This window comes from Schistocerca cancellata, chromosome 10 (genome assembly GCF_023864275.1).
Source record: "Schistocerca cancellata isolate TAMUIC-IGC-003103 chromosome 10, iqSchCanc2.1, whole genome shotgun sequence".
Lineage (NCBI taxonomy): Eukaryota > Metazoa > Arthropoda > Insecta > Orthoptera > Acrididae > Schistocerca > Schistocerca cancellata.
In genome coordinates this window covers 140,447,846-140,592,024 of record NC_064635.1, presented here as the reverse complement: position 1 = coordinate 140,592,024, position 144,179 = coordinate 140,447,846, and positions in this window count along the sequence as shown.

Genomic DNA, 144,179 nt, shown 5'->3' with positions numbered 1-144,179 from the left:
GCTGTTCTTGGACCACAATTGTTATCGCAAATCACAGTTTATGTTGACGACATTGTCATTGCCACCACTACTTGGGAAGAACATGTAAATCTTTTGAAGCAACTTCTGACTAAATTTTCTGACGCAGGTGTCACTATCAATTTATCAAAGACGAAATTAGGGAGGAGAGAAATCAAATTCCTTGGTCACATCATATCAACTGAAGGCATTTATCCAGACTCAAGAAAAATTGATGCAATAAAGAATTTTCCATCCCCACAGAATCGTAAACAACTCAAAGCCTTTCTTGGCCTATCTTCATTCTTCAAGAAATTTGTACCCTACCACCTTCTTAACAGTCCACATCTTCTGTCTTTACTCAAAAGAAATAATATTTGGAAATGGACAGAGTTCTGTCAGACAGATTTTGAAGCGATTAAGAATGCTTTAGTTAATGCACCGTTGTTATGTCATCCTGACATGACGTCAGACTTTTGCCTAGTAACAGATGCAAGTTCCTATGGGCTCGGAGCATTTTTATTCCAAATTCATGTAGATGATGACCAAACAGTCATCAAACCTATAAGTTTTGCTAGCCGCACGCTCACTGAATGCGAAAAGTCATATTCAGCGACCGAGCGCGAAACACTTGCCATAGTATGGGCATTTCGCAAGTTTCGTTACTTTCTATGGGGAAAACGTACTAAGCTTTATACTGATCATCAAGCTCTTTCTTTCCTGCTATCATGCAAGTTATTACATTCACGTCTTGCACACTGGTGTGCATCACTACAAGAATATGATTTTGATATCATATACATAAAAGGAGAATCCAACATTATAGCCGATGCTCTATCTCGTTTGCCACAAGGCCTACAAGAATTTTCAGATGTGACAGAACAAACATCAGATTTCAAAATTTTACTCATGTATGACGGTACATTTGCACCTTACTACAAAAACGTGCAGGAAGTTAGCCATATTGCAGGACAATGATCCCAGGTGGCTCCAGATAAAGAATAAATTACGTGCAGGAACAGACCCACATCTTGAAAAATATTACACATTACACAAAGAAGTATTATTTCACCGATGAAACCCTGAATCACAGCATTGGTGTGTTTGCTTACCTGAAGCTCATGTTGATGATTTTATTTTATTTATACACAGAACTTGGGGACACTATGGTGTAACCAAATGTACAAATAAGATTATACAATATTGCTATTTTCCAAATTTAAGGCGAAGAGTATTGAGTAATATTAGGAAATGCATCATATGTCAGAAAGCCAAATATTCTAATCGCACAAGCATGAATGAATTGCACCCAATCATACCTAAGAGGCCATTACAGCTAATTTCTTTAGATATTGCAGGACCCTATCCACAAGCACGTGGAGGAATGAAATACATCCTTGCTGTGTTAGATGTTTTCACAAAGTATTTAAAATTATATGCTTTACGTTCAGTTTCTACCACTGCTATTACCAGACGTCTATTAACAGATTATTTTGTAAGAATAGGAAAACCTGAAGTTATGATCATGGATAATGCAGCATATTTTACCAGTTTAAAATGGAAGACTTTTATTGAAGAACAGAATGTTAAACATATTTTAATTTCAAGATTTCACGCAGCAGGAAACCCAGTAGAAAGAACATTTCGAGAATTTGGACAGTTTATGAGAACACACACACACACCAGAGAAGCACACAAAATGGGTAGAATACCTAGCACCATTTGAACAAATAGTGAACAATTTAACTCACATTTCTACTGGATACACACCAACTGAATTAATTATGGATAAAACAGAAAGAAATGAATGGACAGACCCTCTACCTAAATTGACAGCAACAACAAATCAGGTTAGTTTAGAAGAAAAGGTAAGACAAACTTACACAACATTATGTGACAAAGCTAAGGAAAGAAAGCAGAAATATGACAGAAGTGTCAAGAAAGCACAAACATTTCAAGTTGATGAGTTAGTTTCACTAAGAACACATCCTAAACCCACAAAACTGAAACATTTAAACAGGAAATGGCATATCTTATACTCTGGACCATACCGAATTGCAAATATTCCACACCCTGGCTGTTATTCATTAGAATATCCATTAACACATAAACCCAGAGGTCTACATCCACACAGACATTTGAAAAAATACATACAGTAAAATGTTAGCAAATGAGGAGAAGATAATTCATATGATATACAGTTATGATGAGCCTACATTTAAGTTATACAGATACTTACAATCTAATGAATGCAGGTAAGTTTAGAAAGCAATGTGAACCATCCAATAGCTAATAAGATATTTGGTTATAAGAGGAGTTGCTATTGAGGCATATACACATTAGGGGAGGCATATACACATTAGAGGAGGCATATACACATTAGAGGAGGCAGAGAACTGAACAGAATTATTTTCTTTAGAAGGCATGGCCTTTACAAATGTCTGCTTGTGCCTGTATATGTGTGGATGGATATGTGTGTGTGTGCGCGAGTGTATACCTGTCCTTTTTTCCCCCTAAGGTAAGTCTTTCCGCTCCCGGGATTGGAATGACTCCTTACCCTCTCCCTTAAAACCCAAATCCTTTCGTCTTTCCCTCTCCTTCCCTCTTCCTGACGAGGCAACCGTTGGTTGCGAAAGCTAGAATTTTGTGTGTATGTTTGTGTTTGTTTGTGTGTCTATCGACCTGCCAGCGCTTTTGTTTGGTAAGTCTCATCATCTTTCTTTTTAGATATATTTTTCCCACGTGGAATGTTTCCCTCTATTATATTGATAATAGTAATGTTCATATGAGCGATGTGAGTGACTGAATGAGATGAGTGAACGTAATTTTAGTTTAATAAGAGGACAAATAGTAATACGGAGAGAGGTAGCCTAAATGGAATATAAGATGAGAAAAGGGTATTATTATTATTATTATTATTGTTGTTGTTGTTGTTGTTGTTGAAGTAAAAGGTAAGTGGTGATGAATAAGAGGAAAATATATATATGATGCTGAGGAATAAGTATATGTTATTTTGTGATGAATGAATATTGGATACGTGAGAATGTATGAGTAATTGAGAATATGTTGAGAGGAGAGAAACTAGATTTGAACACTATATCACATGTACTCATGGAATACAGAATGAAAGTAGTGGAAAGAATATTATTTATTGAAAGATTGGTATGCCTGAGATAATAACTTATGTGATGTCTTATATATTCTTATAACTAAAGGTGAAAGTATAGATTTATGTGGAAAGAATTATTTACAGCAGCCACTGTTGGAAATATACCAGAAGATTTAAATCTATAACATTTTAGCACTAATCTAATGGGAACTTGTAATGAAATTTTTGGAGTTATGTAGGCTTGACACTTCAGACTGGAAGAATTATTTAAGAGAACATATTTAGCAGTCATCTAATGACATAATTAAAGCTCATCTACTGAACTGAACTAATGCACCATTAAATAGAAAGGAGAATAAGGAGAAAACAAAACGTCAGTCCTCTGTTGCGGCTCATACTCTCATCCCTCCTTTAGAAAAATTTATACATGTTGAAGAAATATTTGACATTATATAATTCGTGATTATCTGACAGTATGGAGAGACATACACACATATTTATCTATGAATAGAATTTTACAGGTACCACAAGGTAAATACAGAATGGATATACAGCATGGAACGCAGCAGCAATTATCTAAGAAAATTTATTAATTTATTAAGTAAAACATTTATTTATATTGCTTGATACTCATGAAAGGAAGGAGATGAACTACACAAACTTTATAGGAACATGATTGACTTGAACTTATACACTTACCACACTGACTTAATACTTGTAGGATCCTAAGATATTTAGAGGGACACCACACTTAGAAACGGTATTAGGTATAGGAACTTTTACATTATATCAAGTTAACATATATTTTATTTATCATATTTTATTTTGTGTAGTCCACTGTAGGAGATGACTTTACTAGTATTTATGAAGTATTTAGCAACCATCCCATGAACCTATCCTCCTACAGATGGCTGTCTTGAGACTTGAAATGTGTGTAAATTTTATTCCAGGAGGCGAGATGAATTTTAAGTTGAATATTCTAGAGAGTTGCCACAATTATCTTCAAATGTTGCAATAAAATGTATATTTCAATCTGAATGTAATGTAATTCACATGTCAGCACAATGATATTGAATGTAACGTAAAAATTTACTATATTTTTCATTTAATTCTGTATATGTACTATATGACAACAATGTAACTATCTCATGTAATGCTTAATTGTAAATATTTGTATATTTATGTACTTACTATATCAAGAAATGTATTTTAAGGAGATGTTAATGAACTGCAAAGGACTTGTGCATGCACCACATGATTCATATAAATGGAACTGAAAACGCAAAGAAGAAACCAACGCGATGGAACACTTGTCAATAAATATTTACGTAGTGTCAATATGCCTTGAAGTGTATGGTGTAGTGGAAGCCGGCAGGTCTTCAGGTTGGTGTAAAAGACAAGCTCATCACCTGTCGTAGGCAGTGAGGTGTTTCCTGTGCCCTCATCGACCATTTATACCCCGGTAGACGCCACCAAAATTCGACTGCTGGAGATCACAATTTCGTGTTGACACATTGAACAAACTTTGGATTTTCTTCATGTCACACGCAAGAGATCCAGGCAGTACACACACACTCAGAATCCGATACTACGTTTAAAGACATTGGAGCAATATAACAGAAACATTTATTGTTCGAATTAATTCCATTGTAAACATGAATCATGTGAACTGAATTCAAACGCTGTGCTAAGCAACGATAATATGCGGCAATTCAAAGACATTCATATTACGACTCCTAAAGAAGATACACACCAAAAAGACTGTATACAAAGACTGATATGCAAAGAGCATTGTGCTCAGAAATATTTTTTGTAATATGTAAATTTCTTATTTTCTCATATATATGTATCTATGTAAATTTTCTATACTGCCACGCTCGCTTGCGGAGCATGTCAGTAGAGGAGGCATTGTAATGGTACTTTGACTTCCGCGCCTCCGCCAATACAAAGATATAATTTACGATCGCGCACGCAGAAGAGCGCTGCGCCAGTGCCCGATTTTTATAAATAATTTTGAACAACTAATTGGGGTGACTCTCTCTCTTGTCTTCATACGAAAGACGTGTATTTTCGGCGATGTGTTGAATGTGCTTTTGGGTGGAAATTAAAATTACATTACAAAGCGAGGTTGTTTCAATAGTGATTCGAGGTGGTTATCATCAAATTTGTAAATTGATCATGACAGTGACAACTTGAAGAAGTTTTCAACAGACGGAGAAAAGTTAAAAGACGGGTCGTCCTACAAGAGAAATTAGGAAGACAGCCATGAAGACTATATTGTAATTAGTACTGCGTATCTAACAAGATTATAAGGTAAATTTCAATTAGTTTCTGATGCTATTTCCGTACAGTCGCTTTTTGTAGTGTTGCCGACCCGGTCTGCCATGCACGGTCAAATTACAGCATGATCTCAATCAATAATACGAAGTCCGCCTTATCCGTAACTGAAACCACCAAAATTCCAAACCCAATCAGATTTTCTACTTTATATTTTTCATGGCAGAGCCCCGAGGAGAAGGGAACACTACAATGGATTTTGAGGATATGTTGCGGCTTTCGAGGTTGGAAGAGTCGGGTCTTTTAACGGTTGCATTGAGGCAACTTGTTCGAAGGGCACACAATTATGGAGATGATATAACATTCCCAGCTCTGGAAGATGTTGATTGTATCCAGCTGGAGGCAGCAAACATCCCCTCTGAAACTGACAATTTGAAGATCTTGGTGGAACAGGTGTACACAAGAAAAGGGTCCAGATGGGATCCCCTCTGAGATTCTGCAGCACCTGGCACTGCAGCTCGCTCCAGAATCGGTCAAGATCTACAACGCCTGCCTGCAACTACGTGTGTACCCTAAGAAGTGGAAGATTGCAGAAGTGGTGATCATAAGGAAAGGTCCTGATAAAGATCCTCAGCTGTCAAAGTCATATAGATCTATTTGTCTTTTGGACGTACTGGGCAAGGCCTTTGAGAAGCTGCTCACTGACAGATTATTAAGTCATCGAGCTCTGCATGGCATGAGCGATCAGCAGTTGGGGTTCCGGAAGGGTTGCTCCACTCAGGATGTAATCAATGAGGTAGCCCGGACTGTCCACATAGCCAGTGCAAAGTATGTTCTGAGGATAATGGTTGATATCTCGGGGGCCTTCGACAACCTGTGGTGGCCAGCTCTCTTCTCTTCCTTGCGGGAGATGGGATGTCCTAGGCTGCTATATGGCTGTTTGGAGGCCTACTGTGATAACAGACTAGTTAAGACCATGGCTCCTGGGACTGTGGTGTCCAAGAGGATCACCCAGGGTTGTCCCCAGGGATCGGTATTCACTCCTGTTTTTTGGGACATAAATATGGAGTCTCTGCTGAACACCTTGCAGGGGGATGCCTCAGTGCTGGGTGTCGCAGATGATCTTGTCATCCTGGTGGAGGGCAATTTTCGAGCCTCAATAGAAGAGAATGCAAAACAATCCGTGGAGATTTTACAAGAGTGGTGCAATCGGTCTAAATTAACTGTTGCACCGCAGAAATCTTACGTGTTGTTGAAAGGGAGGCTCAACAGAGACCCAACTGTACGAATTAATAATGTCTTTGTTTCAAGACAACGCTCAGCGCGTTATCTGGGTGTGTACTTGGATGAACGTTGGAACTTTAATGTTCATATAGAACAGGCCGCAGCTAGATCGCTGGCCTTGTTTAACAAATTAATAACTATAGGGCACAGGCGCTTTCACCTACCGGCGAAAGCGATTCATCTTTATCACAACTGTGTGCTGGCTCCTATTGTTTGCTATGGAGCGAGTGTGTGGGCCCACAGATTGACCCTGGTGAGGCCAGCTATGTCAGTCAGAAGAATACAAAGAAATATATAGTTACAATGTATCGGTGCTTTTGGCACCAGTCCTACTGATGCATTGTTAGTTATTATGGGCTTATGCCCTTTAGATCTTATCATTAGACAGCAGGCAGCCTTTTACTGGCTGCGGAAACAAAATATTGAGCGGGTGAGCGAGATAATGGGAGCGCCCCTGACAACCTTTGGCAGGATGAGTGGACTCGCTCAGACACTGGAGAAGAGTCCATTCATTTATTCCTAATTTTAGGGAGCGCCTGAAGAATAAGATCATACGGCCCTATCAGGGCATAGTACACTTTCTGACTGGTCATGGTCCCTACACGGAGTACTTACACTGTATAGGGAGGCGGCCGACGCCGGGGTGCGATTGGGGGTCCCCTCACGGCACCCCTGAGCATGTCGTATTTCAGTGCCCTATATACGAGCACGTTGCCTCAGCTGAGAGGCAGCTTTTACCACAATATGATGTAATTGAAACTTTGAATAATGAAAAATATTTCCAACTGTTTTATAAAATGGTTAACGCAGTGTCCAAGGAGGCTCAGCGTGTGTATCAATTATGAATTGAATGGCAATTGTTATGTCAATAACCGATTGTGGACTAACAGATTCAAGGAGAAGCAGCTGGTCCGCCCCAGGAATGGCGATCTATTCGGTTCGCCTGGGGCTTGGCCGCTGGAAGTTGATGGTATTAATGTGGTAGGTAAGAGGTGAAGAGGTCACCCTTTTGTGTTATTACTAGTGGAGAAATGTTTGTTTTTTTTTGGTTGGTTGCCTCTCATTATGTAATGTGCATTATAAAGGATAAAAGCACAAGAGTGATGTTTTGTTATATTTTTTGTACATAGTTTTTTGTAATCTAGTAGTTGCAGTTGTTCAAAACGGGTGGTGGAGGGAGTCTGTGAATCCAGTATAGCAGTGGTTTCTGTTAGATTGGTAGCGGCCCGCCTCCTCATGGTTAGGGACAGGCAACTCTCCCGGGTTAGCCCAGAGAGGAAAAGAGGCCGTTTTTAGTTGTATTATGAAGTAGAGATTTGATTCTGTTTTGGTTGTGTTTCATAAGTAACCACAATTGTAACATCTAGTTTTGTTTAGTTACGTAGCATGCCCACGCATAAGTGTTAGTAAGTGGGCACTGTATGTACAATAAATGCTGGAAAAAAAATGTACCTATGAAACTATTTGTATCAAGTTTTGAACGCCGCTCTTCCCGGTGGCCGCGCCTGAACGGCGGGAGTTGTGCCGCCCCTCGCTGCACCCGCCCGCACCTTACAGGTGGGACAGAGACGCCCTCAGTGTCGACCGGCGGGCTCTCGCTGTACCTATGAAACTAGCTCCGGCTGTCTCATGCTGTGGACCTGCGGTTTATGTGGGTCCATGGTTGGGAATAGGCAGCGGGGGAAGGATGCGCCTTGAACATCTCAGCCTCTCCTTCCCAAGTGCCCCCTGCCCGCCTTTTCGTGGCGGAGCTGTTAAGCCTTTGGGCGACCGAAGGGCAGGTGTGCGACGGTGTGCTGACCATCTTGCACACTGGTTCCGGAGACTGCATTTGTCGCGGCGGGAACCTGGCCCAAGTCGGCGAAGGTCACCCGCCTTGCCCCTGGAATTCCGGGGCATGGTGACATGTCCCCGGTTAGGTTAGATGGGTCCAGACCCCCGAACGTCTGGGGGACCCACCCGGTGCCTGAGTAGGACCGGGTCTTTAGCCCGGACACGTTCCGCCAAACCAGGGCGTGGTGACATGTCCCTGGCTAGGTTAGATGGGGCCAGACCCCCAAACGTCTGGGGGTCCGACTCAGCACCTGGGTAGGACTAGGTCCCTGGCCTCAATGTGGAAACTCGGCCTAGTAGGGGGCAAAGGCGGAGAGGTGAATCTGCCTCTCCGGAATGTGGTGGGCATTTGACGGGGAGGGATGGGTGAAATCTCCAGTGATGTGTTCGTAGAAGGGGACTAGTGTGCTGGGATCGGCGCTCAAAAGGCTCTTGGTCAAGGGGTGGGACTGGTGAGCGAGCTGCAGATAGTCGCCTCCCCCCCCCCCTCCCCCGTGCTAGAGAGGCTGGTCCGGGGAAAAAGATGGGCCTCCGCATTTTTGTCACTCTTCTGGAATTATGGTGGAAAACACGGAGAGTGGTATTGCGCATGCGGAGCCTGATGCTCCTATTGGAGAATTTGATGAGATGAGCATTGCTGAGTGACATGCACACTTCCTCGGGCTTTTTGAGCGTAGTATTAAACATGGAAAAATCAATGCAAAACAAATCAGGGCAATCAAAGAGAACATGGCCACTAGGGCTGTGGCCCATGCAAGGCTAGAAGGGCAGTACGTGGAAATCAAAGAAGAAAACGAGAGACTGAGAAAAGAACAACAAAAACCACAGCACAACCAAAACGAACATTACAGAAAACCATAAAAATCAATCTGGAAAAAACAGTCCCAACAGTATTTGTTAAGCCGAAGAAGGGTGAGGACATAAGAAAAGTAAAGGAGCGCTCTGAAAAGAGTGTTAACCTTCGGACAGATAAGATAAAAATAAACCAGGTTAAGAACAACAAAAAACATACTGATAGTAGAACTAGCCTCTCCTGAGGATAGTGAAAAACTGATTAACAATCCAAAAGTTAAGGAGGCTTTCACATGTGAAAAGCCAAGAAAGCGCAGACCTTTAATGATGCTGTACGATGTTCCCTCATACATGACAGTGGATGACATGACAGACTGTGTCTACAGTCAGAACTTCCAAGACAAAATGACTCGGAAGGAGTTTCTACAGAAATTAAAGCCAAGATTCAAGGCAGGACCCCAGGACAGACCAACCGTACACCATGCGGTAGAGGTGGCTCTCGACCTTAGAAAGGAAATCATTAAAACAAACAGGTTGTACATAGGGTACAACGCAATATCTACAAAGGACTACACGGCACTGGCCACATGTTCTAAATGTCAGGACTACTTCCATGTTGCCAAATACTGTACATCCAATCATCAGTATGCAATAACTGTGGAGAGGAGGGACATGACAAAAGAAATTTCAAGAACCAAGCACCTGTCTGTATCCCATGTAAATACAGAAAACGAACGTGCCACGCTCCCAGGATGGAGTGTTTAACACATAAGTTACTTGTACAAAGGCTTATACAAAGGACCGATTATGGCGACTAGCTACAACGTGTCAAAACAGAAATCACCAAGCAAACTTCTAAGGGAGGTGAACAGGTGGATGAAACTAAGATTGTCTCAGTTGTCCTTGGATGAAGGTAATAGGGTGGAAGGGAAGTTCTATGCTGTTACAGGTTCACTGGAGCAGCTCGAGACGTCAGACTCCTCCTGCCTGGCTGGGTCCGTTCCGGACCCTGTGGGAGGTCAACCAGCTGCGGCGGCCGCGGAGGTGAGGAAGGGGAGTGTTTACACTCTCCCCGTTCCATTGGTGCAGCCGCAGATGTCTGACTCCTCCTGCCAGACCGGGTCCATCCCGGTCACTGGGGGAGCCCCACCAGCCACAGTGACCATGGAGGCGAAGGAGGGGAGCACTTATGCTCTCCCGGTCCCACTCGTGCGGCCATAAACATCAGACTTCTCCTGTCAGGCCGGATCTTTCCTGGCCAGGAGGAATCTTCCAGCTTCACCAACGAAGGTGGCGGAGGGTGCGGTGCCGGTCTCCCATCTGGCTGGGGTCTCCCTTGCCTTGGAGATGACGTCGCTGGTGCCTGCTGCAGAAGACGATGATCATCAGTTAGGAGGCGGTGTGCACAATGTAAATAGTAACAAAACAGTAGAAGAATTAACCTCTGGTGATGGTTCTGTGGACACAACAAATAATAACAAAACTATAGAAGAATTAACCACTGGTGATGTACTTAGGTTTATCTACATTGTTACAGAGCCAACGCATGCCCACCAGGGAATACATACAATATTTGTAATGAGACATTGCAACTTGGTAGACTAGGAAATCAGGCATTGATGATGGCTGCTCTGAGGCAGTTGGTCAGAACTGGGCACCCGGGAGGAAACAAGATCACATTTCCAACTCTGGAGGACGTGGACTGTGTCCAGCTAGTGCCGGTAAACATTCCCCAGGATTACGATAAATTAAAGGAGCTAGTTACCAAAGTATACACAAGGCGGGGAAGGAAATTTGATCTCACGAAAACATACAACGAACTAGTAAAGATGTATGGAAGGATTACATATGATCCTGTCCAGACCTGGCCAAACAGCATGGTCTATACTCGATATCCAGACACATATTAAGTGCTATCAAGTAAATGCAATGAAGAGCTCTCTGGTCATGCAGGAGTTGTGTAGACTCTCAGAGGAGAAGAAGACAGACATACTGCTTATACAAATACCGCCTCTGGGAGAACCTTGGGCTTCCCCGTTACAGCTCAGGTAATAACTTCTGGTCAAACTCCAATGTCAGCTATAGTTATCCTGAACAATAACCACAGTACTCACGCAGGTTTGTACAGCACATATAGTAGTTGTAGAAGTAAACCATTATAATTCATTTTGGTACTTGATCAATCTTTACTGTCAGTTTAGAGACCCAATCAAAGCCTACCTAGGACAGCTGAAAACTATATTATGAGCCCTAGAGGGGATGCCACTCATAATCTGCATGGATATCAATGCCAAGTCCCGTCTCTGGCATAGCCGAGTTCAGCACCAAAGGGGCATTGCCCTTGAGGATGTGATTATGGAGTTTCACTTAAATGTGGTTAATCTCCCCGGCAACCCTCCTACTTATAGGAGCAGAGCTGGGGCAGCTTCATATATCGATGTCACGCTGAGTTCTATCACTGTAGCAAACAAAATTCAAAATTGGCATGTAATAGAAAATCACACAACAAGTGATCATAACACAATTGAATTTACACTAGTACAGGAACTAGAACAGGCACCAGAGAAGTGGACCACGCAGCTCAATTACGGGAGAGCCAACTGAGACCTCCTAGAGGTGGAATTCAATTCTCCATAGTTGGAAGGCGGAAACTTTGACATAGAGGAAACCGTTGAGGCCCTAACAGTTTCAATCAGGATGGCTGTGGCCGTGGCAATACCGATGAGAAGGCGTCTCATCCGTAAGATGACTTCTCCATGGACTCCAGAGCTGACAAGGCTCTAGCAGTCTATGAGGAGAGCGTGCCGCAATTATCGAAGGTCTTCTACCCTGGAGGAACGACAGCACCATCTCACCATTTACAGACGGCAAAAAAGTACATTCAAAGAAACATTACTCCAACATCGCCAACAGAGTTGGGAAGACTTTGCAATGCCTCACTTGGCCCTTGATCCTTGGGGCATACCATATAAAATAATAAGAGAAAAAAATACACTCGCCAATGCATCTCTCTACTGTAAAGATTGGAGAGACAGCCCAAATGATGACTGACTGGCTGGAAATGGCCGAGGAGCTGCTGCACGTGCTCCTACCTGATGACCACCCTGACTCAGACGAAGAGATGCAATTGGTATTGAGGCAACAAGACCAGAATGACTATCATAACGTAACTCTCATCAGAGGTGGCGGCATATGCCATCTCGTCCTTCGCAAAACGAAAAGCACCAGGACCGGGTGCAATTCCTGTGGAAGTTCTGCAGTGTCTTGCACCCAAGGCGGCCCCAGTGCTAGCAAAGATCTACAACAGATGCCTGGAGATGCAAACTTTCCCCACTTGCTGGAAAATAGCGGAAGTAGTCACTATAAGAAATAATCCAGATAAGGACCCCACGGTCCCTAAATCATATAGACCAATATGTCTGTTAGATGTAATGGGAAAGACCTTTGAAAAGCTATTGGTGTCTAGACTGTCGAGTCACAGAATTCTGCATGGCATGAGTGACTTGCAATACGGCTTTCAGAAAGCCAAGTCAACATCGGATGCAATAAACCAGAAAGTTAGCATTGTACACTGATCTATGAGAAAGTATGTTCTTGGAGTCATGGTAGACATTTCCGAGGCCTTTGACAACCTGTGGTGGCCGGCCCTTTCCTCTCGGTTATGGGAGATGGAGTGTCCGGCAATGCTCTATGGTTGTCTAAAGGACTACTGCCGGAACACAGTTGCCAAAATAACAGCTCCTGGTGCGGTGGTGTCTAAAACCATTACAAAGGGCTGCCCACAGGGCTCGGTGTGTGGACCAGTATTTTGGGGTACTAACATGGACCCATTGTTGATAACCCTAAATGAGAGCAACATGGTACTGGGAGTTGTCGTGTATGCAGACGACCTTCTCATCCTTGTTGACGGAGACAGTCGCGCCATGATAGAGGCAAAAACAGCTCGGGTGTCAGAAATCTTGTCACAATGGTGCAAACAATCCAAGCTTCACTTGGCATCTCACAAGTCGAACTACATGTAGTTAAAGGGAAGATTGGCACGAGATCAGGTAATAAGATTAGAAAACCGTATAGTGGTCAGAACAAATTCCGCTAGATACTTAGGCGTCCTAATCAACAAAACCTGGAGCTATGCTCCACATATTGGCTATGTAGCCTCTAAAGCAACAACACTATTCAACAAGCTTATAAGCATTGCACAACGTCGATTTCATCTGCCACCGGCAGCAACACAAATGTATAACAACTGCATCCTTGTGCCTGTTGTCGGGTATGGCTCCAGTGCCTGGGCCCACAAACTTGTTCAGGTAAGGCCAGCAATGCAAATTAAGCACATACAAAGGAATGTCATCCTACGGTGTGTAGGTGCATTCGGCACCACTCCTACAGATGCTCTTTTTGTGATCATGGGACTTTGTCCCCTTGACCTGAAAGTCAGACAGCATGCAGCAATTTATTGGTTACATAAGAGAGACTATGAGAGGGTAAGAAGAATAATGGGAACTTACTTATACAACATAAAAGACATGAAACAAAGAACAATGCAACTATGGCAGGAGCAGTGGGAAAACTCTGACACCAGTAAGCAGGTCTTTAATCTTTCCCGTACACTGGGAATGAGGTTGAAGTTAAGGCACATGACAATAACTCAAGGTATAGTACACTTTCTATCAGGACATGGCCCCTATCCGACGTACTTTCATAGGATAGGTAGCTGGCCAACATCTGAATGTGTCTGTGGCGCACCAGAGGGGATGCCTGAGCACTTTGCCTTCGAGTGCCCAGACTGTGATCCGGTTGCCTCAGAAGCGAGGAAGGAATTAAGAGAGAAACAAATAGAAGAAATACTAACAAACCCCGACTTATTGTAAAAGTATTACAAGACCTGGTCGATAATGTTTCCAAATTTGTGAGATTAATCTTTGAATAGACACTAAGTTAATAAAGAAAAGCCTTACTCATCAGCCGGACTGACGAGTATTGTGCATCAGGACTTTGGAAGACCAATAATTAATAGCCCATGGAGGGTGGAATGGCGGTCTTGGTCCCGCCATCTGGAAATCCGTCAGTGGGGCTTGGCTGTCCGTCCCCTCCAGAGGGAAACCACAATGAATGGGGATTTTATTGAGAGCAAGGTGGAAGAAGAAGGTAGGCTCCCCACTCTATGGAGACATAGAGAGGAGGGATGCCCAAGGGTGTTTCCAAGGATGTGCTGCCTTCATATCCTCCTAGCCACTTCCTCAAGACAACAAACCCGGCTAGACAACTGTATTGAATATGTATATTAGATGACTTTTCAAACATTCTTTTTCCATGTATTATCATTGTATCATTATGTACATAAGATGATGTTTTCAAATTCTTATATATACAATTGTTACTATATTGTAGAAAGTTAGTAGTTTGCGCAGAAGCGCACGTTATTATTTCTTAAAAATTTTTGTAGATGTAGAATTGTATATGTAAATAACGTTTCATCAAGGGTGGTAGAGGGATGACAAAATAAAAACACAATACGGCAGTGGTTTTGCGATAGTAGTCGGCCTGCCTCTTCGTGGCTAGGGACGGGCAATGCTCCTGGTTACCCTGAGCGGCTATGTGGCAGAATGTTGAAAATAGTATCACACTGTATTGTACTAGTAAAGTTGAAATCACTGTTTGTAAAAGTAGCTATTGTTTAGAAGTAGTACCCACTTTTGTCACCTAGGTAGTGGGTTTTGTATGTTACAATAAAGCTGTAAAAAAAAATATTGTACCTATGAAACTATTTGTATCAAGTTTTGAACGCCGCTCTTCCCGGTGGCCACGCCTGAACGGCGGGAGTCGTGCCGCCCCTCGCCTCCCCCACCCGCGCCTTACAGGTGGGACAGAGATGCCCTCAGTGCCAACCGGCGGACTCTCACTGTACCTCACAAAAAATAAATATAACAAGGAAATTATGAAAGCGAAGACAGATACCTGGAAGAAATGGGTAAAAGACTGCAAAAGCAATGATCATTGGAAGCCGACCAATAGAATTGTTCGCCCTAAATATGGCACCGAAACTGTCCTTAGCAATGTAAAAGTGGCCGGACAAAGCCCTTCGATGACCTGGCAGGAAACAGTGAAGGAACTGTTGAATAACCTACTACCATATGACGACCCAGAGGAGGACACAGCACAGCAATCAGCTGTGAAGGAGCAAAATATAGGGTACCACAATGAGGAAAATGAGCCAGACTTCTCAGTACAAGAGATAGAGGCTGCAGTGAAGGCATGCAAACCACACAAAGCCACAGGACCAGATGGCATAGATAATGCTATGATAAAGCGGGTATGGGAACACAATCCTGCACTCCTCATTGACACCTACAACAGCTGCCTTAGAGAGTCCACTTTCCCAGACAATTGGAAAATCAGAAACGTCTGCATATTACTTAAGTCTATCACAAAGCCAAGGGATGAGGTGAAATCTTATCGATCTATCTGTCTTTTTCCTATCCTAGGCAAAGTATTAGAAAGGCTAATAGTGACCAGACTGGATAAAAGGTATGAAGAGTCAGGACTGAAGGTAACCAACCAATTTGGTTTCAGAAAGGGTGCATCCACAGAAATGGCAATCAGGCAGGTTGTCTCCAGTGCAGACTGTGATGAAAAATATGTTGTTGTCACTTTTGTGGGCACAGCGGGCGCCTTCAACAATTTGTGATGGCCAAGTGTAATGAGGCGACAGAGCGATGAGTTGTCCCCAAAAGATGTACCACCTAGTAGAAAACTAGTTTAAAAACAGGAAGGCCACTGTCTACAGAAACTGTGGGTCAGTTACGAAAAACATCACAAAGGGCTGGCCACAAGGTTCTATCTGTGGCCCCTTTCTCTGGAACCTTGTATTTGACGAAGTGGTACAACAAAAAGATGGTGAGCAGTGGGATAAAGTGGCCTACGCAGATGATTTAGCCATCATCATGAAAGGGAAGATTAGGTCGCAGCTGGAAGAGAGAGGTAGGATAGCACTACTAGCCAAAAGCGAATGGACCACACAAAACAAACTAGGGATCTCCAAGCAAAAAATGGTTGCATTAACCATCAAAGGTATATTTGATAGAGAAAGACCACCCAGACTTGAACTTTATGGGGAAAGAATTAGGTTTGTCCAGGAACACACATACCTCGGTATCACACTTGATGAAAGGCTCCTATTAACCCCCCACGCAAAAAATATTAAAAAAGAAACTTTCTGGCGCTCTCACAAGAGTAAGCAGGTCTGAGTGGGGGCTGCAAAAGAAAACCATGCGACTAATATACTAGACACTTTGTTTATCTGTCTGCAAGTACGGTGCAGCAGCATGAGGAGACCGTACAAAACACAGGTACACCACGAAAATCCTACTGACGATACAAAGGCCATTTTTGTTGCAGATGACGAGGGCCTGTCGAACGGTATCGACAGAAGCGCTACAGACTCTCACAGGGAGCATGCCTCTAGACCTGGAAGTGGTGAAAGCAGCCATGCTCTACCATGCTAGACATGGAATTGCTGGATCAGTAGCAGGTCTTGAGGTCCCTAGAGTTCCTGCAGAACGAAACCTTAGATGTAGAATGTTATGGGCAATTAGTTCTTTGTTACAGGACATGTGGCAGGCCAGGTGGAGTCACTCAGACAATGGCAGACAAACTTTCAACTGGATACCAAACGTTTCCTTGTCGCGGACAGAGTGGCGTCGAGACAACTCCACCCTACTCCCTAACGTGTCTGCTCACAAATCGTGGCCTAAAGATGAGTCTACAAGAACTAGGCACAGAGAACAATGGAAACTGTGTATGTGGAGCAGAGGAAGATGCTATCCACATACTGTATGCTTGCACAATATATACAGAACCCTGAGAGCAGCTAACTGCAGCAGTGGGTCACGAATCTCTCATGAGGAAGGAAACACTGCTGCAGACAAAGGAGAGCTACTCAGCCTTAAAGACCTTTGCTGAGGAGGCTTTTGAATGCAGAGAAGTGGTGAGAATAGTTCACGATTTGGAGCAGTAAATACATTAAGGTCCTCCCAATCATTATAAAGGTAGCGACCACTGAGATTAAGGTCCATGGGGAAAGCGGGGTGCTAAATTGGGAGGCTTTAGTGCCTCTTTTCCCCACGGACATGTACAAAAGAAGAGGAACAAATGATGAAGCGTATGTTACCATGAGCACTCTACAGCCCCAATAATCCGCGCACCTTGGAGGGACCGTGGCTGAGTGTGCAGGCGGGGATGAGCAATCTCTCAGAGCCCTGAGGATGCCTCTGCGTGGTCTCTGGGACACCAGTGGCGGTAGGAGTATGTTAAAGTAAGGTAAAAAGAAACACTCAGAATACACAGGCTAAGATACTGGGCAACCAGTGGTCTGTGGCATGAGGGTCTGGCCAACCTGGAGGATCATAGGAGGTCCCCCTAATCCTCCCGTAAAAACTATCATGCCACCACGGATGCTATACTGCTGGTGAAAGGGTCGCCACCAGCAGTGGCGGCGCCACCTTCACATGGTTCTCCATGGGCACACAGTTTTCAGGGTGGCCAAAGGCGCTTCTCCACATGGAGAGTCCGTTCCCCCACACCGGGGGTAATTTTTCCAAGTCGGTTTCTGATGGCAGTGTTCTGGCTGCATAGTGAATCATAAGGTGGAGCAGAGGGGAGGATGAGCGAGAGCTCGGGTATCCCAAATGACTCCCACCTTCTGGGGAGGGGAAACCCAAACCAGTGACCATTTACGATACTATACGTATGAAACTATTTGTATCAAGTTTTGAACGCCGCTCTTTCCAGTGGCCGCACCTGAACGGCGGGAGTTGTGCCGCCCCTCGCCGCACCCGCCTGCGCCTTACAGGTGGGACAGCGACGCCCTCAGTGCCAACCGGCGGATTCTCACTGTACCCTGGGAAAGCAGTCTGCGTGGCGCCACCTGGGGGAGGTGTGTTGCCTTCCGAAACTGGGTTAAAACCGCCACAAGACCCTCTGAATCCCTGGAATCTTGTTCACAGGGGGGCCTCAGAGGAACCTGAGTGGGGCAGGGACCATAATGTCCTATCTCATGGTCTTGACGTGGCCCTGGGGCTCAGTATCCACATCAGATGGGGTGAAGCTAACACGGGAAGAGCCGTCCATGCATGACGTTAAAATGCTAGCCTTAACTGGGTGCAACTCTCACTGGACCACACTGACCTACCGTGAATTACCAAAAGTGGTGGGCGAGACATGGTCGGTCATGATCCCCCAGTACGTGTGGAGACCCTCCGGGGAACGTAACTCGGGTCTGAGTGCCGCACCATCTTGTTGATGTAAAACTCCACACATAAGACCCGAACTGACTCCTTTAACACTTTCCGGGCTGCGTTGATAGGTGAGGGTTGTCGTGTCAAGGAAGGACGTAAAACTCCCGTCACGGCAGGATGTTAAATGCCCCCAACCCAAGACGAAAGCAAAGGGTGCATGACGCAGGGAAAGCTTCGTCAATAAGGACACAACATCTGTCCTTAAAATACGGGACACAACACCATCTGTGTCCCGTATTCCCACAGTTGCACTCACTGGGGAGGGATCGCGGCCTGAGCCGGCAAAGGCTCAGCACCATGTCGAGGATGTTCTGGACATGCTCCGCCAAGCCAGGGCATGGTGACATGTCACTGGGTAGGTTAGATGGGGCCAGACCCCCAAAAGTCTGGGGGACTGACCCAGCACCTGGGTAGGACTGGGACCAAGGCCTCAGAGTGAAAACTCAGCCTAGCAGGGGGCGAAGGCCGAGAGGTGAATCCGCCTCCCCGGAATGCGGTGGGCATTTGCCGGGGAGGGACAGGAAAAATCTCCAGTGGTGCAGTCGTGGAAGGGGACTAGTGCGCTGCAAACGGCGCACTAAACCCAGCAGCTCACAAAGCTCTTGGTCCAGGGGCGGGACTGGTGAGCGAGCTGCAGTTAGGCTCCTCCCATGCCAGAAGAGCCGTCCGGGGAAAGAGGTGGGCTCTCAATCAATTAGGTCTCTCTCAAGGTATGATGGCATCAAATACAATGACAGAGTTAACGAGATCAAAGACAAGCTGGCCTTGTGGGCAATTGCCCAAAGCCAATTAGAAGGAAGAATAAAAGAGCTGGAGAGACAAAACAGACAACTGATGTCAGAAAAGACGAGGACCTATGCCTCAGTGGTAGCAGGAATACCACAAAAATTGCAAGTAAACATGGAAGAGAATATTGAGAAAATGACAGCAAAACAAGGAGTAGCACTATTTCTAAAACCAAAAGAAGGACATAACATGAAACAGGTAAAGGAAATATTTACAAAGGTAATAAATCCAACAAAAGCAAAAATAAAAATAAATAAAGCAATAGTTGCCAGTAATAGCAGACACTCCCACACAACAGGATAGAAACACGATAACGGGTCACTAAGACTTACAAAGATCTGCGAAAGATCAAAGAAAAGATGGCCATTGATCACCATATTCGATGTTTCAAATAGACTTACACCTGAAGAACTCAGAGCGTATATACACTCAAAATTTTGAAGAAAAGATGAGCCTAGAAGAATTTAAGAATGAGTTTAAGCCAAAATTCATAATGGTGACGAAGGACAAAGACACAGAGCATCAAGTAGTTGAGGTTTCCCCAACCCTTACAAAAGAACTGATACAAGCAGGAAGAACATATGTGGAGTACTGCTCAGTGGGAGTAAAAGACTACTGCATGGTACCCAGATGTCACAAATGTATGGATCTAGGTCATGTACAAAAGTACTGTACCTGGGTTGATCAGATTTGTGGTCATTGTGGAACAGATAATCACAATTAAAAAGAGTGCCCAGAAAAGAATAGGCCAGAGACATGCATACCATGTCAACAAAGAGGAAAAAGGAAATGTAGAGCGCCAAACACGAAAGAATGCCCCACGTATCAACTTTTGTTGGGAAGATTGATACAAAGAACAGATGATGGAGAATAGTCCCCAAGAGGTAAAAAGAAAGAAACATAAGTCACCCAGCAAACAGCTAAGAGATACACTAAGGCATATGAAAATCAGAGAAGCATTAGGGGCAAGGAAACAAGGAGAAGAAGGGAACACAGAAAATCAATCAGAAAACATGGGCTACACAGAAAACACACAAGTCAACAAACAACATACAACACAATGCACAGCACAAAATTGTATCGCCAAAACACCCATAAAAAGAATCACACATGCAGGAATACGCAAACAAGACAACACAAGTGACAAAAGATGAGAAAAAAAAAGTACAGACAGTAAACATGAAAGACGCACAAGTACAAACAGAAGGGCAACCTCAGTCGCCCATTTTTCGTAACAAGAAAATGCCAATGGAGGGCACAGATGGGTGGCCAGAGGCACCCACGACACAACAGGATACATTGACACAGAATTATAACACAAAAGATACAGAAGAAAACAATACAGAAAAGAAATACGGACGACCTTGGTCGTCCGTTTATTATGACAAAAATTGCCGATGGAGGATCTCGAGATTGAGGAGGCAGCGGAGCAGATAGTTCAGAGCATAAAAACAGGTAATAGACGCAGTCGTGCCTAGGATGAGTAGAGTCCAAAGCGTGCACCCGGCACCATGGACTCCAGAACTAAGGGAACTGCGTCAGGCTACGCGCAGAGTAAGACACAGGTATCAACAAACATTTGATCCGCAAGACAGACAGTACAGACTAAACATTTATAAGCAATACAGGGAGAGATACAGAAGGAAAATTGTAGAAATAAGAAAAAGAAGTTGGGAAAATTTCGTTAGAAACAACCTGGCAATGTATCCATGGGAAAAGCCATATAAGCTGGTCTGCGAAAACATAAGAGCACCAACAGTTTTATCATCCATAAGGATACCAAACGAAAACAGAACAACAACAACCAGACAAGAAACAATAACGGTGCTCCTCCACAAGCCCTGCTGCCGGTTGATGATCCCACAGAGGAAACACTGGAGCAGGCTGCTATAAGAGAGAGAGAGAGAGAGAGAGAGAGAGAGAGAGAGAGAGAGCACAAAGACAATACACCAACAACACAATAGTATGCCCCTCCTCACCGCAGGAGGTGGTAGAGGTAATACCTAATCTAAGGAGAGGGAAATCTCCTGGGCCCGACAGGGTTACGGTTGAGGTATTACAAGCAATAAGAGGGAAGATAGCTCCGACTTTGGCAAATCTTTACAAAAAATGCCTAGAAACAGGTACTTTTCCACAAAGATGGAAAAGTGCGGAGGTCATAATACTAAAGAAGCCTGACAAGGACCCAATGGAGTGTAAAGTGTACAGGCCAATATGTTTTCTAGAGCTTTGCCCAGGGTATCAAGCAAAGTTGGTCTGTGCAAGACTGACCAATCATCGGGAATTGGCAGGGATGCACGAGTGGCAGTTCGGATTCTGCCATGGGAGATCAACGGAGGATGCAGTCATCACGGCGGCCGAACTTGTCAGTTCGTCGACCTGTACATATGTTCTAGGAGTAATGGTGGATATCTCGGGAGCATCTGACAATCTGTGGTGGCCGGCGCTGTTTACCTGCTTGCACAATATGCAGTGTCCGGCAGCGCTATACGACTGTTTCAAGAGCTACTGCAGAGACCGGCTGGTACATATGATGTCTCCAAATGCGGTTGTGACAAAGAACATCACTAAAGGATGTCCACAGGGATCGGTTTGCTGCCCCATATTTTGGGATATAAATATGGAGCTGTTGCTGCATTACCTGCAACAGGAAGCATCAGTATTGGGGGCTGTCGCATACGCGGACGATCTACTAATCCTAACACAGAGTAACAGCCGACTACAACTGGAAAGAAGAAATAGAGAAATAATGGAGATTCTAAGTGCCTGGTGTAGAAAGTCAAAGATGGCCATTGCACCACAAAAATCGAACTCTATGCTCCTGAAACTGGCAAGAGATCCATCAATCAGGATCGAGAATTCAGTTGCAGTAAGGAAAAAAGTAAGCAAATATCTGGGAGTATACCTGGATCAAGGATGGAATTTCACGACCCGCATCGAAAAGATAGGAGGAAAAACACTATCAATAATGCATAAATTGACCAGGATAGGACAGCAAAGATTCCACCTACCACCAAATGTAGTGAAATTATACCACAGCAGTCTGCTAGTGTCCATGATGGGATATGGGTCAAGCTTATGGGCCCACAGGTTGCACCTTCTGAAGCCTTCCACAGCTGTGAGAAGAATACAAAGAAATATACTATTAAGATCAATAGGGGCTATGGGCACAACGCCAACAGATGGGCTACTAGTAATAATGGGCCTTTGCCCATTAGATCTATTAATAAGGCAAAAAGCAGCAAACTATTGGTTAAAAAAGGGAAATTTCGATCAAATCAGGCAAATAACGGAAAAACACCTGGGAAGTAAGAGAGATAAGAGAAGAAGTAATAAACATTTGGCAACAGCAGTGGGATAATTCAACGACAGCAAGAAGGGTTCATGACATATTTCCTAATATAAGAGAGAGACTGAAATATAAAAAACTCCAGCCAAGCAAAGGTCTCATACACTTCCTCACAGGGCATAGACCCTATCCTGTGTACTTACACAGGATAGGGAAAAAGGAATCAGAAGAGTGCGAATGTGGGGTCCAGGATGGGCAGCCCGGAGCATGCTGTATTAGATACATACAAGAGGAAAGGGATGGACTGAACACTAACGACATCCGTGACATAATATGGGATGAAGAAAAATTAAAAATATTAGATAAGATAACAATAAAGATTTCAGATGTAGCATTACAAATGTATAACATATGATATTGTATAAATAGCTTGACCACGACAAGCACTAAGGGAGATATGGTTCGCCAGGCCCTTGGTGCCACCGGACAGAAAAAGAAGATGGAACCGGAAGAGAGGAAGAGAGTTGGACGCTCCCTCCCTTTCCCTGGGGAAGGAGACCAGAGCGATGGGAGAAGAACGGTGGGGACGCCGTCGTGCTGGACCTGCCACCTTCCAGGTCGGACCGTACTGGCCACCTTAGGCCAGGCCGGACACCACGACCTAGATCGTCCCACCAAGAAGAAGGTTCCTCCACTCCAGTCTAGCCAACAATATAGACTTAGAGTAGACAAAGTAGATAGCGCTCAAAATGTAGAAAAGTAGAAAGAGCGCTAAATGTAGAATAGAGAAGGTGACGGGAAATCGCTGACGGGAGATTACAAAATAGAAAAAAGCAGTGGTTAGCAGATAGTAGCGGCCTGGGTCCAAGTCCCTAGGGATGGTAACCTACTGGAATAGCCAGTAGGGCTAAATAGGCCGATAAAACAATTGTAAAGTAGAATAAATGTAGAAAGCAAAATCTAACCAATGTAAAATAGTAGAAAATGTAAAGGAAAAACAATACTTTGGAGAATAACTGTAGAAAGATAGACTAACCACTGTATTAAAGAATAAGAAAAATAACAAATGTAATAGAGACTGTAAGGCCTATATATGCTTTAGGGATTGTCCATATAATGTAACACAAATTAGTAAAAAAAATTGTACCTATGAAACTATTTGTATCAAGTTTTGAATGCCGCTCTTCCCGGTGGCAGCGCCTTAATTGCGGGAGTTGTGCCACCCCTCTCCGCACCCGCCAGCGCCTTACAGGTGGGACAGTGGCACCCTCAGTGCCGCCCGACGGACTCTCGCTGTACCTAGCTCCGGCTGTCTCATGCTGTGGGCCTGCAAGCTGTGCTGGCTCTTGGTTGGTAAAAGGCAGTTTGGGGAAGGATGCGTCTCATACAGCCTCTCCTTCTCAAGTGCCCTTGCCTGCCTTTTTGACGTGGAGCTGTTAAGCCTTCGGGCGACTGAAGGGTAGGGGCGCGACGGTATGCCGAACAACTTGCACACCAGTTCTGACGGCTGCATTTGCCGTGGTGGGATCCTACCCCAAGTCGGCGAAGGCCACTCGCCTTGTCTTGTGTTCCGACACATACTGTGCCAAGCCGGGGTGTGGTGACATGTCCCCGGTCAGGTTAGATGGGTCCAGACCTCCGAACGTCTGGGGGCCGGCCCGGCACCTGAGTAGGACCGGGTCTTTAGCGTTTGGTGGGAACCTGGCCTAGTAGGGGGCCAAGGATGGAGAGTGAATCCGCTCTCCCAGAATGCGGGTGGCATTCGCCGTTAAGGGAGCGGGAGAAAACTTTGGTGATGCAGCTGTTGAAGAGGACTAGAGCGCTGTACCCATGGTGTGCTAAACCTAGCAGCTCATTTATTGATAGCTCTTGGTCAAGGGGCGGGACCGGTGAACGAGCTGCGTATAGTCTCCCCGCATGCCAGAGAGGCTGGTCTGGGGCAAGAGATGGGCCCCTATCTTTTCACTCTCTATGAGTACTATAATGGCTGAAAATCAAAAAGGTCATAATAAGCTTAATGCTGCCGAAGTGCAAAGCGAGGCAAATCTTACCGTCCCTGAGCGACACTCTAAGTTTTTGAGATTGCTGGACTCGAGTGCACTATTGCTTATTTTACCATTTTTTACAATTTACCAGATTAGAGATTTTGTTGCGAATTGGGCAATTGCCCACTCCCAGTTAGAAGGGAGGATATCAGAATTAGAAAAAGAAAATCAAAGAATCAGAAATCAACCCACTCGGACTTATGCTGCAGTTGCGAGAGCCCCCGTGGCCAAGGCAGCACAGCGAAAGAAACAATTCAAGAAAATATTAAAAAAGTAACACCTATGGTGTTTATTAAACCTAAACCTGGCGAAGACATTAAAGCTGTTAAGTCAGCTTTCGAAAAGTGTGTTGATCCCATGAAAGATAAAATAAGGATCAACACTGTCCACACTTCAAAGAATGTGCTGATAGTAGAGACGGCCTCACAAGAAGACAGCCAAAAGATTTTATGCAATCACCAATTTAGTGACAAAGCACTTACATTAAGCATTACCTGGCAGTACCACGCTGTAATAAATGGCAGGATATCAACCACACATCTTAAGTATTGTGCGGAACCGGACATAATATGCGCTCATTGTGGTCTTTCTGGACACACAAGGAAAGATTGTCCTAATAAGGACAAAGCAGCATGTGTACCATGTAGGAAGAGAAGCAGCAAGTGTGGTGGACCTAAAGATTGTCCAACCCACAAAATGTTCTTGGATAGACTTACACAAAGAACAGATTACGGTGATGTTTAAAATGGTACAAATCAATGCAATGCGCAGTCAGATGGTTGCACAAGAACTAAGGAAATTCGCGGAAGAAGAACAAATAGATGATACAAGAACCGAACTCCTGTGCGGGTCAAGTCCCTGGCTTTCCCTCACCAGCACAAGTGGTTTCCTTGGGTGGGAACCCCGTGAGTGCCATTATAATATTGAACAAAACTATAAAAACTACGATACTAATTCAATTCTGTACTGAGCACATTACAGTTGTACAACTCAATTTGTTGTCTTACAGTATGTACGTTGTAAATGTCTATTGCCAATTCAGACATGACATCAAGATTTATCTTGATCAGTTGCATTGGATACTAAGAGTTTTAGCCGGGCAGGCTATAATTGTAGCTCTGGATGCCAATGCTAAATCCTCACTCTGGCACAGTGATGTACAGGACGGTAGGGGTGCAGAGCTTGTTGATTCGATAATGGAAATGCACATGCATGTGCTAAACTTGCCTGGGTATCCCCCCACCTACTCAGGGAGGGCGGGTGCAACGTCAAATATTGATGTCACACTTGCAAGCGAGAGGGCAGCACTCCACGTCCATAAGTGGCACGTAAGAGAACAGTTAACTGTCAGTGATCACAATTACATAACATTTGAAATAGCGACAGCCTTGGCAGATCTGCCAGGTGAGTGGTTGGAATGGTTTAATTATGCTCGGACAGACTGGGACCGACTCGTGCAGGTGTTCGGTCCTCCTGAGTTTGGAGAGGACAAAGGTAACATTGATGAAGCTGTGGAGGAGCTTATGAGCTCTGTGCAAACAGCTATCGCACAGGCTGTACCTCGAATAGTGAGATATATCTGCAGGGAGTCCACCCCGTGGACCCCTGAATTGACTGCGCTTAAGCGGTCGGTCAGAAGGGCGCAAAGCAACTATCAAAGAAGCTTTGCCCATGACGAACGACAATACCACCTGCATATTTACAGTTGTCTGAAGCAGAAATATAAGGATCAGTTGGATGGTATAAGGCGCCAGTCTTGGGAAAGATTTGTGAACGATCAGTTAGGAACAGACCCTTGGGGAGTTCCTTACAAAATCATTTGAGAGAAAATTAGATCGCCCATGATGTTGTCTACACTACGTGCCGGGGATGGTGGTACGACCAAGAATTGGGATGAAACAGCAAGACTGCTGTTGGACACACTACTGCCATATGACATCAAAGACCAGGATTCGCACGAGCAGCGGGAAATACCTCACGCGCTCTCGCATCCGTACGTTAATGATACTACCGTTTACCCTTTCTCTGCAGAAGAGGTAGAAGCAGCCATCTACACCTTTGCAAGGAAGAAGACACCTGGTCCTGATGGGATCCCTGTGAAGATCTTACAGGGACTCGCACACTTGGTCGCTCCAGCATTAAGTCGTATTTACAACATGTGTCTACAAAAGGGATATTATCCACTGAAGTGGAAAACTGCTGAAGCTGTAATTATCAGGAAAAGCCCTGACAAGGATCCAACGATGCCAAAATCCTATCAGCGTATCTGCCTGCTGGATGTGATGGGCAAAGCATGTGAGAAGCTGCTGGCTGACCGACTCTTGAATCACCGAACTCTGCACAGTATGAGCGATAGGCAGTTCGGCTTCCGAAAGGGTCGCTCCACTCAGGATGCGATCAATGCGGTTTGTCGGATTGTTCACTCAGCTACATCAAAGTATGTTCTAGGCATAATGATAAACATCTCGGGGGCCTTCGATAACCCGTGGTGGCCAGCACTCTTCTCTCACCTTAGAGAGATTGGGTGCCCGCAGGTGCTATATGGCTGTCTGGAGGCCTACTGTGATGGAAGAACTGCTAAAATAATGGCTCCTGGACCGGTCTTAACTAAAACAATATTCCGTGTTGTGCCCAGGGATCGGTGTGTGGTCCCGTTTTCTGGGATATCACATGGAAACACTGTTGAACGTCCTGCAGGGTGATACTGCAGTTCTGGGTGTCGTTGCATATGCGGATGATCTCTTAATTCTAGTAGAAGGTGACACTCACAATGTGTTAACAGACCAATAGCCAATCACGAGCGATTTTCAATCAGACTGGTGTGAGAAGATTAAAATGTCTATTGCGCCACAGAAATCGCTATATATGCTCTTAAAAGGCAGGTTAAATAGGGACCCAATAGTCAGAATTAATGGCCAGATAGTGTCGCGACAGAGATATGCCCGTTACCTAGGGGTATATATAGATGAGAATTGGAGTTTCATTCCGCATATCGAGCAAATAATGACAAAGTCCTTAGCTCTGTTCAACAAGATAATATCAATTGGACAAAGAAGATTTCATTTGCCATCAAAAGCAATAAATATCTACCATATTGGCACCAATAGTAGGGCACGCATCCAGTGTGTGGGCTCACAGGTTAGCTCTGGTGCAGCCTGCCGCTGCTGTCAGACGAATACAGAGGAACGCTTTGTTGAGATGCATTGGGGCATTCAACACAAGTCCCACAGATGCACTGTTGGTAAACATGGGTCTATGTCCATTGGATCTGATAATAAGGCAGCACACAGCCTTCTACTGGCTGCATAAACGGAACATCGACATGGTGCAAAATATAATGGGCAGTCCTCTGATAAGCATTAAAGCCATCCAAGAAAAAATGCTTGACATTTGGCAGGACGAATGGGATGGGTCCAGTACAGGCCATAGAGTCCATGGGTTTCTACCCACAGTAAGGGAAAGACTGAAGAACAAGATAATGAAGCCCTCACATGTCCTAGTTCACTTCCTTACAGGCCACGGTCCCTATCCCACGTACCTGCATAAAATAGAAAAAAGGCCAACACCAGAGTGTGACTGTGGTGCCCACGAAGGATCGCCAGAACACACAGTGTTATAAAGAAAGTGTACAACAGGTTCGAGAGGAAAGTTGGAAAGAGTTTGTACAAGACCAGCTCTCCAACAACCCTTGGGGAACACCATACAAACATGTGAGGGAAAAAAATCAGAGCACCAACGGTGCTGTCGTCAATAAAAAGACCTGTTGAGACATTTACTAAAACTAGACAAGAAACGATAGAAGTATTAATTCAAACACTGCTTCAAGATGATTGCCCCGAGGGGGATTCACCAGATCAAGTGGAAACAAGAAGAGAAATGGAAGAACCATATGACGACGACACTCCGGTCTACCCTACATCCACAGAACAGATGGCGGACACAATTTCGACATTGAAGAAGAGGAAATCTCCAGGACCGGATGGGATCCCAGCGGAAGTTCTGCAGATGACTGCTCCGAAGTTGGCACCAGTACTTGCACGGCTATATAACAGATGTTTGGAGACCGGAAGGTTTCTTAATCAATGGAAAAACGTGGAAGTTGTTATTCTAAGGAAGCAAGATAAATATCCAGTTGAACCAAAGTCATACAGGCCAATTTGTCTGCTGGACACCTTAGGAAAAGTTTTAGAGAAATTGCTCTGTGCGAGACTGCAGAGTCACAGTGAGCTGCACGGTATGCACGAGTGGCAGTTCGGTTTCCGACGGGGGAAATCGATGGAAGACGCGATCAACCTGGTGGCCAAATTTGTCACTTCGTCAACCTGTAGCTACGTAATTGGGATCATGGTGGACATAACAGGAGCTTTCGACAGTCTGTGGTGGACCGCACTGTTCTCCCGCTTGCGGGAGATGCAGTGTTCGAGGCCACTATATGATTTTCTGAGGGACTACTGTAGAAACAGGATGGCCCGGATGACGACTCATAGGACGGCTGTATCCAAGAACATCACAAAGGGATGCCCCCAGGGCTTGGTACGGAAGTGGAAGTTGTTATTCTAAGGAAGCAAGATAAAGATCCAGTTGAACCAAAGTCATACAGGCCAATTTGTCTGCTGGACACCTTCTTAAGTAATAGAACCCACCATGTTGTCCTCAATGGTGAGTGTTCGCCAGACACAAGGGTATCATCAGGAGTGCCCCACAGAAGTGTGATAGAACTGTTATTTTCTATATACATAAATGATCTGGACAGGGTTGACAACAATATGCAGCTGTTTGCAAATGATGGTGTGGTGCACAAGGAAGTGTCATTGTTGAGTGACTGTAGAAGGATACAAAATGGCTTAGACACGATTTGTAGTTGCTGTGATTAAAGACAGCTAGTTCTAAATATAAAAATGTAAAAAAATCTAAGTTACTGCAAATTAGTAAGAAAAACAACATGTAATGTTTGGATACAGTATTAGTTGTGTCCTGCCTGATACAGTCATGTCACTTAAATATCTCGGCATAATGTTGCAAAGCGATGTGAAATGGAACAAGGACGTGAGGATTGTGGTAGGGATGGTGAATGGTCGACTTCGCTTCATTACGAGAATTTTAGGAAAGTGTGGTTAATCTGGAAAGGAGACTGCAGTTTTTGGATTATAGTGCAACCAATTCTTGAATACTGCTAGAGTGGCTGGGATCTGCAGCAGGTTGGATTAAAGAAAGACACTGAAACAATTCATAGGCAGGCTGCTAGTTCTATTACCAGTACATTCGAACAACAGGGAACTCTTACAGAGATGCTTTGGGAACTCAAATGGGAATCCCTGGAGGGAAGGCGACATCCTTTTCGAGGAGCACTACTGAGAAAATTTAGGGAGCCGCATTAAAGGCTAACTGTGGATCATTTCTGCTGCCTCCAAATTAAATTTCATGTAAGGACCATGTACTTCAGATATGAAAACTTAGGGCTCATATGGAGGCACATACAATGCGTTTTTCCCTCACTATTAGTGAAAGAAATAGGGAAGGAGATGAATAGCAATAGTAGTAGTAGTAGTAGCAACAGCAGCAGCACCAGTGCCAGCAGTAGAAGTAGTACAGAGGACACTATGCCACACACAATATGGTGGCTCGTGGAGTATGTATGTAGATTCAGATATAGAACAAACAAGGCCATCCTCTGGGTCAGCTGAGCTGATGTTGGAGCTGTGATGGTATTATCAGTGGGTGCCTTTTTCTTCATTCGCCGTCTGGAGCTTCATAGTTGGGGTGGCACTCCTCCTCATCTAGCACGGCATGACACTTCCGCGAGGCCTGCGGTGTCTCTATTGGTCATCTCGTATTGCACAATTAGGCATATGACGCGCTTCTGGCAGACCTGTGGTTTCTCGAGTAGCCACGCCTTGCAATGCTGCTAGGTTTGTTACTGGTAGATTCAATCAACATATGAGTAGTAAGGAGGCGTTTGCTTGTTGAACTCAAATGGGAATCCCTGGAGTGAATATGACATTCTTTTTAAGGAACACTTGAGAAAATTTACAGAACCGACATTTGGAGCTGACTGAATAATGACTTCACTGCTGCCGACATACATTTTGTGTACGGACCATGAAGATCAGTTAGGACTTGTACAGAGCCATACAAACAGTCACTTCTCACTAGCTCTATTTGCCACTGAATTGGAAATAAAGTGACCAGTAGTGGTACCATGTACCCTCTGCCATGCACCATATGGTGGTTTGCGGAGTATATATGTATGTATGTATGTGTAGATACACACACACACACACACACACACACACACACACACACACACACACACAGGTACGTTATTCTCTCTGCAATGCTCTAAATTGTTATGTCACATGTTTCCTGCTGATTTCTAGCTGCAGGCATTGTTATTAAAATAGTGCTGACTGCTTTTTTCCAATTTATGTAATAATCCAATATTTCAAAGCTATGGCAACATTAGCTAATTTGTAAAAAAAGGTTTATTTAAATTTTATAAAAATTTTTGCACTATCGATATGGGAAAGTGATATGCTGGTGTTATTACCTGATTATTAGTAAAAATGAATAACTGAGGCCAGACAACTATGAAAAGATGTCGATTGTTCCATTTTAAAATACCAGTATCAGTTTTAAACAGTCTAATTTTCCCATCTCTGGATCCAGCCCCCACCCCCACGTCCCTTATGACAGACGAGCCACAGCTAGCCGAGCTGTCTCCAGCTTCTCGATTAGCCACAACTGGTGGAGCAGCCTCCCAGCAGTACTATGGCATCTTCAGTAGCCACAACTGATGAAGCTGTCTCTGGCTTCTTGGCTAACCACAACTGGCAGAGCTGCCTCCGGTCCCTTTGGTAGTCACAAATGGTGGAGCTGCCTCCAGCAGTGCTGTGGCTTCTTCAGTAGCCACGACTGGTGGGGCTGCTTCTGGCTTCGTGGGTGGCCACGACTGTTGCAGCAACCTCCAGCAGAGCTGTGGCTTCTTGGGTAGCCACGGCTGGTGGGGCTGCTTCTGGCTTCGTGGGTGGCCACGACTGTTGCAGCAGCCTCCAGCAGAGCTGTGGCTTCTTGGGTAGCCACGGCTGGTGGGGCTGCTTCTGGCTTCGTGGGCGGCCACGACTGTTGCAGCAGCCTCCAGCAGAGCTGTGGATTCTTGGGTAGCCACGGCTGGTGGGGCTGCTTCTGGCTTCGGGGGGGCCACGACTGTTGCAGCAGCCTCCAGCAGAGCTGTGGCTTCTTGGGTAGCCACGGCTGGTAGGGCTGCTTCTGGCTTCGTGGGCGGCCACGACTGTTGCAGCAGCCTCCAGCAGAGCTGTGGCTTCTTGGGTAGCCACGGCTGGTGGGGCTGCTTCTGGCTTCGTGGGTGGCCACGACTGTTGCAGCAGCCTCCAGCAGAGCTGTGGCTTCTTGGGTAGCCACGGCTGGTGGGGCTGCTTCTGGCTTCGTGGGTGGCCACGACTGTTGCAGCAGCCTCCAGCAGAGCTGTGGCTTCTTGGGTAGCCACGGCTGGTGGGGCTGCTTCTGGCTTCGTGGGTGGCCACGACTGTTGCAGCAGCCTCCAGCAGAGCTGTGGCTTCTTGGGTAGCCACGGCTGGTGGGGCTGCTTCTGGCTTCGTGGGTGGCCACGACTGTTGCAGCAGGCTCCAGCAGTGCTGTGGCTTCTTGGGTAGCCACGACTAGCATAGCAGTAGCTGGTGCTTCTTCCCCGCATTGGGAAAGGCCTTCTCGTTTCCCTCAAAACGGCAGACCCAGGCAGTGGGTAGCAATGTAAACATCTGCTGACCGTGCAGGGATGGGAAAATTAGACTGTTTAAAAGCAATAATGGTATTCTGATTCACAACAACTGGCATCTTTCAATATTTGTTTGGTCTCAGTTGTAACAATTTCTTAGTTTTTTTACAAGTAGTCGGATAATAAAACCAGCGTATCACTTTCCCCTAGCGACAGCACAAACATTTTTTATTTTTAAATAAAACGTTTTTAAAAGCTGGTAATGTTTATTTGCAAAACTACCACTGCTTTGAAATATTGGATTATTACATAAATTGGAAAAACCACTGAGCATTGTTTTAATAACGACACCTGCAGTTGTAAATTAGCAGAAAACACGTGACATAGTGTACAGCATTGCAGAGAGAATAATGTACCTGTTTCTGAGTGGCCTGGCCTATCACATGCAATGCAAGTATGTGTATTGTGCAATACTTGTCCCCACTGGGTCAGCACCCGCGCGCACACACACACACACACACACACACACACACACACACACACACACACACACACTCTCTCTCTCTCTCTCTCTCTCTCTCTCTCTGCAAGCCACCATATGGTGCACTGCAGAGGATGCCTGGTACCACTACTAGTCACTGTTTCCCATTCCAATGATGAATAGAGCAAACGAGAAACAACTGTCTGCATGCCTCTGTACAAGCCCAACTTGTCATATCTTCATGGTCCTTACACAAAATGTACATCGGCAGCAGCCTGCTTCAAAAGTGGGTTCCCCAAATCTTTTCAATAGTGTTCCTCGTAAAGAACGTCGTCTTCACTCCAGGGATTCCCATTTGAGTTCAACAAGCAACTGTCTCCTTAATACTCGTGTGTTGATCCAACCTACCAGTAACAAATCCAGCAGCATGCCTATGAATTGCTTCATTTTTTAAATCTGACTTTGTGCAGAAACCAAACTCTCCAGTGGTAACCGGAAACAGGTCAAACTAGCATTCAACACAGGGTCTCCTTTCCGACACTTCTCCCAATAAACGGAAGTCCATCATTCACCTTCCCTACTGTCATCCTTATGAGCTCGTTCCATTTCATATCGCTTTGCAATGTTATGCCCGGATATTCAATCAACGTGATTGTGTGAAGCAATACACTACTACTTCTTTATTCACACATTACAAACTTGTCTTTTCTACTCGTCTACACTAACTTCCAGTTTTCTACGTAGAGAGAAGGCTGTCATTCACCACACCATTCATCTCGTGTTATCCTACAGTCACTCAATGACAACACCATGTACGACTACAGCACCCTCAGCAAAAAGCCCACAGATTGCTGCTCACCCTGTGCATCGCACTCGTTTATGTACGAGGCACATTCAGTAAGTAATGCAACACAATTTTTTTTCTCTTTTTGAAAACCGGTTGGTTTTACATTCAATGCAATGGTCTTACACCAACTTATTGGGAGGAGCTGTATATCTTCACGGTAACACTCCACTGGTCAACAACAGTGCCAGTATCTTGCAGCACCATTGACCTCATCATCATCCACATACTGCTTTTGTGAACAGCATCTTTCATAGGGCCCGTGGACTGAAGTCTGAAGTTGTGATAACCACGCTGTAGGGAAGATGAAGGGCAGTCCATTGAAATTTTGTGAACTCGTCTTGGGTGCACAGCCTCATGTGAGACCTTGTGTTGTCCGCAGCAGGAGACATTTGTCAGCATTTTTTGGTTGGTAGCAAAATACACTTTATATTTGAACGTTGCAGAATGAGGGAGGTCATCAAACAGATTAACCCCTTGATAGTCCCAAAAGACACACTGAGGGTGTGGCTTTTAACTTTTACTTCAGAGGTGTGACGCCACTCCGTGGACTGCTGTTTTATTTCTATTTCAAAGTGACAAACCCACATTTCATCGCCCGTGGCGACATTTGAGGAGGGAGGGAGGGAGGGGGGGGGGGGGGGCGGCACGATTAGCCTCGTAATGCGCAAGCAGTTCATATGGATGGTCCTTCATTGCTCTTTATGGTCTTCTGTGAGGCGGTGAGGAAGCCAGTGGGCACACACCTTCAAGTGCACCAACTGGTGCACTTGGGTGTCAGCCCTACTAACAGACATCCAGATGAGCTACATACAATGTCGCCACGTATCGGAACTTCACAAAAATATAGAAGCTAAAGTCTGAAAATTCCATGATGCACCACAACATATTCCATATACTTTCAACCGAACTGGCCGAGAAAAATGCGTTGCTTTATTTATTTGATGCCACTCATAAACAGAAAATAGGAGCAGTTCTATCACATTTCCGTGGGGCACTCCTGACGGTACTCTCGTCTCTAGGGAACGCTCACTATCGAGAACAACCCACTGTTGCCTCTGTATACGTCATAACCTTTTCGTAATGAAAGTCTGCGAGCCAGTCAGACAACCGTGTGCTCGTACCTTATTTAACAGTCTGCAATGGCAATTATGTCAAATTATTTCTGGCAATCTAGTAAGATGGAATCTGTCTGTTGCCCTTCACCACCGTATCATTCACACAATTCTGAGGTGGCCAGCTGGGTCACGTCTAAATTCCTCCAAGATATTTTGTATGTGGTCCCTGATGAATGCTTCGCTGCTCCTCTTGGCATACTATATAATCTGGCCACTACTCCCTCCACTCGCTGTCCATGCAGCTGCCGCAGCGGACAGTGGCGATGGTAGTGAAGCGGCACGCTGGTCTGCACTCTGGCCTGCAGTGTTTGCGCTACCGTCATGGGGTGCAGAAGCCACCTCTGTGAACGCTTCTTTCTTTCCAGGTTCAGTGCAGGTTTCCATACCTGACTGAGTTGCAGGCCACTATCTTCACTGATTAAATCATCTTGCAGCTCATTTTCAGCGGCTTCTTTAGATACGCAATCCCAAAATATTTTGGTGTTTTGTAGTCCATAGTACCACCTGGTTTGAGGTGGCCAAGATCATCCTTTACTGAGCTTAGCAGAGTCAGCATTTTTGCAGGAGGTCAAAATACATATTTTACAAGCACTGTATCACTACTATCCTGAAAGTTTTTCTGGAAGTCTGCACATCAGTGATTGATACTCTTGCTTTTCTTCTTCCTGCTGTTGCTTTGGAACAGTCTGTCTTAAGGCACATCTTATCTGATTATTGCTGTACCCATTTCTTCTGAATGTCATCTCAAGGTCCTTCAGCTCTGCTCGAAGGGGTTGGGTTGGGTTGTTTGGGGGAAGAGACCAAACTGCGAGGTCATCAGTCTCATCAGATTAGGGAAGGACGGGGAAGGAAGCTGGCCGTGCCCTTTCAAAGAGACCATCCCGGCATTTGCCTGGATCGATTTAGGGAAATCACAGAAAATCTAAATCAGGATGGACGGACGCGGGATTGAACTCTGCTCGAAGTCTATCGCAGATGCAGATTGCCCTGTGAATGAGTATGCATAAGAAGCCTTCACACTGCATCCCAACATACAGTTTATGACTGGGGTGAAACAGGACGGTGCCCTTCCATATCTAAAAACACTAGTGAAATGGAAACCTGACAGCAACCTCGGACAGTGTGTGTACAGGAAGCCTACACACACTGATTTGTATCTGCATGCCTTCAGCAGCCACCACAACTCCCACTGTGAAGGCATTTTACGGAGCCTCGTTCATAGGGCATGATCCATCTGCAACCCGGACAGCCTTCCAGCTAAGCTGAAGCATCTCAAGACGGCATTCAGAAGAGATAAGCAGAGCATGCAGACACTGTTTCAAGGCAATGGCCTACAACTCAGTCAGGTGTGGAACCCTGCACTGAACTTGGAGAGGAAGAGACGTTCCCGGACTCTGGCGTCCGTGCCCAGCAGTGGTAGTGTGGACACTGCAGACCAGAGCACGGACCGAGCTCGACTTCCCTCACCACCATCACTGTCTACTGCAGTAGCCTGGAAATACGTTCATTTTTTTTTCTCTGATAATAGGCATACTTTTCTGCATATAGACCGATGGGCCACAAGCGTGGACCTTCTAGTTCTTTGTTTTAATGCGAGAGCGCAGCAGCTTGCAACAAACGACTGGTGTATTAGTTTACATTTCAGCTTGCGCTAAAAATGGCTGCTTCTACAAGTCAGAAAGGCATGTAAATAATTATTTATATGAAGATGGTATCTATTATACATATATATATATATATATATATATATATATATATATATATATATATATATATAAATAGAAGGAAACATTTCACGTGGGAAAAAATATATCTAAAAACAAAGATGATTTGACTTACCAAACGAAAGCGCTGGCACGTCGATACACACACAAACAAACACAAACAAACACAAACATACACACAAAATTCTAGCTTTCGCAACCAACGGTTGCCTCGTCAGGAAAGAGGGAAGGAGAGGGAAAGACGAAAGGATTTGGGTTTTAAGGGAGAGGGTAAGGAGTCATTCCAATCCTGGGAGCGGAAAAACTTACCTTAGGGGGAAAAAAGGATGGGTATACACTCGCGCGCGCACACACACACACACACACACACACACACACACACACACACACACACACACACATATCCACACACAGACACAAGCAGACATTTGTAAAGGCAAAGAGTTTGGGCAGAGATGTCAGTCAAGGTGGAAGTAAAGAGGCAAAGATGTTGTTGAAAGACAGGTGAGGTATGAGTGGCGACAACTTGAAATTAGTGGAGGTTGAGGCCTGGCGGATAACAAGAAGAGAGGATATACTGAAGGGCAAGTTCCCATCTCCGGAGTTCTGACAGGTTTATATAAGGCTCACTAGCCATTCGACCATCTTCTTCTGTGCGGATGCACAAAAAGTGCCAGAACTCTTACAGGAATCTGGCAGTAAAGCTGCGAGTAATGACTATAATGGACAGTGGTACTATGAATATAGTGTGGGACAGTGCTCCCTGCCGCTGTTGGGTAAGCGGCTGCCAGCAGCAATTCGTATACTCTTAGCTCACTTATTTGTTACATAGTTTAATTCTTAATTTCTTTGTGTGTTCTTGGGTACTTGCATTGTTTAATTCACAAATTTCGGGCGTATTATAGTATTTGAGAGTTGTAGCATCGTGTTTTAGTACCTGAATAGTGTAAAATCATGTAGTCTCCTTCTGCCGCCGAGCAGTGTGTCAGCAGTGCGCAAGTGGCTTATTTAGCGTTCACATAAGTTTAGTAGTCAAGTTGAAAATTTGTTTGAGTGTTCTTAGCGCACTTGTTTAGTTAAATCTGTCAAATCATTGTGTAGTTTCGTAATTAGCAGGGGCAGATTTGCATTTTATTATCTGTGATGTGTAAAGTCGGGTAGTCGTCTGTCATTTGTTTACTTCTTTCAAATAGTCTTTGTACGTTACTGACAGTACAGTTAGCCTTCTGCCGCCGAGCAATGTGTCAGCAGTGCGCAAGTAGCAGCATTACTGCATTTACTAGGCAGTCTTGTATTTAAATAACAGTTCAAATTTTGTGTCGAATTGGTTGTGCTCTCTGTAGATTAGTTAAGACGTTCTTAGCACAACCGTACTTAGCATGGATAGGGACTGCGACTGCTGTGTTCGGATGCGGGCCGAGTTGGCATCCCTTCGCTCCCACATCACTGTGGGAGTCCGGCCGAGGATTTGTCAGGGACGGCCAGCTCGTCCCACATATCCCCCGAGCGGACTTTGACTGAGGCTGCCCGGGATACTGCCCATACTAAGGCTGACCCCTCACCCGTGGTATAGTGGGAGGTCGTCTCGAGGTGTGGCAGGGGGCGAAAGACATTCCAGAGGGCTAAACGGAAAGCCTCTCCCGTTTGTCAGACGAACCGGTTTCAGGCTTTGTCTCCGGCTGATACTGATCTTCGGTCGGACATGGCTACTTGTCCTGTTCCAGAGGTTGCCCCTCAGTCTGCAAGATCCGGGCAGTTGCAGAGGGTGGGCTTATTGGTAGTTGGGAGCTCCAACATCAGGCACATAATGGGGCCCCTTAGGAATATAGCTGCAAGGGAGGGGAAGAAAACCAATGTGCACTCCGTGTGCATACCGGGAGGAGTCATTCCAGATGTGGAAAGGGTCCTTCCGGATGCCATGAAGGGTACAGGGTGCACCCATCTGCAGGTGGCCACTCATGTCAGCACCAATGATGTGTGTCGCTATGGATCGGAGTAAATCCTCTCTGGCTTCCGGCGGCTATCTGATTTGGTGAAGACAACAAGTCTCGCTAATGGAATGAAAGCAGAGCTCACCATCTGCAGCATCGTCGACAGGACTGACTGCGGACCTTTGGTACAGAGCCGAGTGGAGGGTCTCAAACAGAGGCTGAGACGGTTCTGCGACTGTGTGGGCTGCAGACTACTCGACTTGCGCCACAGGGTGGCAGGGTTTCAGGTTCCACTGGATAGGTCAGGAGTCCACTACACCCAACAGGCAGCTACACGGGTAGCAGGGGTTGTGTGGCATGGACTGGGTGGTTTTTTAGGTTAGATGGCCTCAGGCAAGTACAGAAAGGGCAATAGCCTCAAAGGGTGTGGGGCAAAGTCAGGACATGCGGGGACCAAGCAGCAGTCGGTATTGTAATTGTAAACTGTCAAAGCGGCGTTGGTAAAGTACCGAAACTTCAAGCGCTGATAGAAAGCACCGAAGTTGAAATCGTTATAGGTAAGGAAAGCTGGCTGAAACCAAGGATACATTCTGCTGAAATTTTTACAAAGGCACAGACGGTGTTTAGAAAGGATATACTGCATGCAACCGGTGGTGGCGTGTTTGTCATTGTTAGTAGTAGTTTATCACGTAGTGAAATAGAAGTGGATAGTTCCTGTGAATTATTATGGGTGGAGGTTATACTCCACAACCGAGCTAGGTTAAGAATTGGCTCCTTTTACCGACCTCCCGACTCAGCAGCATTAGTGGCAAAACAACTGAGAGAAAATCTGGAATACATTTCACGTAAATTTCCTCAGCATGTTATAGTCTTAGGTGGAGATTTCAATTTACCAGATATAGACTGGGTCACTCAGATGTTTAGGATAGGTGGTAGGTGTTGTGGGTTGGCAGGAGAGCCAACACCGGGTACTAGAGGAAGCCGAAAGGCATGCGTTTTAGCTCACACAGGCTGGTGTGAGGTCTGGAACAGGACAAGGAAATTAGACTTTACAAAAACGGACGTAGCTGGTGGAATACTTAACTTTAATCCATTAATGATGAGCATCGCTCTTGATGGTACATGATTACAGTATCAATAGTAACTGAATATGGCGACTTGCTAGGTTGTAGAAAATGACATAGCTGAAGGCTATGCTAAACTGTGGTCTCTGCAAATGAGAGCGTAATTTGTCAGTGAACCATCGCTAGCAAAGTCAACTGTACAACTGGGGCGAGTGCTAGGAAGTCTCTCTAGACCTGCCGTGTGGCGGCACTCGGTCTGCAATCACTGATAGTGGCGATACGCGGGTCCGACGTATACTAACGGACTGCGGCCGATTTAAAGGCTACCACCTAGCAAGTGTGGTGTCTGGCGGCGACACCACAGTAGGGACAGAGCATTGAGTGACATTATACTGAGAGCACTATCCGAAAATTACCTCAAACAATTAAACAGACAACTGACTCGTGGAGATAACATCTTCGACCTACTGATAACAAACAGACCCGAACTTTTCGACTCTGTAAGCGCAGAACAGGGAATCAGTGATCATAAGGCCGTTGGAGCATCCCTGAATATGGAAGTAAATAGGATTATAATAAAAGGGAGGAAGGTTGCCCTGTTTAGCAAGAGTAATAGGAGCCAGATTTCAGACTACCTAGATCAAAACAAAAATTTCTGTTCCGACACTGACAATGTTGAGTGTTTATGGAAAAAGTTCAAGGCTATCGTAAAATGTGTTTGAGACAGGTACGTGCCGAGTAAAACTGCGAGGGATGGGAAAAACACACCATGGTTCAACATCAAAGTGAGGAAATTACTGCGAAAGCAAAGAGAGCTTCACTGCAAGTTTAAACACAGCCAAAACCTCTCAGACAGAAGCTAAACGATGTCAAAGTTCCAGAATGAGATTTTCACTCTGCAGCGGAGTGTGCGCTGATATGAAACTTCTTGGCAGATTAAAACTGTGTGCCGGACCGAGACTCGAACTCGGGACCTGCGAGCGCAGGAGAGCTTCGGTAAAGTTTGGAAGGTAGGAGATGAGGTACTGGCAGAAGTAAAGCTGTGAGGACGGGGCGTGAGTCGTGCTTGGGTAGCTCAGTCGGTAGAGCACTTGCCCGCGAAAGGCAAAGGTCCCGAGTTTGAGTCTCGGTCCGGCACACAGTTTTAATCTGCCAGGAAGTTTCAGAAGAATCCTTTATTGTATGATTATATGATAGCAGAACAAACACTGGTAGCAGTTACTTCTGTAAAATATCTAGAGTATGCGTACAGAACGATTTGAAGTGGAATGATCATATAAAAGTAATTGTTGGTAAGGCAGGTGCCAGGTTGAAATTCATTGGGAGAGTCCTTAGAAAATGTAGTCCATCAACAAAGGAGGTGGTTTACAAAACACTCGTTCAACATATACTTGAGTATTGTTCATCAGTGTGGGATACGTACCAGGTTGGGTTGACAGAGGAGATAGAGAAGATCCAAAGAAGAGCGTGGCGTTTCATCACAGGATTATTTTGATAAGCGTGATAGTGTTACGGAGATGTTTAGCAAACTCAAATGGCAGACACTGCAAAACAGGTGCTCTGCATCGCGGTGAGGCTTGCTGTCCAGGTTTCGAGAGGGTGCGTTTCTGGATGAGGTATAGAATATATTGCTTCCTCCTACTTATAACTCCCGAGGAGATCACGAATGTAAAATTAGAGAGATTCGAGCGCGCCCGGAGGACTTCCGGCAGTCATTCTTCCTGCGAACCATACACGACTGGAATAGGAAAGGGAGGTAATGACAGTGGCACGTGAAGTGCCCTCCACCACACACCATTGGGTGGCTTGCGGAGTATAAATGTAGATGTAGATAGTAAGTTGTGAATGTGGGTCTCGTGGGAGGCATGCCAGAGGTAAGTCCCTGTAGTCACACTATTCCTCTGTGTCCCGAGTGGCTCAGATGGATAGAGCATCTGCCGTGTAAGCAGGAGATCCCGGGTTTGAGTCCTGGTTGGGGTACACATTTTCAACTGTTCCTGTATGCACCTAGGGGTGTTCATTTCACTGTAAATAATTTTTATGCCTAAATATTAGAGAATCTGTGCTTCCTCCGAAAGTGCGATAAGTGTTGTAGATATTGAAAATTAGTTCAGATTGGCACAAATTTTGTTTGTTACCTATGAAATAACACACTGTACGAAGTGTTCTCATACACAGAATCGTATGTAGACCTCAGTTCGTAATTCATATTTGCTAATTACAAAAAAATAGTTAAAATGGCTCTGAGCACTATGGGACGTAACATCTGAGGTCATCAGTCCCCTAGAACTTAGAACTACTTAAACCTAACTAACCTAAGGACATCAACACATCCATGCCCGGGGCAGGATTTGAACCTGCGACCGTAGCGGTCGCACGGTTCCAGACTGTAGCGCCTAGAACCGCTCGGACACTCCGGCCGGCTGCTAATTACAATTTGGCCTTCGAAGTGTAATACTTGCATGTAACACTTAAGTAACTGTCATTTTTTACACTTTACAGAAATGCGTGAAATCTTAACGGATAAGCAATTAGAAGCTCTTTTCATTGATAACAATGAAGAATTATCTGATGGGGAAGACGAATTCTCGTTTATTGACTGAAGCTAGTACTGTTCGAGCTTGAAGACAATGACGAAGATGAAGCTAGTGTAGACGAGACATTGGGGATTCTCATGATGAATTAAATGATGGAAATGGTGAGTTTATTGTTAATATGAATTATTAACAAAAATTTGAAGTTGTGTAGTCCCATTACGCATGTTTTATTTGTTTCAGATGCCCCACGCAAAATTCTCGTTCCACCTTATGTGCCAGTATGATCCATGAAGTGAACGACAAAATAAATGCCGCATATGAATTCTTGTGGCAGTAAAATTCATCTTCCACATAATCAAAAATAGAAAGAAATTTTGGAATCCTTCCTAGAATACTTTCCACTGCCATTCTGGTTTGGAAACAAGAGCTAAGATCTGTTAACACCAATACAGAAGAAATTTTGCATTTAGCTGGGGGCAGAAGTTATAATAGGAGACCTGGGTTATGCACAAAATAAGCTTTACTGGCATCATGATACTCAGGTTCCAGTTATTGCTAAATGTATGACAAGAGAGAGATTATGTGAACTGAAGAACTACATACATTTTGTGGACACCACCACTGAGCACCACAAGAAGCTTAGGGAGAAAAAACCTTTACTTCATTGTGTGAAGGATAAGTGCCTGCCCCTCCAAGATCTCATCATCTTTCCATTGATGAACAGACCGTGCCATTTTCTGGGAAGGGTGGCTTTCTTGACTTACGTACCATCGAAACCTAATCCATTAGGTTTAAAATACTTAATTTTGGCTGCAGCTGATGGTCTTGTGTTGGACTTCATGTTTTATACTGAAGCAGTTACTGTGTCAACTGAAGATCAGAAAGAGTACGGTCTTGATGCAGCAGTTGTTAAGCTGTCGACAGAGTGTTCCTAGAGACAAGCAACACTGTGTATACACTGACAGATTTTTCACAAGAATAAAATCTGTAGACATGTTACTGGAGAGAAACATTTATCAGAGAGGTTGTCATGAAGAACAGGGTGGGTCCAATTGTGAAGAAATTGAAAAATGACAGACTACTTCGGTGGGAGGAATGGGAAGAATGGGTTAGGGAAGATGACAAAATTTGTCTTATTAAGTGGAATGATGATAAAGGTTCAAAATGGCTCTGAGCACTATGGGACGTAACATCTGAGGTCATCAGTCCCCTAAACTACTTAAACCTAACAAACCTAAGGACATCAACACACCCATGCCCAAGGCAGGATTCGAACTTGCGAGCGTAGCGGTCACGCGGTTCCAGACAGAAGTGCTTAGAACCACACGGCCACCACAGCCGGCTGATGATAAAGGTGTGCTGCTGTTTTCATCATGTGTCGGAAGCAGCCCTCCTACAACATGTAAGAGGTAGTCAAGAGAAGGGAATAAGAATTACATGTTCCACAACCAATAGCAGTGAAACTCTATAATGAAAATATGGGAGATGTTGATCTTTGTGACAAATTTATATCATATTACAGGTGCTACTATCGCACAGGCAAACAGCCTGTAAGTATGTCCAATCATTTTATAGACCTTGTGATTGTCAATTGTCGGCTGATGTACCGCAGACGGTGTTCGAACAATCAAATACCTAAACGACAAAGGTTGTCACTCATGTATTACGAAAGACTTGTTGGCAAAGCTGTGATTAATTACAAATCTGTTGTGCTGGTGCCGAGAAGATGAGGACGCCGCATTACAGTGATTCCTCTGACAGCGAAGATGTAGATCAGGGGCAGGCAGGAATTCTGCACGTGTGTGGTGCACATGCACGTGTGCAGTTAACAGGTGTTCTGCGTGCACACAGGGGCAAGCTGGCCACCCGCTTCTCACCCCTCCCCACCATACCGTCTCTCCGCTTCTTCCTCTGTAATGCGTTTTGTTTCCTGGCCTGCTTTATTAAATGAAGGAATAAGGTTAGTAGGAGTGCTTGACAGAAATCATGGTTTGAATGAGTACCTATTACCTACGATACGTTTTATTTCATTATCACAGGTGGAGTTTACAATACGTCTAATGTCTGGAACAAAATTTCTACATACAGACAAACGCAAACAGTTATGTAAATTTTCATTACTGATGTTTGCTCTTAACCGAGACTTATTAATTTTCATAACAGAAAAAAATCTCTCACAAAAGTATGTCAAGCCCAACATTGACTATCTTCATGGCTTCACGATGGAGACGAGGAAACTCTTGCTGTGGAAAGTCGTGATAAAAAACTATTATACGTCTTGCCAAAAGGAACTTGTCTCTCAGACGAGAATTACACTGTAGATCTATTAATTCCATTTGCAAACTGAGATGAATATCATTTACAGAAACCAGATTCTCTCGAGAACTATTCAAAACCTTGGGCTTAAGTAAGATATATCCCCAAATCGCTTGAGAAATTCCTCTTTTATTACACTAAGAACGGCAACATACTGAAATTTAGTATAATGGCGTTCAATATTAAACCTCCGCCCACCAGCGACAATACTGTCACGTATTATACATTTCCAATTTTCACGTTTTTCCACAGATAACAAATGATTCTCCCAGTCCTTTTTAAAAGATAGCAAATCTCCAATTCTCCGTTTCCTTGATTCACTCTGCATTTTCCAGTTATTGAAATACAACGTTCACTACGTAGTGGTCGCTTCGCTTCAACGTCCGCAGCTTAGCCTGGTACTACACTGCCGCAACCTGCAGGCTGTCGGCACTGTCCCGTTCGACGATTGCACGCGAGCAGCACATGTGCAGCGCTGTGTGCTCATGAGCCGCGTGCAGCGTTTGCCTGCCCCTGATGTAGATGATGCAGAAAATATGAATAAAGTTATAATTAATTGAAACCCTCAACTGCCAACAGAAGTTGTTGATATCAACATCGATGGCGACAGCTCAAAATGTGTGCCCCGACCGGGACTTGAACCCGGGATCTCCTGCTTACATGGCAGATGCTCTATCCATCTGAGGCACCGAGGACACGGAGGATAGCGCAACTGCAGGGACTTGTCCCTTGCACGCTTCCTGTGAGACCCACATTCCCAACTGTCCACAATGTACATATGTAATGTATCTAATAGATATTTGTCCATCCACTCATTACTCGCGCACACTAAGGTGACGATTCCCGTAAGAGTTCGTGCAACCTGTGCACATTCACACAGACGAAAGTCAATGGCTGGGTAGCTTTTAACAATACAAATGAAGACAGTAACTGTTCTCGAAAGAACAGATACCATTGATGACTGTGCAGCTTCTCTAGAATAAATGATAATTAATTGAAACCCTCAGCTGCCGACAGGTGGTGTTGATATAACTCGATGGGGAGAGATAGAGGCAAAGGTGGGAAAATGGGGCCCCTACATATTTGGAAGAACAGGCCACGAATTCTAGCGGAGAGCATAAGAACTACTAGAACTAGTTGCCAAACTTCACTGTAGAGTGCACAGATGTAGTAGCTGTCATGGTTTGTGAGTAGTTGTGCTGTGAATATTTTTGCTGTCATCAAAAGTTTGAAAGGTTAGAGTTTACTTGAATAAAACCCAAATTTCTAACATGTTGTCAGTAAAACTAAGGTAAGGTACGTATTTGGCTTCTTGTTGGGATGCCGTTTTACATTAATTACCCGAAGACACCTTGTACCCCCAAAAAAATCGAAACAGCAATCGTGGGACAAAGCAAATATGGCAAATGCTATTGTAGCTATTAAAGAGAAAAAAATGGGGTTGAAAAAAGTGGTTAAAATGTACTCTATCCCTCATTCTACACTCCAAAGGCTTTCACGAATCGATAAACTGGTCGAAGAAATAATTAATATCAAATTGGGCCGTACACCGGTTTTACCACAGGGACTTGAGGACGAACTGGTTAAATATCTACTCATTATGGAATCCAAATTCTACGGCCTTACCAGAAATGATGTCAGGTGCATGGCCTACCAGCTTTGCACAAGAAATAAAATCCCTCATCCATTTGTAAAGGGCGAAGTTGCTGGTTGAGCTTGGTTTGACCATTTGGTCATGGCACAAAAATATCCTGTCTATTTTGAAGCCATCCACAACTTCGATTTCACGTGCTAATGGGTTTAACCCTTTGTTGCATGACGGTACTTGAAAGTACCAGAGCCTGTCAGTACGTAACAGTAACTCTGCTCTACTGTTTCATAGATGTTATTGTGCAATACATAGACCTCTCTGGTGGTCCGAGCTTGAAATTGTTTTTCGCACACTGCTGTGAAAACAGAAGATTGTAAGTGCTTGTTTCCATGGTGTTGCCTGAATTTGTGCGCAATTTATTGAAACTTCCGTTGAGTTTTCCATTGTAAGTACTTACCTTCTTTGTTTTTTTATAATAGTTTGAAGCATTACGTTACAAGTGAATGAGATAAAGTGGAAAATATAAAGCGGACTTATTAGTACTGTCAGGTTGTGCGAACACTTTATTGTAGCAACAATGCGTTACTACTCACTAGTTGTTCTGTCCACTTTTTCTCACACAGATGGATGAAAATCTTAAAACTGGTGGCTACTTTTGACCTTTGAGTGATACAGAGATTGAAGCAATTTTGTATGAGGACATTCCCTCTGATATTGCAGAGGATACTGACATCGAATACGATGACGAAAATGTTAATAATTTTGACAAAGCTTTTTCGTGCAATTTGCAAGAGGCAGATTGTGAAACAAACTCCACTTGTTCAGATAATGATGCCTCGGAGAGTTCTTTGCTGTTTACACCTTCACCTCAATGTGAATATCGGACAAACAGAATGTGGAGAGACAAACACATTGAAACAAGGAACTGTGAATACAGATATAGTGAAGGTATCTTCTTACACTTAGATTATCATAAATTCTCTTTTAGCATTAGTCAATTTCTTCTTTTTCATTTCACAAATTACACTAGAATCCTGTTCCATCTGTGACAACTGCAGTACTATTTCCATATATGTATTCGTTTTGCAGAGCCTATGGAAGAATTATTTCAGGATTGCCACACAGCTATTGATGTTTTTATTTTCATTTTGAAGCTAATTGTAGAAGACAATTTTCCAAAGCAATCTTTACGCAACACAGAAGGGAAAAATTTTGAATCTGAAGGAACAGGAGCTGTTTGCTTTTTTGGGAATTAATTTATTTATGGGTTACCACAAGCTGCCGTTGTGGAAACACTACTGGTCTGCATGTGATGGCCTTGGTATTTCTATTGTAAGGCGATGCATGAGTAGGGATAGGTTTGATTTTATTTTGAGTAATTTACATCTTAATGATAACACAAAAATTCCAGAAAGAAACACTGATAAATTGTATAAAATATGCCCGCTTCTGACTGCTTTGAATAAGCAATTTCTGTCCATATACAGGGTCACAAGAGAACTCAGTATTGATGAATCAATCATTGTCTTCAAGGGAAGACCTATAGGAAGGTGTCATCCCTCTGGTTGTATTGCAGCAACCTTTGCACTGATTGATTAATCCATTTTATCTATAAAACAAAGCCATCAAAAGATGATCCTATTTTGCTTATTTTAGATGGCCACCATACCCACACAAAGAATATTGACTTAATTGACATAGCTCATGAACACCACGTTACAATAGTTAGCTGGCCTCCGCACACTACACACAAGCTGCAACCACTAGATAGGAGTTTCATGGGACCCCTTAAGAATCATTATAGGGACTACATAAGACAATGGATGCTGCACAACAATAGGCCTCTTGGACCATACGATATTGCTGAGCTACTTGGGAATGCATTCCTGAAATGTCAAACAGCTGAAATAGCCATTTCAGGGTTTAGAGTCACAGGAATTTTTCCTGTAACTCACGAAGTGTTTAATGATATTGATTTTGCTCCCACTGAAGATATTGACGTTCAAAGTCTGACTGTAGATGCTCTGAAAGCCAGTAAAGGGCGAATTCCTAAGGACAAGCCTCCAAGTCAATCAGCTCAATGCATTCATCCTGGCACATCATCAACATTAACTACACCATCTGCAAGAGACTTGGCAGAAGATGGGTCCTCAGGATGCTCTTTCCAACAACATTTTGGTCATGTTTCTCCCCAAGACATATTGCCGATACTAAGACCAAAAAGAAATTTGACAAACAAAGGCCCTAAACGCATTACTTGTGCTGTTGTAACTACTTCTCCTTATAAACGTGCACTAGAAGAGGCAGAAAAAAGAAAAATAAGAGAACTAAGAAGAAACAAGACAGAAAAGAAAAGAGCAGTACAATGAAGAACGGCAGCAATGAAAAACAACCAAATTCTAGAACAAGTAGGAGAAATAAGTTAGTGTATGAACATGAATCAGATGAAGGTGAAGAGGCAGGTGTAGGTTTTGATTCGGGAGAATCCCTCCCAGATACTGAAGTTGGTGTTCCTGTCCCTGATGTTGATGACGCTGTGTGTCTATTTTGTGAAGGGGTTTTTTCAAAGGACACAAAAGGTAAACTTTGGGTCCAGTGTATAGCCTGTGAGATGGGAGCTCACAATGAATGCGCTGCATGCGAAAAAGATGCTTATGTGTGTGACTATTGTAAATAGACTAGGTGTAGGCTGTGAAAATCATCCCACCAGTAGACTAATTAACAATGTTCAGAGTGAATCTTTCTTTCATTATACACAAAAATTAAATAATTTTTTTTTCAAATTTTTGTATCTTTTTATTTCAAACTACCTTGGGGCCCATATTACCAGCACAAATTCTTGACGCAACAAAATGCAGACTGTTGTTGTGGTCTTCAGTCCTGAGACTGGTTTGATGCAGCTCTCCATGCTACTCTATCCTGTGCAAGCTGCTTCATCTCCCAGTACCTCCTGAAACCTACATCCTTCTGAATCTGCTTGGTGTATTCATCTCTTGGTCTCCCTCTACTATTTTTACCCTTCACACTGCCCTCCAATACTAAATTGGTAATCCCTTGATGCCTCGGAACATGTCCTACCAACCGATCCCTTCTTCTAGTCAAGTTGTGCCACAAACTTCTCTTCTCCCCAATCCTACCTCCTCATTAGTTATGTGATCTACCCATCTAATCTTCAGCATTCTTCTGTAGCACCACATTTCGAAAGCTTCTATTCTCTATCAGGAAAAAAATAAAATTTAGTTTTAAATATTAAAAATTTGAACCAAAACATGTCGTAACTATTGCAGGACATACTAGAGAAATGTTTTATGTTAATTTCAGGTGATTATAGTAAAAATAAAAGGTGTTATATAAAAAAACAAAGTGGGGGCCCATTTATCCACCTTTACCTCTCTATATAAATAGAAAGCCAAGAAGAGATCTGTCACAACCAATCACAGACATTAGGTTTGACAATGTTGCCCAGCTACCAAAATTTGTTGAGGCCAAGAATGCCTCAACATGCAGGAAACTTGGCTGTAATTTCAAGATGAGAGTCATGTGCAGCAAATATGAAATTTATTTATGGGTTGTGAAAAGTAATTGCTTTGAACCCTATCAAAAGTAAAGATGTGTTCAGTGTCGGTAGCAAATATCTGTATTAGAAACCATATTTTTCAAAAATATTAATATTAAAACACATGTTTTCATATTAATAATATTAATACATGTTTTCAACTCTGCCACTGCCAGTCCCAAGCCTGGTGCCTCATCTCACAAGCAATGAGAAAGGGGGAGGGGAAGGAGTAACACCTGGTAAAAAAGCCTGAGTACATATGGCTCCAGATGGTAGCACCCTGTGAGGGCTCCAGCCTAGGGTTACAGGTGAAGCCCAGTCAACGGTCTCAAAGACAGAAGAGAAATCCTAACTCCCGGCGGAAGAGAGAGCGGAAGATCCTAATGGAGAAAACAATGAAAAATAATCATTTTGAACTAACAATCTGATCTTACTTTGAAATTTGTTTCCTACCATGTACAATGTACAGTTTCAATAGTAGAATGGAAAGTTCACTAGAAGAAAGCACTACCTCAGGAGGTAACTCAAAAGAGGAATCCACCATAGCTTTATGCAATGCATTGGGACCTAGGGTTCTGGGGAGTCCCAACATCTGCATTAAAGATGACTCTGAGCATCCTTGGTATCCATCCAAACTCAAGTTCAAAAGGAATTTCTCTGTAGACACCTTGAACATAAACTCATTACTAAAAACTGGGAAACAGAAAGAACTTTAAAGTCTCTTAGATAAGCATGAAATACAAATTTTAGCAGTTCAAGAAACAAAATTTTTGGATGAAAATGTTACAGAAACCAAAAACCATAGAACTTTTAAGAGTAAACCAGCAATAAGAATCATGCAAGGCATGCCAATACTTGGTACCACTTTCTATGTTCATAAAAATTTAACAGATAACATTACAGAGATTCAAATCCAGTTCAGAAATTGCAAATACCAAAGATCTGGAGAAAAACCAAAGTTGTGGCTTTACTGAAACCAGGGAAACAGCCAACAGATGCCAAAAATTTCCAACCCATATCACTCTTACGTCATCTACACAAAGTTTTAGAGAGAATGATCCTCAATCAAATCTCAGACCAAGTCGATCAAACACTGATCAGAGAACACTCTGGGTACTGCCCCAGGAGGTTGTGTTGTGGACAGATCTTGAACCTGACACAACACAGAGGATGGATATGAATGCGAGCAGATAACCGGTGTTGCGTTTGTGGATCTTACTGCTGCATATGATACCATTAATGACAGGAAAAGTTAAAGATCTATGCCACCACAAAAGACTTCCACCTGACACATTTTATAAGATGCTTGCTACAAAACAGATGTTTCTTTGTTACCCTACAAAACAAAAGGAGGCAGTGGAGGGCACAGAGAAATGGTATCCCAAGGATGGACAAAATGTACTGCCTCATGGGCGTAGCACCTCCAGACATCCGAAGGAGAACAGCAGCTGAAGTTGGAAAGAAAGAAGCAGGAGACTGATCCCTGTTTGGATGCGAACATCAAACAACACAAGACTCAAGTCGATAAAAACGTTTTCTCCAGACAATGCAACCAATCCAGACATCACCTGCAGACCATAGGATACAACTCTGGTGTAGCTCATCATCAGAGAAATATTGGGACAACCCCAAGGAAGAACTTCTTACAGGTCATCATCTCCCATACACGACATGGAAGGTACTCAATAGACTGAGAACTGGAGTATCTCGGTGTAAGGAAAACATGAAGAAATGAGGATACATCTCAGGGGACGAACTGCGTGAGTGTGGTGAGCCTCAAGACCATCAGCACCTACTCAACTGCAGGAAACTGTCGGAGCCTGTGTCCATGGACGATCTGATTATCACCAATGATAAGGCAGTCTGTGCAGCGGAATTCTGGACAACACATGGAATATAAATATGCACATATTCTCTGTAATACTTGTAATATATATGTATGATATGCTATGTATTATATGGAAAGGAAGATGGACGTGGCGGAAATGAGGATGCTGAGGTGGGTGTGTGGGGTAACAAGGAAGGACAGGATTAGAAATGAATTTGTTAGAGGAGCTGTGAAAGTGGGACCCATGGGGGAAAAGATACAAGAGAGCAGACTAAGGTGGTCCGGACACTTACAGAGAAAAGGGGAAGATTATATCGGAAACAGAGTTGAAGATATAACGACTGGAGGGGCAAGAAGGAGAGGAAGACCAAAGATCGTGTAATCGTCAGTGGAGAATTCAATCATCCAACAACTAATCGGTAGTAATAAGAAAGTATTACTCGTGGGCACAACACACGACACAACACACAAATAACTACACAACGAACGACAGTCGGCACCTCCAAAACTCAAACAGCCGCCAAAGAGCCTGGTACTACGCATGCGCTAATCGTCAAAATAAGTGGCAGGCGTAATAAGAAATCAGCTGAAACTTTTCTAAATGCCTTCTCTCAAAACTACCCCAAGCAGATACACAGGAACCCCATTCATGACAGAAATATGGGATCTAATGGCAACAAATAGACCTGACCTCTTTGAGTATATTATCATTGAAACTTTTATCAGTGATCAAGACACGGTTTTGTCAACAATGGGTATGAATATAAAAGAACAATTAAAACAAGCAGGAATATATCGGGTGGTCCATTGATAGTGACCGGGCCAAATATCTCACGAAATAAGCATCAAACAAAAAAACTACAAAGAACGAAACTCGTCTAGCTTGAAGGGGGAAACCAGATAGTGCTATGGTTGGCCCGCTAGATGGTGCTGCCATAGGTCAAACGGATATCAACTGCGTTTTTTTTAAATAGGAACCCCCATCTATACTCAGACATCTGGAAGGTTTGTTGGCCTATACAATGTGTTGACGTTTTAATTAAGTACACACGAGAGCTATGGACACTGTGGAATCATGAAATGCACTGACAAACTTAAGGAAAATTTCTATTTTAATAATACGTTTAGAAGAGTAAGACAGGTTATACAAAAATGTGATCGGTGTCAAAGAGTAAAAGTCACAAATCAGAAATACCAAGGTTATTTACAAATTACTGTGCCAAAAGGCAAATTGGAACTGATAGGAATTGATTTGTTTGGCCAATTGCCAAGAACTAAAGAGGGTTATACATATTTGTTTGTAGTTGTTGACTTATTCAACAAACTAGTAAAATTGTATCCACTAAGGAAGGCAACAAGCAGGAAAATTTTAAACTGTTTCTGTAATGATTACTTCACACAGATAGGAAAACCAAAAGCCATTCTTTCAGACAATGGGAGCCAATTTACATCTAACGTTTGGAAAGATTTCATGAAAGATGAAGACATTAAGCACGTTCTTATTTCCGTTTATTCTCCATCTTGTAACCCAACTGAGCGCTATATGTGTGTGTGAAATAGGCAGGCTTTGTAGAACTTACTGCTCTAAAGATCATACAAATTGGTCAAGTTACATATGTGATTTTGAAGATGTTTTGAACACCTTACAACATACAATTACTGGCTTTACGCCTTATGAAGTCCATTTTAACAAACACCCACCAAACATCTTGTATGAATTGATCAATTTCCCTGTCTGTAATGAGTTAACACTGGATGAGAGAATGGAAATAGTAAGGAAAAATATTGAAACACACTGTGCCAAGAGAAAGCTTAAACATGATTCGAAAGGAAAGTTTACACAGTACAATGTAGGTGATCTAGTCTTAACCAAAAGTTATGAGAAATCCAAGGCAATCAATAGGGAGATCAAGAAATTTTTCGATATTTACATTGGTCCATTTGAAGTTTATGAGAAACCACATCCAAACTTCTATCGACTTATCTGTCCCAAATCAAAAAAGCTATTTGGTTTAAGAAATGTCACTCAGTTGAAATCTTATGTGCAATAATTGCAATCCCTCAGGGGGGGTACACAATCTTTGTGTACTATGCGTGTGGCTTACGCAAGGTGCCCCAGCTAATGTGACATTTTCTTCTGAAAAACACTGACGCCACATTCCACGATACCTTTCTGACACACAAACTTCCAACAATACATACTTTTTTTTGTACGTATGTTTGCTTATATTTGTTATGCAAGATATTTTCCATGTGACTTAATTTGTAGTATAAGATACATTTTGTTTTGATTGAGTAATCTGCATCATCAGATGTACTGATAATTTGACATTTACATCCTACCGATTGCGACTTTAAAGGTACATTTACACTGGGATACATGTATCGCGACATGTATGAGCGACACGTCAATTTGATATGTCGTCATACATCACCTCATCCAAAAATTCATGGAACTTGTATGTGGACCCTCGAGCTCATACATGTCGCATATACATTTTGTATATTGCTTTTTGGCCATATACGCAACACGTATGAGTGACATTTGAAGAACTCGTGCATGCGCAGTACTATCATTTCCTGTCGTCTTGTCGCCTGCCACTTATTTTGACGATTAGCGCATGCTTAGTACCAGGCTCTTTGGCGGCTGTTTGAGTTTTGGAGGTGCCGACTGTCGTTTGTTGTGTAGTTATTTGTGTGTTGTGTCGTGTGTTGTGCCCACGAGTAATACTTTAAAATTTGCCATGACTTCTTGGTCAAAACAAAATACACTGCATTTTATAGAGGCAGTGCGCAGGCATCCCTGCATACGGGATGTGAAACTAGGAAACTATAAGAACACTCATAAAAGGTACGACGAGTGGGAGGAAATTGCTAAGGCATTTAACGTGTCAAGGAAGGAACATGAGGACAAGTGGCATAATTTAAAACGCCAATATAGTCGCGAGTTAGCGAAAAGGAAGAGCAGCAAAGGAACTGGAAGTGCTACAAGCAATGTGTACCATTCTACATGGTATGCTTTTGAAAGTATGCAATTCATAAGAGACAATTCCAAACCACTCTCTCACAGGAGAACACATGAAGTAGTATCAGTAAGTAAATTTGTTATATTATTTTATTAATCATATATTTGGCAACTTTTTTCGTGCTAATGCTTTACATAATGTGAATATTTACAATTATTTACAATGTCACTGAAAAACGTGATTCTCCTTACTGCTATGGTTTGAAGTCCTGAATACTGCAGAAGAATAGAGCCTATTCCTTTATGTCATCATTTAACAATGATGTGGAACTTATTTTCCATACTGCCATGGGATGGAGCCCTGAATACTGCACAAGTATTCAGCATATTCTCTTCTGTTGTCATTCAGCAATGAAGTTCTGCAGCCAGTTCTGGGCAGTGGCTCCAGCACAGTAGGGGTGTCCCTCCAGGACCCAGGTATTACGTTGCCATCATCTCCCTCTCTGTCGTATGTTCCTCCTGGACAATACCTTTGAGATTTTCTGTTTTGAAGAAAATTATGTAAATAAACACAGGCCAGTGCCACCACTGTAGCCTTTTCCGGACTGAGAGGCATTTGCTTCCGCAGCACTCTGTAAACAGCACTTACAATCCCAAATACATTTTCTATTACTCTTCTTGCTCTGCATGCTCTATAGTTAAAAATATGTTGCCAACTATTTTTTTTTTTCACGAAGACCTGGAAATGGTTTCACAATATTTTCCTCTAGGCCAAAGGCTTCGTCAGCGATGAAAACATATGGAACAGGCTTGCTCCTACCAGGAAGAGGAGTTGGTGGTATATTTAGAGTTTTGGTTTATAACATTTTGTAAAATGTGGTGCCTTTAAGGACACCACCATCTGAAATCCTCCCGTGTGCCAACATCAGCGTAAATTATTCTATAATTAGCATCAGCAATTGCTAGCAAAACAATGCTACAGCGCTCTTTATACTTAAAATAAACTGTTCCACTGTTAGGTGGTGCCACAATGTCAATGTACCTCCCATCTATAGCTCCCAAACACCTGGGGAAATTCAATTTTTCTTCATATTCTTTGGCAATTTTCAGCCATTCCTCTTCAGTACCAGGAAGCTGGAAAGAAAATTGTTACTTTTTTAATTTAATTTACACATGGACACTCAAAAAAATTCTCAATACATTAAGATACTTTGATTATAATGCATGTTTAACATATAGCTCACTTTGCCTTAGAAATGTGTTATGCATTTTAAAGGTCATGGAAGCCCCAGCCACAGAAGGAGATGGTGAAGGAGAAGGAGAAGGAAGCATTAGTGTCCCTTTCGATGTAACAGAAATGGAGGAGGTGACATTTCCCACGCCCCCACAAGACATTGTGGAAGTGGAAACCACTCCAGTCATCTCTGAATAGATGCAAATGCAACACAATTTATGGATTCTTTAAAAACATGTATAAATGTTGAAATATGCATGTCATGTTCTGTCAAGTACTACTTAATAAAACTAAATACAAATTAATGTTGTTGGATACCTTCACTGTGCACGAAGTGTCCTCAGAAATTGTGATATTGTATTACTGAGTGAAGCATGTCAGTCATTCCAAAGAACTAAAAGCTAACCCATTTCAGCACAATTTGAGAAATTTATGGTGCAAAATGTATGTGCAGTTAAAATTTTAGTTCCTATTCCAGCAGCCTCATGTGGTTATGTTGGCAACATTGACGACGCGGTAGAAAATTTGTGCTGCTGTTCCTGGTTGACAGTTACTTGTATGTACCCTCGTCCACTCGTTAAAAGTAATTGCCCTCGTAAAAAGAAGATTTCATGACAAAACATTTGCATTGTCGCGCGATTGCTAATGCCAAAGTCTCACACACGATTGTCGGCATTAGCATCCGTTGTCAACACTATCACGCGAGGCCGCCGGAATAATAGCAAAAAATTGATATACGTGCCAGATGCATGAAAAAATTATATAATGTATTTATTACATACTCTGATATATATAAAACTTTTACCTTCACTTCTTGGGATAAAACCTGCACAATGGCCTCGCAAACACGACGAATAATGTTGCATATGGCACTTTTTGATATTCTATGCAGATACATTAACGTCGAAAAGGAATCCCCAGTGGCAAAAAAACGGTGTGTTACTGCCAACTGATCCTCTGGTGGAATCGCTTCCCGAAAGTTTGTGTTGGCTTTCGACACAAGAGATAACAAACTGCGGAAATCCTCCATACTCATTATAACATATTTTCTAAAATATGCGCCATCCTCTAGTGTTAATTCCTGAACGAGCATTGCATAAGCTCCGTGAGTAGCGCATTTGCGAAGAAACTCTCTCTGCCACCATCTACGCTTCCTCCGCCTTTTTTTTCTATCATCTTTCAAAAGATCAAGTGTACCAGCACATAAAAATGTGAAAACTTCCAAATTGTCGTCGGAAGCCATCGCACAGTGATACAAATCAACCAGTGTAAACGCACGCTCATACATGTATGAGGTTGATACTTGTCAACTCATACAAGTTGCGATACATGCTGCAAAGTCGCATATACATGTATCTCACACATGTGCCGATACAAATCGCAGTGTAAACGCACCTTTACTGATATGTGAGGACTATGATTTGAACTTACGTTGCCAGGAAAAACTTATATGTATTTTCTAGTGAGGAACAGTTATACATCTTTACACACAACAGACCATACTGCATTTATATCAGCTCATGCAGAAATGAAACGTGAACTGTGTGAAGATACACTAAGCTTATTAATGCATACTTAAAGATTTTATGGTACATTCGTGCAGTTAAGAAGAACTATATACATCTTTTCACTGTTTTTATCTTATATATATTATTCACATTGAAGGAATTACTATGTTTTGCTTCTCATACCATTACACGATTGACAACTGAATTTATGTCTTACTATAATTATGTAAGAACACATGAGATGTTGAAAGACGTTATGATTTATGAAAGGGTTGAAGTGATTTATGCTGTTAAGAAGGGATTATCACCATGATATACTATATACATGTTTTAGTCAGTTATGTACACACGAGAGAGATGCTGAAATTGCTATGAATTGTTGAGGATTGTCTTGAAATAAGGTACATGATGTGATTTGCATTTGTATTAAGGATTTGAGGTTGCAGACTCATTCCTGTTTCTGATTCACATGATTTGATGTTTACAGTTTATTGATGGAAGATGGTTTGTTTTGGCTTGCATTTTCGTAGGGGTATTTGGATGATGATGGTAGGTTTAGGTTATATGATATGCAATGCTGCTGAGGTGGTTTGGTAGTATTCAACCCTCTATTATTAATGGTTTTGATGATTCGTTTAATTGAGATGATTATGATGCTGATGGTACTGTGCAGTCACACATAACAGAACTTTTGAATGATTTGAATCGCATGAAGTAGAACTCCTATACATTTTGATTGAAGGAAATGCTGATGTGAAATTACTGAGAGTTATTTTGAACAACTATGACAACACACAGCACACAAATCACATTGAAAAACTATTATTTTACATTATGTGAGAAACACAATATAAATGTGAAATTAATACTGTAACTAATCGAAAAAAATTGAGTACATGGTCAGGATGTACCAGTAAACCTATAATTATAAAATTACTACAGCAAATGAAATAGAACATATAAATAGGCATGTTAATTGAATCTCCGATATATGTTAGCACTAAAATTCAGGCACTAGTTGATTTGTTAGAAACAAATTTAGAAATGTAATAGTTACCTGTAACATAATTGGTCAGAAAATGTTTTATTAACTCGCAACTAAGTTGAAAATAGGTTCACCTTGTTCAGCACTGAGATTGTAAATTTTTAGCAATGTGTATCTCATATTCTGTTTAACTTCTAATTGTGATTTTACATAAAACTGTAATTTTCATTGTATGTAATTGTTAACAGAAGTATAAATACAGGTCGCGCAGGCGCCTCTTGGGAGGGGGGATACTCTTTTTTTGGCTATGGTTGCCATCACATGTATTGTAGACTCACTCGTTTGTTGACTTTTGTGGCATGACCTCTGTGTCGTTTGATGTCAATTTTTGAGTACATGTGATGTAACCAGTACAGTTCACCAGGCTCGGACACCAGTGTCCTGGAAATATATTGGAATTAAAACTGCACTGTTTTTTGGAATTTATTTGGGAGTCTTCCGAAATCCTTTTCATAGGCTGCACAGTGATGAGACACGAATCCAGAAATTTTACAAACCCCCAAGAACTAAATATTTCTCAATGTTTGTATAACTGACGTGAGAACAGCAGCGCATCGACTGCACATTTCACTCAAAACATTTGCAACGCAGAGGTGGATCAGCTGGACTATGAAATCGACAATGACGCGGTGGTGGAAAATAAACATCACAACGTGTTGGTTTGAGCTGGAATCGCCTGAAACTGCAACTGACGCTAGCGGCAACCCTCTCATGCTGCTGTAAAAAGAGTGATGCGCGAAGCATACAACCACTACCACCGTCATACCTTAGCAAAAGATCTTGCTGAAAACCCAAGGAAATTCTGGTCTTACATAAAATCGGTAAGCGGGTCGAAGGCTTCCATCCAGTCACTCACTGATCAGTCTGGCCTGGCAATAGAAGACAGCAAAACGAAAGCTGAAATTTTAAATTTAGCATTTGAGGAATCTTTCACGCAGGAGGATCGTACAAACATACCGCCGTTTGAGTGTCTTACAGATTCCCGTATGGACGACATAGTGATAGACATCCCTGGGGTTTGTGAAGCAGCTGAATGGGTTGAAAATAAATAAATCGCCAGGTCCTGATGGGATTCCAATTCGGTTTTACAGAGAGTACTCTACTGCATTGGCTCCTTACTTAGCTTGAATTTATCGCGAATCTCTTGCCCAACGTAAAGTCCCGAGCGACTGGAAAAAAGCGCAGGTGACGCCTGTATATAAGAAGGGTAGAAGGACGGATCCTCAAAATTACAGACCAATATCCTCAACATCGGTTTGCTGCAGGATTCTCGAACATATTCTCAGTTCGAATATAATTAATTTCCTTGAGACAGAAGTTTCTGTCCATGCACCAGCACAGCTTTAGAAAGCATCACTCCTGCAAAATGCAACTCGCCCTTTTTTCACATATCTTGCGAACCATGGATGAAGGGTATCAGACGGATGCCATATTCCTCGACTTCCAGAAAGCGTTTGGCTCGGTGCCCCACTGCAGACTCCTAACTAAGGTACGAGCATATGGGATTGGTTCCCAAATATGTGACTGGCTCGAAGACTTCTTAAGGAATAGAACCCAATACGTTGTGCTCGATGGTGAGTGTCCATCGGAGCTGAGGGTATCATCTAGAATGCCCCATCGAAGTGTGGTAGGTCCGCTGTTGTTTAGTATCTACATAATTGATCTTTTGGATAGGGTGGATAGTAGTCTTGTGTAGTTCACGAACGAACTAGTTCGGAAGAGCACTCCCACAGGCAAACTATGTGAACTAGTTCACGGATAACCTCGCTACTTAGTTCGTTCGCTCATTTCCGAAGACCGAAGGACAATAGCGAGACGGAGCGAGAGCCCGCAGTAGACTTAAAAAAAAAAAAAACACGTGATTTAGAAATCAAGAATCTTGTTAAGTTGCAATACAACGCCTCAAAAATAAAGTTGGCAGAGTGCAGTTACTTCAAGAGGGAGAATCTAGACATTTTAGTAGCTGATTCTACCCTTCGGCATCTTGTTCTAGTAGCAGCAGTAATGAAAATAAAAAAAGACGCTATAAGGGACAAGTATGACCAAGAAATAAGAAAAATCACTGGGCCAGATAACCAACTTGCTGCTGGTATTCGCGAACTTGATAAATACCTCAAGGAAGAGTATTTAGACCGAAAAAAAGATCCACTTGAGTGGTGGCACGAGCGTCGTCAGTAATATCCTCATGTATATGCGTATGTGTTACAGAGATTTTGCATAGTAGCAACATCAGTGCCCTGCAAACGTGTTTTTTTTTGGCTACGGGACAAATCCTTAACGAACGAAGAACACTGTTATCAACGAAGAACACTTATCAACGAACAAAGTTTCTAAATTAATGTTTTTACATAATAATATGTAAATTTTTGTAATATTTCACTTGAAAATTAGAAGACTGATTATTTAAAGAATGATAATGCAAAGCACAAAAAGTATGCTTCAGAATACGATCTCACTCAGGGGTCATAGTTATTTTTTCTATGTCTAATTGTTTGGTAACAAATTAAAAGTGTTAGTGTTTCTTCTGTTAATGATAAAGGTATTATTGTTTGTGCCATATAGTACTTAACCCGTACCTAAAGCAGAAATATTTTTTGGTGGTTAATTCCAAAACTTTAAAAAAGTCGATTATTTACGAAAGTATATTTTTATTCATAAAAAAACGCATCTAGCATATTCTGTAAGTAATATTCCTACAATGCACTAATAAATAAATAAACAAATATATTTTAAAACTGAAATACTATGAGCACACTGATTGTAAAGTAAAGTAGTTTACTACCCCATTTCACCCGTTTGTGTAAACAACTGGTTTATTTGCCCTTTCGAAGTCTAATTACTCGAAATAAAACTGTAGTAATACAGGCATTGGCAACACTGGTCATTATTTAAAAGACTAGCATAACGAACAAAAGAGTGTGTGCAGTAGCGGTAGCAAAGCGAGCGAACTGTCTTTCTGGAAATCGAGATGAGAGCTAATGAACTAAAAGAGCGACCTAGTTCGCGACGGAACCATGAACTAAACTAAACGCTCCCTGTCGCGAACTATTATGCCCAAGACTAGTGGATAGTAATGTGCAGCTGTTTGCTGATGATTCTGTGGTGTACGGGAAGGTGTCGTCGTTTAGTGACTGTAGGAAGATACAAGATGACTTGGACAGGATTTGTGATTGGTGTAAAGAATGGCAGCTAACTCTAAACATAGATAAATGTAAATTAATGCAGATGAATAGGAAAAAGACCCCTTAATGTTTGAATATTCCAGTAGTAGTGTAGCGCTTGACGTAGTCACGTCAATTAAATATTTGGGCGTAACATTGCAGAGCGGTATGAAGTGGGACAAGCATGTAATGGCAGTTGTGGGGAAGGCGGATAGTCATCTTTGGTTCATTGGTAGAATTTTGGGAAGATGTGGTTCATCTGTAAAGGAGACCACTTATAAAACACTAATACGACCTATTCTTGAGTACTGCTCGAGCGTTTGGGATCCCTATCAGGTTGGATTGGGGGAGGACATAGAAGCAATTCAGAGGTGGGCTGCTAGATTTGTTACTGGTAGGTTTGATCATCACGCGAGTGTTACGGAAATGCTTCAAGAACTTGGGTGGGAGTCTCTAGAGGAAAGTAGGCATTCTTTTCGTGAATTGCTACTGAGGAAATTTAGAGAACCAGCATTTGAGGCTGACTGCAGTACAATTTTACTGCCGCCAGCTTACATTTTGCGGAAAGACCACAAAGATAAGATAAGAGAGATTAGGCCTCGTACAGAGTCATATAGGCAGTCATTTTTCCCTCTTTCTGTTTGGGAGTGGAACAGGGAGAGAAGAAGCTAGTTGTGGTACGAGGTACCCTCCACCACACACCGTATGGTGGATTGCGGAGAAGTGTGTAGATGTAGACGTCACTGTTGAGAATGCTACATCAACAGTTCTGCCACTGGACACAAGAGAAATTATGGGACAATGACAGATTTTTTGTACACGTTCAATTTAGCGACAAAGCATCATTTATCAACAGCGGTATCGTAAAACGGCATAATATGCACTATTGGGCAATAAAAAATTCATGATGGCTGCGACAAGTGGAACATGTAATGATCCCGATAGGAGAGAAAAGAAGTATGGAAGTATACGATACTGAGGATAAATTACGATTTTTCAGTAAATTAAACTCAAATTACTTAAATTTCGTATGGGTGTAATTATGATGCAATGTTTTTCACTGTCATTAATATATAATATTTCGATCCAAAAGAGACTGCAAAAGCAAGGTACATTTATTTAAACTGTTTTAACACGAACATTTCATTAGGAGCTGTTATGTTTTGGTCACATAGGCTTATTCAAAGTGTCAACATATGTGACTACGAATTTGCTCGTTATAAAATTTGGCCAGGAAAACCTGATTATTTACTACACTTAGTATGAAAAAAAAATAAGTTTAATAATACTTTTGTACTGTATACTCAGGTAATTTACAGATTTGCACTTTCTAACCCCAATATTATGCAAATGAGAAAGGTCATATTCAACACTTTGTAATCCAGCTATTTCACTTTGTTGGCGCTTGTAATTATTTGTTAAATGTACCATTTGTGTTTTTAATCTAAACACCTGATCACCAGAATCATTCTTAACTATTTCATGTAAATAATTCATTTAATAACAATTTAACTGGCTCTAAAACGAGATAATTTGTTGATCTCTTTGGAAGGTTAAAAATACGAGCACTGCCAATGACAGGCAGGCAGTTGGCTCAGTGTAGTTGTGAAAGTCGCGTCAGTCAGTGCAGGGGGGCGTAAAAAGCAACGTGTTTTCTCAGTTGTGCGCATGACGTCACAGAGGAAGCAGCTGTGCCAAACAGTACACAGTTCGAATTGTGTGTGATTGTTTTTGTTGTGTTGTGTTGTGTTGGAACGAGTATTTTGATTGAGTTTTTTCTTCTGAGGTACTCAGTCAATAGCGGAAACATTTGGAATTCGGGTATTATGGTTTTTGCTGTAATTGACATTTGATTCAGAACTGAAATAGTTAGCGGTAGTGGACAGCGGGATCAACATTGTGTTTGCCTGCTCTATAGTTTATGGTTCATCCTGTGAAATTCTTATTGGAGAATCTACAAGTGAGTGAGAAAATTAATTTTTACAATGCCAGGCTGGGCTGTTACAGGCTGTTTTTCCTACAACCGGAACACAAAGGGAACTGACGTAATGTATCACAGTTTCCCGCGTAATGAAACATTACAAAAACTATAGTTGTCGAAATGTTGTAGGAAAGACAGTGTAAATGTTGCACATGCACGAATATGCTCTCACCATTTCGCAGAAACAGATTGCTTCAGGGATTTACAGTCTGAATTGCTTAATTTGCCCTGAAAAAGAATGCTCAAGCCACATGCAGTTCCTTCGTGCAATTCGTCGTGCAGTAGTGTGACTGCCAATGTGTCACTCGCAACAGAAGACAGAACCAAACGGTATAAAAAACAAGAACTACATAAGAGATCTCTGGAAAAGCTGTCACCAAATAAGAAACACCATAATAAGAGCACATGTACAGATAGTTACTTTGATGAATACTAGAGCGGCATTAGAAAGAAGGAATGCTGTTCTTACAAACAAGTGTGTGCAACTTCGAGAAAGGAATAAAGATCTTCGGAATCAGCTGTCTAGTACGCGACGACTTATGCGCGAGGAAGAAATTAATAAGGATGTTCTTGTGTCTAATGAAGGTACTCGTGTGTTAGGAAAAATATTTTCACCCACTCAAATAAAAAGTTTATTAAGTGAATCAAAAAGGGTTAGATGGAGTAATGAAAACATTTGTAAATCAATTACTCTCCGTGCTATATCTGGGAAATGTTATAATTTTCTGAAGGGGGGGGGGGGGGGGGGGAAATCTGGTATCCTCTACCAGCTGTGTCGATGTAGAGGGCCTGGATAAACCGCTCTTTTAGTTGCAGTCCTGGCATTTTGAAAGATGTTTTGATTATGATGAAAATGCAGGCTAAAACATTCACTGACAGGCAACGTGTTTGCGTTTTGTCCTTCGACGAAATGAACATCGACAGTAGAATTGCTATGATCAACAAGAGGACAGGGTTTTAGGAGCCCACAGTAATGCTTTAGTTGTTATGGTGCATGGACTGTTTGCAAGTTGGAAACAACCTGTTTATTTTGATTTTGATGTTTGCATGACAGCTGCCCTCTTGAATGAAATTAATGTCACCTTAGACAGTAATTCGTATAAGGTTGTACATGGGAACAAAAAATGCGTTTGGAATGAGCTTGGCATGACACACACAAACAGTTGTTTCTCTCATCCTAGCGACACACGGAAACGTGTCTGGGTGTTCGCTGATGTCCCACATTTGCTTACGCTGTTACGGAATCATTTGCTGGATGAAGGTATTATTGTAGAAAATAAGGCAGTGACGAAATCCGTTTTTGAGAGACTTTCGGTTTTAGACAGTGGGGAAATGAAAATGTGCCCAAAGTTAACTCAGCAACATCACTGTTAAGGGCAGAGACCAACGGAGGTTCGTTTAGCAGCCAAACTGCTATCTCACACAACTTCACAGGCCGTTCGGTATTTCATGCCAGAAGGAGGGCACGCTAGTGACTTCGTACAGCTGGTGGACGATACTTTAGACGACCTCAATTCAAGGACCTCCAAAAGTAAGAAATCTCTGGCATGTGGATTTGGAATTTATTTTGAAGCACAAGAACAATGTCTGCGCAAGTTCTACAACTGCTGTGAGATTTTTTTTTTTTTTTTTGTGGTTTCAGGGCGCAAAACTTCTATGGTCATTAGCGCCCAGCCCGTGACTTAAGACAGTAAAAAACCGAAATTGAAAACCAGCAGCAATGGGATCAAAGTCAGAAAATTGGAGAAACTAAAAATAGAAGAATGCTTAAAAATCTGCTACAGAAAGGGGGTGGTTGTCCCCAAAAAAGCTTCAAATGACTGACGTCATTTCACTGTCACTAATAAACTGGAGAACGCGGTCGGCTGAGCGCGTGTCATCTGCTAAAATCGACGATGGATCAGGCGATAGCTGTAGACGGGAGCGTAACGGATTAAAATAGGGGCATTCAATTAAAAGGTGTCTTACCGTCCACAGCTGAGAGCAGTGGGGACAGAGTGGGGGAGGATCGCCGCTTAAAAGATGTCGATGGCTAAAACGACAGTGCCCTATCCGGAGTCTAGCTAAAATAACCTCCTCCCGACGACGCGTTCGGGAGGAAGAGGTCCAAGCGCAAGGGAGGGCTTTCACTTCCCGCAATTTATTACGGGGAAGTGCCGACCAATGCGCATGCCATAAATGAGCAACTTGGCGACATAAACCGCTCCGTAGATCGGTGAAGGGAAGCGACTGAATAGCTGGCTGAGGAAGATAGACTGCAGCCTTGGCCGCTATATCGGCCGCCTCATTCCCACAGATACCAGTGTGTCCCGGGAGCCAGAGGAACGCCACCGAGACGCCCCCCAGGTGGAGCAAGCGCAGACAGTCCTGAATCCGGTGGACCAGAGGGTGCACAGGGTAAAGAGCTTGGAGACTGAGGAGAGAGCTGAGAGAATCTGAGCAGATAACGTACTGTATCCGCTGATTGCGGCGGATGTAGTGGACAGCCTGGAGAACAGCGTAAAGCTCCGCAGTATAAACCGAACACTGGTCGGGAAGCCGAAAGCGATTTGGGGTGTCGCCAACAACATAGGCACTCCCTACACCTAACGATGTTTTCGAGCCGTCGGTGTAAATAAATGTGGCGTCTGTCATTTCTGCACATAGAGCAGCAAATGCCCGACGATAAACAAGTGTAGGGGTACCATCCTTGGGAAATTGACAAAGGTCACGGAGCAGGCAGATCCGGGTACGGAGCCAAGGCGGTGCTGTACCCCAAGTTGTCAAGAAGGTTTTAGGAAAGCGGAAGGAAAGAGAATGGAGCAGTTGACGGAAGCGGACTCCCGGGGGTAGTAGGGAGGAGGAGCGGCCTGCATACCCTACATCAAAGGAGGCGTCGAAAAAAAGGTCGTGGGCTGGATTAGCAGGCATGGAAGACAGATGGCTAGCATAACGACTCAGGAGGACTGCTCGCCGATTGGACAGCGGAGGTTCAGCAGTCTCAGCATAAAGGCTTTCCACAGGGCTAGTGTAAAAAGCTCCAGACACTAAACGTAATCCATGGTGGTGGATAGAATCGAGACGCCGAAGAATAGACGGCCGAGCAGAGGAGTAGACTATGCTTCCATAATCCAATTTCGAGCGCACTAAGGCGCGATAGAGGCGGAGAAGGACCACTCTGTCCACGCCCCAGGAGGTACCATTCAGGACACGGAGGGTGTTAAGCGATCGCAGACAGCGAGCCGAAAGATAGGAAACGTGGGAGGACCAGCATAGTTTTCTGGCAAACATAAGACCCAAGAATTTAGCGACGTCTGAGAACGGAAGGTTGACAGGACCTAGATGTAAGGAAGGCGGAAGAAATTCCTTACGTCGCCAAAAATTGACACAAACGGTCTTACTGGGTGAGAAACGGAAGCCAGTTTCGATGCTCCACGAGTGGAGGCGATCGAGACATCCTTGAAGACGTCGTTCAAGAAGGCTGGTCCGTTGAGCGCTGTAGTAGATCGCAAAATCGTCCACAAAGAGGGAGCCCGAGACATCAGGAGGGAGACAATCCATAATTGGATTTATGGCGATGGCAAACAGTACAACACTCAGCACGGAACCCTGGGGTACCCCGTTTTCTTGGGAGAAAGTACGGGAGAGAGTAGTGTTCACCCGCACCCTAAAAGTGCGCTCTGCCATAAATTCGCGAAGAAAAAGGGGCAGCCGGCCTCGAAAGCCCCAAGAGAACAGTGTGCGGAGGATGCCTGTCCTCCAACAGGTATCGTATGCTCTCTCCAGATCAAAAAATATTGCTACCGTTTGGCGTTTCTGGAGAAAATTGTTCATGATATAAGTGGAGAGAGCAACAAGATGGTCAACTGCAGAACGATGCTTTCGGAATCCGCATTGGGCTGGTGTTAAAAGACTGCGGGATTCCAGCCACCAAGCTAAACGGTAATTCACCATACGCTCCAAAACCTTACAGACACTACTCGTGAGAGAAATGGGGTGATAGCTAGAGGGGAGATGTTTGTCCTTTCCAGGTTTCGGAACGGGAACGACAATAGCTTCCCGCAACCGTCTGGGAAAGGTACTGTCGGTCCAAATTCGATTATAAAGGCGAAGGAGGTAACGCAGACTAGGGGTTGATAAATGCAGCAACATTTGGACATGGATACCATCCGGTCCCGGGGCGGAGGAGCGAGAAGATGAGAGGGCATGTTGGAGTTCCCGCATGGAGAAAACAGTATTGTAGCTTTCGTGATTTTGAGAGGAGAAAGCAAGATGTCGCACTTCTGCTGTACGTTTCTTCGGGAGAAACGCTGGCGGGTAATTTGAAGAGCTCGAAATCTCAGCAAAGTGCTGACCCAATGAGTTAGAAATTGCGACGGGGTCCACTAAGGTATCATGCGCGACAGTGAGCCCAGAGACCGGGGAGAAACTAGGCGCACCTGAGAACCGTCGAAGCCGACTCCAAACTTCCGAGGAGGGAGTGAAGGTGTTAAATGAGCTAATAAAGAATTTCCAGCTTGCCTTCTTGCTATCGCGGATGACGCGACGGCATCGCGCACGGAGCTGCTTATAGCTAATACAGTTGGCCAAAGTAGGATGGTGACGGAAAATGCGAAGAGCACGTCGCCGCTCACGTAGTGCGTCACGGCATGCCTCGTTCCACCAAGGAACTGGGGGGCGCCGGGGCAATTCGGAGGTGCGTGGTATTGAACGTTCCGCAGCTGTAAGAATAACGTCGGTAATATGTGTGACCTCATCGTCGACGCTGGGAAAGCGACGGTCATCGAATGTCGCTAGAGACGAAAAAAGTGTCCAATCGGCTTGGGCAAATTTCCAGCGTCGCGAGCTCATATATGGCAGTGGAGACTGCAGTCTAAGGACACATGGAAAGTGGTCACTCGAGTGTGTATCATCAAGGGCGAACCATTCGAAGCGCCGAGCTAGCGGAACAGTACCGACCACAAGGTCCAAATGAGATAAAGTTGTCGTGGAGGCAGACAAAAATGTGGGGGCCCCAGTGTTGAGGCAAACTAGATCCGCTTGGTGGAATACGTCTAGCAATAGAGAGCCACGTGGACAAGGATGTGGAGATCCCCAAAGCGGGTGGTGGGCATTGAAGTCCCCAACCAGCAAATAGGGGGGTGGAAGCTGACCAAGAAGATGAAGGAGATCAGCTCGTGCCATTGGTGTGGATGATGGAATGTATACAGTACAAAGAGAGAACGTGTATCCAGAAAGGGAAAGACGGACGGCGACAGCTTGGAAGGAACTGTTTAAGGGGATTGGGTGATAATGGAGAGTATCAGGGAGAAGAATCATGAGTCCTCCATGGGCTGGAGTGCCTTCAACAGAGGGGAGGTCATATCGGACGGATTGAAAGTGAGGGAGAACAAAGCGGTCATGGGGACGCAGCTTTGTTTCCTGAAGACAGAAGATGACCGGCGAGTAGGATCGTAAGAGGACCGACAATTCATCCCGATTGGCTCGAATGCCGCGGATATTCCAGTGGATAATGGACATGGGGTGAACAGAAAATGGAGGAATGTGACCAAAGTTGCTGTCAACTCAAAGACTGCTCGGAGCTAGCAACCGACAGCATGGAATGGCATTCAGCCGAAGGCAGAAGATCCTGATCCATAGGTTGGTCGGGAGCAGTCCCTGCCACCAGCGATCGGCCGGTTGACCGGCCACCAGCAGTGCGCCTCGGCGACACAGAAGACGGCCGAGGGCGATTTCCGCCAGGTGGTGCTGTAGAGGGGACACGCCTTGGCGGAGGAGAGGAACTGGGTTTCTTTGTAGCCTTCTTGGAAGAATGATGTTTAGATGAAGGAGGAACCGATGGTTGTGAAGTTGCGGTACGTAAAAACTCTTCTCGAGTATGCTCTTTCTTCGAAGACTTGGCGTCCGACTTTTGGGCTCGATATTTAGCAGAACCCGACGAAGGGTGAGCCATAGAGTGGGCAGGCGAAAGTGGTGAGGTTGAACGAGCGATCTTTGCGCTGGCCGATCTGACGACCGTGGTACTAAAGGTGAGGTCGCAAGTCTGCGTGGCCGCCTCCTTTGTTGGCCGAGGAGAAGCAAGGACAGTGCTGTATTTTCCTGTCTGAGGCACGGAGGGCTTGCGACTGGCGAATAATTTTCGAGCAGCAAAGGTCGACACCTTTTCCTTCACTCTTATTTCCTGGATGAGCTTTTCGTCCTTAAAAACGGGGCAATCTCGAGAGGAAGCAGCGTGGTCACCCATACAGTTGATGCAGCGAGGGGATGGAGGTGGACAAGCACCCTCATGGGCATCCTTGCCACACGTAACACATTTGGCTGGATTGGAACAGGACTGGCTGGTGTGATTGAACCGCTGACATCGATAGCAACGCGTAGGGTTTGGGACGTAAGGGCGAACGGAAATTATCTCATAGCCGGCTTTGATTTTCGATGGGAGTTGAACTGTGTCAAATGTCAAGAAGACAGTGCAGGTTGGAATGATGTTCGTGTCAACCCGTTTCATTACTCTATGAACTGCCGTTACGCCCTGGTCAGACAGATAGTGCTGAATTTCTTCGTCAGACAATCCATCGAGGGAGCGTGTATAAACGACTCCACGCAAGGAATTTAAGGTACGGTGCGGTTCCACCCGGACAGGGAAGGTGTGGAGCAGAGAAGTACGGAGCAATTTTTGTGCCTGGAGGGCACTGTGTGTTTCTAACAACAGGGTGCCATTCCGTAATCTGGAACAAGACTTTACAGGACCTGCAATTGCGTCGACACCTTTCTGAATAATGAAAGGGTTGACCGTGGAGAGGTCGTGACCTTCATCAGTCCGAGAAACAACAAGGAACTGTGGCAACGATGGAAGAATCGTCTGTGGCTGAGACTCAGTATACTTACGTTTGTGAGCAGACATAGTGGAAGGTGAGGAAACCATTGCGGAAGAATCCCCCATGATTACCGGCGTCTCCGATGGCGCGCTCCTCCCTTGTGGGGGCCCTCTCTGAAGGCACTCCCGCCTTAGGTGATTGTTCACACCTCAGGTCACACCTCCCGACAAACGGACGGAGGGACCAATCGGCATTTTCGGAAGGTATCAGCTCGGGTAATCACCCCTCCCTGGGCCTGGCCGTTACCAGGGGGTACGTACGTGTCCTACCTGTCTACCCGGGGCGGGGAATTACGCGTTACCCCGTCACCGGCTACGCACGAAGGGCGTGGGTCGGCCTTCAGACATGCACAGGGAGGAAGAAAGAGAAAGGGAAAGGAAAGAAGAGGTCTCAAACGCCGCAACGGAGAAAAGGGAAAGAGAAGAGGTAAGGAAAAGAGAAGGACAAGGGAAGGAAGAAGACATAAAAGCAAGAAAGGCGAAGAATGCAGTACATTTACGAGCGTCCATCTCCGGACGTAGGCACAAACCATACTCCCAGATGGGGAGAAAGGGAAGGAAAGAGCCAGAGGCGAGGGGAGGAGGGGCGAAGATAGGGATGGGGAAGGATGCGGAATGGGAAGGTATGCAGCCCGGAAAGGAAGGAAGGCCACATTAGCTCGGGGTCCCGTGCTCGCTACGCACGTATCCACAAAAGAGTTGTGGACCCCCTGGGGGGAACTGCTGTGAGAGGATGCACGTTGGATCATCAAGGCATTTGTTACCTTTTCAGAAAGGATTAATGGCGTGTATTCGGTCAATTTTAGGTCTAGTCAGTGACTTAAGAGAATACGAAGTCAAACACCTACTTACTGCCAGGCTGAATCAGGACTGTCTCGAAAACTTCTTTTCTCTTGTAATGGGCCTGGGACATTTTTATGACCATCCAACTCCGATAGACGTAAAAAACTGAATCAGGCTATTATTGTTAAGTGCAAATGCTTCTGATATTCCTCTGTCTAATGCTTCTTTTGTTGAACCTGATGAAGAAGGAACATTTGTTGCTGCAGCACTGTTCAGCAGCGTTCTTCCTGATTGAAGGGCAGAAAGAAATTGAGAGGATAGAACTGACAGCAGAAAATTATGAGACTTCCTGAGCATCTGTGGGTTCGGACTTTAGCGTGGAGCGGTTTCAGTACCTGGCCGGATATATAGCCCATCGGTGCAGGCAGTACGACAGAATGTTAGCCACACCCACTGAAGAGCTAATGTCGGTCCCAGGGGAAAAACCAGTCAGCTGGCTGTGTACAATTTCTAAGGGAAGCTTACTTGTGCCATCAGAAACTTGGCTTGAAACAATAAGCCAATTCAAGCTGACTTTTACTCAGCTCCATGGCAGTGAAAGTTTGTCTACAGAAAGAGGCATAATTAGTAAGCTGTGTGCAGCACTTGGTGAGTGGTTCCCCGATATACACAAAGAAATAATTAAAATATATGCTAGAACTCACACATTTATTCATCTGCACTGGCTTTCATCAAAAGACAGAGCAAGAATATCTGAGGCAGCTCAGAAAAAAAGGGGAGAAAATGGCATATGTCATCAAAGTAATCAATTCACAACATAGTTTAACTGTTTTGCAAATAAAAGTTGTGTATATAGGTACATACATTTTTGACAGAACAATTGGATATAGAGTGTCGTTGTGTGCAATATTCTGTTTATAAACTTCTCCCTAAATTGTCATGGTATTACAAGACATGTTACGAATGCTTTTGTATATTTGCAACACTGCTTCGCAACTTCACTGCAGAGGAGAAATGGTGAGTAAACTTGTCATTTTCTTTATATAATGCTAATTTAAGGTAATTATGCTCTTAAGTAAATTCATTTCAATGCGATTAAATGAATAGTTTCTGATTTATTTGAGCCGAGGTTTCAAATTTCAAGTGTGTGTGTCAGTGTGGTTGTGATCTGATATTTTACCGATGTGCAAGGCATTAGCTGCGAAAGAATATAACTCTTCAGTTTCAACTGTAATATTTTAGCAGCAGAAAAGCAGTTTAGACATCTGGTATAAACAAAATCTTCCGCAAAAGCTTGATGTAAACGCGCATGCCGTGTCATCTGCTGTGAGCGCTTGCTTCCACGCTGATGTCACTAGGCCAGCCAGTAGCAGAGCAGAGCGCTTACTGCCCAACCTTATTATTTAGTAACCTTGAGTCAGTGTTTTTAATGACGGCTAATTCCATTGTATGTAAGCATCAAAGACCTTGTAAAAAATAACTAGACTCACTGATGGCGCACCAGTCGCAGGATAATTTGAACCTTCGGCTGGACGCCATTATAGTGGTTGTAGTCTGATGTGTTGTGTAGTATTATTGTTTATGAAGACCCTGATTCAACGTTGTATATCAGGTGATCAAAAGGTCAGTATAAATTTGAAAACTGAATAAATCATGGAATAATGTAGATAGAAAGGCACAAATTGACACACATGCTTGGAATGACATGGGGTTTTATTAGAACCAAAAAAAAATACGAAAGTTCAAAAAATGTCCGACGGATGGCGCTTCATCTGATCAGAATAGCAATAATTAGCATAACAAAATAAGACAAAGCAAATGCTCAATATGTCCACCATCATTCCTCAACAATAGCTGTAGTCGAGGAATAATGTTGTGAACAGCACTGTAAAGCATGTCCAGAGATATGGTGAGGCATTGGCGTCTGATGTTGTCTTTCAGCATCCCTAGAGATGTCGGTCGATCACGATACACTTGCGACTTCAGGTAACTCCCAAGCCAATAATCGCACGGTTTGAGGTCTGTGGACCTGGGAGGCCAAGCATGACGAAAGAGGTGACTGAGCACACGATCATCACCAAATGATGCGTGCAAGAGATCTTTCACGTGTCTAGCAATTTCGGGTGGAGTGCCATCCTGCATAAACATCGTATGTTCAGCAGGTGTTTATCAGCCAGGCTGGGGATGATGCAATTCTGTAATATATCGGCGTACCTCTCACCCGTCACGGTAGCAGTTACAAAACCAGAATTACGCATTTCCTCGAAGAAATAAGGCCCGATAATGGTAGATGTGGTAAATCCAACCCATACTGTGACTTTCTTGTCATGCAATGGAGTTTCCATGACAGTTCTAGGATTTTCGGTAGCCCAAATTCTGCAGTTGTGGGCGTTGACAGACCCTCGGAGCATGAAATGAGCTTCATCGGTCCACAACACGTTACTCAACCAATCGTCATCTTCCACGATCTTTTGAAACACCCACACCGCAAATGCCCTCCGCTTCACCAAATTGCCAGGTAACAGTTCATGATGCCGATGGATTTTGTACGGATAGCATTAGAGGGTACGCCTCAGTGCCAACCAAACAGTAGTGTATGGAATGCCGGTGCGACGTGCGACTGCACGAGTGCTGACTTCCCCATGCATAGAGGAACCCGCTACAGTCTCCATTTCTTCCTGAACTGTCTCAGCAGCATTACGCCTTGTGCTCGGTCGGCCACTACGGGGTCTATTGTCTAAACAATCCATGGCTTCAAACTTCGAAATCATTCTCGCCACAGCTGCATTTGTCAACGGACCTTTACCGGTTTGAATCCCCTTCCTATGGCGATAGGATCGTAACACTGAACTAGCACATTCCCCATTCTGATAATACAGCTTCACTAAAAGCTGTCTTTTCAGTTAACGTCAACATGCTGCGACTGCTGGCACATCTGATTCTCTCTCTTATTACAGCTCCTTTTATACACGATTGTAATGCGCAGTCATTGACGTTCTGCTGTCCAGCGCCATCTGTCAGACATTTTGTGAACTTTGCTTTTTTTTGTTCTAAAAAAACCCCATGTCATTCCAAGCATGTGTGTCAATTTTTACCTCTCTATCTACATTATTCTGTGGTTTATTAAGTTTTCAAATTTATACTGACACTCTGATCACCTGGTATTTGTTGGGGCATACATACAGTGTTTGTTACTCGTAATTCTACTGTCTGTACGTTCCAATCAAAAGTAGTAAAATGGTGAAGAGTTGTGCAGCGATTAATTGTACAAATAAATTCGAGAAAGGAACAAATATTACATTTCACAGGTATGTGGATATTTAAAGTTGTTTTGTATGTCAACGCACTTGCTTAATAAATGTTTTAACACGGTATTAGCATAATGTCTGTGCATCTATTCGCAGGATTCCTTTCTCAAAAACACAGCTGTTACAAAAATGGTTACACACTGTCAGGAGGCAAGATTTCCGACCGACAAAATACCATTTTATATGTTCCAATCATTTTGAAGAAAGTTGTTTCCTTGCAAATTACGTTAATCGCAGAAAGCTGAAAGGTGATGCTGTTCCATCCATCTTTCGTTTTCCAAACCATATACAGCAGAAGGTAAATTTTTCTTTGTGAACCATATTTTATTTTAACTATGACAAAATTTGAGTTAGCAGACTTTTTATTGTTATAAAATGCAACTGAATGTGTGTAATTGTAATCTGATTTCACAACTTCTCTTGATGGAACAGTTGTTGATTTTTATTTTTTCATGCATTTTCTGGGACAAATGGAAATTCAACACAATAAGGAAAACACAATTAAGGCACAGTATCATCAATTCACTGTCTGAGAAATCTGTAAAATACTGGGATACAATATGATCTGTAGCCTACTAGGTGTAACAGTGTGCTTCAAAGTAAACATATTACCAAATAGCTTATCTTCATAAGCTATTTGGTAATATCTTTAAAGTCACTGTACTATAGTTCTGAACAAAAAAATAAGTGTGTGTGTGTGTGTGTGTGTGTGTGTGTGTGTGTGTGTGTGTGTGTGTGTTTTTCGAAATGTGCTTTTTTCTGTAAATACTCAACATATAGTTGAAGTTATAATCATATGTGTAGTATAATCCTTATACAGTGCTTATAATAATGTTTATTGTTTTTAAATCACGAAACAAGCAACGAACTAATTATCATAATATTCACAATATACATAAATGACCTTTTGGATAACATTGGAAGTTCACTGAGGCTTTTTGCAGATGATGCTGTGGTATATAGAGAGGTTGAAACAATGGAAAATTGTACTGAAATGCAGAAGGATCTGCAGCGAATTGACGCATGGTGCGGGGAATGGCAATTGGATCTCAATGTAGAGAAGTGTAATGTGCTGTGAATACATAGAAAGAAAGATACTTTATCATTTAGCTACAATATAGCAGGTCAGCAACTGGAAGCAGTTAATTCCATAAATTATCTGGCAGTAGGCATTAGGAGTGATTTAAAATGAAATGATCATATAAAGTTGATCGTTGGTAAAGCAGATGTCAGACAGATTCGTTGGAAGAATCCTAAGGAAACGCAATCTGAAAACAAGGGAAGTACGTACAGTACACTTGTTCGCCCACTGCAAGAATACTGCTTACCAGTGTGGGATCCGTACCAGATAGGGTTGACAGGAGAGATAGAGAAGATCCAACGAAGAGCAGCGCGCTTCGTTACAGGATCATTTAGTAATCTTGAGAGTGTTACGGAGATGATAGATAGACTCCAGTGGAAGACTCTGCAAGGGAGACGCTCAGTAGCTCAGTACGGGCTTTTGTTGAAGTTTCGAGAACATACCTTCACCGAGGAGTCAAGCAGTATATTGCTCCCTCCTACGTATATCTCGCGAAGAGACCATGAGGATAAAATCAGAGATATTAGAGCCCACACAGAGGCATACTGACAATCTTTCTTTCCACGAACAATACGAGACTGGAATAGAAGGGAAAACCGATAGAGGTACTCAATGTACCCTCCGCCACACACCGTCAGGTGGCTTGCAGAGTATAGATGTAGATGTAGAAACTCCTTTTAGTAACCTCTTACGACAGGCAGGAATACCTTGGGCCAATTCTAGCCCCTGGACCTGCAGGGGGGCACACCCCAGGTACCCACCTATATTTAAATTATGATTGCTGCCCCCGCCCCCGCGCGCGCACGCGCGCACACACACACACACACACACACACACACACACACACACACACAAATTCAGTGACAATTTCAATTTCAATAATGCAAAACATTGTTCAGCTGATTTAATACAATATTCCACATGTCATTCTGTTCAAAATTCTTATTTACATTTAACATCAAGAAGTTCGCCAAATTATGCAATAGTAATCTCTTTGCTTGTATTAGTTTACTTTCATGCAGCCTCTGCAGTTTGTTTATTGCTCTAAATTTTAGGCCTACCATTTTCAATTTGACCATTTTATTTTCAAAATAATTCAGAACCTGTGAGTGACTTTTACACTTCCTTATTGCTGTTGAATGTATCTCAGCGTACTTTAAATGGCATGTAATATAGTCAGTATAAGAACAATAACAGCAAAGTAACAATTCTTGTTTTGGCAAAGTTGCAGAACTCTGTCAGAATGAATGGAGATTGCATTAGTCTATTTTGTTTTTCTGTAAACAGTTGGGAAGTCATTTATTATTTTTGTTAATTCTTCTTTTTCTCCTTCCAGGAGGTTCTCTGCAGACTACAGCCTTCAGCCTTTGGCTAGGACACTCTACAGTGTGCAGGATTGTCTATGGAGTGTGCCAGGCAGTTATTGATACCACACTCAATATCGTGACACCTCCACGTGCATAAGAGCAGTGGCTGACAGCTGCTGACGAATTCTGGAAATTACGATATTTCCCTTTTGCACTGCTGGGGGTAAAGTCTGTAATGCAGCCTTTAGGATACACCAAAAATTCACAGACCTTCCAGCCAGCCATGTGACTGACTATATACATAGTGGCTTTTTTAATTAGGAGGCTGGGTAGAGAGGTGTAGAGAGAGAGAGAGAGAGAGAGAGAGAGAGAGAGAGAGAGAGAGAGAGAGATTTTTTTCAGAAAGTGCTTGACATAACCTTAATTGTAAGAAACTAAATGAATTTATTCCAAATATGCTGAAAAAAAAAGAAACAATTTTTATAATAGATCAACAACTGTTTGTACTGAACATTTTAAATTTTATGAAGTCAGCTTGGCTTCTGAATGCCTCATATGAGGAGTTCAGAGCACAAGCAGCGTAGCTCCACTTTTCGTTGAGAATGAGTTACAGAGTTATTCGTTAACAGAGAGACATCTACAGTTCAGAGCTATAGGTACATATCACTGAGGTTTCATCATCTGTGCATAGAGTGCAGCAGTGTGTTAGTGCTTTAACTGTTTCCCACCTTTGTTCAGAACACAACGTACATATGTCCATGAGCTTTAGTAGAAGACGGAGTGTGAAGGTTCTTGTTGTGACCGTATTAAGGAGTATTGTTCAGAATATCCACCAGACAGTGAGGAAAATGTGCCTATGAATAGTACTATGACAGGTATACCATGCCAATAATAATTAATAATATTCTATTTATAGCCGAAATGAATAAGATACTGTTTCTAACCTAACCTGTCGAAGGGTGCTGCAGTTTACCATTACTTATACAACTGAACAGAAGTGCAGTTTATAACAATTACGTATTGTATACACTATGAACATACAATAACTGCATTGTAGCACAAAGCTACAGTATTTGACATAACTTTATTTATCATACTTTACATTCTGAGGAAGTGCACAGAGGACATAAAAGGATGCAAACTCCCAATGCATGGAAACTGAGCACCCGTAAGAATAACAGGAACAGTGGGCAATCGCATATATCTCTTAGTGGAAAGAATGTTCCAGAAAAGATAGTTGAGGATGGGGACTGTAACTGCAGGAGGGAATGTTATGCAAAAATTGAGGCAAGTAAGAGGAAAGAAATATCCAAAAATTTCTGGAAATTAGCACACTACTCCAGACAGAATGTATATATTTGGGGACTCGTTCAATCAAACTTAGCACAAAGAAAAAACTTGAAGGATGGATCTCATTCTCCAAAATCAGTCTCTCAGAAATACTTTCTTGTTGTTGTTGTTGTGGTCTTCAGTCCTGAGACTGGTTTGATGCAGCTCTCCATGCTATTCTATCCTGTGCAAGCTTCTTCATCTCCCAGTACCTACTGCAACCTACATCCTTCTGAATCTGCTTAGTGTATTGATCTCTTGGTCTCCCCCTACGATTTTTATCCTCCACGCTGCCCTCCAATACCAAATTGGTGATCCCTTGATGCCTCAGAACATGTCCTACCAACCGATCCCTTCTTCTGGTCAAGTTGTGCCACAAACTTCTCTTCTCCCCAATCCTATTCAATACTTCCTCATTAGTTATATGGTCTACCCATCTAATCTTCAGCATTCTTCTGTAGCACCACATTTCGAAAGCTTCTATTCTCTTCTTGTCCAAACTATTTACCGTCCATGTTTCACTTCCATACATGGCTACACTCCATACAAATACTTTCAGAAATGACTTCCTGACACTTAAATCTATACTCGATGTTAACAAATTTCTCTTCTTCAGAAACGCTTTCCTTGCCATTGCCAGTCTACATTTTATATCCTCTCTACTTCGACCATCATCAGTTATTTTGCTCCCCAAATAGCAAAACTCCTTTACTACTTTAAGTGTCTCATTTCCTAATATAATTCCATCATCACCCGACTTAATTCGACTACATTCCACTATCCTCGTTTTGCTTTTGTTGATGTTCATCTTATATCCTCCCTTCAAGACACCATCCATTCCGTTCAACTGCTCTTCCAAGTCCTTTGCTGTCTCTGATAGAATTACAATGTCATCGGCGAACCTCAAAGTTTTTATTTCTTCTCCATGGATTTTAATACCTACTCCGAATTTTTCTTTTGTTTCCTTTACTGCTTGCTCAATATACAGATTGAATAACATCGGGGATAGGCTACAACCCTGTCTCACTCCCTTCCCAACCACTGCTTCCCTTTCATGCCCCTCGACTCTTATAACTGCCATCTGGTTTCTGTACAATTTGTAAATAGCCTTTTGCTCCCTGTATTTTACCCCTGCCACCTTTAGAATTTGAAAGAGAGTATTCCAGTCAACATTGTCAAAAGATTTCTCTAAGTCTACAAATGCTAGAAACGTAGGTTTGCCTTTCCTTAATCTTTCTTCTAAGATAAGTCTTAAGGTCAGTATTGCCTCACGTGTTCCAACATTTCTACGGAATCCAAACTGATCATCCCCGAGGTCAGCTTCTACAAGTTTTTCCATTCGTCTGTAAAGAATTCGTGTTAGTATTTTGCAGCTGTGGCTTATTAAACTGATAGTTCGATAATTTTCACATCTGTCAACACCTGCTTTCATTGGGATTGGAATTATTATATTCTTCTTGAAGTCTGAGGGTGTTTCGCCTGTTTCATACATCTTGCTCACCAGATGGTAGAGCTTTGTCAGGACTGGCTCTCCCAAGGCCATCAGTAGTTCCAATGGAATGTTGTCTACTCCGGGGGCCTTGTTTCAACTCAGGTCTTTCACTGCTCTGTCAAACTCTTCACGCAGTATCGTATCTCCCATTTCATCTTCATCTACATCCTCTTCCATTTCCATAATATTGTCCTCAAGTACATCACCCTTGTATAGACCCTCTATATACTCCTTCCACCTTTCTGCTTTCCCTTCTTTGCTTAGAACTGGGTTTCCATCTGAGCTCTTGATGTTCATACAAGTGGTTCTCGTATCTCCAAAGGTCTCTTTAATTTTCCTGTAGGCAGTATCTATCTTACCCCTAGTGAGATAAGCCTCTACATCCTTACATTTGTCCTCTAGCCATCCCTGCTTAGCCATTTTGCACTTCCTGTCGATCTCATTTTTGAGACGTTTGTATTCCTTTTTGCCTGCTTCATTTACTGCATTTTTATATTTTCTCCTTTCATCAATTAAATTCAATATTTCTTCTGTTACCCAAGGATTTCTACTAGCCCTCGTCTTTTTACCTACTTGATCCTCTGCTGCCTTCACTACTTCATCCCTCAAAGCTACCCATTCTTCTTCTACTGTATTTCTTTCCCCCGTTCCTGTCAATTGTTCCCTTATGCTCTCCCTGAAACTCTTTACAACCTCTGGTTCTTTCAATTTATCCAGGTCCCATCTCCTTAAATTCCCACCTTTTTGCAGTTTCTTCAGTTTTAATCTACAGGTCATAACCAATAGATTGTGGTCAGAGTCCACATCTGCCCCTGGAAATGTCTTACAATTTAAAACCTGGTTCCTAAATCTCTGTCTTACCATTATATAATCTATCTGATATCTTTTAGTATCTCCAGGATTCTTCCATGTATACAACCTTCTATCATGATTCTTAAACCAAGTGTTAGCTATGATTAAGTTGTGCTCTGTGCAAAATTCTACCAGGCGGCTTCCTCTTTCATTTCTTAGCCCCAATCCATATTCACCTACTATGTTTCCTTCTCTCCCTTTTCCTACACTCGAATTCCAGTCACCCATCACTATTAAATTTTCGTCTCCCTTCACTATCTGAATAATTTCTTTTATTTCATCATACATTTCTTCAATTTCTTCGTCATCTGCAGAGCTAGTTGGCATATAAACTTGTACTACTGTAGTAGGTGTGGGCTGCGTATCTTATCTTGGCCACAATAATGCGTTCACTATGCTGTTTGTAGTAGCTTACCCGCATTCCTATTTTCCTATTCATTATTAAACTTACTCCTGCATTACCCCTATTTGACGTTGTGTTTATAACCCTGTAGTCACCTGACCAGAAGTCTTGTTCCTCCTGCCACCGAACTTCACTAATTCCCACTATATCTAACTTTACCCTATCCATTTCCCTTTTTAAATTTTCTAACCTACCTGCCCGATTAAGGGATCTGACATTCCACACTCCGATCCGTAGAACGCCAGTTTTCTTTCTCCTGATAACGACATCCTCTTGAGTAGTCCCCGCCCGGAGATCTGAATGGGGGACTATTTTACCTCCGGAATATTTTACCCAAGAGGACGCCATCATCATTTAATCATACAGTAAAGCTACATGCCCTCGGGAAAAATTACGGCCGTAGTTTCCCCTTGCGTTCAGCCGTTCGCAGTACCAGCAAAGCAAGGCCGTTTCGGTTATTGTTACAAGGCCAGATCAGTCAATCATCAGACTGTTGCCCTTGCAACTACTGAAAAGGCTGCTGCCCCTCTTTAGGAACCACACGTTTGTCTGGCCTCTCAACAGACACCCCTCCGTTGTGGTTGTACCTACGGTACGGCTATCTGTATCGCTGAGGCACGCAAGCCTCCCCACCAACGGCAAGGTCCATGGTTCATGGGGGGGAATACTTTCTTAGGGTAGGAAATAATAATAGTAGACAGGTGTGCAAAAAGTACTTCTTAGGGACACTGCAAATAAATGGAGATTATACAGTTGTATAGAAAAGCATGAAGTGTTTGCTGTGCCTGATTCACAAGGAAGAAAAAGACCTGGACATAAAATAGACAACAGTAGTTTCAAAAGTTGTTTCCATCTTACCAGAATCAATATACGAGAAAGGATAATCCTAATTGACGATATCTCAGCCGAGATCTCACAGTGAGAAAAAGGTACAAACTCTATATTCAAGGAACACTGGTAAAGAGCCGGCAAAAGCAAAATACAGGGTGTTCACAATGAGACTCCAACATTTTAATATCCTATATCTTTCTCATTTTAGATGGTGGACCTGTGAATCCTGAAGGGGCAGACAGAGCAACTCAACAAGTTTGTGGTGTGTGGCAAATTTGATATGACAAGTAGCCGTAGTGGAACTGCAATCAATTGTTTTAGCAAAATGGAGAATATGAAGGAGCATGCACAAGTGGTCTGGTGGTATGCAGAGACAAAATCGGCGACCCAAGTGCAAAGAAACTTTCATCGAGTTTACAAAAAAGTGCCCCCGTCATTCAAGACTACAAAGAAATGGTGTGATCAGTTTTTGGCTGCTGGGAGTGTTACGAAAGGGCATGGGGGTGGTAAGACTGGGATCAGCGAACATCATGTGGAACAAGTGCGGCGGTCATTCGAACAAAGTCCACAGAAGTCAGTGCGACAGGCAGCACGAGAACTTCATATGAAACGTTCAACTGTGCACAAAGTGCTTCAACAGCGATTATGTTTGTACGCATATAAAGTGCACGTTGTGCAAGAAATCAAGCCTAATAATCGACCAAAGCGAGAAGAATTTGCATGTGTCATGTTAGATCGCATTGCTACGGAGGAGACATTTTTATCACACGTGATGTTTACTGACGAGGCAACCTTTCACATGTCAGGGGCTGTCAATCGTCACAAAGTGAGCATCTGGGGGTTCGAAAATCCACATGTGCGACAGTCCAAAAGTTAATGTGTGGTTTGGTTCGATGATAAATCGCATTGTTGGGCCGTTTTTCTTTCAGGAGCCGACTGTGGATGGAGCCATCTACCTGGACATGTTGGAACAATTTGCCATGCCACAGATAACAGACCTGCAGCCAAATGTGATGTTTCTACAGGACAGTGCACCTCCCAATTGGAGCCTTGATGCCCGAAAATTTTTAAGTGACACATTCCCACAACGATGGATTGGCCGTGGAGGTCCAATTCCTTGGCCGCCACATTCACCCGACATAGCCCCCCTCGATTTTTTCTTGTGGGGTTACGTGAAAGACCGGGTATATGCTACACCAGTAAAGAACCTGCAAGACTTGAAACAGCGCATAAGAATTGTCATCAATTCTGTCACAGAACAGATGCTCCGCAACACATGGCACGAAATCGATTATAGACTTGACATTCTTAGCGCTACCTGTGGCGCCCATGTTCAAGTGTACTGAACCGTCCACCTGTGTATGAAAACTTGATGAGCTGCTGTACGATTTCTCTATATTTGTTCGTCAATAACTTGTCAAGTTTCCGTCAAAGTGAAGAATTTCATGAAGTGGATTTTCGTAAGCACACGTTAGGCAGACCTATTCAAAGCCTTGCATCAGTGACACAAGGGAGACTTTACGAGACCAGGCGGACTGTGACAACCGACAAGGACATGCTTTATTTACTAAAATTTATTCCTCCTATCATCCATTCTTCAAGGACTAGCATACGAAGGCGTCTACTTGACGTTAGGATTCCTTGGATTAGATTTCGGATGAAGAAAACGATGAACCTGTATTCACACAATGTACTTGAAGTTACAGTGGATGACTGATAAAGCCGTGCAGTGTACAAACTATGTAATTACTTTCTTTTTTGTTCAACAAGTCATTTCCTATGCATTTCCTGTATGATATTCTGTTTTGTTAAAATATTTTTGGAGAGACTGTAGTGCATATTATCCTGTATTCATCAATATAAATAAATTATTAACATTAATTATTGTTTATACATTTTTAATGAGTGCTCCTCAAACTCAAACCTATCCTAGGTGAAGTTACGCCACTTGCGCTCTGAACCCCTCATATAAAGAAAAGACTAGCCCCTACTATAAGAAACCCAAAGTTTCACTTCTGCAGATGATCACGCCATCACAGCACAAGGAATTTGAATGCATCAAGTTAACATTGTCAAAAGCCCTCACTTACTGTCCAACCTACTACAAGACAACCAGCTGACGCAGGCGTGTGTTCTCCATGTGAAGAACAAGGAGGCCACTAGAAGCCTATGCACATTAACTGGAGAGGAACACTGCACAGCCCCTAAATATCTTTGGGTCTCTTTGGACCGAACGCTGACCATCAGAAAGAATGCCTAAATACCGAGCAGAAAATGGGTGCAAAAAACAATGTGGTACTGAGTATCACAACAGGAGCACCTCACAAGAGTAGAGGCACTAAAATCATCCGCATTAGGCACTCAGTACTCCCTGGCAGAACATACCTGCCCAGTGTCATATCAGTCTTGCCATTCTAAGAACTGTGGATGAAGTTCTTAACAAAAAACACAACACAGTCACAGGCTGCCTCCACCCCACACTTCTGGAGAAGCAGTAATATCTTGCTAGAATAGCACAATCAGACATATAAAGGCTTTCGGCAGAAGAGAACGACAACTGAATCCGCAACATCTGCAGCCTACCACTTGCTTGGATACCAGCCAGCACAACCACGGCTCAAGTCGAGGAAGGACTTCCTGGGAACAACCGAGGCACTTGCAGAACCACCTAAACATCAATTGCAATACTTCAGGAAGTGGCACACGAGGAGCCAACATTAGAAGACTGGCTGGTACCGGACAAGAGGGCAACCCCTGGCCGCAAACAAAACTGGGCTCTTTGAAGACACTCAACTGACTTCGAAGCAGTGTCGCACATTGTAGGTCCGACATGGGGTTCAAATGGCTCTGAGCACTATGCGACTTAACTTCTGAGGTCATCAGTCGCCTAGAACCTAGAACTAATTAAACCTAACTAACCTACGGACATCACACACATCCATGCCCGAGGCAGGATTCGAACCTGCGACCGTAGCGGTCACGCGGTTCCAGACTGAAGCGCCTTTAACCGCACGGCCACAACGGCCGGCTCTGACATGGGGCTACACGGTGGAGACCGAATGTAGTGTCGAACAGGCCACAGACCATCTGCTGCACTGCAGCCTGTGCCCAGCTATGTGCACTCTCAAAGACTTGGCCGAGGCTTCAGCTGACACACACACACACACACACACACACACACACACACACACACACACACACACTCTGGGGCCAAATATTGGTCCAGAAAAATTTAAGACTCATGTAATTGCAATTTCCATTCTAATGGTCATTACAAATGTATGTAACTTATTGTTTACTTCTGTTTTAATTATTACAACAGATGTTGCTAAGTTACTGTGTAGCTCTTTGACATACGAATGCTTCCAACAAGAAATAAATAAATAAAAATGCTGGCAGCTGAGATGGGGCACTGATTACTTGAGTTACAAATTGAACAGCCTACTCACCACTGTGGCGGACTTGGCAGGTGTCTAGCTGCCACCCGGTTCTTTGTATAGTACCTGAGATCATCACAGAGGAGCGGTACCTTATCACGGCAGCTGACGCTTCTGCTGAGAACGAGATTCATGTAGCACAGCAGAGACGAAGCCACAGAGTTGCTAGATGTCAAATGGTGTCAGAAGCAGTTGAGACCACATGTAAAGAATGATACCGCGTACTACATGGGAAGGTTTCTCGGCAGATCTTTTTTTTGTTTGGGGTTTAAGGGTGCTCAACTACTGAGGTCATTAGTGCCCAGTCACAATTGTTAGAGCACATAGAATCTAGTAAAAATCAAAGGGGGGGGGGGGGGGGGGGGGACACCAGAAAGTTCTTACAAAGAGGCAGATAAAATAAGTGAAAGAGTTAGATATCTTTGGACAATCCAGTCAAAGTAGTGAAACGAAGAACACGAGCAGCTGCTCGAGTGTCATCCGCTAAAATATCCTGTAAAGTAGATGGCAGAGACAGGACAACACGAAATTGACTAAAACGGGGACACGACAATAAAACATTGTGCACTGTTAATGCATGACCACAAGGGCACTGCGGGGCTGGGTCACCGGAGAGCAGGTAGCGGTGGCTAAACCGACAATGCCCAATCCGCAACCTGGTCAGAAGGACCTCTTCTCGCCGAGATGGTCGGGAGGAGGTTGTCCAAGCAGTGGGGAACGGTTTGACTGCCCGGAGCTTGTTTCCTTGAAGTGAGGACAAAGTATCCCACCACAAGGACACAAGCCCCTTACAAACAACCCCACTAACGTCAGATGACGAGACACAATGGGAGGCTGGCCGAGGCAGGAGGACTGCAGCCTTGGATGCAGCATCAGCAGCCTCATTCCCAGGCACTCCTACATGGCCGGGAACCCACAGAAAGCTGACAGGAGAGCCACCCTCAGCGAAAGAATGGAGGGATTGCTGGATCCGTTGCACCAAGGGATGGACCGGATATGGAGCTCCAAGGCTCTGAAGAGCACTGAGTGAATCAGAGCAGAGTACATACGATGAATGGCGGTGGCGGCGGGCATACTGAACGGCCTGATGGAGAGCAAAAGCTCAGCCGTAAAGCTGGAACATTGGCCGAGGAGCCGGTATTTAAAGGTGACGGCCCCGACGACAAAGGCACAGCCGACACCATCGTCAGTTTTGGAGCCATCAGTGTAAATAAAGGTGTGACTGGCAAGTCGCGCACGAAGTTCGACAAACCGTGAGCAATACACTGCAGCCGGAGTACCCTCCTTCGGGAGCGGGCTGGGGTCGAGATAACCATGAACCGGAGGCTGGAGCCAAGGTGGTGTCGGGCTCTCACCCTCTCTGAAGGTGGTAGGGAGGGCAAAATCAAATTGTCGAAGCAGGCGATGAAAGGACTCCAGGGGGCAGCAGGGCAGACACATACAACCCATACTGACGGTCGAGAGAATCGGCGAAGAAGGACTGATAAGTGGGGTGGTCGGGCATTGACAACAGCCGGCAGGCATACCGACAAAGCAGTACGTCGCGCCGGTAGGTCAATGGTAATTCGGCAGCTTCAGCATAAAGACTCTTGACGGGACTAGTGTAGAAAGCTCCGGTCGCAAGACGTAACCCCTTATGGTGGATGGAGTTGAGACGGCGTAAGAGGGATGGCCGAGCAGACGAGGCTCCCATAATCCAGCTTTGATCGGACTATGGACCGATACAAGCGAAGCAGGACAGTGCGATCCGCTCCCCAAGATGAACCACTAAGAACTCTGAGGACATTAAGGGAACGTGTACAACGAGCAGCCAAATAAGAGACGTGCGGAGACCAACAAAGTTTCCTGTCCAGTGTGAGCCCTAGAAACTTAGTTGTTTCCACGAATGGGAGAACAACGGGACCGAGATGTAAGGATGGCGGAAGGAGCGCTTTATATCGCCAAAAGTTGATGCAAACCGTCTTCTCTTCAGAGAACCGGAAGCGATTTGCCACACTCCATGAGTATAGGCTGTCGAGACAACGCTGAAGGCAGCGCTCCAGGAGGCATGTTCGCTGGGCACTGCAGTAGATCGCGAAGTCATTGACAAAAAGAGAGCATGAGACATTTGGTGGAATGCAATCCATAATTGGATTGATCGCTATGGCAAAAAGGGCTACGCTCAAGACGGAGCCCTGAGGCACTCCGTTCTCCTGGAGGAAGACGTCAGACAATACGGAACCCACACGTACCCTAAACTTTCGATCTGTTAAAAAGGAATCAATAAAAAGGGGCAGGCGACCGCGTAGACCCCACCTGTGCATAGTGCAGAGGATACCTCCTCTCCAACAGGTATCATAAGCCTTCTCCAAATCGAAGAACACGGCAACCGTTTGGTGCTTCCGCAAAAAGTTGTTCATGATAAATGTCGACAAGGTCACAAGGTGGTCAACAGCGGAGCGGTGGCGGCGAAAGCAGCATTGAACATTGGTAAGTAGCCGTCGAGATTCAAGAATCCAAACTAACCGAGCGTTAACCATGCGCTCCATCACCTTACAGACACAGCTTGTAAGAGAAATGGGGCGGTAACTAGAAGGAAGGTGTCTATCCTTCCCGGGTTTGGGTATAGGAACAACGACGGCGTCACGCCAACGCATGGGGACTTGACCTTCGGTCCAGACGCGATTGTAGGTACAAAGAAGGAAGCTTTTGCCTGCCGGAAAAAGGTGTGCCAGCATCTGAACGTGAATGGCATCTGGCCCCGGAGCAGAGGACTGGGACAGTGCAAGTGCACGTTCGAGTTCCCGCATAGTAAAGGGGGCATTATAATTTTCCAGATTCAGCGAGTGGAAGGAAGGTCGCCGAGCCTCTTCTGCCTCTTTCCTGGGAAAGAAGGCAGGGTGGTAATGGGCGGAGCTTGAAACCTCCGCGAAAAAGCGGCCGAAGGCGTTGGAGATATCCACAGGATCAACAAGGACCTCATCACCTGAAGTCAGGCCAGGTACCGAGGAGTGGGCCTTAATGCCCGACAGCCGGCGCAGACCACCCCAGACGACAGAAGAGGGAGTAAAACTGTTAAAGGAGCTGGTGAAAGAGGCGCAACAAGCTTTTTTGCTGTCTTTGATGACTCTACGGCATTGCGCTCGGAGTCGTTTGTATCCAATACAATTCGCCAATGTAGGATGGCGGCGAAAGGTGCATAAAGCACGTCGTCGAGCACGGATAGTGTCTCGACAAGCCTCATTCCACCAGAGGACGGAAAAGCAACGTGGAGAAGAGGCAGTACGAGGAATGGAACGTTCGGCAGCATTGATGATAACAGCCGTGAGGTATTCGACCTGACTGTCACAACTGAGAAAATCGTGGTCCGGAAAGGTCGCCAGGGAGGAGTAAAGTCCCCAGTCAGCTTTCGGTATGTTCCAGCTCGAAGGACGCGGGGATGGGGTGTGGTGCAGGAGACGAACGACACAGGGGAAGTGGTCGCTCGAATAGGTGTCAGAAAGGACATACCACTCGAACCGACGGGCAAGCGTGGTAGAACAGATCGAGAGGTCCAAGTGGGAGTAGGTATGAGTAGAGTCCGAGAGGAAAGTCGGGGCGCCGGTATTGAGGCAGACAAGATTGAGATGGTTGAAGACATCCGCCAAGAGGGAGCCTCTCTGACAGGATGCAGGAGAACCCCAAAGGGGATGATGGGCATTGAAGTCGCCAAAAAATAAAAACGGCGGAGGAAGCTGAACAATCAGGTGCATCATGTCAGCCAGACTAACTGCGGATGACGATGGAGTGTAGACGGTACAAACAGAAAAAGTAAAGGCAGAAAGAGTAATACGGACAGCTATTGCTTGGAGTGGGGTGGTCAACAGGAGGGGATGGTAATAGACATCGTCCCGAACGAGCAACATGACCCCACCATGAGCTGGAATAACGTCCACAGGGGTGAGGTCAGACCGCTCCGAGGTATAGTGGGTAAAAGCAATACGGTCAGTTGGGCGCAACTTGGTTTCCTGGAGACCAAGGACAAGCGGACAGTGCAGGCAGAGGAGCAATTGTAATTCCTCCCGATTAGATCGAATACCTCTTATGTTCCAATGTAACACAGCCATCGCTAGTCAGAAAAGAGGGGGAACGAAACGGGTGAAGAACTGGTCACCTCGACGGTCGCGGAGGGCCAAGTGTCGAGGGAACAACGCTACAACCGGCGGGAGGCGGATCCTGTTCCATCGAGTCGTCGGCAGCGGCGGCCGCTTTCCCGGGTTGCGTAGGAGGGGCAGCATCATTCGCCGACGAGAGGCCAGCTGAGCGCCTGGCAGCAGAGCGTCCCGGCGAAACTGAGGACGAAACTGAGACGAAGCGCGCCAGGGTGGAGCGGGGGATAAAGATTTCTTCTTGGAAGGCCGATGAGGCACGGGGATGGTGGGCTGGACCCGAAGAAGGTCCTCATGCGTGGGGTCCGTTTTGGAACGCCGGACCTCGGAAGCCGGGGTCCAGAACGTTTCCCCGATGGACACCTGAGAAGAGGATCACTTCTCAGGCGGCGGAGGGGGAGAAGGAGGAAGGGTGGCCCCCGGGGCAGAGGGGGCAGGAGCCGCGAGGGAGGAGGATTGGGAAGGGAGGGATTTGGGAGGCGGAGGCATAGACCCCGGATGGGGTGAGGAGGTGGAGGGGGGACAGGATAGGGGTGAGGATACTGTGGAAGGAGTGGACACGACTGAGGCAAACGAAGTTGTCAATGTCACGGGATGGAGGCGGTCATACTTCTTCCTGGCCTCAGAATAAGAGAGACGATCCAAAGTTTTTATTTCTTGAATCTTCTTCTCCTTCTGATACGTGGGGCAGTCTAAAGATCTAGGCAAGTGGATGCCAGGACAATTGACGCACCGAGGTGGTGGGGTGCATGTATGTTCCTCACGAAGAGGACGTCCGCAATCGCCACAAAGGAGCTCAGCCTTACACCGTGATGACATGTGCCCAAAGCGCAAACACCGAAAGCAGCGCATAGGAGGCGGGACGTAAGGTCGCACGTCGCACCGGTAGTACATCACCTTTACCTTCTCCGGGAGAACGTCCCCTCGAAGGCGAGGATAAAGGCTCTGGTGTCCATGCGACGGTCTTTGGGGCCGCGCTGAGCTCGCCGGACGAAATGCACGCCTCTGCGCTTCAGGTTGGCCCTGAGCTCCTCATCAGATTGCAGCAGGAGGTCCCGATGAAAAATAACCCCCTGCGTCCTATTCAGTGCCAGATGCGGGACAATGGACACTGGGATGTCCCCTAGTCGGTCGCATGCCTGGAGCGCAGCCGACTGTGTGACGGAGGCGGTCTTTATAAGAACGGACCCCGAACGCATTTTACTGAGAGCCTCGATTTCCCTGAAGATGTCCTCGATGTGCTGGACAAAGAACATGGGCTTGGAGGTGGCGAACGTCCCCCCATCGGTCCAAGAACAGACTAAATAGCGGGGGAAGTACTTTGCCCCAAGCCGGCGGGCCTGTCCTTCCTCCCAGGGAGTGGCCAAAGGGCAGGAGAACCAGAACCAGAGACAGTACCTTTCTTTTTAAAAGACTTGGCCGCAGAGCGACCTGATACATGTTGACGTTTCATCTGCGAAACGTCTGCCCCGATACCACCCACTCCGACCAGGGGCTCTCCCCACGGGCACCACCCAGCCTCAGCAAGGGCCACCTGGCAGGATGACCGTTGCCGGGAGTCCCGATGCCCCAAGGAGACGGGCATCTACTCCTTGGCCGACGTGGGGAGGGTGCAGCTCAGGTATCGGCAGTATGATCCCTGTGTTGTAAGGGGGCTACAACCTAGAGGGTACATGACGACCCCACCACAACGGGCTGGCTACCGTGCTGGATTTCGGGTGCCATGGAAAGTCCATCATGATCGTAGGTGCAGATGGGGACGCACTATGAGAGTAACTTGTGCAACCCATCAGGCGTTTAGGCCCAATTTGAGGAATTTTTTTTTTTTTTTTTTTTTTTTTTTTGTTGTGGTTTTAGGGCGCAAAACTGCTAAGGTCATTAGCGCCCAGCCCGTGACTTAAGACAGTAAAAAACCGAATTTTAAAACCAGCAGCAATGGGAACAAAGTCAGAAAATTTGAGAAACTAAAAATAGAAGAATGCTTAAAAATCCACTACAGAAAGGGGGTGATTGTCCCCAAAAAAAGGTTCAAATGACTGACGCCATTTCACTGTCACTAATAAACTGGAGAACGCGGTCGGCGGAGCGCGTGTCATCTGCTAAAATCGACGATAGATCAGGCAATAGCTGTAGACGGGAGCGTAACGGATTAAAATAGGGGCATTCAATTAAAAGGTGTCTTACCGTCCACAGCTGAGAGCAGTGGGGACAGAGTGGGGGAGGATCGCCGCTTAAAAGATGTCGATGGCTAAAACGACAGTGCCCTATCCGGAGTCTAGCTAAAATTACCTCCTCCCGACGACGCGTTCGGGAGGAAGAGGTCCAAGCGCAAGGAAGGGCTTTCACTTCCCGCAATTTATTACAGGGAAGTGCCGACCAATGCGCATGCCATAAATGAGCAACTTGGCGACATAAACCGCTCCGTAGATCGGTGAAGGGAAGCGACCGAATAGCTGGCCGAGGAAGAGAGACTGCGGCCTTGGCCGCTATATCAGCCGCCTCATTCCCACAGATACCAGCGTGTCCCGGGAGCCAGAGGAACGCCACCGAGACGCCCCTCAGGTGGAGCAAGCGCAGACAGTCCTGAATCTGGTGGACCAGAGGGTGCACAGGGTAAAGAGCTTGGAGACTGAGGAGAGAGCTGAGAGAATCTGAGCAGATTACGTACTGTATCCGCTGATGGCGGCGGATGTAGTGGACAGCCTGGAGAACAGCGTAAAGCTCCGCAGTATAAACCGAACACTGGTCGGGAAGCCGAAATTGATTTGGGGTGTCGCCAACAATATAAGCACTCCCTACACCTAACGATGTTTTCGAGCCGTCGGTGTAAATAAATGTGGCCTCCGTCATTGCTGCACATACAGCAGCAAATGCCCGACGATAAACAAGTGTAGGGGTACCATCCTTGGGAAATTGACAAAGGTCACGGAGCAGGCAGATCCGGGGACGGAGCCAAGGCGGTGCTGTACCCCAAGTTGTCCAGAAGGTTTTAGGAAAGCGGAAGGAAAGAGAATGGAGCAGTTGACGGAAGCGGACTCCAGGGGGTAGTAGGGAAGAGGAGCGGCCTGCATACCCTACATCAAAGGAGGCGTCGAAAAAAAGGTCATGGGCTGGATTAGTAGGCATGGAAGACAGATGGCTAGCATAACGACTCAGGAGTACTGCCCGCCGATTGGACAGCGGAGGTTCAGCAGTCTCAGCATAAAGGCTTTCCACAGGGCTAGTGTAAAAAGCTCCAGACACTAAACGTAATCCACGGTGGTGGATAGAGTCGAGACGCCGAAGAATAGACGGCCGAGCAGAGGAGTAGACTATGCTTCCATAATCCAATTTCGAGCGCACTAAGGCGCGATAGAGGCGGAGAAGGACCACTCGGTCCGCTCCCCAGGAGGTACCATTCAGGACACGGAGGGTGTTAAGCGATCGCAGACAGCGAGCCGAAAGATAGGAAACGTGGGAGGACCAGCATAGTTTTCTGGCAAACATAAGACCCAAGAATTTAGCGACGTCTGAAAACGGAAGGTTGACAGGACCTAGATGTAAGGAGGGCGGAAGAAACTCCTTACGTCGCCAAAAATTGACACAAACGGTCTTACTGGGTGAGAAACGGAAGCCAGTTTCGATGCTCCACGAGTGGAGGCGATTGAGACATCCTTGAAGACGTCGTTCAAGAAGGCTGGTCCGTTGAGAGCTGTAGTAGATCGCAAAATCGTCCACAAAGAGGGAGCCCGAGACATCAGGAGGGAGACAATCCATAATTGGATTTATGGCGATGGCAAATAGTACAACACTCAGCACAGATCCCTGGGGTACCCCGTTTTCTTGGGAGAAAGTACGGGAGAGAGTAGTGTTCACCCGAACCCTAAAAGTGCACTCTGCCATAAATTCGCGAAGAAAAAGGGGCAGCCGGCCTCGAAAGCCCCAAGAGAACAGTGTGCGGAGGATGCCTGTCCTCCAACAGGTATCGTATGCTCTCTCCAGATCAAAAAGTATTGCTACCGTTTGGCGTTTCCGGAGAAAATTGTTCATGATATAAGTGGAGAGAGCAACAAGATGGTCAACGGCAGAACGATGCTTCCGAAATCCGCATTGGGCTGGTGTTAAAAGACTGCGGGATTCTAGCCACCAAGCTAAACGGTAATTCACCATACGCTCCAAAACCTTACAGACACTACTCGTGAGAGAAATGGGGCGATAGCTAGAGGGGAGATGTTTGTCCTTTCCAGGTTTCGGAACGGGAACGACAATAGCTTCCCGCCACCGTTTGGGAAAGGTACTGTCGGTCCAAATTCGATTATAAAGGCGAAGGAGGTAACGCAGACTAGGGGTTGATAAATGCAGCAACATTTGGACATGGATACCATCCGGTCCCGGGGCGGAGGAGCGAGAAGATGAGAGGGCATGTTGGAGTTCCCGCATGGAGAAAACAGTATTGTAGCTTTCGTGATTTTGAGAGGAGAAAGCAAGAGGTCGCACTTCCGCTGCACGTTTCTTCGGGAGAAACGCTGGCGGGTAATTTGAAGAGCTCGAAATCTCAGCAAAGTGCTGACCCAACGAGTTAGAAATTGCGACGGGGTCCACTAAGGTATCACGCGCGACAGTGAGCCCAGAGACCGGGGAGAAACTAGGCGCGCCTGAGAACCGTCGAAGCCGACTCCAAACTTCCGAGGAGGGAGTGAAGGTGTTAAATGAGCTAATAAAGAATTTCCAGCTTGCCTTCGTGCTATCGCGGATGACGCGACGGCATCGCGCATGGAGCTGCTTATAGCGGATACAGTTGGCCAAAGTAGGATGGTGACGGAAAATGCGAAGAGCACGTCGCCGCTCACGTATTGCATCACGGCATGCCTCGTTCCACCAAGGAACTGGGGGGCGCTGGGGCAATTCGGAGGTGCGTGGTATTGAACGTTCCGCAGCTGTAAGGATAACGTCGGTAATATGTGTGACCTCATCGTCGACGCTGGGAAAGCGACGGTCATCGAATGTCGCGAGAGACGAAAAAAGTGTCCAATCGGCTTGGGCAAACTTCCAGCGTCGCGGGCGCATATATGGCAGTTGAGGCTGCAGTCTGAGGACACATGGAAAGTGGTCACTCGAGTGTGTATCATCAAGGGCGAACCATTCGAAGCGCCGAGCTAGCGGAACAGTACCGACCGCAAGGTCCAAATGAGATAAGGTTGTCGTGGAGGCAGACAAAAATGTGGGGACCCCAGTGTTGAGGCAAACTAGATCCGCTTGGTGGAAGACGTCTAGCAATATGGAGCCACGTGGACAAGGATGAGGAGATCCCCAAAGCGGGTGGTGGGCATTGAAGTCCCCAACCAGCAAATAGGGGGGTGGAAGCTGACCAAGAAGATGAAGGAGATCAGCTCGTGCCATTGGTGTGGATGATGGAATGTATACAGTACAAAGAGAGAACGTGTATCCAGAAAGGGAAAGACGGACGGCGACAGCTTGGAAGGAACTGTTTAAGGGGATTGGGTGATAATGGAGAGTATCATGGAGAAGAATCATGAGTCCTCCATGGGCTGGAGTGCCTTCAACAGAGGGGAGGTCATATCGGACGGACTGAAAGTGAGGGAGAACAAAGCGGTCATGGGGACGCAGCTTTGTTTCCTGAAGACAGAAGATGACCGGCGAGTAGGAGCGTAAGAGGACCGACAATTCATCCCGATTGGCTCGAATGCCGCGGATATTCCAGTGGATAATGGACATGGGGTGAAAGGAAAATGGAGGAATGTGACCAAAGTTGCTGTCAACTCAGAGACTGCTCGGAGCTAGCAACCGACAGCATGGAATGGCATTCAGCCGAAGGCAGAAGATCCTGATCCATAGGTTGGTCAGGAGCAGTCCCTGCCACCAGCGATCGGCCGGTTGACCGGCCACCAGCAGTGCGCCTCGGCGACACAGAAGATGGCCGAGGGCGATTTCCGCCAGGTGGTGCTGTAGAGGGGGCACGCCTTGGCCGAGAAGGAGAGGAACTGGGTTTCTTTGTAGCCTTCTTGGAAGAATGTGGTTTAGATGAAGAAGGAACCGATGGTTGTGAAGTTGTGGTACGTAAAAACTCTTCACGAGTATGCTCTTTTTTCGAAGACTTGGCGTACGACTTTTGGGCTCGAGATGTAGCAGAACTTGACGAAGGGTGAGCCACAGAGTGGGCAGGCGAAAGTGGTGAGGTTGAACGAGCGATCTTTGCTGGCCGATCTGACGACCGTGGTACTAAAGGTGAGGTCGCAAGTCTGCGTGGCCGCCTCCTTTGTTGGCCGAGGAGAATCAAGGACAGTGCTGTATTTTCCTGTCTGAGGCACGGTGGGCTTGCGACTGGCGAATAATTTTCGAGCAGCAAAGGTCGACACCTTTTCCTTCACCCTTATTTCCTGGATGAGCTTCTCGTCCTTAAAAACGGGGCAATCTCGAGAGGAAGCAGCGTGGTCACCCATACAGTTGATGCAGCGAGGGGATGGAGGTGGACAAGCACCCTCATGGGCATCCTTGCCACACGTAACACATTTGGCTGGATTGGAACAGGACTGGCTGGTGTGATTGAACCGCTGACATCGATAGCAACGCGTAGGGTTTGGGACGTAAGGGCGAACGGAAATTATCTCATAGCCTGCCTTGATTTTCGATGGGAGTTGAACTGTGTCAAATGTCAAGAAGACAGTGCGGGTTGGAATGATGTTCGTGTCAACCCGTTTCATTACTCTATGAACTGCCGTTACGCCCTGGTCAGACAGATAGTGCTGAATTTCTTCGTCAGACAATCCATCGAGGGAGCGTGTATAAACGACTCCACGCGAGGAATTTAAGGTACGGTGCGGTTCCACCCGGACAGGGAAGGTGTGGAGCAGAGAAGTACGCAGCAATTTTTGTGCCTGGAGGGCACTGTGTGTTTCTAACAACAGGGTGCCATTCCGTAATCTGGAACAAGACTTTACAGGACCTGCTATTGCGTCGACACCTTTCTGAATAATGAAAGGGTTGACTGTGGAGAAGTCGTGACCTTCATCAGACCGAGAAACAACAAGGAACTGTGGCAACGATGGAAGAATCGTCTGTGGCTGAGACTCAGTATACTTACGTTTGTGAGCAGACATAGTGGAAGGTGAGGAAACCATTGCGGAAGAATCCCCCATGATTACCGGCGTCTCCGATGGCGCGCTCCTCCCTTGTGGGGGCCCTCTCTGAGGGCACTCCCGCCTTAGGTGATTGTTCACACCTCAGGTCACACCTCCCGACAAACGGACGGAGGGACCAATCGGCATTTTCGGAAGGTATCAGCTCGGGTAATCACCCCTCCCTGGGCCTGGCCGTTACCAGGGGGTACGTACGTGTCCTACCTGTCTACCCGGGGCGGGGAATTACGCGTTACCCCGTCACCGGCTACGCACGAAGGGCGTGGGTCGGCCTTCAGACACGCACAGGGAGGAAGAAAGAGAAAGGGAAAGGAAGGAAGAGAGGTCTCAAACGCCGCAGCGGAGAAAAGGGAAACAGAAGAGGTAAGGAAAAGAGAAGGACAAAGGAAGGAAGAAGACAAAAGCAAGGAAGGCGAAGAATGCAGTACATTTACGAGCGTCCGTCTCCGGACGTAGGCACAAACCATACTCCCAGATGGGGAGAAAGGGAAGGAAAGAGCCAGAGGTGAGGGGAGGAGGGGCGAAGATAGGGATGGGGAAGGATGCGGAAAGGGAAGGTATGCAGCCCGGAAAGGAAGGAAGGCCACATTAGCTCGGGGTCCCGTGCTCGCTACGCACGTATCCACAAAAGAGTTGTGGACCCCCTGGGGGGAATTTGAGGAATAATGGGTGTGGTTACAACGCCGTTACAACACTGAGTGCCAAAGTCTTAGTGCACTGAGGACCAATGATACACCACGTAAGGCGTCCTTCCCCAAAAGGCTCGTACTTCTGTAGAATGTTGAAAAATGGAGGTCAAACCCCAAGGGGGACCATCACATGGAAGGCCGAAACGGTTGAAACTCCTTTTAGTCGCCTCTTACGACAGGCAGGAATACCTCGGGCCTATTCTTACCCCCGAACCCGCAGGGGGTTTTCTGGGCAGGAAATACAGAAAATTTAAGTAGGCTGATAAATTTAAATATCTCACCAAGGTAACACAAAAGGATGGTTGGGACACAGGCTAATAAATTTGGGTCGAGGATTATGCAAATGAGACTGTGAACTAAATACATGTACAACAAGAGAGCTAACTTGTCTGAAGTAAAGTTACAGCACTAAGTCAAAATATCAATGTGCAGAAAAATGCTTGGATCAGACTAAGAAGAGACAGAAAACATGGGACAGACGAAGGAAAAAATTAAGAAAAATGTTGATGAACATAAATTAATTGTGGATAATACAGTTATAGGAGTAATGAAGATCTGTACTACAAAACTGGACAATTAAATTTAACGAAGACAAAAGTTACAAGGGAAGGCCACAACACTGGGATCACAAATTTACTTCAAACTTTGTACACCTTTAGTTGGCCATTAAAACAACATAATATGCAAATAGTAAGGTGCTCTATGGCAATTCTGAGAAAATAGCAAGAGAAATTTTGCACATCTATTATATACCTGATGTATCTGTGCGAAGGTACCAGCTGTAGGCCACCTGTGTGGTCACGTGCTTAGTGTTCGTTCTTAGCAAGAGGGTCAGGGACGAGCAGACGTTTCAAATCCCCTCACCACAAATTTTTTAAACTATATTTTTTTCCATCAATTTATATTACATTTTAGAGGTAATATAATGAAAAAACTGCATTTTCATGAAGTTGTAGTGATTTTCATATTTTATTTGACTATTTACTATTTTAATTAAATTTTCATGGATGAAGGACAGGCTTGGAGAAAGTCAAATCTCACAGCGTGCTTTCAATTGCCTGAGACTGCAGTCGTGGGTGTGAATTGCGTTTGCACGAGTGAATGCATGCGCACGCATGTGTGTGCACATGCGTGTATGTGTGCATAGTGTTGACGAAGACCAATGGCCAAAATCTTTAATTGTGAGGATCTTTTTGTTATGTCTATCTGCGACTCACCATCTCTGTTATATAATGTTAATTTAATATGCACATATTCAGCAGTGAAGATTCCTGAAACTATCAATGAAACTTCTTAAGAGCATCTCTGTTTTAATGCGCTGTGGCAAATTGTATTCCGTTAACTTCACATTTTTTTCATTAAAGTAATACATTCTGGGCAATAATGATGATTTAAGTACACCTACAGCACATAAATTGTTTCCCAAAGGCACAAAACAACAGTATTCCTTCTCAGTCAAAAGAATGACACTGCTGGTCCAGGTGGGTAGAGAAAAAGTAGTTCAACATCTCCTCCTTTATTGCACATTTCTGATGAAGGCAAAGTACCACCTGTCATCATATACACCTGCTACAGAAGAAATTGTTGAGGTCGAAAGCATGTCCATTGTGGAGCATTTTCATTGAGTGAAAAATCAAGGAAGGCTTTTCAGAAGAAGTTACTCTTCTAACCTCTAAAGAATCACAAAACGTGGTTTATAATGGTTAAAATTCCTGGTACCAGATATTGTGCAGTATTGTGAGGATCCTGCATAGGAAACCTACAATGACTTTCTCTAAAAAGTGGAAAAAAAAATGGTCAATATTACCTTTGCAGAAATCGTAAACACCAGATGCAAACGTTATTTGTACATCATCTGCTAGTTGAAGACTAGCTCTTCTCAAAATACATTTTAATGTTCCTCCCAAACCATCGCACACAGATTTACTGTGGCAAGCAAAAAAAGTAATGCCCAGAATCAACAGAAAAAACCATTTTTGTGCTCACGCATTTTCAGAGCTTTTTCTACCAGTAACATAATGCATTTTCTTCACTTTTGTGTAATGCACTTCCAGACACTTAACCATTTCTTTCTGGACAGCATTTATGAATCCTACATCGTATTCCATATCATCACTTATAAAGCAGTGGTTCACTATTGTCACTATTACATTCTTTATTTACCACATAAACACACATGTGATGGATCGTGCAGCTAGCTTCTTGTCCAGTGGTAACTCAGAATTTCATTTTGAATTACAAAACTGTAGTTTTCAGCAAAGTCCATTAACAGAATTGCCTTTTTTGGTGATAGATTTCATTTCAATTTTTTCAATGATTTTGACTGACTCTTAGATACAAATGAGTGTGGTTTAAGTGCCTGTACTTTTGTTATCAGCAAGTCTGTGTATTTGCCAACAGTTGAAGACTGCTTTACCAATTCTGCTTGATGATCTGTGTTATCCATTGGCTGAACTCAATTTCATCATCAGCATCGTTGTAAGCTAATTTCTGTTTTAATAATTCTGACAGTCTGTCATCACTGGGACAATTATCACAGTGATCAAGCATGCTGTAACAGTTTTCGAGTCACATACAAGAAATTTTATAAGTTCTTTGTATACTGCTTCAATGTGTTCCGCATCCAAAAACAGTTTCACATTTTCGTGGATACCCCCCCCCCCTCCTCCTCCCTCTCCCTCTGAATGAGTGACAGCAGCATCAGCTACAATACACCACTTTGGTCTTCTCCCATTTAAAACAAGAGTACAATTCTCTCAAGTGGCAAAAAATGAGACTTTTTTACATACACGTTCTTCTGAATGCTAACTTTTGTCTTTTGCTCCTGGTAACATTCGAGTATATTCATAATTTTGGTGGGAATCAGTGACAATCTTAACCATTTCATCAGCAATAACTTTCCTCCCTTTTGATTTAGGAATTGATAAAATACCCATTTTTGTTTTCAGTTTCCTTGCTTGTCGAACCACATACTCAATAACATTGAATTCTGACATTACGTTTTACTTTGACCAAGAGAGTGGAGCTACAGTTAAAATATGAATTTTCTCAGGTATTCTTACACTAGCCAATTTTTACTTCATTGAAAGTATCATGCCATCAAAATCTTTGGACTTCTTAACAATTTAATCATCAAATTTTTCTTCTCTACAGTCTGAATCTTCAATACTGCAATCTAATGCCCAGCACACTTTTCTTTCCAAAACATACTTCACTTTTTCTAGCTCGTTTTTGCCATATGAGGCCTGTGATTTGGAATGGAGTGAAGTTTTATTTGCAATCTCAATACTTTGACATTTTAGTACTGATTCGTGAAATGTCACCCCCATGTCATATGCATCACTCATTTCTCTTACTGATGTCAGTTTTCTATTCACAAATCTTACGACAAGCTGTGCACAGTTTTTGGCCTAATTTTATATAGATTCTTTTAGCACTTAATGTTTTAGACAAAGACAAGCAAACTGACCTCAAAGATTTTTTAACTGTTTGTGTTTTTTGAAAGGATCACAAATTCTTTGATGACTGAAAACTGACATACATTAATGTATTTTTTTAATTATCTTTGTAGCTTCATTGCTTAAATAATTACATGTCTGTTAAGGGTGACTTGAATTTGGTCACTGATCTGGTCGTGATGTTATTTTTCTCAAGTTCAGTTTGCAGGGTTGTAACTGTGAACTTCAAAGAGTAACCCCCTCATCGCAAGATTTATGAGTTTCTCATTCTCTATGGAGTATGTGTAGTGTTCCTATTTTCTCTTTTTCAGCTCTTGCAAGACGCTTGTGAAGTCCTCTACAGTTTTTGCGAAGAGACAATATAGGTCATTTCCTGCTACTTTGAACCAGATCAGATAATTTCTTTTGTCGCTTCTTTGATTACTTCCAGCAGCTTGGTAAATGAGATCTCAAACTTTATGATGATAGGGGAAGCCTACTTTGCCTTGGCAGAGCAGTTCGCAGCGGCTGCTACAAGTCCGTCCGTCCTGCTTATTGTCGTCTAGGGCTCGAAAGAAGTTCCTTGTCAGGGCAGGGTCTGCAGTTATGATGCGCCTCGGTGGAGTAGTCCTGGTCGAGCCATCAGAGTTGGTTGTCCCTTTGGCTTTCTTGCAGTTACCTTCGGAGTTATCCTATGAGGCTAGGGCACTGGTGGGAGTCTCATTTTTCTGTTTCCTGGACTCTGCGGTAACAGGCCACGTCTCCCAATCGGCTTGTGACTCTGCTGCTGCTGCTTGTAGTGCCAGAAACACTGTGGCTGCTACTTCTGCTTCTTCTTCTTCTTCTGCAGCAGGTGGTTGGGGTAGCACCTCAAGGTTAACCTGACGACATTTGGGGTCACCTCTGTTCTGAGTGCTATCAGGAGTTCATCCTGATCTTGTAGATGGTTGTTGGGACTGTGAGAGGGAGATTGTAGCGTTTTCCTATCCTATGTGGCATGTAAAAGTTAGGACGAAAGAGAATAGAGATTTCTGGCCTACTGACTGGCCTGGTACCTCGTGAAGGGGTCCCGAATGACAGCATTCCCTAACATTTCCCAGGTGACCTGCAAAATGTTCGCGAACAATTCCCGGGACAGTTGTGCTGAGTGAACTGCAGATTTTCCTGGCTCTTCAAAACAGAATGATCTTTGATGCAAACTTGCTTCTTGATTTCTTCTTTCTGGAGTGAAAGTTATTTCGTGAAGTCAGTCATTCTAGTACATGTCTCCTTAAATTTCACGGCTGTTGCTTCTTGGTCACAACGTTACTCACTAATATAGTAAGTCAGTCTCTCAGTCTCTCTCCCTCAGTCTCTCTCTCTCTCTCTCTCTCTCAGTCTCTCTCTCTCTCAGTCTCTCTCTCTCTCTCTCTCTCTCTCTCTCACACACACACACACACACACACACACACACACACACACGAAACATATATTGAAACGGCATCTACTACATCAAATGAATGCAATTTTCCAGCATTTACAGGGAATGTTCAGAGTTTAACGGATCAACACACCTCGCTGACATTTTAAAAATGTCTCTTTCTTCCAATAGTTTGGATGCAAACCATATAAGACCAGTGACGAAAAAGTATAGATTAAAATTAATTGTGAGCAGGATTCCAACCGTCGCCTCATACATGTTTGCCTCATGAAGCACGAAAGCTAACTTCACCCCCCATGAACTCTAACGTCCGAGCACCTATGCACAGATACATCAGTCAATAATAGATGTGTAAAACTTCTCTTGCAATTTTCTTGGAACTGTCAGTACATTATGTTGCTTTAATGGCCTACTAAAGGGTACGAAGCTGAACTAAACCTGTGATCCAAACGTCATGTCCTCCCCTTGTTAGAATGGTGTTTTACTGAAAACTATGAAGTTCTGAACAAAGACACATTTGAAAGAATGTTTTAGATTACCATCACCACAGAAAAGCAAAAACAGAAAACTAAAGCTATGTTGTCAAAAATTTGGAAACATCACCACTCACTCTGGCCGAATAAAAATTACTGGAAAAATTGGGAGGTAAATCATGTGGCCCATAGAAGACAAGTAGAGTGCAAAAACTATGAAGTTTAACTACAGTAAAATATGAGAGGAACATATACATACAATCTAAGATGCACCACACAGGAATTATCCAAATATGACAGAAACCAGTATTCTACATGTACAGACAAATGAATAATTATAATTTCAGAAGAAATGGATGATTTATTCAAGACAAAGAGCTTCAAAAAATGAGCACCTCTGGCCCTTAAGCAAGCAGTTATTCAGCCTGGCATTGATTGTGTTGCTGGATGTCTTCCTGAGGGGTATTGTGTCAAATTCTGTCCAATTGGTGGGTTGGATCATCATAATCCCAAGCTGGTAGGAGGGCCCTGCCCATAAGGGACCAAATCTTCGCAATAGGGGAGAGATACGGCAACCTTGCTGGCCAAAGTAGGATTTGGTAAGCAATAGAAACTCTCACTGTGTGAGGAAGGGCATCACCTTGCTGAAATGTCCAGGATGGCTTGCCACGAAGGGCAACAAAACGGGTATCAAATATTGTCAGCATACTGCTGTGCTGAAGGGTGCCCCTGACGATGGCCAAAGGCATCCTGCTAAGAACAGAAATGGCACCCCAGGCCATCACTCCTGGATGTTGGGTCTTATGGAGAGCGATAGACTGGTCGTTATCTCACCACTGTCCGGGGCCATCTCCAGACATGTCTTGGGTCTGTAATCTCACTGACTAGAATATAATTGTCCTTAGTGATGAGACCTATTGCGAACTGAGGCCCAATGACCATCAGAGGTGTGACTGAAGACACCCTGGATGGTGGTGGGATACCAACCCGAATGTTGCCCATTGTACGGTCCAACAACCAGGACTGATGGTCATTTCTTTTCATAGCAGAACCTATTTGGTTGTCACACACACACACACACACACACACACACACACACACAGTGCAGCTGTATGCTTCCCAATTCAGAATGTTTGAAGCATTATGGGTAGGGCCCTCCAAGAAGCCCAGGATTTTGACCATTTAATGAGGCACCAATTGTAAAGAATTTGGCACGATATCCCTCAGAACGGCATCCAACACCTCTCTCTATCTCAATATCAAGTTGATTAACTGCTTGCATTAAGGCCAGAAGTGGACCAATGCATTGCTGATTTGCTCAATTCGTGAACCTCTTTCTCTTGCATAAATCATTTAAATTTTCTGAAATTGTATTTGTTTGCCTGCACATAGTACATCACATCTTGCATCTACTGATATATGAGAGGGGGGAGGGGAGGGGGAGGGAGGGAGAGTGGTGGGAGGAGGAAGTCAGAGAGAGGGAAGGGAGGAAGAAAATCCCTTTATCCAGTGCGGTGTGTTTAACACACTTTGAAGCATGAATAATAAGAACACAACCTGAAACCCCCAGATTCTACGATGAAGTACATATGATTGATTGATGGCACAGTTGGCATACACACATGTAGTGCTGGGAATGCTTCATTACAGAATCAATGAGCAAAGTTGATAACTAGAGTTTTATTCTCAGCTACAGTTTACAGATTCCACTAATGAAATTTGCCCATTGATTGAAATAGAAAAAAGGCAATTTAGGCAACATGGATACTGAAGGTCAAACTGCTGTGGCAAAATCCAATTTTTGTCAAGAACTAATAACAAACCACTTTGTACAGAAAGGTAGAAACAGCACAGTGAGTTAAGTTACCTGCATGTTCAGGAGAGTAATTGTTACCTATCTCTATGAAATGGACCTAGCCAATTTTAAAATTATAGCAGGCACTACATCACAGCGGAAAGTATAGCAACATTTTGACTGTTTACTCTATGCTTGAGTTGCTTCTTTTTCCTTTCTACATACCCAATGTCACTACTTATTCAGACATTCTTCTGTGCAGTAGCAATACCTCTTAAGCAGATGTGATTTCAGTTTTCGTTTTAAGTTAATTTTACTACCCATTACATTCTTTACACCACGAGGCACGCAGTCAACTATTTTCATGACCGAACACCTGACTGCTTTCTGTGTAATACCAACACAGAGTGATGAACACAGTCAATAATTTTTCTTTCTAACATTCTATTCTGGAATGTTAATGTTTTCAAGCTGTGACTGTTCACAACAAACTTCATTTGAGAGTAAATATATTGTGAGGCTGTAGTCCATACACAGCCCACTGTGTAATAAGCTGTCTACAAGTTTCAAAAGAGAACACCACATACATGAATTACACAATTCTGTGCAACCATCATTTCCCCCTCAATGAGACATTTGTTAATGCAAACACAAGAAAAGTCAACTTTTTGACATTTTGATCTCCGAAACATTCATCGCTACACTTAAATATGAAAGCTAAAAGTGACCTATCTAACGTTCTTGGTCTATCTACATCTGTTGACGGCAATTTCATGTTATTAGTGTTTAGCTTGCGTCTATGTGCAACTAAACAGCCAATGTTCATTTCCCTTAATTTATTGAGTCTCCTTCAGCATAACATACTTCCACCAATGATACAACAACAAATTAGCCTAATTCAAAATGTGTCGAGCAAAATGAAAAATGATTTTATTCAGATGCACAAAGTTACATCCTGAAAATTATTGACATAATTATAGTGTCTAAATGCAACACCAATTAAAACATATCCAAATATTTTTTGGTGTAACCCACTAATTAATGGCACCTGAAAGTCTTTGACAATGTACAAGAACTTCAATTTCCTCCAGCAGAAGGTCACAATTGAAAATGCAAATCTTACTCCAGGAAGGAAAAGGGCACTATGTGCATTTATATCTCAGGTATTTATTTTCATTAAATTATGATAACAAATATTGTAATATTATGAAATGTTTGCTTAGAGAATAAATAAACAAAGAGGAAAGGAGATAGAAAAAATGATAGCAATAAGGTCTGCCTCTACAACACCGAAATTACATTTCAGACTTTTGTCATCCTCCATATCCTTACGGAGGACCTCACTACGAGTCTACATAATAAGATGTGTTTAATGTAACCCAGAGCTCATCAGATCATGGAGGTGAGGCCTGTACTGCTACTGATAGATAATTTGTAACGTTAATTTGTTATCCAGACAAGTTATGCTTTAGACAAGATTAAAAACAACACCTAAAGAAACTCATTTCCACATTGACGGCGATTATTTTTTTTATATTTATTGTTTCATGCCTTTGTACGGATCTTAAGCCATCGACTGTATTGAAACATTTGTTATATGTTTTCACGTCAAACACTTTCCTCTACAATCTACAACATAGAGGAAGCAATGAAATGCATAGATTCCACAAAACTGTCATGCATAAGTTGCGCTATTACGGGGAGCACATTCAATGAAAAGCTTGTACACACGGAGAGCACATTCAATAAAAGCTTGTGCATAGTTTCCAAGTAAGGTGCATGTTTAATTTAAAGAACTGTCTTTCTTCCTTCGCTTTGTGAAGTATTAACAGTGTGGTCCGAGTTATCTTCGGACCTAAAAATCTGTGTTACAAGATTTAGGTTATTACTACTTTCTTTTTCTGGCAACTTTTTAAACTGACTGGCCAACTTTAAAATTAAATCTGTGGAATCTGAGTACATAATTAAAGCACGCGCTGCAATTACGAAACTTACGTAGGCACAGCATGGTTGTTGTAGTAACAATAACGCACAATTTAAGTCAGTACAGGGAGTACACAGACCGCCACTCAACCGCATTGACACCACGTGACCACTGAGGCACTGACCTGCTCTCACAGAAGCGTCCAACGTGAACATCGGTAACAAAACAAACGCGTTGGAGCCAAACCAAATGTAAAGTCAGGTTGACACAGAGAAATTGCTTCCACATAGCATACTACAGGCTCTCTGCCTATGTCTCTCCAAGACACAGAGAAGGGCTACAAAATTAGATTTACTTAAGAAAATAAAGCGAAAAGGAACGCTGTGCATGAAAATTACAAAGGGAGAAATCTCCATGGAGAATTTCATAAATATCATCATGTACGAAGACAAATTCTTCGAATACACGTGAATGAGCGGAAGAGCATTCGACTAGCTCATCAATAACTTAAATAAGAATATTTTTTTACATGATGAAGAACTTTTAACAGCCAATAAATGCGGAAGAATGACTACTACATGACTATAGTTGAATTCTTTTATCTTGGCGGCTTGCGCATTCCCGCCCAGACACGGGAGATTGCTGCATTGCCAGTTGCAAACGACGCACGCGCCAAGAGAAGCAGCGCCATAGTATAGTATAGTATAGTTCGCAAACTTACGTTTACGGAGCAGCGCGCAGTTCATGAAGTAAAGCCACCACGACCGCATTAACCCTTTCACTGCTACATAGACGTACTCCCCCGCATTCCGTGCTGTGCGCGATTTTGTCACTGCACTGCTCGCCTGTGCAGACACATGGTGTTCCCACTGCTTTGACACTCTTTATCATTCGATTTCACAAAAACTATTTAGCCCAAAAATTAGATTTTTACACATCTTCTTGACTGATACCTTCCCCCCATAAATGACTTAATTTTGTTTCGATGTTCAACGCAGTTATTATGCAGCATTAAATATAGTAAACCATTGCACGAAATTTTGAAGATTTTGCAGAGGTAAAAGTCCATAGTGTATACTTTCCGTATGGTCTATTTTAGTTGCCACAATGTTGAGAATGAAATGTGGACAAGATACCGAAATTTCATATAAAATTTACTGTTCAACAATATCTCATTTAATTTAAGTACCACATAGGTGTCGTGTGTAATATTGAGAAATATTCCGTCTTTCGCGACTGTAACAAAAGTTTTATTTACGGGCGCGTTTGGCTTTATTTTAAAGCACTTCAATCAATCAAAAGGAAGTAGACAAAATACATTAAACAAAACTGTGGACTTACAAAAACATTAGGACTTGAATATACCGTCTATCAGTGAAGTGCTCTGAGCTATGTCAAATATAATTTTTGTGTGTGGCACACACAAACATAATTTATTTGCTAAAACACTGATCAGCCGACACAAACGTTGAATATTGTGTTACCGCAGCACAAAACTACGAAAGGTGACTTGGCAATGGAGGAGACAAAATACTGTCCACAGAATATGCTTCAAAAGAGAGAAACGCGTCTGGTCTAAATAAGTCGCTTATTACAGTTGCAGAAGAGGAATATATTTCAATACCATTGGTAAAACTGAGACTGTGGAACAAAAACAAGAAAGAGAACATGAGTACCATTGCGTATGTGCCACACCTTTCATTGATTGAAGTGCTTTAAAATAAAGCCAAACGCGCCCGTAAATAAAACGTTTATTACAGTCGCGAAATACGGAATATTTCTCAATATTACATACGACACCTATGTGGTACTTAAATTAAATGAGATGTTGTTATACAGTAAATTTTATATGAAATTTGGGTATCTTGTCCACATTTCATTCTCAACATTGTGGCAACTAAAATCGATCATACGGAAAGTATACGCTATGGACTTTTACCTCTGCAAACTTTTCAAAATTTCGTGCAATGGTTTACTACATTTAATGCTGCACAATAACTGGGTTGAACATCGAAACAAAATTAAGTCATTTATGGGGGGAAGGTATCAGTCAAGAAGATGTGTAAAAATCTAATTTTTGGGCCAAATAGTTTTTGTGAAATCGAATGATAAGTGTGTCAAAGCAGTGGGAACACCATGTGTCTGCACAGGCGAGCAGTGCAGTGATGACAAAATCGCGCACAGCGCGGAATGCGGGGAGCACGTCTCTGTAGCAGCGAAAGGGTTAATGAAGAGACAAAGCACTAGAAATTTCCAAAACTACATTCAAACTAATAAAATTCGTGAGGTAAGACACTTCGAAATTGTTTTTAAATAAAGAAAATACAAAGCACCACACAAGGATCGAACTCTTCACCTTTCGGTTATTTACCCAATGCCTTAACCGTTACGCAAACGCAGCTCGTTCAACTGCGCAGCTCCATGAAGACTTTAACAGGTTAGGCAAAATACTGACAAACACTGTTGGTATGATTATGAATTACTCACACTTCGTCGAAGTACAATAGGAAATAAACAATTACCGCTGTTCTTTATTGCGAAAAAGCGGTTCGTGAGATTGATACAAACATCTTTCCTTCCTATCGCCTGAATTAGGAGTCTTATTGCTTGTTTGGTTTAATTAATTAATAGAATATGAAGCAATTGGTATAAAGAATGCTTTTTCCAAACTTTCTATAAAAGAAAGGCTGCTATCAAGACATTGCTTTTGTTCTATTACTTTATTTATGACTGAAAGTTTCTAAAACTGAAGACACTCGTCCGTGCTCTGCTCTGCAGTCGAGCTCTGGCAATGTCGTTCTCTGTTCATTGGCTGACTGTGCTTTGTGACGTCAGATGCGCAGAACGAACCTAAACTCGGTCGCCAACATAAATGACGCGCACTTTAACTACGCTAAATACAAACATAAGTACACAGATCGACAACTAATAATAACAACCAGCTGTGGTGTAGGGGTAGCGGTACAGGTCAGGTTTACGTGTCATGAAAAGTTTCTGGGTTCGATTCCAGGCCTTTCTTCTATTTCTAGTGACTCTGTATGCTGTATGCTCTGTATGTATACTGTTTACAATGAATCGCTAAGTTTATTTTTAAGGTATTGATCTTCACACATATCCCAGTATATCACACACATTTAATTCCTAATAAATTACAATGACCGTGAAACAGGTCATGTTTATGTGTTATGAAAAGTTTCTGGGTTCGAATCCGGGCCTTTCTTCTATTTCTAGTGACTCTGTATGCTGTATATTCTGTATGTATACTGTTTACAATGCGTCGCTAAGTTTATTTTTAAGGTCTTGATCTTCACACCTATCCCAGTATATCACACACATTTAATTCCTAATAAATTACAATGACCATGAAATTTGACAGATTTTGATGTCGTGAACGTAATTCATCAGCAGTCAATGTTAAGGTCAAGCGTTTCAATTAATCTAAATAGTCTGTAAAAGTAAAGCATACAATTTTTTTTTAAATAAAGCCAAACGTTTTGTGTAATGATTTTATAAAAGTATGAAAAAAATATTAGGGAAGCGTTTGGTGCACCTCACTTACTGTCCATGACTTCGAACATCATTCAAAGGCACGTAGACCGTTTCTCTGATCTACTTTACACAAATAATTTCATAAAATATTTTATTTCTTTCATTTTTTAATTCTAAGTTTTATTTAGAAAGCCTGTCCTTATTGAATCCTCGCTTGCCTTCCTAACGTACTTGGTTCGAAGGAAACAAACAATGGAAAATCCAGATTGGAATGTAACAATACCAGAGAAGGAAAGTTGCTACTCACCATATAGTGGAGATGCTGAGTCGCGATAGGCACAACACACTGCCCGCAGCAGCACCAGTGCATGATGGGAGTGGCGACTGGGTCGGGGCAAGGAGGAGGCTGCAGACAATGAAGTGTTGCAATTTAGACGGAGGGCAGGAGAGAAGGCGGGGTAGGAGGAGGGGTAAGTAGTGGAAAGCAAAGTAATAAAAAGAAATTAAAAGACGGTGTAGCGGTAAAATGACAGCTGTGTAGTGCTGGTATGGGAACAGGGAACAGGCTGAATGGGCGAGGGCAGTGACTAACAAAGGTTGAGGCCAGGAGGGTTAAGGGAATGTAGGATGTATTGCAGGGACAGTTCCCACCTGTGCAATTCACAAAAGCTAGTGTTGGTGGGAAGGATTCATATTGCACAGGCTCTGAAGCAGTCATTGAGATGAGGGATATCATGTTTGGCAGCATGTTCACCAACAGGGTTGTCTACTTGTTTTTTGGCCATATGGACAGACAGCTTGTTGGTTGTCATGCCTACACACATTATAGGTTCAAGGTGTTGGTCTACGAGAGCAGAGATTCTCTCAGTGGGGGCACAGTAACTGGCCACAATGGGGCATCCTGGTTGGTTGGGTTTATGGACTTACGGAAGCATGTAGAAGGTGGGAGTGCAGGGAGTGATAGGGATAAGTAGAGATATGGACTCTAGGGAGAGGTTCTGGGATGGGCCTAAGGATTTGAGCAGTGACTGGAGATCCTGCTGGATTACTGGAGTGTGATCACTTTGGCATGGTTTGTAGGTGGAAGTATCTGACAGCTGACAGAGTCCTTCTGCCATATAATCCTTACGGTTCAAAACAACAGTGGTGGAGCCTTTGTCTGCAGGTAGGATTATAAGATCGGGATCATTTTTTTGATGGTGGACTGCCGTTCTTTCTGCGGATGTAAGGTTAGTTTGCATGTTGAGGGATTTGGGGAAAGATGGTGAGACAAGCTTCAAGGTTAAGAAAGTCTGGAAAGTTAACAGGGGGTGGTTTGGAGGCAATGGGGGTGGATCATGGTTGTATAGAGGAGTGAACTCAGTTAGGCAAGGTTCAATATTGGTGTTTAGTTGAGTCTGATTGGTCCGATTGGTGGCGAAAAAAGTTTTTGCACTGTAGGCACCAGGAGAAGGAGAGAAGGTCTTTAACTAGTCCCGCATGGATGAATTTGGGAGTGGAGCAAAAGGTGAGGCCTTTGGAAAGGACTGATATTTCTGTGGGACTAAGGCTTCTGGAGGAAAGGTTCTTAACTGTGGTGTGAGTCTGTTTAGATTCTGGGTTCTGTGTGGTGGTGGGAGGGAATTTTGGAGGGTAGAATAAGTGTAGTAGGTGTGCGAGACAGGGTTTGTCAGCTATGAGGTGTTGTCGGGGAGGTTTGGAGATTATTGTAGAAGTGGTTGACAGTGGTACTCCGAGGCAGGAATACGAAGTGAGCAGGATGGAGAGATTTTTGAGGTGGCGTTGTGCATGTTGCTCAAGTTCCTGCACGGCAAGAGTTTCAATGTGTGTTATGGGTCCAACCCGACCATCCAGGATGCGCTATTGTGGCTGGTTACTGTGTCCCCAGTGAGAGAATCTCTGCTCTCGTAGATCAACACCTTGAACTTATTATGCAGAACCTATCCTCCTATATAAAAGATACCAACCGATTCCTTGACCGATTCTCCACAGTTCCTGTCCCTTTACCACACAGTGCCCTGTTCGTCACTATTGATGCCACCTCCCTGTACACTAACATTCCTAATACCCATGGCCTTACTGCTATCAAACACTACCTTTCCAGACACACTATGGATTCCAAACCAACAACCTCCTTCCTAGTCTCCAGGACCAACTATATTCTAACCCACAATTACTTCGCCTTTAAAGACATTATCTACAAACAAATCTGTGGTACGGCTATGGGCACCTGCATGGCACCATCCTATGCTAACCTATTCATGGGCCATCTAAAGGAATCCTTCCTAAAAACCCAGAATCCTAGACCCTTCACCTGGTTCAGATTCATTGATGACATTTTTGCTATCTGGATTGAAGGTGAGGACACCTTATTCACATTCCTCCAGAACCTCAACAACTTCTCCCCCATTTGCTTCACCTGGTCCTACTCAACCCAACAAGCTACCTTCCTCGATATTGACCTCCATCTCAGAGATGGCTATATCAGTACCTCCATCCATATCAAACCTACTAACCACCAGCAATACATCCACTTTGACAGCTGCCACCCATTCCATACCAAGAAGTCCCTTCCATACAGCGTAGCCACCCGTGGTCGTTGCATCTGCAGTAATGAGCAGTCCCTCTCAAAATATACCGAGGGTCTCGCTGAAGCCTTCACTGACCGTAATTATCCTCCCATCCCTGTACAAAAACAAATCTCCCGTGCCTTATCTTTCCAGTCTCCCACCACCTCCCGAAGTCCCACAGTCCGGCCACAGAGGAGCATTCCCCTTGTAACTCAGTACCATCTGGGACTGGAGCAACTGAATTACATTCTCCGCCAGGGTTTGGATTACCTCTCGCCGTGTCCTGAAATGAGAAATGTCCTGCCCACTATCCCGCCCACCCCTCCTATAATGGTATTCTTCCGTCCACCAAACCTACGTAATATACTCATCCATCCTTACACAACCCCTACTCCCAGTCCCTTACCTCATTGCTCATGCCCCTGTAATAGACTTACATGCAAGACCTGTCCCATACATCCTATTACCACCACCTATTCCAGTCCAGTCACTGACATCACCTATCCCATCAAAGGCAGCGCTATCTGTGAAACCAGTCATGTGATTTACAATCGAAGCTGCAACCACTGTGCTGCAGTCTATGTAGGCATGACAACCAACAGGATGTCTGTCCTTATGAATGGCCACCGACAAACTGTGGCCAAAAAACAAGTGGACCATCCCGTTGCTGAACAGCTGCCAAAGATGATATCCCTCATCTCAATGACTGCTTCACAGCGACTGCCATATGGATCCATCCCACCAACACCAGCTTCTGTGAATTGCACAGGTGGGAACTGTCCCTGCAATACATCCCATGTTCCTGTAACCCTCCTGGCCTCAACCTTTGTTAGTCACTGTCCTCACCCATCCAGCCCCCTCCCTGTTCCCATTCCAGCACTAGACAGCCGTCATTTCACTGCCACACACAGTCTTTTAATTTCTTTTTATTTCTCTCCTTTCCACTACTTATCCCCTCCCCCTTCCACACCTTCCCTCCATCTAACCTGCAACACTTCACTGTCCGCCACTTCCATCATACTATCCCTCCCCCTCCGCGCCCCAGCATCCACCTTACCCCCACCCAGTCGCCACTCCCATCATGCACTGCACTGCTCGCAGTGTGGTTTCAGTTTCTGAGACTGCAGAAGTATGTGCAAGTTTCGTTTGCGTGAGTGTGTGCATGCATGTGTGTGTATGTGAGTCTACTGCTGACAAAGGCCTTTATGGCTGAAAAGCTATAATTGTGTGAATCTTTAAGTTGTGCCTATCGCGACTCAGCATCTCCCTATATGGTGAGTAGCAACTTTCCTTCTCTGGTACTGATTCTAAGGAAGTCTTTTTGACATTTAAATACCGCACCAATGTAGCTTTTTATGTGCAAAATAGCTAGGTCTTGAACAGAAGAAATTTCTGACATTTCATTTGCATAGCTTGGCAGCAGCTTTTCTTGAAATATTTCAATTTTCCTCAGCTTATTAATTAAGTTTTCGTTAGTTACCCTGATTAAGTTAATGCCCTTTTTCTCATTGTTAGTCTACTTCTGATGACCTCCTTGCTCCATGCATTGCTGGGTGTTTTGCTGCCTAGGTAACTTCATGACCACCAATCCTGATGTTAAGTTTCTCGCTGATTACTTTCAAGCAGTTAAATATTTTCATACCAAGCTAGACCTCTTGTTGGGCACTTTGACACCCCGCTTACCTGTTTCTCTCCCTTTGTTTGGCTGTATATTCTTTCCACTTATCCACTCTCTCGCCTGCATTTAACAGCGGAATTCACGTTGCACTCTTTATGTTATCACCCTTGCTTTTAACGTCACCATAGGTTGCTTTGACTTTCCTGTATATTGAGTCAGTCCTATCGACAATCATTTCTTTTTCAGTTTCTCCACATTTTTCGTGCAGCCATTTTATCTTAGCTTCCCGGCATGTCCTGTTTGTTTCATTCCTCAGTGGCTTGTATTTCTGTGTTCCTAAGTCTTCCAGAACATTTTTGTACTTCCTCCTTTCATCGATCAATTTAAGTATCTCTTATGTTACTCCATGGTTTCTTCACAGTTACCTTCTTTGTACCTATGTTTTTCTTCCCAACTTCTGTTATCGCCCTTTTTAGGGATGTCCATTCCTCTTCAACAGTACTGCCTACTGAGCTATTCCTTGTCGCTGTATCTATAGCCTTAGAGAACTTCAAGTGTATCTCATCATTCCTTAGTACCTCCCTATCCCCCCATCTGTGCGTATTGATTCTTCCTGACTAATGTCTTAAACTTCAGCCTACTCTTCATCACTACTATATTGTGATCTGAGTCTATATCTGCTCCTGGGTACGCCTTACAATCCAGTATCTGATTTCGGAATCTCTGTCTGACCAAGATGTAATCTAACTGAAATCTTCCCGTATCTCCCGGCCTTTTCCAAGTATACCTCCTCCTCTTGTGATTCCTGAGTATTCGCTATTACTAGCTGAAATTTATTACAGAACTCAGTTAATCTCTCTCCTCTCTTATTCCTTGTCCCAAGCCCATATTCTCCTGTAACCTTTTCTTCTACTCCTTCCCCTACAACTGCATTTCAGTCCTCCACGACTATTAGATTTTCATCTCCCATTACATTCTGTATTACCCTTTCAGTATCTTCATAGACTTTCTCTATCTCTTCATCATCAGCTTGCGATGACGGCATGTATACCTGAACTATCGTTGTTGGTGTTGATTTGCTGTCAATCCTGATAAGAATAACCCTATCACTGAACTGTTGTGATGATGATGATGATGGTTGGTTTGTGGGGCGCTCAACTGCGTGGTTATCAGCGCCCGTACAATTTCCCAACCTTTGCTCAGTCCAATTTCGCCACTTTCCTGGATGATGATGAAATGATGAGGACAACACAAACACCCAGTCATCTCGAGGCAGGTGAAAATCCCTACCCCGCCGGGAATCGAACCCGGGACCCCGTGCTCGGGAAGCGAGAACGCTACCGCGAGACCACGAGCGGCGGACATCACTGAACTCTGCACAGTAACAACTCTCTGCCGTACCTTCCTATTCATAATGAATCCTACTCCTGTTATACCATTTTCTGCTGCTGTTGATACTACCCTATACCTATGTGACCAGAAATCCTTGTCTTCTTTCCACTTCACTTCACTGACCCCTACCATATCTAGACTGAGCCTTTGCATTTCCCTTTTCAGGTTTTCTAATTTCCCTACCAAGTTCAAGCTTCTGACATTCCATGCCCCGACTTGTAGACTGTTATTATGTCATTGATTATTAAATCTTTTTCTCATGGTAACCTTTCCCTTGGCAGTCCCCTACTGGAGATCAGAATGGGGGACTATTCCAGAATCTTTTGCTAAAGGAGAGTCATCATGACACATCTTCAGTTACAAGCCACATGTCCTGTGGATTGATTGATTTGATTGATTATTTGGAAAATCTGTTGTTGTTTCTGTCCACTGGCGATGTTTCTCTCTGTACTCCTGCAAGGAGATCGGCAACCCATCTTGCATGTCAGTTGTGCGGGCCCTCTAAATACAGGCCGCTACGACATTCCTCCCCCTAGGAAAAAATGCACAGCACCATAAATGTCCATAGGAGCAGGGGCATCCTGGTCGACGTCCATGGGTTCGTGGCTGGCAGGGGAGGCAGGCGGCTACTCAGAAACGGTAGCCGGCGGCGAAGACAGCGGCTGAAGTGGAGGTGGAAGCGGAGCTTCCGCCACAGCGCTGCCGGCGATGGGCACTGGTAGCTTCCCTGGGGCATCGTGGTCCACCAGAGGGGGGTGGAGCTGGTTGAGGTTCCGCCGTTGGCCGCAGAGCTCGGTGATGACTGCAGGTGCCCAGCTTGCACATGGATGAGAGAAGATCTGCACCCAGACCTCCTGCCCGACATGAAAGGAGTGTGCTGGCGTATGGATGGGAGGTTGAGAAGCCTCAGGAACCAGGATGGATAGGAGAGAGTGGAGTGGCCGACCGTGAAGTATCTCTGCTGGACTTTTACCAGCATGGGGGGGAGGGGGGGGCAGCACGGTTTGTAACCAAAAGAAGAGCACGGCCTCCTCCAGTGGGAGATGGCTCAGCAGCTTGTCACTCTGGATCTTGAAAATATGCACAAAACATTCTGCCTGGCCATTTGACGCAGGGTGAAAAGGACCAGTCTGGATGAGGGAAATTCCACTGACAGTACAGAATTGCTTAAACTCTGCCAAAGTAAACTGTGGACCATTATTCGTTACAATCGTTTTGGGGAGTCTCTAAACAGCAAAACCGCTCCAGAGAATTTTGATAGTCTCAGTAGAAGTGGCGTTCATGATGCGGGAGACTTAAGGGTATCCTGACCCAGAGTCAGTCAGTATGAGCCACCAGGAACCATTAAACGGCCCTGTGAAATCCAAATGGAGACGTTCCCACAGAGCAGCTGCATCTGGCCATGAAAAATACTGGCGCAGGGGTACTGCCTGACGTATTAGGCATGTGGTGCAGCCTGACACGACAGGGGCAATGTCTTTAACCAAACTGCGCCAATAAAGATATTGGCAGGCCAGCTGTTTGGTGAGGACAATGCCCCAATGGCCAGCATGGAGGAGGTCGAGGACCCCGCAGCGCAACAGTTGGCAGCAGAGAGCTTGCAGTGTCTGGCCCTGAGCAGTGGCCCACCGGACCGCTTCGGCATCCAATGGAACCGCATCCAGAGCTGCGTCCACGTCCAGTTTCACATGGAAACAAACCAAGGGGGAGGTGTCAAACTCACAGTCCGCCCGGGCAGGCAGACGGGACTCAAAATCTGCGTTTGTGTGCTGTTCGGAGGTGTGATAGACAATATAAAAGTCGAATGTCGACAGGATGAGTGCCCAACGCTGGAGGCAGCGAGGCGTCTGGATGGGCACTGCAGCACCTAGGCGAAACAAAGATAGCTAAGTTTGTGGTCGGTCTGCAGAGTGAAATGACAACCATACAAAAAAATCGTAGAATTTCATCAGGGCGAAAACCAGCGCCAAGGCTTCCTTTTCAGTTTGACTATATTTGGTTCGAGCGTCGGTCAATTTTTTGGATGTGAAAGCCACCGGCCTCCCAACGCCGTCGACCACGTGCTAGAGGACCACACCCAGGCCACAGTCCGAGGCAGCGGCGGCGACGATGAGGGGCATGGGAGGATCGTAAGTCGCCAGACAAGGAAGGTGGCAGAGAGCTGACTTGAGAAATGTGAAAGCCTGCTCACACGCCGTGTTCCAAACCCAACGCGCACCCTTGCGCAATAACCTGATCAGGGTCGCCGAAATCTCGGCGGCGTGGGGTACAAAACGCCGCTAACAGTTGATTTGACCGAGGACAGATTGCAGTTGCCTCACGTTGGTGGGAGGAGGCAGGTTCTGAATCACCTCGACATATTCCCTAAGAGGCGTGGAAGCAGCGGGCATCAATCGTGAACTCCAGATAACTGACCTCTCGCAGAAAAAGTCACAATTTTCCTTCCGGCAACGCAGATTAGCTTCGGAAAAAAAATCCGAAAGAGCCGATCCAGCTTATCGGCAAGGTCCACTGCAGACGAGCCATCGACGATGACATCGTCCATATAATTTGGCGCACCAGACACCTGGCTTGTCAGGTGCCTCAGTAACTTTGCTTAATTGTGCCACGTACGAACCATTAGGTTCACCACGTCTTTCTAAATCTAGCAAGCACCTCACCCCACTGCTTACAATGGACAGGGAATAGCAGTGCTTGGAAAGCATAATTTGCCTGCCACTTACAAATCTCACACTGGGATAGTGAATTTTATAATTTTGCAGTGCATGTTACACTGAAAGACAAAGCACAGCCTACGTTTTTCTGGGCTCGCCCCGTTCCAATTTCTTTAAGGGACCAAGTAGCCAGTGAATTGAAAGAACTGCAAAGATAATGTTCTAACTATTCCCATTCAAGCTAGTCAATGGTCCAGCCCTGTAGTTTTGTGTCCACAGACAATAGTTGACACACATCCGTTGCCTAGCCCTGAGGAACTCGTGGGCAGGCTTGGTGAGAGACGTTAGTTTTCTAAGATAGATTTGAGTGATGCCTACTTGCAAATTCCATTGGATGAAGAATCACAGAAAGTGTTTGTCGTAAATATACACTTAACACTGTTCAAGTATTTGCGTTTGCCTTTCGGCAGTGCTTCTGCACCCGCCATTTGTCAACGTTAGTTGGAACAGCTGACTGCAAAGGTCCCATTTTTTTTCAAACTACCAGGTCGTACACCAGAGGAACATATTGCCAATCTGCATTCTCTTTTTCGAGTTTTGTCTGAAGCAGGACTCAGGCGTCGTCTCATAAAGTGCCACTTTTTTCAAACTGAACTACAGTATGTAGATCATGTGATAAACAGTCAGGGTGTGCACCCACTCCAATCTCATTCGCTTGGAATCCGTGACCTGCCCGTTCCTCGCAACATGTCTGAACTGCAGTCAGTGCTAGGCAAGATCATACTACATTCGGTTCATACCGAGAGTGTAATGACGCATTTCAGAAACTCAAAAATGCTTTGCTTAGTGACAGATGTCTAGTGCATATTGACCCTGCCAAGCCAGTAACTTTGCAACCTTCTTCCTACGGAATCGGCGCTGTGCTTTCGCACAGAATCGGTGCACAAGACAGACCAATTGTTTTTGCCTCAAAATTGTTAACTCAGACTCAGTGCAATTATTCTCAAATAGAAAAAGAGGCTATCGCTATTGTGTATGGTGTGACCATATTCCAATACTTGTATATTCACAAGTTCGTTTTAGTGACAGATCACAAGCCTTTGCAGTCCCTGTTTCATCAATTAAAGCCGGTTCCTACTCGCACTGCTCAAAAATTGCAACTGTGGGCTTTGTTGCTTTCGCAGTATTAATGTGAAATTGTGTACAGACCTACGGCAAAGCATGGCAGTGCAGACGCCTTATCTCGCTTTCCGATTGGCCCAGGCTCTGACTGATCTGTCTGCCGCATCTTGTTGCCAAGCCGATGCACAGGACTCCGAATTCCTGGAATGTTTCCCCTTGCACTACTGAAAAATTGCGCAGGCCACGGAAGCAGACCCAGATCTCAAGACTTTGTTTGCATTACATTCGCACGTCTTGGCCTCGTTCATTGAACAGTATCCAGAACTCAGTTGTGCACCGATATTTTGCACGTCGGCATAACGTTTCAGTTCAACAGGGTGTGATTCTCGTTCAAAATGACAGTGGACAATCGTGTATGGTTATTCCCAAAGTGTTGCAAAAGGATGTGTTGCGATTGCTCCACCAAGAACATTGGGGAATTGTGGTGTGCATACTGTAAGACCTTCGGTACACACACCATCAGATTATTTGACTTGTCGCTCTAATGAAGTAGGCGAGTGTCAGCAATATGTCTCGTGGTCTTATCGTGGCGTGTTTATCTTCTGCCGTTAGGTCAGACGATAGAAATGCCACTTGCACGCTTAGAGTAGCACATTGATGGTGACCAACTTTAAACAGAACTTGATTAATTTTCACACACATTTATTAAAATAATAAAAAGCGTAGACATTACGTAACTTGATTGTGGATGCTATTTACAGTTGACAATCTGAAGTTCCTTTGGTCTTTGTATGTTAATCTTATTCTCACATATCTCTGATACTTGACAAAGTGTCTATTCATTTATTTTCATGGCTATGTACAGGAATATGGTAATCTTATTAGGCTCAGACTGAAACTTGACTATAGACTAGTACAAACAAATGTAGAGTGGTACAGACTGGTGCAGATCAATGGAGACTGACTAATCGGAGGTCTGTACACTCGTTATAATACCTCGCGTGTTCAGGTATCACTGCGCGAGTGTGATCCACAAGGAGAAAAGGTTCTACGTTAGCAGCGATCTCATTGGCTGCATTACATATTAATACGCGGATCGGCGGAAGCAGAATTTGGTCCGTCTCTAAGGCAGTGCCATCTCGTAGTGCGGAGATGAACAAGCGCTGCGCCTGTGCCGTTGTGCTTAGCAGGGCGCGCTCTAGTGGGAAAGTTGTGTACGCGCTGACAACACGGAAGTATGTACATAACAGGAATTGTTCGCATTAGACAGTTAGCATGCTGACACTGAATAGCCACATTGAACAGATGACGTCACTGTGTCGCGCATGCGCGGAAAGCCAAACCACTCCACCACAGACATTCTCAGCTTGGCCCAAGACTCAACTGCCACTGCAACAAGTGCATATAGACTTTGCAGGACTATTTTCGAACACCCGTTGGCTCATCGTGGTAGACTCTTTTAGTAAGTTCCCATTCACGGTGCTTATGGCTTCTACCACATCACGTAGCACCATTCAATCGTTGTCCTCCATATTTTGCTTAGAAGGTTTGCCAGAAGCACCTGCATCGGACGACAGACCACAGTTCACTTCATGTGATTTTGAACAGTTTTGAGAACGAAATGGCATTCTTCATCTAACAAGTGCTCCGTTTCACCTCCAGTCCAATGGAGAAGCAGAACGCTTCGTACGCACTTTTAAACAACAGATGGCCAAGATTCGCATCACCCACACACAGGTGCTGCAACCCTTTCACGTGTCCTATCGCTCCCACCCACGAGACGTACCGTGACCGGCGGAACTTCCGCATTCCCGCCACCATCGGACGCTGCTACACTTGCTGCACCCACCACAGCATATGGCGCCACCAGTGTTCCGCAAGTATCACTTTGCATCGCGTGATCTCGTTCTTTTAAGGGTATATGGAAACCTTGGGCTCTGGGAAAGAAGCGTGATTGAGGAATTCATTGTCCCTTTTATGTACTTGATTGTAGGTCACGATAGTTTGCACCGCCGCCACCAGAACCAAATTCGCGTGTGTTATTTGCCCCGCGATTCTGCTACATTCTTTTCCTCAGATTCACAGCCTCACGGATACGTGCGGCCTTCGCAGCCACCCACTGGTGCACCAGGGCACCCCAGGAGGAGCAGATGGACGATGGCCCCTCGCCTCCACCGTCCCCAATTGCCGACCCGATGGACCTGGACCCGCCATCACTGTCGCTGTACCCGTCACCATCGCGTCATAGCCTGGCAGCAGCTTTCTGGAGGATGTTCCTGTTGCCTCGCAAGCCAGATGGCAAGGTACGGTCGAGAATACTTCTTCCTCCATAGTCATGGCTCCAGGCTCATCTCCTCACTCAGCACCCTGCCTCCCTCCCTATTGTCAATCGCATCTTCCCTACATGACAACGGTGCAGTATTTCGGGGTGGGAGGAATACGCTGGCGTAAGCTGGGAAGCTATCACCAGCATACTGGGCGGCAAAGACGTAACACGAAGATCGATAGTAGGCGCTCGATCAAGTGCGCCTATCCTGAGAGAGGCCAGAGACAGACTTGCAAGCAACATGCCGCCAAGGCCCTCTCGACTGCAAGCATTGAGGCTGCCGTCGCTGACCGGAGACTCTCACTTGCTCACTGACTCGGACTAACTCACTGACTATTCTAGTTGGTGTCTGTCAGTTTACATCTTAGGTTATGAGAGTGTATTGCGACCAGATCGAGACTAGCACCAAGATTAAAGTTGGTAATAGCAAGATTACTGATACTGTCCGCAAGAGGACTATTATTACTGAGCATGTACCCCAACACTTGGGCTCTATTCACGATAAGTAGCTTCCTGTTATTGTAACCTAAGAACTGTGTTAATCCATGTGTGCTTTTGTATGTATTATAGAAAGAGGATACCGGCTACCAAACAACATCCTATCCGTCGATCTGTACGGCAGAAGATTCTACAATTCCATACAGCAGCTTGTATCCTGTATATTGTTTAAATAAACAGTATTCGATACGCTGCAGTCAAATTCCCGACAAATTCTTTAACTAAATAAATAAACTATATTCCATACACCGCCTTGTATCCCACAAATTATTTAAATAAACAACATAGCATACATTCTATATTGTTTAAACAATATTCCATAGACTGCAATCGATTTCCCGCCAAATGACCAATCAACTGAGCCTTTTTCCCGCCAATTTCCAGTTGGAGGAGGTGAAGGAGAGCGCTGGAGTGTTTCCCAGAGGGTGAGGTGTTACTTAATTTATCGATTTAATTAATTAGTTAATCAAATTGGTATCAAAAGCGTGCTTGTGTTGGCGAGGAGAGTTCCAGAAGGATTGGGGAGGGGGAGTGGTAGGGGGAGGGGAGGGGAATGGTCGGAGGAACAATAGGTAAGGAACCTGCTGATCAAAAAAGAACAATAGGTTTGCCCCTGAATGTATACTTGCCCCTGATGAAGGCAACCCACAATGTTGGATGACGACCTGTTGTCCCACTACTCATGCTCCACTATGTTGCCACGACCGTATCATAGTTGTAGCAGAACGATTACGTTTCTACAGGAAATTTCTTTCTTGAGTGGGCTAACAATTTAAGAGTTCACCTTGTGCATCAATGGTGCAGTGGCTTAAGTACTTTTCCAACAGTGTTGCTACAGTCAAGCGCCAGCTCGCCAATCGGGAACGACAGGGAAGAGAAGGCTGAGAGAAGAAGTTCGACAATCACACGCTGACCGACCTCCCTTTCAGAACGACAACGCGACAGTAGCGGCTCCTACACGAAGAGGATATAAGCGCAGCGCCCGACTGGTGACAGCCCACTTAGATAGCAGCGACAACATTAGCCACTTGGGTAGCAGCGTCAACAATAGCGACTTCGATAGCAATTCAGGACAGACTCTTGACAGAGATCAGCAGTCACTGGAAAGACTGATTATCTCGTATGTCGCCTATTGCTTGCGACACATCTGTGTAATTCCCAAAGTGAAGTATTGTATTTGATTAATTGTAATACAACTCTTAATACGACTTGTTTGATTGTTTTCTAGCGAACCGAGTAAGGCAAGATTCCTAGACACATGAAGACTGACGACGAGGCTGGACGAAATAGATATCATGAGGAGCATTCTAGTATTTATGGTGAGGGAGAAGAGTGGAAAGTTGCACAGATAACCAGAACACATCAGAAAGAAAATAAACGTAATCCACTGAGTTACAAATCCATTTCACTGACATCGACATGTAGCAGGACATGCAAACAAATACTTTGTTCCAATGATATGAATATGCAGGGTGTTACAAAAAGGTACGGCCAAACTTTCAGGAAACATTCCTCACACACAAAGAAAGAAAATATGTTATGTGGACATGTGTCTGGAAACGCTTACTTTCCATGTTAGAGCTCATTTTATTACTTCTCTTCAAATCACATTAATCATGGAATGGAAACACACAGCAACAGAACGTACTAGCATGACTTCAAAAACTTTGTTCAAAATGTCCTTCGTTAGCGAGGATACATGCATCCACCCTCCATCGCATGGAATCCCTGATGCGCTGATGCAGCCCTGGAGAATGGTGTATTGTATCACAGCCGTCCACAATACGAGCACGAAGAGTCTCTACATTTGGTACCGGGGTTGCGTAGACAGGAGCTTTCAAATGCCCCCATAAATGAAAGTCAAGAGGGTTGAGGTCAGGAGAGCGTGGAGGCCATGGAATTGGTCCGCCTCTACCAATCCATCGGTCACTGAATCTGTTGTTGATGAGGGTACGAACACTTCGATTGAAATGTGCAGGAGCTCCATCGTGCATGAACCACATCTTGTGTCGTACTTGTAAAGGCACATGTTCTAGCAGCAGAGGTAGAGTATCTCGTATGATATCATGATAACGTGCTCCATTGAGCGTAGGTGGAAGAACATGGGGCCCAATCAAGAAATCACAAACAATGCCTGCCCAAACTTTCACAGAAAATCTGTGTTGATGACGTGATTGCACAACTGCGTGCGGATTCTCGTCAGCCCACACATGTTGATTGTGAAAATTTACAATTTGATCACGTTGGAATGAAGCCTCATCCGTAAAGAGAACATTTGCACTGAAATGAGGATTGACACATGGTTGGATGAACCTGTAATGTGCGCATGGGGCACACAATACTCGTTAAAGCCTGTACTATGGTAAGTGAGCGGGGTTCACCTTATGAGAAAGGATTTTCGTATAGATATCGACCGCGTGTACCTGAATGGTGGCAAATCAGACTTACACCAACTCTGTAATAACAATGATCCGTCAAGCAAGTCCGAAATGCAATTACACGTCAGGATGGACCAAAAGCAACACTGAAGATGCTACCAATTTGATAATAATACGGTCGCCAGCCTAATTAGGCATTAACTGAGTTTCTTCTCTGTACAAGTTGGTATATATTCATGCAAAACAACAACTATTAACAATGCATAATATAGCAGAATTTTAGAACCAGAAAATCTATTGAACTGATAGTTTCACGTTCTGTACTGATATGAATAAAACCATGAATACATAACACCACACTATAATGTATACTACAAAACTTTATACTGTCTATTAATCTGATAAAATCGGGCATAGGTTACCCTAGAAATAGCACTTTCGAGCCACACACAAAATGTCAGTTTTGATAAAGATAAAACACTGATAAATTTTGATTTTTATATTGACTTTAACTTTTGCTGGTCAAACCAATTTAGAACACTTAAGAATTCAAATGAATAAAAAGAAGGGGAGGGAGGACCCTGAAACTGTTATGATCACTGTATTAAAAAAAAAATGATTACTGAGTTTATTATGCGTTCAAGATTTCCAGTATATAAATTACTACTCTTTATATCTTATTTACTGCTCATTTAAATGCCTTTTAAATCTGTCTCGAAATAATAAACTTCATTACTATATCAATATTAAAGTTATCTTTCAACTTCGTTAGACCTTCGTTATTCAGTTACTGGTTCATTTACAAAACATTTCTTTAAACACCATTCTGACATAGCTAGCTCTGCAAATAGTTATTATTAACACAAATTTTAATTTTCATTTCGGGACACTCGGATTGTACAACATTTGGAAAGGGCCTTGTCTAGGTTAGTTGTGAGGATAATTCAATGATGGGAGAGTTTTGGTTGCACAGTTCACTTGAGAGGTGGCATGAACCCCCTCTCATATTTCTAACTTACGATTTTCCTCTCTAATTGCATGCAGTGAAAAGCCGCTATTCCTTCACACGCGGACTTCCCACGCAGCGTCTCTCGTCACCCGGGTGGTCCGGTGACAGGCGGGCTCTGCTGATCTGAAAAGCGTTAAGCCGACGGATGTGAGGAAGTCGAGTGAATGCTTTGCAGACGCCGACATTGTCAAAAGACACGCCCAGAGGGGTCTGAAGTAGCGGCTGGGCTAGAGGTTCCGTTACTTCGCAGAAACTTAGCGAAAACACTTTCTGGCGGGCTACCAGCGAGGCGTGGGAATGACTTGTGTACCCAGGCAGTTGTGGTGGGAAAATTCCCGCGCTTTCTGCAAAATAGTAACTGTGATTGGCTTGCTCAGGGCATAGCTCCGTGACGTAGCAAAATCAGCGCAGAAATTGGCGCCAAGAATCTCCATTGGTGGAATGGTAGGGCTCCGGCAATAGAGTGGAATTTTCCGCCGGTTTTCGAGTTGCTGATTGGAACGTTTAACCACGGCCACTGTCGTGGGGGCGGGAATGTTGTGTGTTCGGCCTGTACGGGTGCTCTAAGTAGTCGGCTGTCACCTTTCGGTTGAGGACGTCGAAGCAACCAGCCATCGCCTCCGGTATGCCAGATCATGTTCTGGCAGTTAAGAAGACAGTTTGGTAATGTATGTCCGCAGCACCGGCAGATAGGGATTTTCCTAGGTGATAATCAGAGCTCAGCAGAGCGCGCCTGTTCGTCTTTTTCTGACTTTGTTCTGTCTTGAGTAGCAGCAATTAATGTTGGGTTAGCTGTGTGTCTCTTAAGATTTGAGTGGCAAGGAATTGGCTCCACATACCACATCGTCTTAAACCTCACAATCTAGTTTAGGGACAACTTCACCTTCATAGCGTTTGTTTGAGTACCCAATTTGAGACAATTTGTGTATTATAAATGTTTCATGTGTTTTTGTTTATTATTTTGTGTTTAGTCTTAATAAATGATATTGTTATTTTGGACAGAACTTTCATTCTGTTAATCGGTAGAGCAACCCATCATTTCTCACTACGTTAATGAAACCTTCGTTTATTTAACTGATTTATCAAATTAAATTATTGCAGGTGCCAAACTCTTTTCTACTCCACTTGCAGGGTTGATTACAGTCAGTTCGCGTATATTTTTTAATCCATGTGCAACAGCAAAAGTCGGAGTTAGAATAGGGGGGGAGGGGCCTTAGAGCATCATTTACATATGGAGATTCTAGAAGAATTTAGTGTTAAATACACTGCTTGCCCCGGCACCTCGCACACTATCTGATCCATACGAATACAGTACTAAAAGTTTCAACCTGCTTGTATCGATGCGGCGGTTGGCGGGCGGCGAGGCACAGAGCACACATACAACCACAGCTATGGCTCTTGATGTATCGGCACTTTAATTCTTCTTAGGGTCGCAATACTTTTCCATTTAGTGCCTATGGAATTTTGCCATTCTGTGTGGGCGTTGGAACGGCATACCCGAGGTTCAGTGAAGCTATGTCTTCCAGGAGAGCCTCCTCGCTCCAGAAGGTGTTGCTCAAACCAATGCCAAACTCCAACTACTGCTGAGCCCGTTGTGCCGTGCAGTGCCCGCGTGCATTTTCCCGCGCTCGCCTGCCATCCACCTTTTACCGCTCCCTGACAGGCCGGGTATTCACCCGAGGTTTTGCATTCCACATATCCTAACACATTGCCTACGTATGGACCAGACGCACAGTTACAATTTTAAACATCTTACAACAGTTCCAAAATTTGTTACATTTCAACTCTATCACAATATTACTTGACATTTGACATAAACATTAATCTTGACATTGAAACTTGTTTACAGTTTTCTTAACACAATGACATGAAACAAAAAAGAAATGAAATCAGAACATCAATTACAAAAGTTTACCGAAAATTCAGAAGCAAAAAATTACTTATATGTACAATACTACAGCGTCGTTGTTGTAACAAACCATTCGCAGAAGTGTACCCGTGGAGGCCAATCAGCTGCTGATAGTGCCTGCATACGCTGTACATGGTACGGAAACAACAGCTTCTCCCATAGCACTCTCCATACAGTGACGTGGTCAACGTTACCTTGTACAGCAGCAACTTCTCTGACGCTGACATTAGGGTTATCGTCAACTGCACGAACAATTGCCTCGTCCATTGCAGGTGTCCTCGTCGTTCTAGGTCTTCCCCAGTCGCGAGTTATAGGCTGGAATGTTCCGTGCTCCCTAAGACGCCGATCAATTGCTTCGAACGTCTTCCTGTCGGGACCCTTCGTTCTGAAAATCTAATCCACACATCAAATGGGCATCTGCCAACTCCGCAATTGTAAACATTGCACTGACTGCAAAACCACGTTCGTGATGAACACTAACCTGTTGATGCTACGTACTGATGTGCTTGATGCTAGTACTGTAGAGCAATGAGTCGCATGTAAACACAAGCACCGAAGTCACCATTACCTTCCTTCAATTGGGACAACTGGCGGTGAATCGAGGAAGTACAGTACATACTGACGAAACTAAAATGAGCTCTAACACGGAAATTAAGCGTTTCCGGACACATGTCCACATAACATCTTTTCTTTATTTGTGTGTGAGGAATGTTTCCTGAAAGTTTGGCCGTACCTTTTTGTAACACCCTGTATATTACCTATTCACATCGAACCAGCATTGATTTGGAAAGCACCACTCCTGTGTTTTATTACTTATTTATTATTTATTACTTATTTTATTACTTTAATATTTATTATTTGCACTTATTCACACGATGTACTGCATGCAGGGGCCCTCAAATTGATTCGTATTTGTAGAATTCCAGACAGGCTTTTGACATCATTCCTCATAAGCAGCTTCCAACCACATTGCTTTCCTATGGACTATCGTCTCAGTTGCGCGACTGGATTAGTGATTTCCTGTCTGAAAGGTCACAGTTCGTAGTAACTGGCTGGGCATCACCTAGTGGAACGGAAGTTATGAGTATGATTGCGCATGTAAAGTATTGTAGACCTCCTGCTATTTCTAATATATATGAACTATTTAGCAGACAATCAGAACATTTCTCTTAGATTTGTGAAAGTTAATGCTGCCGTCCAGTAAACTCCTCAGAAGAGCACAGAAAATTGGTAAATAATGCTCAAAATACATCTTCACTGTGAAAAAGTGACAGTCAACCCTAAACAGTAAAATTTGTGAGGTTGTGCACACGAATACCAAAACAACCTCGCTTAAGTTCGCTTACACGATGAGTCAGTTACACTTAAATGTTGTCAATTCAGCTAAATGTCTAGGAGCTAAGATCACGAACAACTTAAATTGGAACCGTCATACGGAAAGTATTGGGGGGAAGTAAACCCAAAGACCGCGTTAAAATTGGTAAAAAACGTATAAGATGCACACTTTTCCGTCCGTGAGTATTCCTGCGCCGTGTGGGATCCCTAAGAGGTACGACTAACGGAAGGCAGCGAAAAACTTCAGGGAACGGCAACTCATTTTCTGTTATCACGAAATAGGGGAGACTGTGTCACGGTTATGATAAAAGAAGTAGGATGGAAATCATTGAAACGTCATTCCAATCGTCAGCCTCCTCTGCTGAATGCCACGATGTTTTGCTTACACCCACATACATAGGAAACATGACCATTGTGATAAGAGACGTCAGTGCTTGTACAGTAAGTTTTAGTTGTTCATTATTTCCACTCGCTTTTTGAGAGTGGAACGGTGGAGAAATAATGTGACACTACTTCAAAGAACCCCGTGAGAAGCACTTAATTGCGTAGTGCAGAGTATTTATGTAGATGTCCATGCACGTGTCAAGGGAGAGGTAGTAGGAAGGAGGGACGGAGGGATATAGACTGTCAGTCTAATGTTCTCTCTTCTAACAAGCTGCACCTCTCACAACAATTATTACTGGTTCCATGGAGGACTTGGTTTCACATTTTCTGATGTCAGACTTGAGCTCCTTAGCTCATCATGTATATTTACAATTTTAACGTCATGTAGTTTACGTGACTTTCTTCTGAAGAAGATACGCTCAGTGGTATTGACAACTGGTAAAGGTTTTTACATTAAACTTATGCCACCGGTTCGCCGTATACTTATATATTGAAAAACGTATGCAGCATACTACTGGAGATATAATAATTGTAATTAACTTGCATATAGCCTGTAAATTAAGACTTGCTTCTAATAAAATTTGGATTAGTGAAATTAAAGATGGTTTAGTAGCAATGTAATATTTTTCCCCGTCTTGTGCTCTAGGGTTAATCAGTGCGGTGCAGTCGGTACTAGTTCTTTAAATTCACAGTTGCTGCCGACGAGACTTTGGGTCTCTCCTTTCATTTTCCCATAAATCGTCAACAGCAGAGGTGTGACATACTCAACCACGGCACACCACAACATCGCATATAAAATGAGAAAATATTTGCATGTGCCAGAGGACACGTCTTTACACCCAGCGCCGGCTTTAGGGTGGGGCGACCCGGGCGGTCGCCCAGGGCGCCGGGGCCCAAGGGGCGCCACATACTAAACGCATGTAAAAAAAAAAAAAAAAAAAAAAAAAAAAAAAAAAAAAAATTACAATTTACAATCACCCATTTCGCGAAACTAAAATGTTATTCAGTCTCATTCAACATACGTCGCTAATCTCACGAATGCGCGATGAATTCGGGGTAGCAGAAGAGAAATCATGCTGAATGCAATCTTCGTATTGTCTGCAACCATCCATGTTTGACGCGGGCTAGCACGGACTCTACCAAAGCGCCTCTCCTATTTGTTTCAAGAACTGCAACAAGGAAGAGCCCATGCAGCCGCACCATCTCTCGTTCACAACAGAAACTACCGGTCGCTCCAAATAAAAGAAAATACATACTGTGAAATATACATTACATTATGATTTAATTAATACGAATGTATTTATATCGAATATTTGTGACTTAATGACTCATGTACATTAATTAATAGATCATGCAATGCGTGCACTGCATTCATAGAGAATTCTCCCCTAACGTACTGAAATAATACTGTGCCACACAATGTTTGTTAGACTGCATATGTTGGCAGCGCTACGATTTGCACCCGCATGTCAGTAATTGTCAGTAGGGGTCGGAGGCAGCGGTCATGTTTTCGTGGCGGAATAATTGTGAGTGAAACGAGTGTCGTGACTGTGTCAACATTTTAATTTTCTGGTAAGTGCGAAAAACATTTTTATCTTTCAGTTCAGGTTTTTTTCTAGTTACGTCTACTGATAGGAAAATTTCTTTATTTGTTATAGATCGAATATTGTGGTCGCGAAATAGAGCAGTGTCCAAGCAATAATTTGTCAAATTATTAAATCATGCCAGAAGAGAAGGAAATGATTAAAAAAAAGCTTTCTGGTTCAGAAAATCGGAAAAGAAAAGCTGAAAAAGAAAAAAGTTCTTGAAGAAACTAAGAAGCACATGAATATTTATAAGTACCTTGAAGGAAATTCTAAGGCAAATACTTCAGATATTGAATCAAAAGTCCATGTATCAGCAAGTATTTCTTCAGACTGTGAACAATTATACACAAAAAATATACAATCACCTATTTATGGGAATCCTTGACAAATGTTGCTCTTATTTGGAAACATATAGACAAAGAGGTTTCGAACAAGCTATTGTAACAGCAACTGAACTGGCTTCGGATCTTGATACGCAGCCGTTATTTAAACCACAAATGCGATTAAGACGTATTAAACGCAGGCCGGGTAAAGAGGCTGTTGATGATCAAATAACTGACCCAAAAAAGAAGTTTAAAGTAGAGTTTTTCAATGCACTGTTGGAGACGGTGCACATATCCATGAAAGAAAGATTTGAACAGATGAAAGAATTTTCTGCGACGTGGAGTCTCTTGTTTGACATTTAAAAAAATCAAAATAAAGAAGAACTAATACAATGCTGTTCTAAATTACAAGAAAAGTTAACTGTCAACATGAAGTCAGATATTGATGGAAATTTGCTGTGCGACGAAATTTTAGGCCTGCAACACTATCTCGAAGACTGCCAGGCAACGCCTATTGAAGCCTTAAACTTCATAAAAAAGCATAATCTTCAAGAGTTATATCCCAACATCTGGATAACGTTACGTATTTTGCTAACAATACCAGTGACTGTCGCAAGCGGCGAACGCAGTTTTTCCAAACTGAAGTTGATAAAAACGTACTTGCGGTCTACAATGTCTCAAACAAGACTAACCAGTTTGGCCTCACTGTCCATTGAAAATGAAGTTGCAGAAAACCTGGACTTTGCTAATCTGATCAGAGACTTTGCCGACAGAAAAGTGAGAAAAGTAAAATTTTAGTTGTTTATAATTGTTTTTCATTAGGCGTAAAAAGAAAAGAAATATTTGGGATATACGAGCCTGTTTCAACCACATTTTACGCATCTTTTCTTTGTTTGGAACACGCAAAAACAATTTTCTGGAGTTTTTGTAGATGTACAGTGCAGTACTACGCAATATTTTTAGACAATTTCCCAAAACGTGAATGCCCAAACAATATATCACTGCTATACTGACTGTTACGGCAGCGACAGCAGCATGCTGGACTGACGTCACAGGCTACACAAGACTCACATGGAGCGTCTTAGCGGGCTTTCAGATTATTCGGATTTCATTTCCATTTAAAAAAAATAAAATACTCAAATTTACGATGGAAAAAACCATGTTATGATCGTAAGATGACGCCATTAACCACTTAAGACGATTTCTAGAAAACAGTCAAATACCGTGTTGCAAAGCACTGCCAGGTTCGCTATTTATACAATAAAGGGCGCCAACTGGACGACTCGCCCGGGGCACCTGGATGGCTAAGGCCGGCCCTGTTTATACCCAGAAGACACTCTTCCTATCTAGTACACTACGAAATTCATTGTTCAATAATAAATTTTGAAGGTCGCAAAATCCATCTCTACATTTCCTTTCGCAGACAGATTACGTCATGAGAAAATAGAAGCCTCTTGCATATAAGTAATAAAATTGACATTTAATAGACAGAAACAAAAATAGTGGAGTCAGGGTATAATAGGTCTACGAGTACTTGCTGCAAGAAGCAGTCGGAATGTTCTCGGTTTCCCGTTAGCCTGTACATCCCACCACAACAATCCCGCCCTTGGAATGACTTTTTACGAACTTTTGTCAACAGGCATCGGGGCTGACTGGTAGCTCTTCAAGGGACCGCCTTTTCGAAAGACACGAGAAAGACATTAGTGTTTTAGAATAAATTACGCAGTCTATACTAGAGTATGCCGTTTTATGAGTCGCTATCATATTAATAATGTGGGCTCGTGTGGGACTCGAATTCGGGAGCTTCCCTCTGGTGAAGAAAGTTTCCTGCTTTCAGACATTAAAGGGCGATGTCGACAGATGTGAAGATGTACAGGATTGATCAGACAATAAGAACATAGTCTGCAAAAGATCCCTGGTCCGCTCTGGCACAATACTCTAAAGATGGCTTAAGGATCCTTCCTCATCCAGGAAATATTACATGCTTTGCAACGTTCAAATAGTAATACACCCCTGAAGTGATCTGCAGTGACTGATTTACAACGGTTAGGCAGGTATCACGATTTTGATTCAGTCTAGGCAGCTGCTTGAAAGCGGAGGGCCTCCCTCGCCATATGCGTAGTTTCCCTCACGTGTCTCTTCACGGTTCGACTAAGCGCGGTGACGTGGAGTCTTGCGGCCAGTATGTAGCCCGTAAATTAAGACGTCTGGTTGGCAAAACGACTCTTATGTGAAGAAGTCGACGCACTTTATAGAACGCCTAAAGAGAGAAACAATTTTGCCTACGGACATCATATTCAGCTTTGGCGTAAACACACTATTTACGAACGTGCCAGTAGACGAAACTATCCGCATCCTTCAGGAGTAAGTTGGTTGGTTGGTTGGTTGGTTTTGGGAAGAAGACCAGACAGCGTGGTCATCGGTCTCATCGGATTAGGGAAGGATTGGGAAGGAAGTCGGCCGTGCCCTTTCAGAGGAACCATAGCGGCATTTGCCTGGAGTGATTTAGGGAAATCACGGAAAACCTAAATCAGGATGGCCGGACGCGGGATTGAACCGTCGTCCTCCCGAATGCGAGTCCAGTGTCTAACCACTGCGCCACCCCGCTCTGTAGGAGTAAGTCCCGCCAGACGTATGCTACCTGGTTGAGTTGTGCCTGACTTCAACGTACTTCAAATGGCAAGGAAAATACTACGAGCAGACAGACGGCGTAGCAATGGGGTCTGCCCTGTCTCCGCTAGCAGCCGATATACAGGGCTATTGCAAATGATTGAAGCGATTTCATAAATTCACTGTAACTCCATTCATTGACATATGGTCACGACACACTACAGATACGTAGAAAAACTCATAGTTTTGTTCGGCTGAAGCCACACTTCAGGTTTCTGCCGCCAGAGCGCTCGAGAGCGCAGTGAGACAAAATGGCGACAGGAACCGAGAAAGCGTATGTCGTGCTTGAAATGCACTCACATCAGTCAGTCATAACAGTGCAACGACACTTCAGGACGAAGTTCAACAAAGATCCACCAACTGCTAACTCCATTCGGCGATGGTATGCGCAGTTTAAAGCTTCTGGATGCCTCTGTAAGGGGAAATCAACGGGTCGGCCTGCAGTGAGCGAAGAAACGGTTGAACGCGTGCGGGCAAGTTTCACGCGTAGCCCGCGGAAGTCGACGAATAAAGCAAGCAGGGAGCTAAACGTACCACAGCCGACGGTTTGGAAAATCTTACGGAAAAGGCTAAAGCAGAAGCCTTACCGTTTACAATTGCTACAAGCTCTGACACCCGATGGCAAAGTCAAACGCTCTGAATTTTCGGCGCGGTTGCTACAGCTCATGGAAGAGGATGCGTTCAGTGCGAAACTTGTTTTCAGTGATGAAACAACAGTTTTTCTTAATGGTGAAGTGAACAGACACAATGTGCGAATCTGGGCGGTAGAGAATCCTCACGCATTCGTGCAGCAAATTCGCAATTCACCAAAAGTTAACGTGTTTTGTGCAATCTCACGGTTTAAAGTTTACAGCCCCTTTTTCTTCTGCAAAGAAAACGTTACAGGACACGTGTATCTGGACATGCTGGAAAATTGGCTCATGCCACAACTGGAGACCGACAGCGCCGACTTCATCTTTCAACAGGATGGTGCTCCACCGCACTTCCATCATGATGTTCGGCATTTCTTAAACAGGAGATTGGAAAACCGATGGATCGGTCGTGGTGGAGATCATGATCAGCAATTCATGTCATGGCCTCCACGCTCTCCCGACTTAAACCCATGCAATTTCTTTCTGTGGGGTTATGTGAAAGATTCAGTGTTTAAACTTCCTCTACCAAGAAACGTGCCAGAACTGCGAGCTCACATCAACGATGCTTTCGAACTCATTGATGGGGACATGCTGCGCCGAGTGTGGGAGGAACTTGATTATCGGCTTGATGTCTGCCGAATCACTAAAGGGGCACCTATCGAACATTTGTGAATGCCTAAAAAAACTTTTTGAGTTTTTGTATGTGTGTGCAAAGCATTGTGAAAATATCTCAAATAATAAAGTTATTGTAGAGCTGTGAAATCGCTTCAATCATTTGTAATAACCCTGTATTCATGGAAAATTAGAAGCAACGGCCCTCAGTTCAGCTCCTTTACGCTCACGTTGCTGGTTCAGATACGTGGACGACACGTTCGCTATTTGGCCTCAAGGTGAAATGGAGCTACACAAGTTTCACGAATATTTGATCAATATGCACGGGAAGATACGTTCACGCTCGAAGTAGAGAGGAATGGTGCAATTCCATTTCTAGAAGTCGACGTATGCAGGACAACGGAGGGCACACTGGGGCACAGAGTATGTCGCAAGCCTACTCATACAGACAGGTGTCTGCACGCCCATCCTACCACCACCCAGCGCAGAGGAACTGAGCCATCCGTTCTTTGGCAAACTGTGCGCAGTTCCCAAGCGATGCTCAAAACGTAACACCTGAGCTTATGTTTCTAGTCAATGGCTACAGCCCTGTCGATTCACACAGCCTTGTCTACGAATGCAATTAAGCAAGATAAGCAAGAAATAGACAAACTGCAGGCAGCAGTGCTCGTAACTTATGTGAAATATGTTACTGACCTTCGCCGGGTTGGGGTGCAGTCTGTCTTCTATAGTGGTCGCAGGACCCAGGACGTGCTAGGCTCCACTAAGGACAAGGTGGATGCATTACACACTGCAGGCGTGTACAAGATGGAATGCGAATGTGGAGAGGTATACATCGGCGAGACTGGCAGGCCAATAGCGACGAGCTTTCGTGAACACGAGCCCTGCATTCGTCTAGGGCAAGCCAACAAATCTGCAGTGGCAGAACATCAGCAAGATTGCGGAAAAAAATAAAATTCTGCGAAGCCTGTGTGTTAGCCAAGCAGCCAGTTGTTACGAACGGCAAAGTCAGAGAGGCCATCGAAACACTTAAACACCCTAAGAACATGAGCAGAGAGGACGGACTCCGGCTTGCCCCATCTTGGCTGCCAGCAATCAGGGCCCAACAGACCGTACTGTCAACACGAGGCGCGAGCACTACCGGCGGGTAACTGCCGCCGCGTGGCCGACGTCCTGCAGTTGGTAAACAGGAGATAACTTCTCATTCGCCGGTGACCACCAATCATGGCACATAACACTTGGTTTTTCTCCAGCCGTAGTTTTATACAATATGACGCGGTACCACACCCAGAAAACTTTCACGTCGAATGTTCTGAAAGGGTACAGTACCGCCCGACATTGAAAATAGGTACAACATTCTTCGTTATTCTTGTCAGAACAACATATTTTTTGTAATAATAACTCAATTTCACTTAATACACCGAATCCGGATACCAGTGTAGGAAAGAATGACAGTTTATTTATTTAATTGATCACATGTGCACTCCCACAAAATAAATCCCTACATCCAATTTGGTGAGATCTATGAAATGAATGAACGTATGGTCGTCTGCTAACCGCAGATAGTGAATGTTCAATATATGATCATCTTTGAGACGGTCCTTTGGGCACCTTTGGTGGAACCAAAGAGATGAAATTTACTTGAGCTTTGAGCGCCTGAAATGTGGCTGACCAATGGGTAGCATGGCCTTCCCCCACCTCGACAGAGGTGCGAGATGACTGAAGAACGGCCATGTTTTCAGCACTCTGCCGCTGGATCTTGTGTTGGTAAGACCTGTCTTAGGTGTGCTCCGTAAAGACAAAAGAGTGGAGAGAATGGTATGCATGTGGAATACTTAAGAGTAGTTTAGAATAATAATTTCTCTATTTCAGGAACTTTTGTGGGGAGAATTAAATGTCAGGCAGGTAATATTAAGGGGATCGTAGTGATCTTCGGAAGTGACCAACGGTCACAATGAAACCACTTGTAGAAATAAGTTTAAATACTTCCGAGTGCTAAGTTAAGCTGAATTACTGGCGTGTGTACTATAAGTTGGAAATATTTAAGAAATGGCGTGCGCAGGACTTGAAATTAGAGACGAGTACTTCCACGTGGTGAGTACTGTGTGAGTCTCAATCTGTGTATGAGACAAAGGCTAAAGAGAAGTACTCGTCCATGGTATCAGTTGAGGACTCGCGTGTGTGACGAATATGTTCATAATATTACTTTGCGTGTTATGTTAGCGTGTGACGCTTGATTCAAACTATAATACTCTGAGAGTGAAGCAAGGTGAGTCAGCCGTCTATCCAGCAACGCCACTTGGCTTGCATTGCACAGGAAGACGTGCATATATCCTCCAGAGTTCATGGTATGAAAGAAAAGTGACGAAGTGGGGCAGTGTCATGTGAAACTGGGATGAATACTAATTGAAGTGGGAAAGCTGAAAGTGATGTGATTATAACGTTGTGACCATTCCTTGTGTTGTATTCCATGTTGCCAGTGTGGTGTATTTCATGTAATTTAAGTATATGTGGTTTTCATGGGAGAGTAGCAAGATAGGTTCAGAGACAGTGGGTTATGCATGTTCCTTTTTGTACCGCTCGGTCTGGAGGAAAGTTTCGTGATGATGGTTGTGAGAGTCGACGTGTGAGATATAGCAAAAGATCCACCATCCTATCCAGAAAGTGCACTGTAGTGTTAGATAATTACGAGACCATAATATAGAGAATCACCAATGTAAAGCCATGCCCACTGGGCGGAGTTTCTCATGTGCAATTGTTGTAGAAAATGTAATGGTGTGTTTAGGTTGTAGAATTTATCGAAATAAAAAAGATTGTGAAAAGAAAAAGATTGGTGGCCTTTTCCTTCGAATAGTATGTTGTCATTATATCCAGAATTTATAATGTGTGCGCCATTCATATTCAGTGCGATGGCCACGTGGTGATCAAAGCCGTTGGGTAAGAAAGAAAATGTGGTATTGCCAGTTCGTAGTGAAAAGTCAGAGTTGTGTAAATTACTAGTAGTCAGATGTTCGTTATCCGTTTCCGTTGCGTAATATTCAAACAGGAGAATAATTTGTAACTTAATTGTGAGTACTAGAGCTCATGTTACTCGATAAATAAGAATGAATCCACTCGCTTGGCAGACCACTCATCTTCCAGGCCTGACTGCTTGATGCCACAGTATGAGCAAGGCATATGGATGCCTCTCAGTTCACATAGTCCACTACTGTCATATTGCCTTCTACTACCACCACAGATCCCACGGGAGCCCACATAAATGTATCCCATATCATACTTCTGCCCTCACCGGCCTGCATCTGTGGCACGGTGCACGTTTCGTGCAACCATTCGCCTGGATGACGACGTGTAAGGACTCACCCACAGACCCGGCGTAACAAGGAAAGCGATTCATTCGACAAGCGACACGTTTCTGTTGATCCACATTTAAAACTTAGTGATGGTATGCCCACTGTAATCATAACGGACGATGTCGTTGGATTAACACAGGAACATGTAGGGGTCTGTGATGTTCAACGGTGGCTTTTGCACGGTGAGCTCCGAAACACTGGAGCCTGCACCAGCACTGTACTGTGTCGTCACAACTGCTGCAGACCACTGCATATCCTTCGTTACACAGCGGGGCTCTCTCAGACCTCTACGTTACGTGATGAGACGTGGCCGTCCAGTAACATAAGGCCTACTCGTTATTTCGCCAACAGCCTTGCCGCAGTGGTAACACCGGTTCCCGTCAGATCACCGAAGTTAAGCGCTGTCGGACTGGGCTAGCACTTGGGCACGTGACCATTCGGTCTGCCGAGCGCTGTTGGCGAGCGGTGTGCACTCAGCCCTCGTGAGGCAAACTGAGGAGCTACTTGACTGAGAAGTAGCGGCTCGGGTGTCGTAAACTGACATACGGCCGGGAGAGCGGTGTGCTGACCACGTGCCCCTCCATATCCGCATCCGGTGACGCTTGAGGGCTGAGGATGACACGGCGGCCGGTCGGTACCGGCACTTTGGGCCTTCCGAGGCCTGTTCGAACGGAATTTAGTTTAGTTTTAGTTTTTTACTCGTTATTTCACCATGCTTCAACCACTTTCCATAGATGCTCGCGACAGTAGCACGCCAACAGCAGAGCAGCTTCGCCATTTCCGAGATCCGAGTTTCCTGGCGCCGAGCCTTAAGCAGTTTGTCCTGTGTGTGTGTGTGTGTGTGTGTGTGTGTATGGTATGGCTCTGAGCACTATGGGACTGAACATCTATGGTCATCAGTCCCCTAGAACTTAGAACTACTTAAACCTAACTAACCTAAGGACATCACACAACACCCAATCATCAAGAGGCAGAGAAAATCCCTGACCCCGCCGGGGATCGAACCCGGGAACCCGGGCGTGGGAAGCGAGAACGCTACCGCACGACCACGAGCTGTGGACTGTGTGTGTGTGTGTGTGTGTGTGTGTGTGTGTGTGTGTGTGTGTGTGTGTGTTTCCAACACAGATCTGGAATGCGGACAGCAAATTAAACCAGTCATAGTACATAGGTGCCTAACTACCAGGAGATAATTACCACTTGGGTAAGACGCCCTTGGCATCTTTGTTTGCGGAGGTGGTTATGAGAAAAGCGTGACGTGTAATCATGGCTCTGGAGCGCCTGGCTCAATTCAAACGAAACTTGGTACACATGAGATATGCAGCCCTAGCAGTCCTAACACGTCATGGGACCGTGGAGATGGTGACTATTAAAAATATTTGGAAACGTTCGATATTAGTATCCAGTCATATAGAGTCCATTTTACAAATGATCTTGGGTATCTTACAGCCGCTTACCATTACATTTGGGCTTTAATAGCTTTTGTATCTGAAAAAAGTCAGTTTCCGATGAGCTGTGTGCTATGCAGTTAGAATACAAGGCACAACAATAATTTTCACGTAGATTTTGCCTCACTGTCTGCAATGCAGAGAAGAGTTATGTACTCTTCTTGTAAGTTATCTTAATATCTAGAATAAAAAATTGAAAAACTATATTAGATAGCATGGTGACATGAAAGTAATTATTCAGGTAGTTAAGTGAGACGAAAATTTACTTGTGGTGGGGGACTGGCATTCGATAGCTAGAAAAGGAAGACAAGAAAAAAATAATAGGTGAATGGGGAATGGGGAAAAGGAACGAAAGAGCAAGCCGCCTGATAAAATTTTGCATACAGCATTATTTAATCACTGCTAATAATTGGTTTAAGAATTATGAAATAAGGTTGTAAACATGTAAGAGATCTGTAGACGCTAGAAGGCTTCAGCATCGTTATAAATTGGTAAGACAGAGATTTCAGATCCAGATTTTAAATTGTACGACATTTCCAGGTGCTGATGTTGACTCTTACCACAAGTGAGGCCTTTGGAGAAAAGAGTAGCAGATCTATGAATATCAGTAGCTCAGGAAAGAAAGGCAAGCTAAATATACTGGAAGGAATATACTGAAGGTCTATACAACTGAGATGAAATTGAAGGCAATATTATAGAAGCGGAAGAGGACGTAGACGAAGATGAAGTGGGAGATACGATGCTGCGAGAAGAATTTCACGAAACAATTCAGTTTTGACCCACGGAGTTAACGACGTAACTTCAGAGCTGCTGATATCCTTAAGACAGTCAACTATGAGCAAACTCTTCCATCTGCTTTGCCAGATGTATGAGACAGGCGAAACACCCTCATAGTTCAAGAAGAATATAATGATTCCAATTCCAAGGGAAGCAGGTGCTGACAGGTGTGAATATTACCGAATTGTCAGTTTAATAAAACGTTGTCGCAAAGTACTAACACGAATTCCTTACAGAAGAATGAAAGAACTACTAGAAGCCAATCTCGGTGAAGTTCAGTTTAGATTCATGAGAAATGTAGGAGCATGCGAGGCAATACTAGGCAGCAAAACAAGTGATGATGGGCTAAGTGCAGGGGATATAAAATGTAGACTGGCAGTGGCAAGAAAAGTGTTTCTGAGGAAGAGAAATTTTTTAATATCGAATATAGATTTAAGTCATCAGGAAGTCTTTTCGGAAAGTATTTGTATGGAGTCTAGCCATGTATGGAAGGGAAGAAGAGAACTAAAGCTTTTGAAATGTGGTTCTACAGAAGAATGCTGATCAGATGGGCAGATCACGTTACTTATGAGGGGGAGAAAAGATATTTGTGGGGCAATCTTACTAGAGGAAGGGATCGGTAGACCACAGTCTGAGACATCAAGGGATCACCAATTTAGTATTGGAGGGAAGCGTAGGGGGGGGGGGAGGGGGGGGTGGTAAGTCGTAGATGGAGACCAAGAGACGAATACAGTAAGCTGATTCATAAGGATATAGAGTGCAGTAAATATTCGGAGATGATGCAGCTTGCACAGGACCGAGTAGCGTGGAGAGCTGTATCAAACCAGCCTCCTGCCTCAAGACCAGCACAGCATCAACATTAGATAGGAAGTAAAAGTATTCTTTGGAATGTTGTAAGGCTACGTTTAATGCGTTTTAAAGAGTCCTCTGTGTTTATGTACCTACTTAACTATTTTAAAGTACCCCTTTAATTAAATTAATATGTTAGTGCAAAACAGTCATCTCTTTGATTATTTGTTGTGCAGACAGATGTATTTGTCTGCTGCATTTGGAAGTCTAGTTGCGAGAGTGGGTCATTTTGCCGAATGCATATAATGCTCAGACTGCCGTAAGCATTTACAGAAGTAATTATGGAGCGAAAACTGAGGATGTGGATTCAGAGGTGAACTATCCTTCCAGAAAGAGAGTACGTCGTTCTTGTATCGGGAAAAAAGATTTGATTTCTTGACCAGTGTAATTACATACTTGATTGCAGTGGGTTTGTGAGAGGAAGGCAATAGGGGTGACGTTTAAAAATAAATGTAACTACTTGTCTTAAATATAAAGTTGTAATAAGAATCTGACGATGCACACGCTTCGCTTTCATTTCTGTGTAAAGCCTGATTCTGGCCGTAAAATCTTGATATCGTGTTTCTTTATTAGATAATTAAAAATTCATTTTTACTACGCCAATTAACTCATCGTTAACTAAAATGAAGTCTTTTATTTATGTTCATCTTCCTCTATCGACGTAGTTTGACACTTCGCGTCACTCTGGTGTTTAGTGTAATAAGAATGATACAGTACGGCCAATACACAGTCAATACTGCCTGCTGTGAGGCGTGATGGATCAGTTTAAGAAAGCGGTCCGCAAATGAGCCTGTTGTCTGACTACATGCTGTGCTTCATCCTGTCTTTCATCAAATTTTAGTATTTTTTCCTGGGTGCACATAACTGAGAACTGGGTAGTATATTGGAGTCACAGTTATGCACGCATGCGTGCGAGTAGTTGTATTTAGGGAGTCTGGTGCTAAAGCAAGAACAAACGAAGTATTGAGAGCACTATGCTATTGAAATGTAACTGAAACATTACCCAAATTTAGGGTACGTCCCGAATACATTGCAGTTTGTAGGCATCTCTCGGTTATCGATTACGTGTACGTAATCGCTCTATCTGCAGATATTATGAGATATATGGTTTTCGTGTTCTCCTAAATCACTCCACTCAAATGTGTTAAGCTGAGAAGCTGCCGTCTCTTTAATGACCGCACCATCGACGGCACGTTTAACCTTCCTCCGTTTGCGTGGCTCCTGAGGCCTTATAAAGAGTGTTGGGAGAGATGCTGACTCTTGCTCTTCCATTCTAGTGATGAGGCAGTTAGAGGGTCCGCTACAGCAGTTTGTCCGTTTCCACTCACCTTTCTTTTACAGAAACAATTCAGCCACAGTTCTCTGCAGGTATCTTAGTACTGCCGCCAAGGACCACTGCACCCGGGAGCCCAGGCGTGTCCGTAGTCACCACTGTCGTCAAGGATGTCGCTGTCATTGAGGTCCTCATCATATTCTGGAAGGGAACACAAAATTCTATTGTTAACAACAATAACGTTGCAAGGTGCCGGGGCTAGCAGTGTATTTAACACTAAATTCTTCTCGAATCTTCATATGGAAATGATGCTCTAAGCCCCCCTCATTTTCTAACTACTACTTTTGCTGTTGCACATGGATTAAGAAGAAACGCGACCTGACTGTAATCGACCCTGCAATAATTTAATTTGATAGACATTAATTAAATAAAGTAAAGTTTCAGTAACATAGTGAGAAATGAAAGGGTTTCTCTACCGATTAACAGAATGAAAGTTCTGTCCAAAATAACAATCTGATTTATTATGACTAAACTCAAAATCATAAACAAAACACATGAAACATTTCAATACATCAAATTGGATCAAATTGGATACTCAAATAAATTCTGTGAAGGTGAAGTTGTCCATAAACTAGATTGTGACATTTATGACGAAGTGGTATGTGGAGCCAATTCCTTGCAACTCAAATCTTAAGAGAAACACCCAGCCAACTCAACATTAATTGCTGCTACGGTAGTGATAACAAAGACAATGAACACCAAAGACAGAACAAAGTTGGAAAAGACGAACAGGCGCGCTCTGCTGAGCTCAGATTATCACAGTGCAAATTCCCTAGTTTGCCGGTGCTGCGGACATACATTACATAGCTGTCTTCTTAACTGCAAGGACACAATCTGGCGTACCAGAAGTGATGGCTGATTGCTTCGACGTCCCGTCGTGGTGATGACAATGTCACGAGTATAGCCTGAAACAAATTGTCCTGGTCTGGTTGTTCCAGACTAAAGACTTCCTATCAATACAAATGCGCCTCTGAGGGAGATGAAGAAGGCTTGCCACACAATCACTGATTGATTTTAACAAGCGAAGTCACACAGTAACTCCGATACAGTCAACTTTAGCCAAAACTGCCCAAGACAGACAACATAGGCCACTTGTACGCAGAACGCTCAATTGCCAACTGTACTTGGAAAGTTATGTTGAAGTTGAAACTTCAGCAACTTCGTTAAACAGTTACAATCAAATAATAGTATATTAGACAGCCAACGGAAGGCAGGCTGTCCAGAGCAGCGAGAGCTCAGTCTTGTAACCTACTCAGACTGAAAGGCGAGAACCGACTCTCTCAAGAGCACCCGTACATACCCAACACAGAACACTCCCGCCTCCACGACAGTGGCCGTGGTTAAACATTCCAATCAGCAACTCGAAAACCGGCGGAAAATTCCACTCTATTGGCGAAGCACTACCATTCCACCAATTGAGATTCTTGGTGCCAATTTCTGCGCCGATTTTGCTACGTCACGGAGCTATGCCCTGAGCAAGCCAATCACAGTTGCACAAAACGCGGGAATTTGCCCGCCAAGACTGCCTGGGTACACAAGTCATTTCCACGCCTCGCTGGTAGCCCACCAGAAAGTGTTTTCGCTAAGTTTCTGTGAAGTAACGGAACCTCTAGCCCAGCCGCTCCTTCAGGCCCCTGCGGGCGTGTCTCCGCCGCTATTATGACAATGTCGGCGTCTGGAAAGTATTCACTCGATTCCCTCACACCCGTTGGCTTAACCCTTTCAAGATCAGCAGAGCCCGCCTGTCACCGGACCACCCGGATGACGAGAGACGCTATGTGGGAAGTCCGCATGTGAAGGAATAGCAACTTTTCACCGCATGCAATTAGAGAGGAAAATCGAATTACTCAGAGTAAGATAGAAATAAGAGAGGGGGCTTCTGCCATCTCTCAACGTCTGTTACAATCATCTCATTGT